A 121,896-nucleotide genomic window follows, 5' to 3' on the forward strand; every position below is an offset into this window, starting at 1 on the left:
GGGATTCGAACCCGAGACCTCCGGATTGCTAGCCCGGTGCTCTACCGACTGAGCTATAGAAAGCCCTAGTTCAGTGTATGTCCCATGCAGAAACCCTAAATTCTCAATGCCCGGATGGTCAGAAGCTATAGCAGTGTGTTTGTGTGTGACACACACGTACGCACTTGAACCTGGCATAAACCCGAAGGATAATTCAACTTGGGGATAAATGCGAGGGATCACCGAAGTGATGCAGCTTTTTAGAGAGCATGTATAGGCAGAATAGTGCCGGTGGACCCAACCATACAGTCCAATTTATCAGGGCTCCTTGACATACAACACCCTCGGCGTCAATCAGGCTATTACGATTTTATCCCTTTCACAGACTTCCTACTACCTCTATTTTTCTGAGGTTCTTTATTCAAATTTTGCTCGCTCTGACCGTCAGCATACGTAGTGTGATAAATCTAAACACCAACTAATCGCACAACCAAAGTACATAACTAAACGAGTTAATGAAAGATTAAAATGCCGCGCCAGGAAGTCGCCTGACCAGAGTCGACTATTATGGGGATGCGGAATAATTATTGTGAGGTAATAGCTCTCTTGACGTGACAACCATTCGATTGTTTGACGGTTGACAAAATGAGTGTATATCAAGATGGCCTATTAAATGTCAGTTGGCCGATCATAAAAAATTAACAAAGATGATGTGCGCTCTTTTATTTCATTCCATTTCATCTATTTGTTTCCATATCCAAATAACACAAAATGATTACAAAGTAGCACAATCGATTTGTACAAGAAGGTGAAATATCATGAAGCAAAATGCAAACGCAATCAATAGTATTACAAAAGTGTACGCAATGTACAGCTGCACATACAAACACATAGGTACACGTGATTTACATAGTTTGATCATCATGAATTCACTATGAGTTGAAATAGCCCCAGCTAGTAAGGAATATGGGGAATATATGGAGGGAACTTGCAAAAGCGCAGAGCTTGTGCAATTAGCAAGTTCCCTGAGTATATTAAAGGCTTGTGACAAAGACCAAGAAATAATAAATGAGTCAATATCACCTGTCTTGAGTGCCTTGCATTGGCTTCCTGTCAGACCGCGTATTGAACTTAAGATCTTATTGTTTGTTTATCAATGTTTCCACAAAAGAGCTCCTTGTAAAAATATGAGCCTTCGAGAGTTCTTATAGGTTGTCATGGGAGGATCTATTTGTGATACCCTCCATTTCAACAAACTACTGCGGTCGTCCGCATGCAGCCCAAGAACTATATGGAACAGCATCCCAATAATGACATAAAACATGCAAGTTCCGTCAATAAGTTCAAAACGTCCGACTTTAAAAACTTGTTTGTTCAAAAAGTAACATAGCGATTCTTAGATGATGATTGATGCAGCATTCCATTGTTTCTGTAATTATCTATTCCTGTTTATAATAATAATGGTAATAAATAACAATAATAATGATGATAAAAGGAAAAAAGTGAGTCTTTGCATACGTGCGTACATGAACGACTGGCCGTAACGATTCAGAAGGGATAAGAGGGGGAGGTACAAGTAAAGCAATGGGACAAAATGACACACACAAACACACACACGTTCAAAAAAAAAAATAAAACATTCGGTCACAGACCAAGAAAATACGTGCAAACTCCAGCAAATAAACACAGGACAAAGCCCAGGGTCATGAGACGAGGAAGTCCACGTACATTCAGTATGTCACAACAACTTGTTTAATAAAATATAAGATCCGCGTTAAGAAATGAAGACGTGCTGCACACTGGAAAAAACTACAAGTTGATGTAGGTGGGAGTGGGGGTGGAAAGAGAAGATGGAAACTTTAAAGCGGGGTTCCCACTATCACGATTGGCGCCACGATTGAAATCGTGGTCTTAATCGTGAAGGAATCGTGGTGATCTTATCAGATCTTGACGTCAGTCGTGGCAATCGCATTAATCGTAGAAAAATTTTGGACGGTTCAAAAATTTTCTACGATTAACACGATTAATTGTTGATCGTGATCATCGCATCAGGTTGTCTTGGATCGTATCAAAACGCAGCAAATCTCATCTAATCGTACTTCTTAATCGTGTTGATCGGGATCGACTTTTTCACTTCCCTCCTACTTATATACATATATTTATTCTTCTTTTTTTATATTTGCCCTTATTTTGCTCCAAGATCGTACATATTTTGTATTATATATTTTTATACATATCATTATTATCACTATACATTGTTTTACCATAACACAGACGCACAAAAACGGAGTTCCCCGTTATCAATTTGGGATAATTTTTTAACAAAAAAAAATAGCAAAACTAAAATGACTGTGGTATGTCTGCACGTATTGACTAAGGTCAGTATAAAAATGAGAATTATTTCCTGAATCGTGCATGAGTGAGCACACATCAAAGGCAAATTTGATTACTTTTTAGAACTATACTACAGTAATTGTTGTTGTTGGGTTGTTTGTTTGTTTGTTTGTTTTTGTTTTTGTTTTTGTTTTTGTTTTTTGTTTTTTTTTAGGGGGGTAAAGTATTGTTTCTTGTGTTATCAATCGCTTTTGTTGTTTCATCATCCATCATTTGACCCCTTCACATCTATTGTAACAATTTTCATGTTTTTTTGTTTTTTTGTTTGGTTTTTAGAGGAAAATAGCTGTATCTACTCTTATTAAACTGCAAAATCCATTTAGTTAAGGATTGTTGTCAGATGATGCAGCCAAGATCTAGCACCCCATGTCAAGTGAGCATAAGAAAGAGTAGTTGTGTCTTCATTGAGTAAGCATGTACACTTTAAAGATGGAGCAAAAACTGCAAAACTGTACTTTTGATATTGAATAGGGGAGGGCTGGCACAATGAATCCTAAAATAACACCATTGAAAGCAGAATGTTTCTCATACCCCACGAAAACTTTTGTGACTTTTGAAAAGTGACCATTGTCACTCATACATGACTATAAAGATCACTGTCATTTTTCACATAGAGGTTAGTTGATAAGACGTGTAACAATACCCCTGCGAAATAATTTTGCTTCAAACTTATTTTGTGTTAAAAAGTGACATTAGGGGAGTTACTTTTCTGTTGTGTGTATATCGGTTTTGTTAAACACTGTTGAAAAAAACTATTTATCAAGCTAAACCCACCAAACTTTCAATACCCCATGAGATAACGACATTTTGAAATAGAAAGGCATATATACGTACTATGCGAATATGAAATCAAACACATAAACAATACTAAGTTCGGTCAACTTTCTTACACTGAGCCTATAACACATAATAATGTCAGCATTCAAAAAGATCCAATCCTCTTTTTAAGCTTCCATTTCATCATATTTTCTTCATGTGTTTCAAAGGAAGGCAAAAACATTTGTCTTTATCTTTTTTTTGGGGGGGGGGGGAGGGGGCAATGATTTGATCTTGCGTATGCAGTTGTTTTGGGTTTTTTTAGGGGAGGGGGTGCTGAGGCCGAGCATGTCGATTCAATAATCTTTAGGTTGAATTAGAAAAGGGAATTTCTGACGTTGTGGCTGGCCTAGGCGCTGCTTTCTCTCTGATGATAACGTAATTGTCATTCGCAATATTGCAAAGGTCACGTTGTCGTCATCCTCAGTCAACCCTTGCCATCATCAATGGTTGTGAATAAATAGGCCTAATCACTCTTAAGAAGTTAGAGAAATAATGAAAGACATTGTCAGTCGGACTATAATATTCCCATTCGGGTCCAATCGCGCCTTAAATCGAGTCGCTTTTGATCCCGATCGTGAAAGATATCGTATCTTATCTCAACAGCCCGCATTGCTTCGCGGTATTCGTACTGGAACGTATCAGAACACAGCTGCACGCACCAGATCGGGGATCTCGATCGTAATGATCGTGTTAGATCGAAACCAATCGTAGACTCAATCGGGACAATCCTATCGGGTCATAGTTGAATCGGAGACCACATCGTGACAGATCGTATTGCTTGAAATAGACCAATCGTGACCATATCGCATCCCAGCGAACCAACACGTATTGACTCGCATAACCTCATATCCAAACGTGAAATTTCAGACGAGTTGAACAAATTTTCCACGATCAGTTACGAATGTCCAATCGTGGCGTTCGCAATGGATCGCACGATAGTGGGAACCCCGCTTAAACGACAAAGAAATACAAGACATCACATAAGTTGACTAGACAAAACTACTATCAGGCACTGTAGAACCAGTATCAACTATTATGAGTGTCAGATGAGATTTCGTAACTATACTACAAAAAAAATTAATTTCTTTAATTTCAGTTTGATGTTGGTGAAACTAGGTGCATTTTTTATGTTATCATTCAGTGAATTCAAGAATATTGGGCCGCCAGAGACAAAAACTTATTTTGTTTTGGTTCGTTTTGTTTTGTTTTCGTTTGCTTGGGGTATTTTTACCAAAAAAAAAGGGAAAGGCGTCCCAAAGTATGTGAATTCGTTCAATTGACATTTGGGTTTATATTTTGTTTTAACATTGTACAATCAAAAACCATGTGGTAAAACATAGTTGTTTAGTTTTTAAATAAAATATTCAGGGGCGGACCCAGGGAGGACCGCAACCGGCGCACGCCCCCCCCCCCTTTATTTTTTGTTGAAACAAAAGAAATAAAAAGAAAAAATGGGGGGGGGAGGGGTGCGTGCGCCCCCCTGCCTTTAATTTTGTAAACGCGCCCCCTCTTTACGAAATTCCTGGATCCGCCCCTGATATTGACACACATTCATCCTAAAGGAATGGTATAGTTCTTGTTAAAAATGGAATTCAGGATTTAGCTGGTGAGGAGATAATTAGAAACGACTTATGTGAAATATTAACGAAACCACAGTTCTTAGAGGAATTATTAAATAGCCTATCGATGAATATCGGTTTAGAAATGACTGAGATATCCAAAAACAAAGCGGCCCTAATAAAAGGTACATGGGACCCACCTTTTATTAGGACCGCTTTGTTTCTTTGTCTGTTTTTTATTTTCTGATATCTCAAAAAACAAAGTTCGGTTAGGATATATAATTATTCGAGAATCCTTGTAACGAACTGTGGATAATGGTACGTTCCCACTGCCGATCAGATCAACTCGATCAATCCCGATCAAGCTTTTTTAGCCTGGTCGGGCTGGCTCGGCATTGGTATTCGGGGTCGATCTACCTTGATCGGCATCGCTCCTGCTTCCTTCACGATAATTTTGGACATGTCCAAAATATTCGAGTAGGAAGCCCGAACACCAACAGCTCGGGTAGTGATCGAGAAGAGATCGTGCTGATCGGGAATCGGTCGTATAGAAATCTAGTGTGGTCGGGACGGATTTTTCCCCGAGCTCAGTTCCCGATCATCTCGAGTTATACTCGAATGCTACACGATTGATTTCAGATCATCTCGATCCAGGATTCATCAGTTTCATGAATAACTCGACCGCTACACGACCGATACAGGACTGCTATCGATTGATACTCGACTAAACTCGATCATGCTTCGACCGGCACTCGATCAAATACCGAGCACTTTTTGACAGTGGTTGCAGCAGGTGCAGACGTACTTTCTTAGCACTCATTTATTGTTCAGGTATTAAGAAAAAACATATGCAGTCCTTGGTCACGTTAAAAAGTTAGATGTCGTCAGTTTCTTCATCCACTCCTGGCCCACTGAAGAAAAGAAAGGGCCACGAAGAGAGGGAAAAGAGAACAAACCCTAAACAGCAGACATAACAGAATTAGACTCTCCAGACAAAAATACCAGAAGTAAGAAAAGAAACACAACTGAAACAGAGAAAAATCGGTATTCTGGTAATATGACTGTAACGTGAAAGGAAATTTTCTAGATTATATACTTTACTTATAAACTGAGAAATGTTTCTTGATTTCTTTTGCTAGCTTGTCTGCTTCAAAGTTGAAGTTGGTTACGTTGATATAAAATCTATTTCTTACGCTGACGTGTTAAAACAGTAGTTGTAACGTAGATTCATAAATGCTCAGTGACTTAATTTACTTTTATTTACGTAGATGTTACACTTTTGCTTCGCTTAATAAGGTTTTTTTTTTATTGAGAGTTGTATGTACATTGCTTGAAGTCCACCTCGATATCGATTGGCTGGGATGAGTTGACAAAAAAAATAAACAACCAAGATTTTCATCATTTTTTTGCTAGTGTAAAATGTTATATTATTTTATTTTCATGATAATGTACTCTGTTCCACATATCAGCACACTTCATGAATTTAGAAATTAATATGATACATGTATTTTCTTTTACACACTCTTGGGCCTATATAATTTATCAATGAATACATATATATTTTTCATTCACTTTTTCATTCTTTGATAATGAGAACAATAATGACAGAGATAACACGACTCATTTGGGGTGTAGAACAGTCAATTTTTTTTCCAACTCTATATAATGGTGCATTTATGGGCATATAGGCCTATGTTTCATTTTAGACCAAATTAATTTCAGCCCACCTATATGTCATGCACTTATACGAAGCGTGGCGGTGTGACATTTCTTTTTTTTTTAATGAGATATCAAACTTAGATTTGCTGTTCTTCACATCCAGTGAAAATATCGAATGCATATGAGCGAACCTATTATAGGTATTATACATGGTGTCCCGGCAGACAGAGTGCTACAAAATTGTCTCTTATTTAAAAAGATATGAGCGACTGAATGAAGTCGTTACATTATTCAATAGAAAGAACACCTAAAATTTTATTTGACACAATGATAATCAATCTTCGTGCAGGCGCTTTGATCTCCATGAAAATTTGTGATTTACAAAATCTGTAACTTTCCGCACTGATATCCTACTTGACTGAGCGATAGTGAAGCCGTAAAAACTGACAATGAATGCGTCAAAAATAGCTACTGAAAACGGATAAAATGAATGAATACAAATGAGTGCATTTTTGGTACCTTTTTGAGTGGCTCACAAACAGTAGTGATCAGTCTTTGTCATCGTTTTTTTTTTTCAGGAAATATGACTACAGAATCGAAACGCCTGCACGAGAATTGATGATTGCGCCTGGTTTCAAAATAGGAAGTGTTCTTCTATCAACTATAGGTTTTCCCGGCCAATTTCGCACTTTATCAATTTGTCAGTCCAATTCCTAATTGCTGCATTCAATTTAGCAAAATATACCAAAGATGACATGTTCGGTATAGTTTAATTTTATGATCTCTTCATTTAAATTCATATTGGAGCATTCAAATTACCTTTAGCCTCATTCTAAGTAACACTTTTTCTATTGAAATTCGTAACACAAGCACCATTTGGTTATTCGTTTAACACTTTTTCTATTGAAATTCGTAAAACAAGCACCATTTGGTTATTCGTTTAACACTTTTTCTATTGAAATTCGTAAAACAAGCACCATTTGGTTATTCGTTCATTCAGTTTAGAATGATAGTCACGTGATCACGGACATGCTGCTCTCGTTCATTCCAATTCATTTTTGGGCAATCAATTTAACATCTTTTGCAGTCAATTTAGCACGCATGTTTATGGTTTGCTTCTTTCTTTATTTTCTTAACATAGTTATTGTTTTCCAAGCGTCATTACATATCATATTTTCGTACTCATTTCAGAGATTTTGGCAACATTTTTTTTTCTTTAAGGTGCTTGGTGACTCTTCAATTCCGAAGATAGTGCAACATGTGCATGGCCACAACTTATCTCGCCGTTGTGCGCTTTATTCCTTGTGTCGGCCAGTTGTAGGAAGTCAAGGTTATGATCATCAAATATTCCTATAATTCGTTTTCTGTCCCCTTGAGAAATACGTCTGTATCTAACTTGTGCCGTCATGACTATAAGAAGATGAAGTTAAACTAGAGTATTGGTACATGTAGGCCTAAAATGTCATGTATGAAAGAAAAGGGGCGTTACAGACAAGCCCCTGACTTTTTGAGCAGGGGGGCATAGCACCCCTGTGAAAAATAAAAGTTGGGGGTGCTTCTGCACCCCCAACTTATATCTTTTTACGGGGAAATTTGCTTTTTTTTTTAATAGAAAATTGTCAAAATATCCCACCCAAAGTGTGCATCAGATTGCTGAATTTCACTTCTGAAAATGCGAAATCCCCATAGCGTGGGAGGGGTATCCCCCTCCCACGCAGAACAAGCTTAAAGTGCAAACAGCACTATTAAAGCATTTCCATTGTCCCTGGATATTTTGCTTTTCCTACTTTTCTATTGATTTTTTTTTAAATATGCTATACCTGAAGGGCTCACTAGATTGCTGAATTTCAAATCTAAAAATGCAGAAGTTCCCTCATTAGGTGGAGGGTACCCCCTTCAGGAGAGCATCGATGGAGGGGGCAGCATATCATGTTGACCCCCCCCCCCCCAGTAATTTCCAAGATGTGGATTTTTTTTTTATTCGACACTGTCCCAATCTTCATACAACGTGTGCACCTGGCAATTCTGAAATGCGAAATCTCCCTTCTATTGGAGGGAAATACCCCCTCTCACGATATTTTCCTTTCTATTCTAGAGTAATGCAAAAGCTCCCTCGTATGCAAGGGTGCGGGGTAGTTGCCATGATATTACCCCCCTCCAATAATGATTTTCGGGATGTCGGAGATTTTCTTGTTTTTTGTGATGGAAAACTGTCCAAATATTTTACCGAAACTGTGCACGGCATTGTTGCAGTTCAATTCTAAAAAATGGGTTTATACCCCTTCCACATCCTCCCCCTTTGGTCCTTTCCCATAAGATTGGCATATCTCCGAATGATTTCTTTCATCAAAAGATCTCTCATTTCTGTTCAAAAAATGCAAGATAAATTTTCTCGTGTGGGAATATAATATCCTCCTTTCATTTAGGCCCTAACCATTTCCCCGCTTAGTTCCCCTCCATACGTTCCATAGACGTAGTAGTAGTACACTTCTTGGATTGATTATTTCCCTACTTCCACCAAAAAAAAATGTGTTTGCGAGACAATGTCAATTGGATTCTAAAAATAACACAGTTTCCTCATACCAAATAGCATTAAACCTGGAATAAAAATATTGGGTGGGAGCTATGCAAAGCTTTGCCCCCACCCTCCCAATCCCCCCCCCCTCCCCCCCCCCCCAAAAAAAAATTCCCACGATGTGGAATTTTTATTTTTTTTTAAAAATAGAAACTGTCCAGATATTACACCAAAAGTGCACAAGATCGTCTAATTTCAATTCTGAAAATGGAAAATGACCCTGGGAGGGATACCCCCTCCCCCCCCCCCCTTATAGGCCAACTTCCATCCACTTAGTAGACTTTTGAGATCGACACTTTTTGAATATTTCATCAAAAAGTGCCCCCCAGATCTGTCACTTCAATTTAAACAAATCCAAAAGTTCCAAAATGTGGGAAGGGGATATTCTCTTTCAGTTTACCCTTATTCCCCTGCTACATTTAGTGGGCTTATGCTTCTTTGTTTGACAGTTTTTCAAATACTCCATCATAAATGACTGTTGTGTAGAGACAAAATATTTTCATTTCAATCCTTAAAATACAAAGGCTCTCTCGAATGGGAGGGGTTAGGGGATGGGGGACGACCCCTTCTAAGATCCTCCACCTTGCTGTATTAGCCTCCACCCCTTGCATTGATTATAGCTACATTACATTACATATTAAATCAAAAATATGCGCCAGAAATTCCACATCTTTGAATCACAGTCAAAAAGATGCAAAAGCTCTCTCTTGTAGGAAGGGGATACATCCTCCCACATCCTTCCCCCGCTTGGTCTCCCTCCATAGATGTCTTAATACACTTGTCTAATACAAACTCCAGGATATTCCACCAAGATTTTGCATCAGATCATTAAACATTGTACAATGTATATTCCAATTCTAAAAATGCAAAAGCTCCGTCGTTTGGGAGGGGGCTACCCCCTCCCAACCCCGCCTTCTCAACTTCCTTACATTTATCACACAGTGATGATGCATACCTAGAACAAGAGCTGATTATACCCCGATTTAATGGTCATTCACATTTCTGTGAATATTTATCTTTCATACTTTTTTTTTTAATTTCAAAAGTGTGCACCAAATCACTGAATTTCAGGTCTAAATATCCAAAATCTCCCTTGTGTGGGAGGGGGATACCCCCTCCCACACCCTCCCCCTTATGTCCCCTCCCATAGACTTATACAAAGCAAAGACCAACAAACGATTCTCTGATACATATATGGGAATAGTCCATACCATGATTGTGCATCATATCGTTGTAATTAAATTCTACAAATGCAAAAGCTCCGTCGCATGGTAGCCACCTCCCATCCCCGCCTCATCAACTTCCATACAGTTATTTCACAGTGATGACGCACACATGGAACAAGAGTTGATTGTAACCCAATTTATTGGTCATTCACATTTCTGTGAATATTTTATTTTCATACTTTTTAAAAATATTCACCAAAAGTGTGCGTCAGATCCCTGAATTTCAGATATGAAAATTCAGAATCTCTCCAGGGTGGGAGGGGATACCCCTCACAGTGATGACGCGCACACGGAACAAGAGTTGATTGTAACCCGATTTAATGGTCATTCACATTTCTGTGAATATTTTTTTTAATACTTTTTAAGAAATTTCACCAAAAGTGTGCACCAGATCGCTGAATTTCAGGAATGAAAATTCAAAATCTCTCCAGTGTGGGAGGGGGATACCCCCTCCCACACCCTCCCCCGTAGGTCCCCTTCCATGGACTTATACAAAGTGAAGACACACACAAGAATCAAGAGGTGGGGCGTTCAGCAATTCATCCATGAACATAGTCCACGAGTATTCACTTTTTTTTTCTTTGATTGAAGAATTTCAAAATTTACCACATAAAGTGTGTTCAATTTCAATAAGAGTGCAAAAGTTTCCTTGTGTGGTAGACACCTAGATGGCTTTCTCACCCTCGTTTCGATGTCCCCATCCCCTCCCTTCACCTCCCCTGCCCCCCCCCCCCCCAATATACTAAAACGCTGCTAATATGGTCCGGCAACCGGGGTGGGTCAGGGGTTCAGCACCCCTGTGGAAAAAGTTGCTCCCAGGGGCCTGGTTACAGAACAGCAAAGTTATATAATATGTTCAAAAATACGATACTTTTACTGCTTAACAGTGTGTGGATGAAACAATAAGTCACATAGAAATACGCTCTTAAATGTTATCACCTTTTCAAAAAAAAAAAAATGACATGACGTTAATTTCAATGAACATGTTAGGAATTTGACTGCCCATACGCGAAATTGAATGACTGAAATATCCCTTTCGCCAGTGCTGGCGAATTTGAATGACTGAAGAGCACGTGCCAATTTGAATGCCCGTTTTACGAATTCGAAAGGCACATGTGCAAATCTCATTGATCGGAATGCTAAATTGAACGAACAACTTGCAATTTTGAATGACCGAATGTGCAGTGATGAGGATTTTCGCTAAATTGAATGAACCTTTCATCAAATGGACTGACAAAAGGGCGAAATTGGCCGGTAAAACCTATACTAATCATTTCCGTCGTTCATTCATGCTTTTGCAATTAATAGTCAGTTTGTAGCACTCTTTTTGGCCACGCCGTATTCAAGCATAAATACTGAGTTGTCTCATATAACCAAACGAATACTGTAACCAAGTCTTCCTTCACCCGATCACTGTACAAACCTGCCGACCCGTTCGATGCAAGATCTTACACAGATCGAGTCATGTCGAGCTGGTCTAGGAAGTCTAGTAGAAATCGAGTATTGACCGTGTAGCGATCGTGTATGGATTGTGTGTATATCGGGATGTTCTAGTAGAGATCTGTGTGGCTGTCGAGGAGAGATTCTGGAGATGTCGAGAATGGTCGGATGCGGATCGTAAAAGATCGAATAGCGGTCGGGAAGGGATCGTGTTGAAGGACGATCGAGCATTTGGTCGGGATTGCTCTGGCAAAAATAGATGATCGGGATTGATCTCGCTTGATCGAGTTGATCTGATCGGCAGTGGGAACGGGGTATAAAGCTCTATCACAGAGCAGTGTGTAAGGACACACGCAGCCAAAAAGCTCGACTCGAGTCGACCGTTAAGCCCCCGTTCCACTATGCCGTTCTCGCTACGATTTGACAATTTTCTCAGGTCGGGAAGGATCGGGTAAAACCTGAGCCGATCTGGACACAGTATTAGATGTTAGAACGCTCTAAGTACGCTGCACTTACGACTACCAAGTGCTTGCTACGCTCTTACTACGATGATCGGGAATGAGACATTACGATCTCTGCCGCTGCCGGTACGCTTTAACGATGTAGCTACGCTGTCAGTGCGATGTTGCCGATGTTATCCGATCGATGCACGCTGTATCTACGCTCTGAACGATCTATACGATCTTATCACGCTGTTACCCCGTTCAGAGAGCTGAAAAGTGCCCGATGTGCCCCGATGTACCCCGATTCGACTGTCGGTCTGCAGTTAGTCAACTTATTAGCATGCAGAACCGAAGAAATATACTGTGGACCTCGAAGAGGCTCCTCAACTCACGGTTCTTTTGCAGCAATGCATTGTATAAACAAAGACGTGCTGATTTTCCAAGGCTTTTTCTTGATGTCCTTGCTTTTATAGTCCGTCTTCCTCCAGCTGTAGATGATTTCATATTCTTCAAAATTCTGCTATGTCCTCTTCCTCCTCTTTCAGCATCACGTGCAGTCTCTCTTTCTTCGCCTTCGCTGCTTTCTTCTCATCTTTTTCTTCATCTCTTCTTCTTCTTCGAAAATTACAGCTAAAATTACTTCCCGTTCTTGTGCCATGTTACTACGCTCAGAAAGACCTTGTTACGCTCATCCCGTTGCGTTTACGCCGTCACTACGCTCTCCCCGCTGCGTTTACGCTGTCACTACGCTCTCCCCGCTTGCCGTACGATTAAAAATATGTCAGTTTTGATCGGGGAGATCGGGAAGAAATTTTGAACCGGTTCAAAATTTCTTCCCGATCTGAAAAAATGCCCGCTCCAACCCCGACCTCCACACGCTGCTGCTACGATGCTTCCGATCCCCGTACGCTTTTGCCGCTCTCTCCCGATCTGCTAGATCGGGACAGATCGGGGTCCAAATCGTGATAGTGGAACGGGGGCTATGAGCGCATGCTTCGATGCACATAATTATTCCATCACACGTGGGTGACGGCGCTTTTCGTGTTTTCAAACGCAGGGCCTACCTCGATGGGGGCGAATTGAAGACCATTATTGATCAGACCATCCATGTTCTTCCACGCTATCCCGGGTCTTTAAGAATTTAATTTCTAGAAAATGATACATCGGTATTTGATCTAGAAGGAACACTACAGATGATAGTACGAAGCATTTTCGTTGAGGGTAAAATTCGATCTAGATACATGGAAAACGTGTTTGCCCATCACAAAAGTATTTCATAATTCAGACTGTAGGCCCTAATTTCAGTATAGTAAAGCATTATTGAATTATGCGCAGGGAAACAAAAAAATTTGCCAAGAAATAATACCTTTATTTGGGGAAAAAGAAAATCGATAGCAACTGAAATGTTGGAATAAGGCAGACACAGATCTTTCCTCGAAAAAGACTGACACTGTTTTATTTTCAAGAAAGACACCCTTTAATTCATGAATCCGTACAGAGATATTTCCTTCTTGAGTAAAGTTTTGCCAAAGTACACTACTTCCTTGTTTTGTAAAGCTATTTCATCCACTGTAAACTTGCTTGCCGCATGCATTGCAGACTTACTACCCCGTCTATTTCTTGTTACCGTGGAGTTTCGTCTCGTGGATCAAATTTCACCTGTGTAGATATTTACATCGTAAAAGCAAAGCCCCAACTAGAAAGGCAAAGACCACACGTTACTGTTCAGTGCTTTTTGACGCATGCGGTATACAGCACACACAATACACAAAGGCTTTCTGTTCTCTACATTCCTTTCCTTTCAGGAGGCGCCGTTTGTAAGGGAGCTGTGTGCGTGCTGGTTTACCAGTGTGTATACTGCGCAGGGTCGAAGGGCTTGGTAGATAAGCGCAGCCACACACCGAGTACTGATCGCTACATACAAAGTACGAAGTACGAAATACGATGGCGCAGCCGTTAGTCGTACGTAGAGCATTCTGACTTCCTTTTAAATTCCACAGACAACACATCGGTTGACGTATCACCGATCCAGAGGAAACAAGGGGTATGCATAACCTTTGAAAATGAAACCAAAACGTATCTATCGATAAGCTTCTGTCGTACTTTGTGTAATCTTGCGATTGGCGTGATAGATTATCTTAATAACATTTCAACTGCCAGCAGCACCAAAATGTGTACATATGCCTATGCCGTGTACTTTATATCCTGCAGTGTATACCTCCGCGCCATTTCGTATGATTATTATGTCTGGAAGAAATACTGAGTGTGCCTACGGTGTGGTATACGGTCAGCATGATGTGGATGACGACACTACTAGTATCTCATTTTGCTGCAAAACCTCAGCATATGTTTTCATGGTTTCTGTTTATTCATAGATGATTGTTGTGCCCATTTATGAATGCGCTTCTAGGAGCACATTTCTAATTCTCGCTGAAAAAGAAAGTAATAAAACATAACGCGCATTCGTATTAGACACACATACGCATGTCAGTCTACTATCTAGCTGTACGCATTATATAAAATGTTTATCTATATTTCTTTTTTCTCTCTCTCTCTCTCTTTGTTCGTAACATATTATGGAGATCGAGATAGAAAAACTTTTATTATATGTATATATAGTTATTATACACACATGTATGTTTACACTATGAATGATGTATGGATGTATTCATGCATTTAGCGTATGCCTATATGCCATAATAAATATTTATGTAATGGAGTCAAAAGGGGCCTGAACTTTCGATCCTAGCAGAATCTTCGTCAGGATTTAGCCTCTGACGAAGATTCTGCTGTGATCGAAAGCTCAGTCCTTTTTCAATTGCATTTTACTCCATTGGCTCGTCGCTATATACAATCCATGTACATGGATAAAGAGAGAGAGAGTGTGTGTGTGTGTGTGTGTGTATAAAGACGCATGAATATAGCTAATCTGAACGTAGCATTGATGTGCTTTTTATTGATCATTATTGTTTAATGTGTATGATATATATATATATATATATATATATTTATATACTTGTATATACATATTATATTATTTCATCAAAAAAATGTGGAAAATCAAATACGAAAAAACAAATGAAAGGCCTCAGACCCGTGGATTTCCACGGGTGCTGCTAGTATTTGTTTGTATATATATATATATATATATATATATATGTTTTTTTTTCTTTCTCCCACTTCTTTTTCTCTCTCATATTGTTCGTAGAGAGAGGGAGAGATAATCATGTATTTCATTGTTATGTATGGATGTATGTAAATATGATGTATTCATTCTTATGTTGTGTATAGATTATTTGTATGCCTATATATATATATACATGACTTATAAAGAAGGAACGGGTAGTTCTACCTAAGTCTTTTCCTGTCCATGCTAGATATGACTTCATAAATAATAATGTCGTTACGTACAAACATTTTGGCAGATCAGGCATGGCGAGTTTATCGTGCCCGACCGTAATCTTGGCCAAGATAGCCACGTGGGTTTTCGCCTCTCTTATGCTGCTTCAAGATGAGGTGTTCTGTCAGTCAACGACCCCGGAGATGATGCTCACAGTGGATTCAGGATCAGGAGCTCAAGTAACCAGTGAGTATAGTGAGGTGCCCGCACCTCGTCAGGGGCCCGAATACCGTCACCCCGCTTAAAATTGTTTTAAGCGCACTAAACAAAATTTATGCCCGGGACTGTGTTCAGTACGCTTGAAAATTGGCAGGGCTACCACATCCAAGCAAATTTTGGTGAAAACCGAACAGTTTTTCGCGAAAATCTGAAATTTTAATCGGAATAGGACCCTACGTGTTAAGTATCACTACTGTCCCCGCATGCATCTTTTACGTGTATGTGTATGGGAGCATCACGGTCACCCGCACACGTCTTTTACGTGCTTTGTCTATGGGAGCGCGGGTGACGAGTTGCGGGCCCCTTCCTAAGAGCGCAACTTTTTCCGCATCGTTCGCGTTTGACAACGATAGCTGCAAATTTTCGATATCGATCAGTGAGCTTGTGATTCCATTGGAATTTTCAGCATTTTTCCTGTATGTGAGTTGGATTTCAAAGAATTTCAGTGGCGAAATGTGATTCAAATATGCGCAAACATTAACTATGACGAGGTGCGGGTCACCCAAGTATATATAAGAGCATGCACAGTATTGCACATCCTCCCAGGCCAGGGCATTTTGCTTATAAATGTTGAGTCAAACCTAAGTCCAAAAACTATAGAGAGTTATCAGTCCCGAGAATTATGAGCTGATGTGATTTAGCGGCTGCTTTTAAACAGAACGTTTGGACACGTTTTATGGTAACTAGTTAGTATAAATACATGCATGTTAGAATGATGCTAGATTGGATTGCAAGCAGGGTTTCCAAATTGATGAAATCCAAATTCAGAGTTTCATTGCTCCAGTACCCTTGAGTGTTGTTCCAGCATGAATTAAGAAATAAAACAATTGAACTGACGAATATCTAATCAAACTTCACTTTCTGTTGTTGTATACACTTCTCTATACCGAAAGTGACTTTTTGTCTGTCATGAAACGAATTTGAAGTATAAGGCTCGTTAGTCCGACTCTCATTTTATTTTTCGGAAATAACGCCACTGATGTTCGGATCAACGAACCCTGTGTTTTTTATCGGATTAACAAATATCTAGGTATACGGACTTTGTGGGTTTCGAAATAATGAACATCACCCCCATTATGTCCTGACGACAGCCAGTGTGTCTTTTATCTACATTGTACACTGTAAAAACACCGGCGTTAGATTTACACCATGGGTGTTAAATTCAACACCGATCAAGTGTTAATAGAGGACCACACCCACAGGTGTAGAAAATGCACTGTGATGGTGTTGAAAAGTGTTCACCTGACACTTCGTGGTGTTAATTTGACACTATACCTGGTGATATTTTGACACTGTACTGGTGTTAATTCAAAAATGACACCACATGATGTTGATTTGATATTTGTTGGTGTTAATATAAATGGTTTAACACCCGTCCAGCTTCAATAAGAGACCACACCAGCTGGTGTTACTGTGGTGTAAATTTATTTTCACATTTTTTCAAAAATCTAGTATTTTAAAATTCTTGATCGTCTTGTTTAAATTAAAAATCAAAAAGAAGTGCAGTTACTAAGAAACTCTTCAAAAAACAGTTTTATATTTGGAAATGACACCCGGAGGTGTTAATTTAACACCATAAAATAATGAGCACCGAAAATTTAATACCAGCTCGGTGTTCACTATTTAACACCGGACTTTTTGCAGTGTAGGACAGTAATAAGGATGTCTGAGACACGCAGGAAAAGCTTACCGCAGACTGTGCATCTCATTCATTGCCAGCCTGTGATATTCACCTGCAAAATTAAAGTCCCTCAGTCAGCTTGGAATCAAATGGAATCATGCTCTTGTCCATTGCATGAAATCATCATTATCAAGCTGCCAACACAAGATTAGTCATGAATGTATACAAAAATGATTTTCACCATAATATGCTTGCCAGAGAAATGAAAAGTTACATCAACTGGAGCTGCAAGAAAAACCGATACTCAGGTAGCTCTTGAGATTGTCTTGTTTTTAATTGGTGCTATAGAAGCAGCAATTACTACAATAATTCAGTTGTTGTAAAAGAAATGGGCCCGAACTTTGATATTTATGTCATTCATACCGCCTCATGTAGGCTACACTTAACGCTGAATATTTCGGTTAAGATTCGTATCACGGTAAGGAAATATAATTTTTGTTGTGCAATGTGATCCTCGTTCTTTTATCAGCGTCATCATTGTTATGATATAGCTTAGACTTACAGCTATAGCTTGTTACTTGTACGTCGGGTTCACGGTGGTTTCTCTGATCTCCCGCAGGTGTTCGCTACCTGTCCCAGGACGAGCGCGCTGCGCTCTGGGCGTGCTTCTTGGGTGGTTTGATGGCAATCATCGGTTTCGGTTTTCTCTACTACGAGTACAAGCTGAAGAAGTACGACCAACCCTACCCTTATCCCAGAAAGAAGAAGAACAAGAAGCCACGGGAGGTTGAAGACGCGCCTCTCTGAATTGTACATTGTATTTGGACTCTATATCATTTATTTGTTTGTAGTTGTTTGTTCTTTAACATCATCATAACTAGACCGTCTATCTTTTACAGCAATTCTATGACCACATTACTACAGCGATGGTGGAAAACAGACAGGCCTACCACAGACCGATGTGACGGACAGAAAAGGAACACGAGTTGAGGTTGATATAGCGCAGATGATATCATGGCCGAAAAAAAACCCAAAAAACTAGAATGTAGAGAGAAGAGGGGAATTTAGACAAGACTATATTCGACCCCTGGAGGTTAAAGTAGAGCTTACATGTAGTTTGATTTTAGCTCATGCATTACGCACAAAATTTGTAAAGGCTGGATAAGGATGCGCTGAAAGTCATCACAAATTCACTTAACCGTTTTTGATCTTTCGCGATTGTTATGCATTACGTTCTATGTAGGATGGCGATTAGTGACTTACAGACGAGACTGATATTGTTTTGACAGTACTGTGGTCTTTAGTCAAAGCAAATTTTATTGTACTTTATACGAGATATACCAAAAACAAACAAACAAACAAACAAACAAACAAACTGCTATGCTATTTCATCAAAGGGATCTGACAAAAGTTCACTGTGCACATTATACGGTTACGTGTCCTTTACTTTACCAATGTATTCTAGAACTTACCTCTTATGTTGTGCTTTCATTCATTGTACTCAATCGTGTCTTTCAACACTTAAAGTATTCAGTATCCGGAATAAAACTTGCCACTCTCTTCTGTTGCTGATTTATTGGGCAAATCTATAGACGTACATTGTATTCAACAATTTGAAAAAAAAAATCATTATAAGTCCTCTTTAAATAGTCCAATTAATCTTAGCTTGTGTCCTAAAATGCTACACCATTGATACTTCCTGTCTCCTGACAAGTATTGTGTATTTGAGACAGAATTCACATCTTTTCACTCACTCTAATCGCACTCTGCAGCACAAGGGCCATACCCTATAAGTTTAAAATACATACAATGACAACTAGCTGTGAGATTTTGTAGTTATACAATCAACCTCATGTACATTGTATTACACTCTGTATTGTATAAGTTCAAGTTCACTAGCGATCCAAATGTGCTCATTGGTGCTGTTTTCAAGGATGTTAGAATTTTACACCATATTCAATACACCATATTACACCATATTCAATAATGATACGTTTTAATGTTAAGTGACAACGGAACGTGCCGGTTTTCATATCAAATTGCAGCAAATTGCAGCACGATATCATAGCACATATTGCTTGTTATTACAAAGTGCCGACAGTGTCTTAAGCTTTTGATTCATGTCTATTTTTTTTTCTGTTTGTTTATAGCAACAAACATACAAAGGTTGACATGTAATAATAATGTTAGCATCTCATTATACGCATAAAAGAGTGCCGGTTTTTCGCCTGTTTGCCCATCTGTGGGATTTACAGCACATTAATGTATATTATTGAAAGAAGATGTGAAATGTTGGAATCTTTTATTTTCATATTGATGATATCGTTTGTATGAAATAAATATTTAGAGCGGGATAAAACATTGCCGGTGTGTTTAAAAAATATTTCATCATTGTGCTGAAATTTTATGTTCGCCATGACACGAATACAAGGGATGTGGTCTCCCATCTCTCTACGTATATATTGATTGTGTATAATATGTGTGTGTTTGTGTGTCTGTGTGTGCGTGGAGTGTTTGTGTCGTGTGTGTGCGTGCGTATATATATATATATATATATATATATATATATATATATATATATATAGATATATATACGTGTATATATATATACGTAATCATATCATTCCATATAGAGAGGAACAGTGAAAGGGCCAGTGTACTACTAAGTATATGCAAGGAGTGTCTGATAACTCCTTGGCATATTCTATTCCTTCTCTGCTTTTGTAGTACATTTATTGTGTACCACGATAATTCTTCAATCTAGATGAACAAACTCTTCAATGGTGATGAGCTATCTGTAGTTGGCTAATAACAGATCTTTTAACAAAAATCCAAGTGATTATATGTCTTTCTAAAGAATTTACGATACTCTTGCCGCTATAAAGAGCACTTCAATGCACTTCAATGATTTGGCCAGACTATGTAACAAAGTAAGCCTGATGGATATAAATCAGTCATATAATTAGGTATGTACATGTAGTTCTTGTCAGTTCAAGTCGATATTAATTATCTCGGTGTGCTGAGATAATGGATATTGCCCATCCGCTTGAACACGCACAGTCATTTTTGACTGTCATTTTGGGAAATATCATCTTACCAGGGTGCATTGATGCTGCTTTGCAGTGGGCCATTTCAATAATTGAAATCAATTACTCAATGAACGTACGACATCAGCTGCAGCCACAAGCATACTACGAGAACACCAACGAGTTCACCAAGCCGTGAACAGACTGCCAACGGAATTTGATCATACATTCATCAATCTCATTCGGCTCAACGCAGTCTTCCAGGAAAATCACCCCCCCCCCCCCCTCCCTCGTTTGATATCAGGCCCTATTATGATTATTATCATGATATCACTAAGGTTAAAAAATAACGTCTCTTGACGAAGTGAAAACTTGCATATTACATGCATGCAAATGGAGGTTGTCATGATAAATTCGATTTTATGACGACGAAGATGTTCCTTTACTTTTTCTTTCTACTTGACCCCTCTCCCCATCAATAATATCATTTCTATCTATTTTTTCATCCGTTTCTTTCTGCCTGTACCTGCATTTCTCTAAATACTTGTATCTAATTTCTTGATTTCTTACTGTCTTTTTTACTTGTTTTGACTATCACCTCTTCCTGTTGGACATTTGATTATATATTAATACATCCAAGAAGGGACCGAAACGGTGTGCGTATATATATATGTATATATATATATATATATATATATATATATATATATATATATATATGGGTGTGTGTGTGTGTGTGTGTGTGTGTGTGTGTTCCTGTGTGAGAAAGAATCTGCACGTGTATAAGTGGCTGTGTGTGTTTGAAATATTGAGGAGCCAATAAAAGAAGCTTCGATGCTGCATCGAAAGCCTTATACCGACAAGACTGGGCAGCATTTTTTTTTTTCTAGTCTTTTATCGGTCCTCAAAAAAGTTAGCAACCGGTTTGCCGACTCGTCTCCAATCTTTTTACAACTGGTTCGCAGTGATTTTTGACCTTTTAGCATACTTGGCATGAAGATTTTTGATGGGCAACCAGCTGCAGACAAATTGAAGACCATGTGTGGCATTTTTGCTGACCAGATTATCCTAATCAGTACGATAAGAACCTGGTAAATTCTGTGTTTGATGCATTCCATATTCATTCATGCACCGTTTCCTTACCACACAAAGCGATCCCTCCAAACCTATGAGATAGCTATGCTTATTTTAAAGGGATTGCCAGCAAATGGTATGATCAAGGGTGAGGGACTGGGAAGATCACAGTCAATATAATGACTGCGACAGCAGTCTTATTCCAAGGAGCTTCAAACACTGTTTTTGAAGCTCGTTGGTAATATGAGGTTGAAGGAGAAAGGGCAATCTATAAATTATTGCCTATAGCGCGTAATGAACACCAGCTATCCAGTCGGCGACCGATTCCTAGTGGTCGACTAGTCGCCGACCAGTTGTTGACTATTGCAAACCTTGAGTGAGCACAAAGGTTTGTTTTTGTTGTTGTTGTTGTTGTTACAAATCCGTTCTAAAGGCGCTTGTCGACTGGTCGCCGGATGTTTCTTGAATAGGTCGGAAATCGGTCGACAAGTGGGCGATATAACCGGTCGGCAGTCAGTCTGCGATAGATGATCTGGGATTTGGTCGCGGATCTGTTGTCTATAGTCGTCAGTACTGTGTCATCGCTTGGAGTTGGCGACTAGTCTTTGCGTATGTATGGTCAGTGTTTTTTTTTTTCAGTTTAGTTTATTTTCACCAAGCACTAGAAATAGTCAGAACATAGGCCTACAATAAAACAAGAAGGTACTAGACGAAATACAAATACATCAGGTCATAAGCATAAAATATTTTGAAATAATGCGACGGTATGAACATAAGCAAAGACAATCCAGCTAGCGGGGAAACAGTATAAAGGAAAAAAGTCACTGAGTAGCTGACTTATTATATATATGCTGTAACTTGCATACCTTTAACAGAATATGAAATATCAGGGTATGAAAGATAGCAATATAGGAAAAAAGATATGTCTTGAATGAACTATTTCCCCTTCGTATGTATTAAAGTGTATCATTTTTATATGATTTGCTATATTACGTTTGGGGGAATGCACTCTATACAAGCACTGCTATTCAGCATTCCTCCCCCAATTCCCAGCATTTCCGTATATTTTATTTCGCATTGTGATGTAATCTCTGTATTCAATTTCTGTAAGATATCTACGTTTCTGTTGGAAATGAAAAAACAACAACAAATGAATGAATAATCTTCCAAAAGGAATTATTTATAATATTTCAGATTTAAAGTTAGTTATGGCTTTTAGCGCTTTAGTTTCTCTACCTTTGCTTTAAAAAAAATAAATGTGAGTAATCGCCTTGAAGAAAACTGTATATCATTATATTTACCATTCAAACCTGTCTATAGCGCCCGCCAAGGGAAACGAAAAAAGTGGCCCTTGTAAATAGAAAGGTTATTTAACATGCTTGTTCTCTCTGAGGGAATTGTTTTAAGTAGTCGTATACGGTAGGTGGCCGCCAAAGACGGGTAGTCACTATGAGAGGTTTATATGATACTGTACAATATCTTTACCCCAGGGATGCCAAGTTCAAACAAATTTTATGAGTGAGATTTTCATGACTCGGCATCTCGGCATGCAAATGTGCGCGCGAGCGAGGGTGTGGGAGGGGTTTTTCTCCCCTGTGACCTAACACGATAGGGAGCTTTTTCCATTTTTATCTCTTAATGGTGCGATCAGGTGCATACTTAAGTGACTATTTTTTACTTATTTTGAAAGACAAAAGGGAAATATACCTTCAATTGCAACTATCATTTTAATCTTTTGAGCTCTGCTCATTGTTATAGGCCCAAGTTGCAGACTTTGCCCGATGCGTGAGAAAAATTGGTGTCATGAGTGAGATCGTGAGATGGCCCCTAAATGCTTGAGTCTCACGCAGAATGCGTGAGACTTGGTAGCTCTGTTACCCTGAAGGACACCCAGAGATAGCCTAAAACCAGAGAGTTGTTTTTCAAACGATAATGGATCTATGTATATTCAAGATGCAACATACGCCGTGGTGTATAGTCAAAGCAGGTTCCATGACTCACACTTTCGACAATAAATTGCGCGCTAATGAAATGTCTGCACGCCTATAGCCAAGCATAAATTCTACGCACAAACATAACCCTTCCCCCCCCCCCCCTCGATCCTAATCCTCATATCAAACTAAACCATAAAACCCTATCATAACCCTAAACCTAAGTCCTTGGAGAAAATACGACCGGAGCAATTGTCAGAGGAGCAAATGTCATGTCACTCTCAAAGCATGGAGGTATCCGGTCCATGCTCAAAGCATGCCTGTTGTATAGACCCTGATTGTAAATAAAAAATTGAATACTAAGCGATTGGAACAAATTGCGTGATACATTGGTAATTATCTTTGGCTTTTTTACCTGTTATGAAAGATTGTGACCTTCATACACTTGCTGTCGAAGTTCTGCCTTCGCAGTCCCCGAAGCCCCCGGGGTTTAACATGACGCGGACTTCCAAGTCGTAATGTGTCGTTATTCTATGAAACCAAGCTATTCTGTATGGGATTAGCTCGTAAAATTTCTAATTTGTATTCTATCTCGTCTGACGTCAATGTATTATGTTTATCTTTGTTATGGGGTGAGTGTGTGTATATGTGCCTATATGTGTATACGAGAAAGTTTGTGTATTCATGTGATTTCTACAATTGTTCGTTTACATGTTTACTGTGCTCTTGTTTTCACTGACTTGGTAGCAACACTTGTGAACTTGCTTTCAATTATGTTCAACAACTCAATTCTTCCGCCTGTGATGTAGTCCTCCCTAGTCTTGAATGAATGTACTTGTATTATCATGTAATATGCTAATAGCATGAAATTGTTATTGAAAACATATTGGACATAGAGTCTATGAGATACCGAGCCAAATGCATCTTCACTTTCTCAGGCACATTTTTTTTTTTTTTTTTTTGGGGGGGGGGGCTTTCTTTGGCTTTGTTTTGTTTTATTACGATTTTGTATTACAACGACAGAGCGGAATGATATTTCACCAATCTGCCACACCTTACTTATTAATGACGATACGGCTTCACAACTGTATCACCCATCAGATGCCTGGGCACCACCGGTTATACATGACGTATAATAACATTCTGTGACAATCGCTAAGAGAAAAATATTTATTGTGTCGCAACGCAGACCTAGAATTAAGGAAGTACAGGTAAGAAACTTGCATCGTTTTATGTCAACAATTTTAGTTTATCTGTGACATTGTTCTTATCTGTGAGATTTCCTCTCTTTGGAACGCTGAATATACTAAAGTACTTTGTGTTTGCTAATAATAGGGTTATTGAATTTTGCGTTTGTGATTGAAGGAATAACCAAGGAGAGATATAAGTAGCAAAACAACTGGGGTGCATATTATGTGTTACAAATGCAAATTTTTATGTCACAGCTGTTTGTTGGAAAAAAAATAGACAGGTGCAGGGAAATTAATTTAGTTCTCAGAGTCTTAGGATGGTTATCATCACAGTTGTGTATTTGAAAAAATGCTGATTGGATTGCCTACTGATGGATTACATTCCTAACTCTACAACAATGATCCAATTGATTTTAATTGTACTGTGTTGATATGCGATTAGTAACCTTTTGCGAATTGCTTTTTACTAGTTACACTGGATTTATTTTCAACCATAGAAATGACAATACAAAATGAGGGCCAGGCATCAATGTCTTACAGACTTAAGTGAAGTCCCTCCATTTTTTTTTACACATTGCGTATTTTTAACTTCCTTTTGATCACCATTCACACACCACTTCTAAAAGGTTCCACTTTTATACTCTTCATTTCATGTTGTCAATTTTACTTTGAAGTTACCGCCGAACTAAAAACGACGCCCACGAAGAGATGCCGCTGCTTTCTCGAGTCCCCTCGCCGGTTTGGCGAATCGGATCTTTTGCAGACTAAAATGCGAATGTTGGACTTTGCCATTTTTTCGAGATTCGCATCTTTCGCAAATCGTTCGCGTGCTCCATTAAATCAGCCCTTTTCGAGTACTCCCTTAGAAATTATGAGCAATTTGAATATTCTGGAAATGAGAGATAAAATACCGTGTATTGTAAAGTAATGCAGCAGCTGTAGTGTAGATGTATCAACACAGTAGTTGAAAAGTACGACATCTCGCAATGAACTGTTAATGGTTGTGAAAACAGATCCTGCAACTACTTATTCCACGTGAAATAATCCCCTGTAAGGCCAGTGAATATCTTTTAGTCACATGATACAACTGTGTGTTGTCTTGAGTATAATTTAAGAACAGTTGGTATAGTGGCCTAGCTGCCCACATCTAAATCATAATCATTAGGGCAAGAAACAACAGAGAGAAAAAAAACAATCAAAATGTGTTTGACTGTTTTTAAGCTAGCTTGTTTCATTCAATGTGAAGCCGTTCCTCATTTTCGTATCAGCTATTTGATTTCCTCAATATGCTGTACAGTGAAAAGATGCATTTTGTACAGCTTTTATATGTGATGGCTGGCTTCATATACGTTTGTGCTTGTTTGTTTCTTTCTTTTTTGGCCAGAATTGTATACTTTCAAACTAAATAGAATATTTTTCAGGCAATGAAATGACAAAGTTAAGACATTTTTTATCGGAAAACACTTCTTTACCAGTCGTTATGAATATTGAAATCCAAATTCAAATTCAAATTGATGATGTCATGCTCTCACATTGATTATTGTTAATATAGGTTTTCCCGGGCAATTCATACTTTTGCCATTCCAATTTATGAATGTGCATTCAAATTTACATAGCACACGAGAAAATATCCGGGCATTCAAATTCAGAATCCGAGCGATCAATTTCATTTTATGGGAGCTCTATTTCGTTTTCGTCAAATTAAATTCACGTTTGGGCGTTCAATGTCCAAATGCCAACATTGCATTTCCTACTTGTGCATTCAAATTCACGCGATAGTCATCTGATAGTTCCAATGAGCTTGTTTGGAGCTTCAATTTCATTTTCAGGCCATCAAGTACCTACTTCGTGCTATCAATTTAACGGGGAAAATGGCATACACAACCAATGAAGGCTTGCATATAGTGTAATTATGATTGTTTAAGGTTCTACATTTTTCTGTGTTCATGTATTCTTTGTTTTTCATCTCAATAAATTTTAGTTGCAAGGTCCAATCAGGAGTTGGCCATGCATCCAAACAACACAACGACAATCTACTATATTCCTTGAAGATACTGCATTCTGACAACGCCCCAGCACTAACCACACAATGACAATGCATCAATTTAGAGACAAACTGTCACACAATGATCTCACATTGTCCCGCAAAAGTAAACGAATAAGATAGCAATAAACTACAAACAAGACGTATACAACGTTCATATCATCAGTTTCAATGTAGTCGATTTTCCCCCGAAGGTATCAATCAACCTTCCCTATTATGCTCGTCTGTAGGCCTATACAGTGCCTAATGTGCCTGTAGCCTATACAGTATCCCATTCCTTCTCGTGAAGCCCGAGTTCAAATTCTAGAATGAACAAGTGGACCTATCGACTGCAAAATAAATAATCTTCATCATAAATCCCAAATCCCAATATATTCAAAGCTAAAAATGCACATACACGCCCCAAACTAACTAAATTCAGGACTTCTTTTAAATTGAATGCAGTTATTTGGGACATAGTTGCCTATTCACGATTTTGAGTGACCGACGAGATTCCGTCGCCATCTTGAGATGAATTCGAATGCTCATTGCCGAAATGCGCGATAGTGAATTTGACAGCTTCGATAGTGAATTCGAATGACCAGATTTTTAATTTGATTGCTAATTCAGTGCTGTGACAGAGGCCTTTGAGGGATGCGTGAAATTGACTGCTCGGGATATGAACTTGAGTGACATTTGTAAGAATGGAATTGACCGAGAAAACTTATTATTTTCATATACACAAATCTCATACTTCAGCTGTATAAAGCTTGTCTTAAAACTAGTTTACCCAAAATAAAAAAGAACAAATGTTAACTCTGTTATAGTTTGGTGTGGGAATATGCTTTTACCAGTAATAGCTAAAACAAAACAAAAAATCTGAATTTCCTTTATGTATACATGAAAAATTGTACGGACGTGACATCATCAACTCATTCATTTGAATATTCATATGGACGGGTCAAGAAACGTTTTCCGAAGAAATTTGAAATTCCAAAATGTCATGTCTTCCTTATTTCTTATCCGGCTTTTGTCACTTTGGGGAAGCTTCTGAATGGATTTTTTCCCCTCTGTCTTTAGAGTTTATTTATTTTTTGGATGGATTTCCTGTTTAAGCCTTGCATGTGAAGTGCTTACTTTCTTGGACGCGATGTCTTACCATTAATTCAGGCTCAAAAAGCTTGCTTTAATGTAGGTCCCATCACATTTCTCTTTGTACAACCCCATTTCGATTTGACCAGTTATCATTATAATTACTGTGTTATTATCATGTATGCATATTCTTGTTTATATGTTCATTGTTGACAAGGTAAAAGAACTTGTGCTATTATTTCTATGTAATACCGATATACGAGAGATGTATGAAATAAATTGAAATTGGAATAAAGTGAAAATGTTAGCCTATGTATGAAAACGGTACGTGGCAATGCTGGGGAGGGAGGGGGGAGATAATAGCAGACCCTTTATGAAGGACGTCCAAGAGAGGTGCTAAAACTTAAGTTTTTACCTTGGGTAAGTTCCATATCATTGCTACTGTTATCAATATTGTTGTTGTTAGTATTAATCTATTGTTATCATTGTACCTTGTTTGTTTGGTTTTTTTTATACATGCTGCCATGTACATCTACGTGTTTATGTCTGTGAATATCACAAACTTGTTGCATCATCTTGTGCAAATGCAATGTGAAAATAAAGCTTGTAATAATACACTACGTATTTAGAAGCAGACGATGAAGCTTTCAGATTGTGAAATCACCAGACCTGTAATATTTCAAACACTTGTGTTGTCAAGGCAGTATTATTGGCAATGACTAGTTGCAGACGTTCAGTATGTCGTAGTGAATTTACGAATCCATCAAACTTTACATCGATGGATGTTTACCTCGTTTCACGATGCATTTGCCGTGGTCAATTGTGCGTAAACTCGGAATACAGTCGATTCATAACATATTCGTGCGATGATTATGATTTTTATCCCTTCTCATCCTCCCCCTCCCCCTCTCAGGGTCCCAGTGTCCTCCAAACCATGATGCAGGTGTTACAGCGGCTTCATATTGCTATGGTGATAACTATTCTTGCACTGCAGATAGGTATGCAGATGTAGAGATAGGTATAGTGAGATAGATAGATAGATAAGACTGTTATGCATTTGAATATGATTAATCGTGTAATGGAAACGAATGAATTGAATTTTTTTAATTTGTAAAGAGCATTAATAGATTATGCACGTTTGCTTGCTGAAATAGTAATGGTTTTCGTGAAACAACCCATAAATGGTTAAGCGCATAGAGAATATATTAGATTATCATGCGCTATTATAGATGCAGAACATTATCATCATTTTTGTTATTACGCATTATTATCATTAGTATAGTAGTAGTAGTAGTAGTAGTAGTATCACCATCATTATAAAAAAACGGCCTTCAGGTTACCTGGAAAATTGTGAGAACTGTAGTAAATTCAAACGCTCATTATCTGACAAGAAAAGAATTGCATGCGGGGTGCCTCAAGGCTCATAACTTGGCTCGCTTTTATTCATTTTACCACGATCACGACTTCGTCATGTTACCATGAGGCACCAGTCAATTATATATATAAATACATACTATATATATATATATATATATATATAGTATGCATTAAAGTGTATCATTTTTATATGATTTGCTATATTACGTTTGGGGGAATGCACTCTATACAAGCACTGCTATTCAGCATTCCTCCCCCAATTCCCAGCATTTCCGTATATTTTATTTCGCATTGTGATGTAATCTCTGTATTCAATTTCTGTAAGATATCTACGTTTCTGTTGGAAATGAAAAAACAGCAACAAATGAATGAATAATCTTCCAAAAGGAATTGTTTATAATATTTCAGATTTAAAGTTAGTTATGGCTTTTAGCGCTTTAGTTTCTCTACCTTTGCTTTAAAAAAAAATAAATGTGAGTAATCGCCTTGAAGAAAACTGTATATCATTATATTTACCATTCAAACCTGTCTATAGCGGCCGCCAAGGGAAACGAAAAAAGTGGCCCTTGTAAATAGAAAGGTTCTTTAACATGCTTTTTCTCTCTGAGGGAATTGTTTTTAGTAGTCGTATACGGCAGGTGGCCGCTAAAGACGGGTAGTCACTATGAGAGGTTTATATGATACTGTACAATATCTTTACCGGTAATACCCTGAAGGACACCCAGAGATAGCCTAAAACCAGAGAGTTGTTTTTCAAACGATAATGGATCTATGTATATTCAAGATGCAACATACGCCGTGGTGTATAGTCAAAGCAGGTTCCATGACTCACACTTTCGACAATAAATTGCGCGCTAATGAAATGTCTGCACGCCTAGCCAAACATGAATTCTACGCACAAACATAACCCTTCCCCCCCCCCCTCGATCCTAATCCTCATATCAAACTAAACCATAAAACCCTATCATAACCCTAAACCTAAGTCCTTGGAGAAAATACGACCGGAGCAACTGTCACAGGAGCAAATGTCATGTCACTCAAAGCATGGAGGTATCCGGTCCAGGCTCAAAGCATGCCTGTTGTATAGACCCTGATTGTAAATAAAAAATTGAATACTAAGCGATTGGAACAAATTGCGTGATACATTGGTAATCATCTTTGGTTTTTTTACCTGTTATGAAAGATTGTGACCTTCATACACTTGCTGTCGAAGTTCTGCCTTCGCAGTCCCCGAAGCCCCCGGGGTTTAACATGACGCGGACTTTCAAGTCGTAATGTGTTGTTAGTCTATGAAACCAAGCTATTCTGTATGGGATTAGCTCGTAAAATTTCTAATTTGTATTCTATCTCGTCTGACGTCTATGTATTATGTTTATCTTTGTTATGGGGTGAGTGTGTGTGTGTGCCTATATGTGTATACGAGAAAGTTTGTGTATTCAGGTGATTTCTACAATTGTTCGTTTACATGTTTACTGTGCTCTTGTTTTCACTGACTTGGTAGCAACACTTGTGAACTTGCTTTCAATTATGTTCAACAACTCAATTCTTCCGCCTGTGATGTAGTCCTCCCTAGTCTTGAATGAATGTACATGTATTATCATGTAATATGCTAATAGCATAAAATTGTTATTGAAAACATATTGGACATAGAGTCTATGAGATACCGAGCCAAATGCATCTTCACTTTCTCAGGCACATTTTTTTTTTTTTTTTTTGGGGGGGGGGGGGGGCTTTCTTTGGCTTTGTTTTGTTTTATTACGATTTTGTATTACAACGACAGAGCGGAATGATATTTCACCAATCTGCCACACCTTACTTATTAATGACGATACGGCTTCACAACTGTGTCACCCATCAGATGCCTGAGCACCACCGGTTATATATGACGTATAATAACATTCTGTGACAATCGCTAAGAGAAAAATATTTATTGTGTCGCAACGCAGACCTAGAATTAAGGAAGTACAGGTAAGAAACTTGCATCGTTTTATGTCAACAATTTTAGTTTATCTGTGACATTGTTCTTATCTGTGAGATTTCCTCTCTTTGGAACGCTGAATATACAAAAGTACTTTGTGTTTGCTAATAATAGGGTTATTGAATTTTGCGTTTGTGTTTGAAGGAATAACCGAGGAGAGATATAAGTAGCAAAACAACTGGGGTGCATATTATGTGTTACAAATGCAAATTTTTATGTCACAGCTGTTTGTTGGAAAAAAAATAGACAGGTGCAGGGAAATTAATTTAGTTCTCAGAGTCTTAGGATGGTTATCATCACAGTTGTGTATTTGAAAAAATGCTGATTGGATTGCCTACTGATGGATTACATTCCTAACTCTACAACAATGATCCAATTGATTTTAATTGTACTGTGTTGTTATGCGATTGTTAACCTTTTGCGAATTGCTTTTTACTAGTTACATTGGATTTATTTTCAACCATAGAAATGACAATACAAAATGAGGGCCAGGCATCAATGTCTTACAGACTTAAGTGAAGTCCCTCCATTTTTTTTTACACATTGCGTATTTTTAACTCCCTTTTGATCACCATTCACACACCACTTCTAAAAGGTTCCACTTTTATACTCTTCATTTCATGTTGTCAATTTTACTTTGAAGTTACCGCCGAACTAAAAACGACGCCCACGAAGAGATGCCGCTGCTTTCTCGAGTCCCCTCGCCGGTTTGGCGAATCGGATCTTTTGCAGACTAAAATGCGAATGTTGGACCCCAGTTTGCCATTTTTTCGAGATTCGCATCTTTCGCAAATCGTTCGCGTGCTCCATTAAATCAGCCCTTCTCAGTACTCCCTTAGAAATTATGGGCAATTTGAATATTCTGGAAATGAGAGATAAAATACCGTGTATTGTAAAGTAATGCAGCAGCTGTAGTGTAGATGTATCAACACAGTAGTTGAAAAGTACGACATCTCGCAATGAACTGTTAATGGTTGTGAAAACAGATCCTGCAACTACTTATTCCACGTGAAATAATCCCCTGTAAGGCCAGTGAATATCTTTTAGTCACATGATACTGTGTGTTGTCTTGAGTATAATTTAAGAACAGTTGTTATAGTGGCCTAGCTGCCCACATCTAAATCATAATCATTAGGGCAAGAAACAACAGAGAGAAAAAACAATCAAAATGTGTTTCACTGTTTTTAAGCTAGCTTGTTTCATTCAATGTGAAGCCGTTCCTCATTTTCGTATCAGCTATTTGATTTCCTCAATACACTGTACAGTGAAAAGATACATTTTGTACAGCTTTTATATGTGATGGCTGGCTTCATATACGTTTGTGCTTGTTTGTTTCTTTCTTTTTTGGCCAGAATTGTATACTTTCAAACTAAATAGAATATTTCTCATCAATGAAATGACAAAGTTAAGACATTTTTTTTTTATCTGAAAACACTTCTTTACCAGTCGTTATGAATATCGAAATCCAAATTCAAATTCAAATTGATGATGTCATGCTCTCACATTGATTATTGTTAATATAGGTTTTCCCGGGCAATTCATACTTTTGTCATTCCAATTTATGAATGTGCATTCAAATTTACATAGCACACGAGAAAATATCCGGGCACTCAAATTCAGAATCCGAGCGATCAATTTCATTTTATGGGAGCTCTATTTCGTTTTCGTCAAATTAAATTCATGCTTGGGCGTTCAATGTCCAAATGCCAACATTGCATTTCCTACTTGTGCATTCAAATTCACGCGATAGTCATCTGATAGTCCCAATGAGCTTGCTTGGAGCGTTCAATTTCATTTTCAGGCCATCAAGTACCTACTTCGTGCAATCAATTTAACGGGGAAAATGGCATACACAACCAATGAAGGCTTGCATGTAGTGTAATTATGATTGTTTAAGGTTCTACATTTTTCTGTGTTCATGTATTCTTTGTTTTTCATCTCAATAAATTTTAGTTGTAAGGTCCAATCAGGAGTTGGCCGTGCATCCAAACAACACAACGACAATCTAATATATTCCTTGAAGATACTGCATTCTGACAACGCCCCAGCACTAACCACACAATGACAATGCATCAATTTAAAGACAAACTGTCACACAATGATCTCACATTGTCCCGTTAAAATAACGAATAAGATAGCAATAAACAACAAACAAGACGTATACAACGTTCATATTATCAGTTTCAATGTAGTCGATCCCCCGAAGGTATCAATCAACCTTCCCTATTATGCTCGTCTGTAGGCCTATACAGTGCCTAATGTGCCTGTAGCCTATATCCCATTCCTTCTCGTGAAGCCCGAGTTCAAATTTTGGAATGAACAAGTGGACCTATCGACTGCAAAATAAATAATCTTCATCATAAATCCCAAATCCAAATATATTCAAAGCTAAAAATGCACATACACGGCCCCAAACTAACTAAATTCAGGACTTCTTTTAAATTGAATGCAGTTATTTGGGACATAGTTGCCTATTCACGATTTTGAGTGACCGACGAGATTCCGTCGCCATCTTGAGATGAATTCGAATGCTCATTGCCGAAATGCGCGATAGTGAATTTGACAGCTTCGATAGTGAATTCGAATGACCAGATTTTTAATTTGATTGCTAATTCAGTGCTGTGACAGAGGCCTTTGAGGGATGCGTGAAATTGACTGCTCGGGATATGAACTTGAGTGACATTTGTAAGAATGGAATTGACCGAGAAAACTTATTATTTTCATATACACAAATCTCATACTTCAGCTGTATAAAGCTTGTCTTAAAACTAGTTTACCCAAAATAAAAAAGAACAAATGTTAACTCTGTTATAGTTTGGTGTGGGAATATGCTTTTACCAGTAATAGCTAAAACAAAACAAAAAATCTGAATTTCCTTTATGTATACATGAAAAATTGTACGGACGTGACATCATCAACTCATTCATTTGAATATTCATATGGACGGGTCAAGAAACGTTTTCCGAAGAAATTTGAAATTCCAAAATGTCATGTCTTCCTTATTTCTTATCCGGCTTTTGTCACTTTGGGGAAGCTTCTGAATGGATTTTTTCCCCTCTGTCTTTAGAGTTTATTTATTTTTTGGATGGATTTCCTGTTTAAGCCTTGCATGTGAAGTGCTTACTTTCTTGGACGCGATGTCTTACCATTAATTCAGGCTCAAAAAGCTTGCTTTAATGTAGGTCCCATCACATTTCTCTTTGTACAACCCCATTTCGATTTGACCAGTTATCATTATAATTACTGTGTTATTATCATGTATGCATATTCTTGTTTATATGTTCATTGTTGACAAGGTAAAAGAACTTGTGCTATTATTTCTATGTAATACCGATATACGAGAGATGTATGAAATAAATTGAAATTGGAATAAAGTGAAAATGTTAGCCTATGTATGAAAACGGTACGTGGCAATGCTGGGGAGGGAGGGGGGAGATAATAGCAGACCCTTTATGAAGGACGTCCAAGAGAGGTGCTAAAACTTAAGTTTTTACCTTGGGTAAGTTCCATATCATTGCTACTGTTATCAATATTGTTGTTGTTAGTATTAATCTATTGTTATCATTGTACCTTGTTTGTTTGGTTTTTTTTATACATGCTGCCATGTACATCTACGTGTTTATGTCTGTGAATATCACAAACTTGTTGCATCATCTTGTGCAAATGCAATGTGAAAATAAAGCTTGTAATAATACACTACGTATTTAGAAGCAGACGATGAAGCTTTCAGATTGTGAAATCACCAGACCTGTAATATTTCAAACACTTGTGTTGTCAAGGCAGTATTATTGGCAATGACTAGTTGCAGACGTTCAGTATGTCGTAGTGAATTTACGAATCCATCAAACTTTACATCGATGGATGTTTACCTCGTTTCACGATGCATTTGCCGTGGTCAATTGTGCGTAAACTCGGAATACAGTCGATTCATAACATATTCGTGCGATGATTATGATTTTTATCCCTTCTCATCCTCCCCCTCCCCCTCTCAGGGTCCCAGTGTCCTCCAAACCATGATGCAGGTGTTACAGCGGCTTCATATTGCTATGGTGATAACTATTCTTGCACTGCAGATAGGTATGCAGATGTAGAGATAGGTATAGTGAGATAGATAGATAGATAAGACTGTTATGCATTTGAATATGATTAATCGTGTAATGGAAACGAATGAATTGAATTTTTTTAATTTGTAAAGAGCATTAATAGATTATGCACGTTTGCTTGCTGAAATAGTAATGGTTTTCGTGAAACAACCCATAAATGGTTAAGCGCATAGAGAATATATTAGATTATCATGCGCTATTATAGATGCAGAACATTATCATCATTTTTGTTATTACGCATTATTATCATTAGTATAGTAGTAGTAGTAGTAGTAGTAGTATCACCATCATTATAAAAAAACGGCCTTCAGGTTACCTGGAAAATTGTGAGAACTGTAGTAAATTCAAACGCTCATTATCTGACAAGAAAAGAATTGCATGCGGGGTGCCTCAAGGCTCATAACTTGGCTCGCTTTTATTCATTTTACCACGATCACGACTTCGTCATGTTACCATGAGGCACCAGTCAATTATATATATAAATACATACTATATATATATATATATATATATATATATATATATAGTATGTATTAAAGTGTATCATTTTTATATGATTTGCTATATTACGTTTGGGGGAATGCACTCTATACAAGCACTGCTATTCAGCATTCCTCCCCCAATTCCCAGCATTTCCGTATATTTTATTTCGCATTGTGATGTAATCTCTGTATTCAATTTCTGTAAGATATCTACGTTTCTGTTGGAAATGAAAAAACAGCAACAAATGAATGAATAATCTTCCAAAAGGAATTATTTATAATATTTCAGATTTAAAGTTAGTTATGGCTTTTAGCGCTTTAGTTTCTCTACCTTTGCTTTAAAAAAAAATAAATGTGAGTAATCGCCTTGAAGAAAACTGTATATCATTATATTTACCATTCAAACCTGTCTATAGCGGCCGCCAAGGGAAACGAAAAAAGTGGCCCTTGTAAATAGAAAGGTTCTTTAACATGCTTTTTCTCTCTGAGGGAATTGTTTTTAGTAGTCGTATACGGCAGGTGGCCGCTAAAGACGGGTAGTCACTATGAGAGGTTTATATGATACTGTACAATATCTTTACCGGTAATACCCTGAAGGACACCCAGAGATAGCCTAAAACCAGAGAGTTGTTTTTCAAACGATAATGGATCTATGTATATTCAAGATGCAACATACGCCGTGGTGTATAGTCAAAGCAGGTTCCATGACTCACACTTTCGACAATAAATTGCGCGCTAATGAAATGTCTGCACGCCTAGCCAAACATAAATTCTACGCACAAACATAACCCTTCCCCCCCCCCCCCCCCCCTCGATCCTAATCCTCATATCAAACTAAACCATAAAACCCTATCATAACCCTAAACCTAAGTCCTTGGAGAAAATACGACCGGAGCAACTGTCACAGGAGCAAATGTCATGTCACTCAAAGCATGGAGGTATCCGGTCCAGGCTCAAAGCATGCCTGTTGTATAGACCCTGATTGTAAATAAAAAATTGAATACTAAGCGATTGGAACAAATTGCGTGATACATTGGTAATCATCTTTGGTTTTTTTACCTGTTATGAAAGATTGTGACCTTCATACACTTGCTGTCGAAGTTCTGCCTTCGCAGTCCCCGAAGCCCCCGGGGTTTAACATGACGCGGACTTTCAAGTCGTAATGTGTTGTTAGTCTATGAAACCAAGCTATTCTGTATGGGATTAGCTCGTAAAATTTCTAATTTGTATTCTATCTCGTCTGACGTCTATGTATTATGTTTATCTTTGTTATGGGGTGAGTGTGTGTGTGTGCCTATATGTGTATACGAGAAAGTTTGTGTATTCAGGTGATTTCTACAATTGTTCGTTTACATGTTTACTGTGCTCTTGTTTTCACTGACTTGGTAGCAACACTTGTGAACTTGCTTTCAATTATGTTCAACAACTCAATTCTTCCGCCTGTGATGTAGTCCTCCCTAGTCTTGAATGAATGTACATGTATTATCATGTAATATGCTAATAGCATAAAATTGTTATTGAAAACATATTGGACATAGAGTCTATGAGATACCGAGCCAAATGCATCTTCACTTTCTCAGGCACATTTTTTTTTTTTTTTTTTGGGGGGGGGGGGGGCTTTCTTTGGCTTTGTTTTGTTTTATTACGATTTTGTATTACAACGACAGAGCGGAATGATATTTCACCAATCTGCCACACCTTACTTATTAATGACGATACGGCTTCACAACTGTGTCACCCATCAGATGCCTGAGCACCACCGGTTATATATGACGTATAATAACATTCTGTGACAATCGCTAAGAGAAAAATATTCATTGTGTCGCAACGCAGACCTAGAATTAAGGAAGTACAGGTAAGAAACTTGCATCGTTTTATGTCAACAATTTTAGTTTATCTGTGACATTGTTCTTATCTGTGAGATTTCCTCTCTTTGGAACGCTGAATATACAAAAGTACTTTGTGTTTGCTAATAATAGGGTTATTGAATTTTGCGTTTGTGTTTGAAGGAATAACCGAGGAGAGATATAAGTAGCAAAACAACTGGGGTGCATATTATGTGTTACAAATGCAAATTTTTATGTCACAGCTGTTTGTTGGAAAAAAAAATAGACAGGTGCAGGGAAATTACTTTAGTTCTCAGAGTCTTAGGATGGTTATCATCACAGTTGTGTATTTGAAAAAATGCTGATTGGATTGCCTACTGATGGATTACATTCCTAACTCTACAACAATGATCCAATTGATTTTAATTGTACTGTGTTGTTATGCGATTGTTAACCTTTTGCGAATTGCTTTTTACTAGTTACATTGGATTTATTTTCAACCATAGAAATGACAATACAAAATGAGGGCCAGGCATCAATGTCTTACAGACTTAAGTGAAGTCCCTCCATTTTTTTTTACACATTGCGTATTTTTAACTCCCTTTTGATCACCATTCACACACCACTTCTAAAAGGTTCCACTTTTATACTCTTCATTTCATGTTGTCAATTTTACTTTGAAGTTACCGCCGAACTAAAAACGACGCCCACGAAGAGATGCCGCTGCTTTCTCGAGTCCCCTCGCCGGTTTGGCGAATCGGATCTTTTGCAGACTAAAATGCGAATGTTGGACCCCAGTTTGCCATTTTTTCGAGATTCGCATCTTTCGCAAATCGTTCGCGTGCTCCATTAAATCAGCCCTTCTCAGTACTCCCTTAGAAATTATGGGCAATTTGAATATTCTGGAAATGAGAGATAAAATACCGTGTATTGTAAAGTAATGCAGCAGCTGTAGTGTAGATGTATCAACACAGTAGTTGAAAAGTACGACATCTCGCAATGAACTGTTAATGGTTGTGAAAACAGATCCTGCAACTACTTATTCCACGTGAAATAATCCCCTGTAAGGCCAGTGAATATCTTTTAGTCACATGATACTGTGTGTTGTCTTGAGTATAATTTAAGAACAGTTGTTATAGTGGCCTAGCTGCCCACATCTAAATCATAATCATTAGGGCAAGAAACAACAGAGAGAAAAAACAATCAAAATGTGTTTCACTGTTTTTAAGCTAGCTTGTTTCATTCAATGTGAAGCCGTTCCTCATTTTCGTATCAGCTATTTGATTTCCTCAATACACTGTACAGTGAAAAGATACATTTTGTACAGCTTTTATATGTGATGGCTGGCTTCATATACGTTTGTGCTTGTTTGTTTCTTTCTTTTTTGGCCAGAATTGTATACTTTCAAACTAAATAGAATATTTCTCATCAATGAAATGACAAAGTTAAGACATTTTTTTTTTATCTGAAAACACTTCTTTACCAGTCGTTATGAATATCGAAATCCAAATTCAAATTCAAATTGATGATGTCATGCTCTCACATTGATTATTGTTAATATAGGTTTTCCCGGGCAATTCATACTTTTGTCATTCCAATTTATGAATGTGCATTCAAATTTACATAGCACACGAGAAAATATCCGGGCATTCAAATTCAGAATCCGAGCGATCAATTTCATTTTATGGGAGCTCTATTTCGTTTTCGTCAAATTAAATTCATGCTTGGGCGTTCAATGTCCAAATGCCAACATTGCATTTCCTACTTGTGCATTCAAATTCACGCGATAGTCATCTGATAGTCCCAATGAGCTTGCTTGGAGCGTTCAATTTCATTTTCAGGCCATCAAGTACCTACTTCGTGCAATCAATTTAACGGGGAAAATGGCATACACAACCAATGAAGGCTTGCATGTAGTGTAATTATGATTGTTTAAGGTTCTACATTTTTCTGTGTTCATGTATTCTTTGTTTTTCATCTCAATAAATTTTAGTTGTAAGGTCCAATCAGGAGTTGGCCGTGCATCCAAACAACACAACGACAATCTAATATATTCCTTGAAGATACTGCATTCTGACAACGCCCCAGCACTAACCACACAATGACAATGCATCAATTTAAAGACAAACTGTCACACAATGATCTCACATTGTCCCGTTAAAATAACGAATAAGATAGCAATAAACAACAAACAAGACGTATACAACGTTCATATTATCAGTTTCAATGTAGTCGATCCCCCGAAGGTATCAATCAACCTTCCCTATTATGCTCGTCTGTAGGCCTATACAGTGCCTAATGTGCCTGTAGCCTATATCCCATTCCTTCTCGTGAAGCCCGAGTTCAAATTTTGGAATGAACAAGTGGACCTATCGACTGCAAAATAAATAATCTTCATCATAAATCCCAAATCCAAATATATTCAAAGCTAAAAATGCACATACACGGCCCCAAACTAACTAAATTCAGGACTTCTTTTAAATTGAATGCAGTTATTTGGGACATAGTTGCCTATTCACGATTTTGAGTGACCGACGAGATTCCGTCGCCATCTTGAGATGAATTCGAATGCTCATTGCCGAAATGCGCGATAGTGAATTTGACAGCTTCGATAGTGAATTCGAATGACCAGATTTTTAATTTGATTGCTAATTCAGTGCTGTGACAGAGGCCTTTGAGGGATGCGTGAAATTGACTGCTCGGGATATGAACTTGAGTGACATTTGTAAGAATGGAATTGACCGAGAAAACTTATTATTTTCATATACACAAATCTCATACTTCAGCTGTATAAAGCTTGTCTTAAAACTAGTTTACCCAAAATAAAAAAGAACAAATGTTAACTCTGTTATAGTTTGGTGTGGGAATATGCTTTTACCAGTAATAGCTAAAACAAAACAAAAAATCTGAATTTCCTTTATGTATACATGAAAAATTGTACGGACGTGACATCATCAACTCATTCATTTGAATATTCATATGGACGGGTCAAGAAACGTTTTCCGAAGAAATTTGAAATTCCAAAATGTCATGTCTTCCTTATTTCTTATCCGGCTTTTGTCACTTTGGGGAAGCTTCTGAATGGATTTTTTCCCCTCTGTCTTTAGAGTTTATTTATTTTTTGGATGGATTTCCTGTTTAAGCCTTGCATGTGAAGTGCTTACTTTCTTGGACGCGATGTCTTACCATTAATTCAGGCTCAAAAAGCTTGCTTTCATGTAGGTCCCATCACATTTCTCTTTGTACAACCCCATTTCGATTTGACCAGTTATCATTATAATTACTGTGTTATTATCATGTATGCATATTCTTGTTTATATGTTCATTGTTGACAAGGTAAAAGAACTTGTGCTATTATTTCTATGTAATACCGATATACGAGAGATGTATGAAATAAATTGAAATTGGAATAAAGTGAAAATGTTAGCCTATGTATGAAAACGGTACGTGGCAATGCTGGGGAGGGAGGGGGGAGATAATAGCAGACCCTTTATGAAGGACGTCCAAGAGAGGTGCTAAAACTTAAGTTTTTACCTTGGGTAAGTTCCATATCATTGCTACTGTTATCAATATTGTTGTTGTTAGTATTAATCTATTGTTATCATTGTACCTTGTTTGTTTGGTTTTTTTTATACATGCTGCCATGTACATCTACGTGTTTATGTCTGTGAATATCACAAACTTGTTGCATCATCTTGTGCAAATGCAATGTGAAAATAAAGCTTGTAATAATACACTACGTATTTAGAAGCAGACGATGAAGCTTTCAGATTGTGAAATCACCAGACCTGTAATATTTCAAACACTTGTGTTGTCAAGGCAGTATTATTGGCAATGACTAGTTGCAGACGTTCAGTATGTCGTAGTGAATTTACGAATCCATCAAACTTTACATCGATGGATGTTTACCTCGTTTCACGATGCATTTGCCGTGGTCAATTGTGCGTAAACTCGGAATACAGTCGATTCATAACATATTCGTGCGATGATTATGATTTTTATCCCTTCTCATCCTCCCCCTCCCCCTCTCAGGGTCCCAGTGTCCTCCAAACCATGATGCAGGTGTTACAGCGGCTTCATATTGCTATGGTGATAACTATTCTTGCACTGCAGATAGGTATGCAGATGTAGAGATAGGTATAGTGAGATAGATAGATAGATAAGACTGTTATGCATTTGAATATGATTAATCGTGTAATGGAAACGAATGAATTGAATTTTTTTAATTTGTAAAGAGCATTAATAGATTATGCACGTTTGCTTGCTGAAATAGTAATGGTTTTCGTGAAACAACCCATAAATGGTTAAGCGCATAGAGAATATATTAGATTATCATGCGCTATTATAGATGCAGAACATTATCATCATTTTTGTTATTACGCATTATTATCATTAGTATAGTAGTAGTAGTAGTAGTAGTAGTATCACCATCATTATAAAAAAACGGCCTTCAGGTTACCTGGAAAATTGTGAGAACTGTAGTAAATTCAAACGCTCATTATCTGACAAGAAAAGAATTGCATGCGGGGTGCCTCAAGGCTCATAACTTGGCTCGCTTTTATTCATTTTACCACGATCACGACTTCGTCATGTTACCATGAGGCACCAGTCAATTATATATATAAGTACATACTATATATATATATATATATATATATATATATATATGTGTGTGTGTGTGTGTGTGTGTGTGTGCGTGTGCGTGTGCTTGTGTATGTGTGCTTTGGAGTCTGTAATAATGGTTTTATCATTTTGGGTATAATTCTATTTGATTTTGAGTTGAATGAATTTGATTTGAATTAAGAAGACGGGAGTCTCTTCTTGCAGCTCAGCAACAATGTTATACAGATACAACTACACCATGATTATCATTATTACAATTTTTATGACGTGAATAGATCATCCTTCGAGCTCTCTTTTAGTTGTCCTCTATGTAGAGACAAATATGTTGGATAGAAATAAAGATACAAAGGTCTATGAATACCTTAAATAATGTGATTACTTCATAACATGTCACAAGTAATCACAATGTGATTCGCAAAGTCGCAATGTGATGCCAGAATGACACTCTGGTCTTTTTTTTCTCTCTCTTCTTTTCTTTTGTTTTCGATAAGTGTACGTGATGTGCGTTTTGCCTTTTTTTTTTCTCTCTCTCTCTTAAGGCTGTCGTATCTTCAAGCTATATGCTTATTTGACAACAGTCTTCTGCATTCACACTCCAAATACATGCGCCATAATTCAGTCTGATCATTGTTTCACCATATCCCGAGTAGTTCCCAATCGACGTGTTTTCTTATTCTCTTCTTCAACCTGTATACGTAAATTTCGATCATTCTCGGATGTACACATTGTGTGCTTTATTGCGTCAAAAAATGACTGTATATTTCATTTTTAAAACATATTCAATGCAGAAATTTCTAATAAATTCATTTGAATTCAAATAAGTGGGAAAGAGTTTGTATATACGTTTAAGGTTGTCTACAAATCTCAGACTAATGTTATCATGATAATGATAAAAGTATTAATGATGATGATGATAATAATGATAATAATGTAATAATATAGTAATGCGGTACTTCGGTAAGGAAACATATTGAATAATGAATTACCATTTACCAATATTGAACAAGAACATGATTTCTAGACTTGATTGCACAACATTTCTTGGTGTAATAGTATAGATGAACGACTATCTCGGAAACCTTATATTGATCATATTCAGAATAAAGTTCCTAAATGTATACTAGGTATTCTATTTCGACTTAGCCTCTTTTTTTTTTACCTTAACATGTACTCCGATTAATCGTATTGTACTCTGGTCTTACAATATTTCTCATATTGTCATATAATATGGGACAATACACACCTGCTAAGCCAACAGAAACTGTATGAACTGCACAAAAAAAAAAACTATAACCAGGATAGTATCTTGGGTCATTCTAGAAATCATAATGACCCAGGATAGTATCTTGGGTCATTATAGAAATCATAATGACCCAGGATAGTATCTTGGGTCATTATAGAAATCATAATGATGCGATATATATCATCAATATAAGTTAGTAAAGTTATCAGATATCATCGTGATCCAACAGTTTGTTCGCATGATTCAAGGCGTTAATGGAAATATGACCGTCATCACAGATTAAACATCTTTTCTTTTCTTACGTTTTCTTTTAAATCCTGGACATTCATAATTATGCACAATACATGTTCACATAATCTGTGGTATAATTCATCCGTAAGATATCTTTGTTTCTGCGAACCGTTCGGTATATCAACCTTAAACTGTGGGATAAATTGCTAAATAGCCATTAGAAATTTCCAAATTTTGAAGATATGCTATTGTCAAATATGAGTACTTTCAGGTCTGACGATGAAATAAAGACTTATATCCTGTTGAAATGTATATATCTATTCTTTCATGATGTAGTTTACTACGTGGAGACCGCCACCGTTGGAAGTGACACTTGTAATGTACCGAAGGACATGGAAAATCTCTGCCCCAATATCTTCTCCGAGAAGACAGGCAGTTATGTCCGGTCGACACCAAAATATGTCCCACGTGACCATCCCCAGTATGACGTCATGGTTCCGAAAGCAGCGCAAGGAAAGACTAATCTGTACTGTGCCCATCCTGGTAACTTTTCACTTTCCCCTTTCAACATGGATGTTGATTAGTGATTGCCACATAATAGTGTTAGTATACTTCTGGACACAGACGTACAAAGTGAATGATACCAACCTTTCGAGACTCGCTCAGTGTGGCAAGCAGAATGTCATGACGATACATTATTTGTTACCAACAGAGGTGGACAGATTGTTTTTGAAAAAAGTGAAGTGAAATTATTTGACTTAAAACTAATCCGCTTTCGAGGTATAGAGTTTATATAGAGTTAACCTCGCGTGAGTTCTAGTCCTCGGGATAGAAGCAAGCACTAAATAGTACCGTACTTTTCGACTTATGTGAACTTTAATTTTTGTCCATGTTCGCGCCGTTATTACATGTATACTATGTATAATGTGTGTGTGTGTTGGTGATAATTGTGTGTGTGTGTATTAACCCCTGTGGTAGGTTTACTGTTTGTTGTATGTTACAGTTCCTTTAACATGGATTTCTCCATTAATCAATTCTACACACTTCCCCTTTTTACTTTTAGTAATATGATATACTCAAGTAGCTAACACACTAATGAGGATATGGGCTGGCACTTCAAAATCTGCAAAACAAGAGCGTTTTTAGATTGTGGAGAATACGCGGCAATACCGACTTACGCGACTAAGTCAATCATCATGTATTTCAAGTTAAAGGGACTAGGAATTTTCCCTTTTCTGATCACCGATATTCGACTCTGCAACTTTGACCAAGCCGATTTATCATCTATTATGAAGGCATATATAGGGTAGAATCGGAATATTTTGGCCTCATTTAAGAAAATATTGGCTTTTGACCGACCTCACCATTCTAGAAAAAACATGAAATATGTTTTAAAAAATGAAAATTAAAGTGAAAGCAGACATTTTTTAATCCTTCAAAGAGATGTCAATTGTTCAGTGACCAGACTAACTCTATACATATAACCATACTTTTTCTGAAAGAAAGTAGATTAGAGTAACAAACTTCGAACAGAACAAAAAATTAAATTAGTAATGGCGATACCCGTCCGTACATAGATTAGTGAGAGAGAGAGAGAGAGAGAGAGAGAATGAATGAGTAAAAAATAATAATAAAATCAACATGAACTCCGAATATAGTCCTAATCGACGTCACAGTGTCCCGAATTAACGAAGGTGGTGCAATATTGTCCATGGGTTAAACCATGGAAAAGCTAAGTGTCGCACGGAATATATCGTTACGTATTTCGTCGACAAAATGACTGATTTCGTAACGAAATATTCCATGCGACACTTGGCGCTGCATGGTCTTTGTCCATGGTTTAATGGATTGTGCCATGCACCTTCGTGAATTCGGGTCATTCAGTTCATTTAATGTGTTACACAAACAGACTGTGTGCCCAATCCCTGTCTTAATGGTGGGACCTGCTCGGAAACTCTGGATAGCTTCACCTGCACGTGCCCGAGGTTATTTGTTGGATATCGATGTGAAAAGGAGGGTATGTATGTTTTACAGACACTATGCTTATTCATAACGTTATATCAATGTTAGACTTAAAAAGAACATAATGAAAAGTGATAAATAGACAAACACACGCACGCACACACACACACACACACACACACACTATATATATATATATATATATATATATATATAATACACACTATATATATATATGTATATATATATATATATACATATATACATATATATATATATATATATATATATATATATATATATCAGGGCACTGTATATTATGTATACGTAACTGACTTTAATATTCATAATGTATTTTGTTGTGTGTTTTTGTTACCTACACTGCAAAAAGTCCGGTGTTAAATAGTGAACACCGAGCTGGTGTTAGATTTTCGGTGCTCATTTATGGTGTTAAATCAACACCTCCTGGTGTCATTTCCAAATTTTAAACTGTTTTTTGAAGAGTTTCTTAGTAACTGCACTTCTTGTTGATTTTTAATTTAAACAAGACGATCAAGAATTTTACATTAAAATACTAGATTTTTGAAAAAATGTGAAAATATTTACACCAAAGTAACACCAGCTGGTGTGGTCTCTTATTGAAGCTGGACGGGTGTTAAACCATTGATATCAACACCAACAAATATCAAATCAACACCATGTGGTGTCATTTTTTAATTAACACCAGTACAGTGTCAAAATAACACCAGGTACAGTGTCAAATTAACACCACGAAGTGTCAGGTGAACACTTTTCAACACCATCACAGTGCATATTCAACACCTGTGGGTGTGGTCCTTTATTGAAGTTTGACCGGTGTTAGATTTAACACCCGTGGTGTTAAATCTAACACCGATGTTTTTACAGTGTACATGCAGTAGTACTTGTGTGTACATTATACTACTAGTATATATTCAACTGATAAAATCGATATAATGAAATATGATTTATATTTTCACTTGTACCTTGTGTCTCCAAGAACTTGTCTGTCCTGACCAGAGTTCGTCGTCTCCAGACTCCTGCTATGTCTATCGCAGCGAAATGGTAACTTGGGAGATGGCTAGGGATAGATGCGATGAACTAGGAGGATATCTGGTCGCCATAGAAACCCAAAGTGAACTTTCCACTATCCAAGAAGTAATTGTCTCCAGCAATCCTGGATCTTCTCACATCAAGGCTTGGACAGGGCTGAATGACCGGCTGTCCGAAGGGGTCTACACGTGGGATACAGTTGGGGGCACATTGCCAACCTCCAGCAGTTTTTGGTATAAAGGCGAGCCAAATCCACAAAATGCAGAGTCCCAAGACTGCACACAAGTGCATCGTAGTCCTTCCAAGGATATACCACATTTACATCATGTGGATTGCTCTGGGGATAGGGCATACATCTGCGAATTCCGGCCATAAACCTGATCATTTGGCAATGCCATAGATGCAGGCCCGTAGCCAGGATTTTTCAAGGGGGGGTGCGGTCACTAAAAAAACGGACCTTCGGTACCAATACCAATGATGACACACACACACACACACACACACACACACACACAATTATATATATATATATATATATATATATATATAATATATATATATATATTCTTTGGACGACCGAACTACAAAAGTTGTATAAGAATTTGCGCGCGAAGCGCGCCGCAAATTGTGAATTTTGACTGTTTTAATGACGTTTTAAAGTCTCGAGGAAATTTGTATTTTTGTCTGTTGCATGCAATCGCGTTACGGTATTTCATCTAGGAAATAGTAAAAACTCATTTTGCCAGGAAGTTGCAAAGTTTAATTGTGTTCGAGACTCTGCGCGCGTAGCGCGCCGCAAAATTGAGAATAGTGATTTTCCTGGTGTTGTTTTAACTTTTATTTGTTCTATTGTATACCCGCGTTAGCAGGCCTGAAGCCAGGATTTTTAAAGGAAGGGGGGATTGAGTTAATTAACAAAACGGTCCTTTGATACTGTCCCGGGAGGGGTAGCGACAATTAAAAGGTGGACACCATGCTCATACATGGACTTTCAAAATGGCCCCTAGACGAGTAATGATCATATGATTTTTTTCGCGCCTCAAAAACAAGTATTCCTTAAATGTTTCCTGCACCCTAAAGAAGTACTTCATCATGATTGAACAATATACCATTTTCCCAAATTTCGGCCTTTTTTGATACCCTATGATTATATACGCTCGTACATCACACTTTCCATCTAATCCGTGAGAAAAAACGACCCCTATTACGCGTTTTCTTTAGCGAGTATGGTCACGGTGTCCACCTTTCAGTTGGAGTTTTCCATCCCATTGGATGCTGTTGGGAAGATGAAACATTCACTTTACTATACAGTATATCAGCCGTTGGTATGCGAGTTTGTCAAAAACGAAAATAAATAAGAAAATTTTTAAAACAAAATGAATTGTAAATGTGAACCATTTATATTTTGCTTCCTTGTGGTAGGATATTTCCAGCATTTCCGAACTTTCAAATAATCATTTTAGAATTAATAATATTAAAGGTAGTAGATCCGATTCGCAAACATCTCCAATATCAGTCAAATGTCATATTAACCATCATGCTAAGAAGGTTTTCTTTGTGAAATTTGGAGGTCAGTGAAATTCAAAAATTAAACATCCGTTAGCCATTGGAAGATGTTGAGTGCAAATTCAGACCTCAGGCTTAGTGCTCAGATGTTTTCCTATTTGATTTGATCTGTCTTACTGTGCACACTAAGATACATACTGGAATGGTTATTTCTTATTTATTAAATTATAGTAGCATATTTGGTTACTACTGCTGTCTCTAGGCATTTTCGAATTTGGGCTGCAAAGAGATCCACTACCTTTAAGTTAGAAGAGAGATAAGTAAATAATGATAAAATAAACAAACACAAAAGAATGAGTTTCTTTTGTAATACTATCTGACAAACTTTTTACTTTACCATTTTACTTCATAGCTCAGCACTTTCCATTCTCTCTCATACCCTCTTACCCATTACATTTAAATGAAATACAGGTACAACTAAAATGAGTTTGCGTGCCTGCATAATACTCTTTGGAAATTATAAGTGAGAATGTTCTTAGGTTTTGGCTCACTTTAAAATGAGAACCAATAGAACTGTCACAACATGAGAAAATGTATAAGTAATAATCAACACTACATTTCCAAATTTGGCCTGCAAAGAAATCCGCTACCTGTAAGTTAGAAAAGAGATTAGTAAATAATGATAAAATAAACAACAAAAAAGAATGAGTTTCTACCGCCGTATCCAGAACAGAGCCTGAAACGGTGCAGGCTCAAGAAATCGTTTGTACTATAATACGTCTTGAAGTACTGTGTGATACTGTTGACTCAGACTTCTACAAAGCTGTAAGTGAGAATTGTAATCCAATCCGACTCATTACCTGAGATATTTATGAAAATATATCAATAAAGAATGTAAATTAAATAACGATGCGTCACAATGCAGTCTAACGCTCTCACAATGCTATCATACATCGGGTTTTTCACTGACTGTTTTTACTCCGGAGCTCTTGCAATATTCAGGCTTTTGTAATACTATCTGACAAACTTTTTACTTTACCATTTTACTTCATAGCTCAGCACTTTCCATTCTCTCTCATACCCTCTTACCCATTACATTTAAATGAAATACAGGTACAACTAAAATGAGTTTGCGTGCCTGCATAATACTCTTTGGAAATTATAAGTGAGAATGTTCTTAGGTTTTGGCTCACTTTAAAATGAGAACCAATAAAACTGTCACAACATGAGAAAATGTATAAGTAATAATCAACACTACATTTCCGAATTTGGCCTGCAAAGAAATCCGCTACCTGTAAGTTAGAAAAGAGATTAGTAAATAATGATAAAATAAACTAGAGAGGGGCCGTCAAAGGCGGCAGACCCACGCCTTGTACAAAGTCGGGGTAAACATACTGTGCATTCGGTCATCTACCAGAATTCGGTCACTTAATTGCCAGTGTCCTTTATCACCAGCCAGTGCGTTCCACCAAAGATCGTACACTGAAGTGTACGATCTTTGGTTCTACAGTCACATCACACGCAAATCACATCATTTCACATACGGTAACACTCATTCACCACAGGAAAGTCCTTTAGTCTCCTCCAAAAATCCATCGAAAATCCCAAATTCCACCGTCAAAAGTGCAGATTCGGAACTTTTCCAAGCGCGCGCGAATTAAGTCCAGTTTTAAGAGTATTGTCTACGCGACAGGTTGCCGAAAAAGCGCTAAAAATCGAGAAATACGCCGTTTTCTTGCGGGATATTTTGCTTATAGCAAGCCGAGAGTGTGTTGATATCAAAGGTCGTATGAGTGTACGATCTTTGATGGTATCCACAAAAGCGCAAAAGAAAAACAAAATTTACGTACCCCCTAGGCAATTACCCCTATGATTAGTGTCTACGGGAATATTATTCAATGCAAGGGTTAAATGCAAATGTCTACTGCACCAGTATTCGGTCACCAACGAGCGCCGCAACGTCCCCGATGCTATTTTGCACCAACAGGGTAGAGCGCGATGCATTTTCAGCGGCCTTGCACACGCATTGACATTGAGCGCGCATATCGTGCAGTGTGACTGCGACCGAGCAAATGCTCCTCCAACGAAAAAAAACAATCAATTTTAATTTGAAAAATCATCAAAATACGGGCCAGTTTGTGACGACGGAGAACGAACTTTCATAAATCCAGAAGGACATAGTCCTTCAAATAGGCCTAAACGTAAATTTCGGAATTCTTACGAACATTTGAGCAGCGAAGTCCGATCGTTTGGGAGTTTATGTTTTCGTATGGTAGCGGAAAATCGCAAAGTGAGAAACGGGAAATTTTCGGAGTGGTCACTATACCATGGGGTCAAAACTTAAAGGTCGCACAGAATTTGCAAGGGTCAACCGATTATCACCAAAATCTAATCGATTCTTTCCTGTCATTATCCAGACATCCCCTGAACATTTCGTGCAAATCCGTTTACCCGTTCTCTTGTTATCTTGTACACAAGCAAACAAACAAACAAACAAACAAACAAACAAACAAACAAACAACAAACAAACAAACAAACATACGGAACCCTTTACATAACCCCCTGCCGATTTTCATCGGCGTGGGTAACAACAAAAAAGAATGAGTTTCTACCGCCGTATCCAGAACAGAGCCTGAAACGGTGCAGGCTCAAGAAATCGTTTGTACTAATACGTCTTGAAGTACTGTGTGATACTGTTGACTCAGACTTCTACAAAGCTGTAAGTGAGAATTTTAACTCAATCCGGCTCATTACCTGTGTTTTTTATGAAAAATATGAATAAGTGTGTGTTTAAAAGCATTAGATTATGCACGGAGATCGTACAGTTACTTGATAGATGATCTTTTCTCGAATGTTGGTACATTGTACTAGCAAAAGGGCTAGAAAAAGCAGCTGTTATAATTCGTTAGGCATGCATAATGGGCCAATGAGTGTTACAAGAGAACTGGAGTAAGACAGGCCTTTCATTTTGTTTTGTCTCTCCTGATCGTTCGTAAGAAATGCTAATTCATGACCACCTTTTCATAATTTGATTGGAGCATGCATTCATAATGGAAAATAGTTGACATAATAATCTATCCCCAGGCATTATCAAGCCAACATGTACTTATATATACATGTACTATATCTTTGTGAGACGTAGATATAAAATGTCTCAGGTTTTCGATTATAGTAATTTCGAGGAAATTTCTTTAATTTTTATCATAGATGTAAACTTGAGGCTATTAGATTTTCATCCACTTACCTCTGTTCCTGTGAAAAAATGCAAGTGTCAACCTCAATGTCATCCACGAATCGCACGTACTCGGGCGGCCAGTGGAAAAAAAACACCGGTCACACGCGCCAAGAGCCATGGCATGCAGTGCCAATTTAATAATAGCTCGCACAAATTGATACATAACATTTGTGTTTGTGTGCATGGGGACGATCCGATGGTTCATACAACAAAAGGGTTTCGTACAATTATTTTTAACATTGTTAAACGTACTCTTCCACATTTACGTAGCATATAATGTGTCTTTATATTTATTTGGATTGTTATCTTGAGAATTGCTAAAAACCGTTATTATGAAAAAGTGGACCTTTCAGAATTTGGGGGGTGCGTACGCACCCGACGCACCCCCCCCTGGCTACGGGCCTGAGATGTCCATGATTTGGGTTTGAGTTTCCATTTCAGCTGTTTACAAATCGACTTACCTATATATATCAACTACTTCTTCTCTCACTCAGCTTGTCCCTCAATTTCTTTTGTATACTTCTTCATTTTCTGCATCCTTTGTCTTTTCTGTTCACACTTTAAAGAGCTCAATATTCGTTTTGCAAACACATGAAGCTGGTCTTGGGAAAGAGTGCCCTGCCCTTTTAGTGGTCTGTTGTATAGATGAAATGATTCTAACAGGGGGAAATGAGGGGATTAGAAAGGGTGCATAACTCATTATCAATCAACATCTCCAAGATGCGATTTTCTCCTATATGATTATTCACTTAGCTGATGAGCTAAAGCTATAACCTATATTAAATTTGGCTGGCAAATTTGTGGGTCTTGAAGGTCATAATGTCAAAAGAGTAAGTCCTATACCAGTAAATATTTCCCTTCAAACACGTAGAGGTTCGCAAAAAAGAAAAGAAATAAAGGACTACTGTTTTATCAATCACAAATGATATTTAGTTGTATTGCGATTGTTTTCTGACTCTATGCTGAAACAAAGACAGGCCCTCTGAAATGAAAAGGAAGCGTGTCCAGCTTCCACATGAGATATATTTTGCAGACGACCTCAATTTTCAGTTTATTTCATTCCAGCTTCACGCTGAGCCACCACAGCTACTTTGATTCATAATAAACTGGCATGTCCTACTTATAATGAATACACCCCCCCCCCCATTCATTAAGGTAGCTTTGTAATGGCAGCATAATGACGTCCTTTCACTGCTCCATTTTATGTCCCAGGTGTGAGGCGTAGATCTCGTCGGATCTATCGGATCGCAGTCTGATGAATTCGACTTGGTTGGTCCACCATCAGGAGAGTGTCAGACATGTCGCGCGTGATCCTCATCGGATGATCTTGCCTCATCGGATCACTGACCGAATTGTCTGACACTGACAGGGATTTATCTGACTGCAATCTGATACATTTCGGTAGGTGGCCGGAAGCGATAAACTTGGCTTCGGATGAGTGAAAATCTGTGTGGAGTGGGGGTATAATGTAGAGACTGCATTCTAGAAGGCGCTGTGGCTCTTAGTCCAGCTCACCAAGATTCTTGCCTATTAACACCGAGGTGACGAGTGCCATTAGTAGGGTTATGTCCCAATTCCACAGAAATTTCAGAAATGGTAATAAGCAAAGTTTGTTGCTTCCGGCCACCCATCGAAGTGTATCGGGTCGCAGTCTGATGAATACGATTGTTATGTGGACTATCGAGTCAGTCTCAGACCTGTCGTGCACGATCCTCACTGGACGATCTTGCCGGCTCATCGGATCACGCCCGGCGTGTCTGACATTGACCTGACGATCGACCATCACAAGTCGGATTCATCAGACTGCCATTCGACACACTTTGGTTGGTGGTCGGGAGCAACAAACTCTGCTTCCAACGAGTGACCGATGAGAAAAAAATGTCTGTGGAACGGGAGTAACTATCTATGTTTCTCTAGGTAATGACGTCTTTGTGAAATGGTGACATAATGACAATGATAATGTTAATGAATAACATTTATATAGCGCTTAGTACTGGTGTTTCTAAGCGCATCAATACGGAAAAAGGAGAATGACATTGAAATCAAATACAATGTACAGCATATGTACATGTAGGCTACATATTATAATATAACAACAACATAACAATAACAACATAAGACATATCTTTGACTTTTACCTTAAATATGAATATAATGAGACAAAATCTATTGGTCCATGGAGTCGTTCTAGAGAAAAGATTTACTGGCCTCCAGTTTATCTGCCAATAACTTTTTTGTTAAACATATCCGACTAATTTGCAAATGTACTACAGTATTACTATAGGAAATGAAAATCATAATACCCCGACATTTTGGTATAGCTGGAAACATTTGCCCTAGCGTATACACTTCTACTATTCTATTTCATTTTTATTAATTATTTGATTGTTGTTTGCTGTTTAAAATGTCTACAATGCCTGTTTCTTATCGTTTCTGACTAATCAGCAAATGTCCGTAGTTATAGAAATCATAATTACGATTAGATTTCCGTTTGGTGTGAATTGTATTGCTTAACTGAATCGTATTTACACTGTCTTTCAATATTGCCTGTTGTTTGCTGTTGAGAAGTAATAACACAAAAAATAAGCCTGTATTTACTATGTTAGACTTACTACGCATACTACAGTCCACTCCCGTTATTACGAACACGGTTATAGCGAAATTCCGGTTACAACGACGTAAAAATTCACTCCCCAACACTATCTTTTCTTTATATTTCATTTTTCATCTATTCGGCTACAACGAAACTTCGATATAACGAAAGACAATTGCTGGTCCCGAGGACTTCGTTGTATTGGAAGTCCACTGAACTACATCTAATTCGCTATAACGGTAGACGTTTGGATTAGCGTCTGTTGTATTATATGATTGACTTTATCTGCGTTTTATTGAACATTGTGCGTTGTCTACTGCTTAAGAAGAATGAAGCAAAATATGCCTAAATATACTGTAACCTTTCTACTTCTTTTAATGATTGGCAATATCTTATAGATCGTCCTATACTATATACAAGAATTAAATTCTAGGGTTAGTGTTCTATTTTTGAAGAAATTGTATTTTATTGAATGTTGTGAAATTTTCTGCTGTTGGGAATTAGTTTGTACTTCGCTACGACATCGAGGTATACAATTACGGGCACGCCTCATGAGCTCGACACCCACGGGTCATTCAGCTTACTAGTGGCCATGACCCACGAAGAGCTATGCGGTTCACGAGCTAGACACTAGGCATATAGGGAACACAAGCTAACACTGGGCAACAAATGTCCACGAGCTCGGCCGCACATTACGGAGCTTTATATACGTACTGTCGAGCTCGAGCTCGTAACTATTTTACCTATTTTTTTCCTTACAGTACCTGTCGCGCTCGTGGGTGTGCTTTACATGGTAGACCTATCTAGCGCGACTAGCGCAGGGTGTTAAGCTACTTGACCCATGGCCTGTATTGACTAATGGGTGTGTGACTCATGACCGTATTTACAATTTGTAGTTCTTGGGCCGTATGATTCGTGTGTGTGTGTGTGTGTGTGTGTGTAGCTCTTTGGATGATCCCATAGTTACGAGGGTGCAGAAAGTAAAGCAAATTTGGAGATTGAGGACGTAACTTAGGCTAAAGAATCATGATGGTAAATTACACAGTGTGCAAAAATGTGACCTTGACGAAGTACAGTGAAACCTGTCTATAGCAGTCCCTCAAGGGAGATGAAAAGAGTGTCCGTTATAGACGGGTCATCCGACGTTTTGTGTGCATTGCCTACGTGTACATAGTTGGATGCGTCTTTAAGTATTTGCATGTAATCTATATGCGCATGTATATTGATGAATGCCTGTATTGATAGTTGTTGTAAAGTAGATTTAGTACAGCAAGCATATTCTTTTTTTAAACTGAAAATGGCAGAATAGCATGCTGCATTATTGACTCGGCTGCTATAGACAGGTTAAATTCTTCAAAGGGAGACAAAATTGGCGGACACTATATTATACAGTCTTCAACATAGTTTTTCGGGGGCGGTGTCAATGGCCACATACGGTACGTGGCCGCTATAGACAGGTTTGACGGTATGTTTATTGGGTATTGTGTGTTTTGTCCTGTAATTAAAAGTAATGATTGCAAAATATGCGTATAGATGTTTATCATAACTTATCATTATATGACTAACTGGCACATAATGTTGTATACATATTAATATTATGCATATACTACTATAAGTACAATTGCTATAGCAGTAGACATGTGGTTTGGCGTGAATTATTACCATTAGACGTGATTTACAATGAATGATTAAATGTTGTGTAATTTTCTGCTGTTTAAAAAAAATAGTTGCAAAATATGCGCAATTACACCGCATATGATCACCAGTAATCTGCAAATATCATACATTATGAATTCTATATTGCATTATGCTACTTAACATAGTGGTAGATCTTTGGTGTAAACTGCATTATTTGACGTGAGTTGCATATTGAATATTGTGTAAATTGTTTGCTGTGGAACATTAGCTTTTCATTCGTTGAATCATACAAGGTATAGTTACAAGTGTTCAGAAAACAAAGTGAATTTGAAGATTAAAAGACGTATAACTTTAATATCTATCATGGTTAATTAAGCAGTAAGCCAGAGTGTTACTTTAATAGTATTCCTGAAACAAACAAATAAAAATAAATGAATAAATAACGTTGTCTCATCTCACAATATCATCCTCATGGGTGTGTTTGCTCCTCTGTGGATTTTTTTCCAAGCCAGTTGATTCTCTTTCTAGTTTTGTTTAGTTTGTTTGTCCTTTGCCGAGTGTAAGTGTATGCCTGTGTGTATGTGTGTGTGTGTTGATGTGTGTGTGTGTGTGTGTGTGTGTTGCTTGTAGGTGAGTGTGCGAGTGTGCATGGTTTCGAGTGTGTTTAAGTTTGTCTGTCGTATTGTCTACAGATAATAAATTCAAAAGTGTTTTTCCAAGACAATAGCAACTAAAATAATATCGCAATATTATGTTGTTCACAATATTGATGTAAAAATAGCTCGTTCAACCATTTACCCTAAATGACAACTTCATGAAACGACATAAAGCAAACAGTTTATGGGGGGGGGGGAATAACTCGGATAATTATTGGACATGCACACCATGTGGTAGATAACAAATGGTGATGAATATATAGATGCCTATCTACTCTTTATCTATCAAATCTAAGTATATTATAATACATTGATTGGGTGGGGGAGGGAGGGAGTTGATGAGGTTCTAAACGTTCGAGCTGGGTCTGGTTAAGGATGGTGTGGGAGGGGTTGGAGTATATTTCCCATGCCAAAATATTATGATTGTTGCAAAACAATTGCGTCAATTTGGGCACTTTTTTTACTTCATAATAGGTATTACATCACTTTCTATACCTGGGGCCCGTTTCATAAAACTTGTCATCAATGGCAACTGCCACATTTCTATGACAAAATTTGTTCTCAGCCAATCAGATGCAAGGATTTCAGTAGCTTGTCACATCTATGACTTGTCACTGATGACAAGTTTAATGAAACGGGGCCCAGATTACCTATGCGAATTTGCTATTCAGAATAATTGTTATTTGGATAAATGATAGGAATTTATCTGGCCTTATATGAAATTATCTCAAGCGAACTGTAGCATACTCCAGTATTGAATGGTTGTACCTATTCTCAAACTTCGCTGCCCACTTTTATAGCTGAATTATGAATTATTCAATTTACAATGATGAAAATAGAGAGAGAAAATATGCTACACAAGGAAAACACATTGGATAGAAAATTCAAAACATCATTAACATGCACAGAATGTGATACATGTAAATCTGATTAGATAGGGATAGCTGGATCGAATGACACAGACACAGACACAAACACACACGACACAGACGCATGCGCGCGCACGCGCGCACACACACACACACACATATGGGTAATTCCATTAAAAAGGGTCATATTGTCATTGCTTAAAGATTACATACCCTAAGTCAATTTTACTTCTGAATACTCTTATTCAGGTAGGTATCTTCCTTTTCAAAGTAAAATATAGACATTGCTTCTTCAAAGTTCCACATGAATTTTGACAAAAAGTGCAAAATCACAACGTTTTGGGGCAAAATTGTGTGACATTTTACTGTAACACCAGTTAGACAGATTTACAGCTTGTTTGTGGATTAAACTCTATTTTAAGGGGTCAAAAATGATAAAAGACGAGCAAATTTTGAACACTATAAATATAATTAATGTATCAATTGATACACATTTGCGCACGTAAATCCCAAGAAAGACGTTTCACGTGTAAGTTTTGGTGTCCCCATAATTGCTTACACGAGAAACCTTATGAGTGTGGAATCCATATTAAGGACCAGTGTTGAACTGTTTGTTGTTATTTTGGTAGCAATCACATAGTTTAAAAGATTTCAAGAGAAAATTGGGGTAAAACAAATAAATTTGAAAAAAAAAAGAGACCAAATTATAATTTTCACACACGTGGCTTTGGTGTCCCCCTATATTACGTCAGGGCACAGTGACAGCTAATTTTTTGTGTCTTATCAGAACAATAATTGCTCCTCATTGGCATATTTTACAATGTAGCTGTGGTTTCTTTGTAACAGGTATCAAAAATTGACCACTTAATTGATTTGAAAAAAAAAAATGCAAAAATAATATTTGGTGTCCCCCTTACACGAGAAACACTGAAGAATCTTTTCCCTGGCCAAAAATAGGGGTTATGCCATTTTTTCAATAGTATAGTTAATTTATTACTTCAAAATAATCACTTCTATTGAAACAAACATATAGAACTAGTTTGAAATATGTGGTAAGATGCCAAAATGAATGGTTCACCGTGTAAGGGGGACATCAATGGTGTCCCCTTTACATGGTGAACTAGTTTTTCCCCATACACTGCAATTTGGTATGCTGACTTCCTTCAGTTTCAGTTTAGAATGTTAATTTTCAGTCAGTTTTCGAGGGACTTACTCAATAGGAATGTCTTTTAAAGTTATGTTGAACACAAATCTGATTTTCTGATTTTATTGGCAAAATAGGCATGTCACAAAGTGGGTCCCTATTTTATGGAATTACCCATATGTAGAATGTATATAAAACCTGGTTTTATACCTAAGAAACTCCACTCGACTTAACGATACAGAACGGTTAAAAAAGGAAAAAGAAATTGAAAGATAGATCAAAGTGAGAAAGGTGGAGAGGGACAGTAAGAGGGGTTGAGAGAGAGAAAGGGTGGAAAGAACTGAGAGAGGAGGAGAAGAAACATTAGGAAGGAAAGCTGGAGAAAAGATGGGAGGCAGGAGAGCAGTAGAAATGAAAACGCAAAAAAAAAGACGAAGAAGAAGAGAGAAAATGAAAGAGAAGAGGAAAAAGATTAAAAAAAAACCGAGTACAATGCGTTACTGGACTAATGAATAATATTTGATATCTTGACACATTAATGACATTAATCACATCAGAATGTGCGACAAACTTCAATGAAACAAATTTTGCGATGAATGATCTGGGAGATGCATGCTAAGAACACTAGAGGGCTCTCTCTCTCATATTGCTCTGCAGAGATGAATGAGCCTCGCGCCATAGCGATATTTTTTTTCCCAGTATGGGGAAAGGCATTTATTTGTCTTGGTGACTTGGATAGAGAATAACTATCAAGTCTTTGACTTTATTACTCTTTCTAGCCTTAAGCCTGACGGAATAAACCGCTACAAACTTAATATACTTTAGAAATTAAGAACAGTGAACGCGCGAGTCGATCGGGTGTGCACACCACGAAATGCTACTTACTCCGTATCTATACTAGGCATAAATCTATACAATGTAATAGGATAGAACGGCATCCTTTCAAAATGATCAGCGATTCCAAGTTATCTCTCCATTTTTTATTTTATCATGACAACATGCGTTGTAGTATGTAAGGGAATATGGAAAGCTGATACTGCAATATGGAGAATTAGGGATGCCAAAGATTACAAGAGCTTATTTACAAATGTGATAAAGCAGACAACGCTGAATCAATTTCTTTATTATTTGTTAGAATTAGACAATGAAAAATGGTGACAGTGTGTAAAATGAATCCCAGCCCTTCTGACCACGCGACTTTTTTTTTTTTTTTTTGGGGGGGGGGGGGGGGGACTAGGTTGCTGAAAGTGTAAAAACATAAAAACAAAAATCTTTCTTTGCTTCAACAACTTCCTTGCCCTGTAAGAGTCACCATACTACCTTACAAAAATACAATAGGAAACATGTCATAATTCAACTTTCATATCTTGCCTATTGTATTACATATCAAAATTTAAATTCGCTGAAACAGAGTTCGATGGAAGTTAAACACTGCTTAAATTCATCCGACAAAGAATGCCTACACTCTGCAGGCTTAAGAGGAATTACTATCTCGTAAATCATCATGATCGATTCGCCATCTCATGTAGCTATTTTTTACTTTAAAAAGGCCATTTCCATGATCGTGAAATTATTCAGCATTTTCTATCATATTCTACCATTCAATTTGTTTTTAACTTTAAGTGAGCTCCCCAATACTATCTGCGGACTTCCCCCTTTTCTTTCTTCTTCGTTTGCTTGTTTGGTTTTTGTTTCTGTTGTTGTTGTTATTTGCGTGTACACCAAGCACGAACCCTTCTTTTAACCCTTTCTGTGCCATACGGGACTTTGGACAATGTGTATACAACGTTATGTGGTTTCCTGTGCAAATCGGCACCAAAAACACACAAAGGGTTAATTGATTCCGTTACCCATTCATAGGACCTTCGACGTCGTCACAAGCCAGAAGCTGAGAAATGCCGCGTATCCGAGCAGCACGATCATAAACATCGCTCGACTAATGATTCTTGAAATGACAGACATCTCAGTTTCGCCCTACAGGATAATGACAGCAAAAATGAAAATGAATATACACATGTACATGTACAGAGCCGCAAGGTACCGACTGTTACACATTCACAGGAAACAAGACATTCATTGATTAGTGCAAAAGTTCTTTTTTTTTTCAAATCAATTTTCCAATAATTAACGACATAACCATAAATAGATAAATCAATACATGACCAATGACAGAAGAAAACTACAGACGTGTAAAAGAGGAAAGAGAAGAGACCCACACTACATGCAGGAACATGGAAGACTCTCCGAAATTTGCATCTAAGGTAAAAGGCATACTAAGATAGGCCTATCATATACTTTAAAGGTGTATATAGTTACGTTATCAGAATAAAAGTAATACCATTGCTATATGAATCAAAATATATTCGGCATGCAGTATTGCAAAGCGTATCAGGGCAATTACTCCCGAGGACAATTATCCCCCGGCTAAATACTGGTTAGTGATAAGGTTAGAGTAAAGATTAGGGTTAGGGTTAGGTTTAAATTTAGGGTCTAGAGTTTGGGTTAGGGTTAGGATTAAGGCTAGCGTCAGGGGAAGAGTCTGGGGTAATTGCCCAGGAGGTAATTGCCCTATACACCCATTGCAAACATTTAGTTGCAGCTTGCTAGTCTGTGATGGAGAAAAGAAATAAAGTAAAAGACCAATTGTCGGCAGCTTTCACAAAACCTAATTGGAAATGAAATATCACTTGTGTTGGTACAGGGAGGTGTGAGAGATCTTACCCTTATTGCTTCATCTTACTTACCTTCGTTGGGATTACTGGTTCTTCATCAGCAGACGAAAAAATTGTGTTCATCTCGACATTGTTTGTCTGGTTCCCACCTTCACCTCGTTCTGACGTTACTGCGCAGCTTGGGACAGTTTGATCGATGACATACCTGTAAGATTTCGTCGGTCCGCCGCCAGGAAAGTGCCCTTGATTCATACCCATGAATGGGGGCTCCTTCGCTGTATTATAATTCAGTGAAATGTTATGCGAAACGAAGGCAATACGCGCCATACAACGAAACCAAAACTGTCGCCAGTGGCGGCCGCAGATTTCGCGCGCGCTCTTGTAGATATTCAGGGTGACGACAGCTTCGATGACACTTCCGCAGGACACGACAAAAGTGACGAAGACGTACCTGCCCAGCAGCGACAAGCCATCATTGCTGGTGGGGACCAGGTCGATCACGATGATTTGGAACACGACCACGCCCAGTAGGAGAGACACTGCAGTTGATAATTTCTCTCCGCTCTCAGCCGGAACGAAAAACACGACCAGCGACATCGCGTTTAGTAGGAACAGTGGTAGCACCAGGTTTAAGATGAAGTATTTGGGCCGTCGATTCAGCATGATTTCGAAATTCACATTAAGGTTCTCGAGTTCTTTTTGAATAGTCTGCTTGTCTGCACCATAGTGAGATGCGAGGTAAATTCTGCCTACATTTACCTCCCACTGGTTGTTCCTTCTGTGACTCACGTGACTCAGTGATAAGTTCCTCGGTTTGAATGAACCTTTGGGCAAGGTGGGTGAGCTGATTGTTACGAAACAAGTGTGTTTGAAACAAGTGTGTTTGTCGAAGGGAAAGTTCTCAACGTGGGCGAGACAGTAAGTGACGAAACGGAAAATGAAAGTGATGATCACTCGACCGTCGGATGATATGAGAACTTTTCTGTTGCTATCGAAAGGATTATCAGAAGACATCATGGCCCTGGATAAGTAAAGACATCAAGGTACATACAAAGTGTACAAAAGTATTCTGTAATCATGCCTTAACTTGGTGATATACTGTATATGCAATTATACATTGAAGCAAAATAGTATGCTTATAACATGGATTGTATAAGTTAGAGCGCCACTTGGATAAAACGGGTGCTTAGCAACCTACATTATCCGTTTCATTAATCTTATTCTAACTCTCTCTCTCTCTCTCTCTCTCTCTCTCTTTATATATATATATATATATATATATATATATATATTATCATCTAATATCTCGTTTCTGCCTGTTTCTTCTCTCCCTCCTCTCACTTTCATATTATATACTTCATCCATTTATGCATTTATTTCATTTCAAATCGTTGTAATTTCTAATCAGTATACTATTTCATACACGAGTGGCGCGAAAGCAGTGGACCGATGGAAACCAGTGATGACGTCACTCACGAGTTCGTTACGATAACCTCCGGCGTCCAGACAGCGTCGGAGCCAATGTTGAAGTAAGCCAAACCGCCATAGTTCGTCTCGTTCCACGACAGTCGGTAGTCGTTCCATGCCTAGATAACACAGACAGACAGACAGACAGACAGCCAGACAGACACGCACATACACATAAATATCTAAAGATAACATTAAACAGCAAACAGATGCGTGCACAAACGAGGGGAATCTGATATTGATCATTAATGAGGGGTATACCTGGTTTTATTTCTGTAAGCCGTGTTTTGATTTTGATATTTATATCAGAAATTTATTGAGATATTTTAGAATTCAATGGGTGCCGGTCATCTGCATTATCCAATACCAACTACACTTTATTTACAAATATGGGGTAAAAAAAATCAACGATAGTTATACGATCCAAGAAACCATTTGAGCTGTACTTGTCTAATAGGCCTACTTGGGATCACTTAATTCGAACTTCTACCACGTGATATCTGTCCGATGATAGCATAGTTATATCTTGGTAGTATAGATGATAGCAAGCCTTTAAATGACATTATAGATGATAGTATCATCACAAATTTTTAATTTGTTGATCTATCTTTATTTAAACCTTTGAGTTCATTATTGTTTGTTTCTTTGCCTGTTTGTTTATCATTTTGTTTTATATTTCCATCCGAGAAGATGGCTGGATAATCCATATTCAGCTGCACTGTATATTATGGCTGGTCTTCCATGGGGTCCAGTTGGAAGTGAGGCAAAACCACTTCACCGCCTGCACCCTGGATGCTCAGACCGACCGAGCCAAATCACCAAACATTGTTATGTTATTGTTGAAAGATTGTTGCAATTTCCCGGCATTCTTTCATCAAGTTAGTATAAAGTAGCGGCCCAGCTGAAGTGATTTTCTCATGAAGTTAGTTGCCCCGTTGATCAATAACATATACAGATAAGACAGGTAAGATGGATCTACCCATGTGTTGTGTCAGGACGTTTGAAAATTCATGAAGTTCAGTTTGTTGAATGTCAGTCGTCTATTTTGTGAAATCTGATGGAGAAGGGACATTTGAGTCATGAGCGACATGCCAGTTTCATCCATGCTGCTCCACTGATCACTTGTTGACGAACGTCCTGTGGATGTATGATGTTGATACAGATTAGCAATCATTGTTATCATGATCATGCCGGACATGTTAGTCATGATCAATCTCGGTCTATGCTCACGAGCGAATGCTGGTTTGAATCCCATTCCAGGAGATGTACTAAGTAGAGTTTTTCGGCATACGAACTGTAGCAAGTATCAACAAGTCAGAAATTTTTGTTTGGGATGTGCTCGAAATGTTACAAATCTGATACTTTCAAATAATTGGAACGAGCCCTGATTTCAAGAGAGATTCAAGAGATTCAAATTCATTTTCACTTCCATCAAATAAAGAAATTATCTACAATGTATATGCACAGGTTATTTGTAATAATTGCAGAATGTGATTTACTTCCTTGAAATGCAATCTAGAGATATAAACATCCGTATGGGTATATTCGTGCAAATGTGCGTGAGTGTGTGTTTGTGTGTGTATACGAAAACATGAACCTCGATAATGAAATATTTTTTTTCTTTTTTTATTAATTATGGTATTTTCACAACAGAAGATTTCTAGTTTTTCCATAGCAACTGATTAGGCATTCTACGCATTTAACAACATTCCTGTACTTTGCATTTAGAATACGCATCAGTTAAAGAGTTAGCAACGTTATGTGTAAAGCTCATTTTACTCTTTCTTATCAAATACGACTTACAAGATCAAAGAGTTTGAACAAGACGAACTGTATGTCGATGTCTATGGAGTCGTTCGCAGCTCTGGCGGGTCTGACGCGGGGGTCGTAACCCAAGTCCAAGAGGTCTCGGACTAGCTGTTCGTCAACAGATACGGCACCATGCGACCCTGTGATGACATGGTTTTGGAAACGCTTACTAATAAGAATCAGTGATTGATGTTGCTTATCTTACAAAACACACACACACACACACACAAATATATATATATATATATATATATATATAATTCTATAACATTTTGATAGCATTCAAAGATCTTTTTTTTTAGTAAATCGCTTACGAATAATCAAATTTGATGCATTTGGAAGACAAAGGAAGACTTGTATCATCATTCCTTTCATCTGAAATAAAAAGAAGAGATTGTAATGCATTATCAGCGTCCAACAGCTTTCAATCGTTTCACCAAATTTCCATTGTGTCTTCTTCAGGCTGTCTGAAACCCTGAAGAAGACGAGTGGCGCGTTGAAAATTTGGTGCAACGATTGAAATTTGTTGGATAATAATGCATTACAATCTATTCTGTTCCTTTTTTTTTTTTTACTGAAAAAACAAAAAACAAAACAAAAACACGTGCATGGACTTCAATAGTGAATATGTGATTGTGAACGATATTACTCTGTAAGCATGCTAAACTCTAACTTCCAAAACTCACCCACTTGATTTCTGTCCAAGTTTCTTGATGTTTTGATCACACACAATTCGATCAAGGAGTGGATTTTCGCTTTAATTACTCCAATGTCCCTTTAAAAATTGTAATCATGATATGGCAGTTGCTTGACTGGTAATACCATTATGAGTGACGAAAAAAAGCAGAAGGTGCAATGAAGACGAGAAAGGGATCATGGTTCTGAATACCTTGCACAGCAGTCAGTACGCCAAGTAGTACGACAAACACAGGGCAGAATCCATACAAAGGTGATTCTCCAGACTTCTTTGAAATCATATTGTTCGTCCCTGATGTAATAGATAAAAATACAATTTTTGATGTCGTTTTTAATGTATGTTAAAAGTATTCACATTTCGCGCTTTCACATAAGCTTACGACGTTAAATTTGATTTTTACAAATAAAGCTTATATACTCTATCCTATATAACATTCCTTTCACACCCCATTTCACTCAGTACTGGTATTTACTCTGACAATATTATGTGGTACCCTCAGTGTATGTAGTAGACGAAGTTTGTTTGTTGTTTGTTTGTTTGTTTGTTTATTTGTTTTATTTAATCACGGGGCTAAAGGGACTCAATCAGCCAAGAGGCTGTTTTTCAGAGAGGCCGTGAACAAAGTATTTGACAAACAGAACAAATCAAAGATATAGAACGAAACAAAATCAATGCATACATAGAGGTGATACAAATATAAAAAAGAACAAAAGGCAACAAAACAAAGACTAAACGTACTCTAAAATCAATATAAATGCAACAAGATAACAACAATCATCTGAGGTGTTTATCTTCATTTAGGTTAAACAAACTCTTCAATGTGAACTCTGAGTACGCGTATGAAAATTTACGACTGAATCAAGAGCATTTCTAAAGGAATTCAGACTGTCTAATATTGTAATATTTTCGGGGAGATCATTGAAAATCCTTATGCCAGTATACCACTATGCATATGTTGTAAGTATACATGTATATGTTAGACATAAAGAGTTACCTTGTATAGAATTGCGATCATTTAACGCTTGCGTTTATTTCGGACAGAATTGTGAAACATATATAGGCCTACCTTGTACATTATTTTCATTAACTTAGAACTTATCAGTAAGTCTCAATTCGTATGTCGTCATGCCTTTATGACTTCCCGATCATTTTTTTAAAATTATTTCGAACTGATAAATTTCCTTTACTTATTCATTTATTCATTTATTTATCTATTCATTTATTTTATTTCATTTTATTTTTATTAATTAATTAATTAATCAATTAATTAATTCTTTTTTTTTTGGGGGGGGCACCGAAATTTCAAATTAACGATTTCAGCAGCCCGAACTGGCCACCAGAGAAAGAACAGTTAGCGCCGAGCCCTGTATAGACCCTGAAAGATGTATATTTAGTTTTCATACATTATCGTGCATTTTTAGTAGTTTCCACTACGCAATGTCATGATACAACATTCATATTGAGAATGGAAACTCACCTGTTTAAAGCCCACATGCAGTCACATCTCTCTTCTCTGTTCTCTGTTTAAGCCAGAATAAGTCAAGCAAGTAGTTTGTAGTCGTTGTCGCTAACTCTACATGCAAGATAGACTGAAGGTGTCGGTCTGTATCAGTTCGACGATGCTGAGCTCTTCCCTTTCTTTTCTTTTCGAGGATTCCAGATTATTTTCAACATTTAGAGTGGCAACATGATATCGGGTCTCCATCCTAACCTCTCAATGTCTGTCTGCTACTGCCCCGCCCATCCAAGTCATCTGCCTCCACCAATCAAATTCGCTCACGTCTCTCCTGCTCTACCCCCCTTCCTCCCTCCCTATCTTACCTCTTTCCTTTCATTACGATTCACTCTCATTCTGCAATACTGGGTACTAGTACATTATCAATGTTTCTGGAGCACGCGTCCCCCGTCCATGGTATGTGCAAAGTGCACTTGCTATTTTGACAATGCCGTGGGCGGATTAAAGTTAATGGCGCAGGGTTTTAAGTTTAATCAGGTTATAACTAGCTTTAATCATACTTTCATTCACAGCGTAATCTCCGGCTTATAAAGCTTCCTAGCGTTGTCACATTGTACGAAGTTATCATTAGCTGTTCATGAGCACGAGAAAGGCGGAAAAAGGATTCATACCTTGCCAAAAACGGAGTTTTGCTGTACCCAACCTCGTGAGAACGAGATTCCTCGTACGTGATACAAAAGACCCTCTATGGTTTTTGTTTTCTTTTGTTTTCTTTTTTTTAACACAGAAACACTGTCTTTGTGTAATAAAGTCATCATCATATCCCTTTAAAATGATTCTTTGTAATCATTGTTCAATATAAATGAACTTAATCTGCTTACGAGTCTGGTTATGCATTCATTACTGCTTGCCAATGGTAATTTGTTAATGGGAATGTCAAGGAAGTGCCCAAAGAATAGAAGGGGAATATGAAAAACTGTCACTCGTTCTTTGCACGTTCGAGGTGGTACTCAACTTCCGGAACAAGCCAATTCAAAGTTGTCTCTCCCTCCCTCTCTCTCTCTCTCTCTCTCTCTCTCTGTTTGTTCAAAAGTAGATATGGAAAAACGGTGGCAATTTGTGATATAATGACTCATATCACTCCCGACAATTGACCCTTGTTTGTCTTTTTTTCCGGGGGGGGGGGGGGGGGGGCTGACGTGGAAGGATGATTTTTTTTTTCGCTTGCTCTTTCTTTTTTTCTTTTTTTTACTTCTCATCTTTGCTTCATCCACCTCGTCACCTCAGGAGTCACCATCATCAAATTGTTACCATAACAGCAGTGAAAGTATCAAATCTATACGTCCCATGTACGTACTTGAGTGTGTTCAGAAGAGGTTTGGTAGATTATTGTTTCGTGACTGGGAAACAGGTTATGATACGTTGTTGCAAAAGATACGTTTCTCGAAATTAATTACAAGACGTAAGTATTTCAGACTTATAATGTTTTACAAAATGATAAATGATATAGTGAACACTGGACAACAAAGAATTACACGAGAGAAAAGATTTGGTAGAAATGATCATAATCAGAAAGTATATATCCCGTTTGCAAGAACTGATTATTTCAAATGTTCTTTTTATCTCAAGACTTCACAAGAATGGAATTCATTGCCAAGTAACATTGTAGCCAGTACATCTCTTTCTCGCTTTAAATATTTATTAAGACAGTTTTTATGTATGTGAATTCATTTTACAATGTATCATGTATAACATATAAGTCTCATTTGATGAATTTTAACCCTACTCTGTCTGGTGCAATATTAATGTGCATATACTATGATATAGACTTTTTTTTAAATGTATTCGTCCATGTTTTAATATTCCGCTAGTATACCCTGCAATATGGTTTGTTGTCTTAGATGATTATTCCTCTCTTGCAATATCACTTATTTACATTTTATATTGGTTACCCATTTTTTGTGCAATATATTGCTGTTCCGAAGGCCAGAGTTTGATTTCATTGTCATTTTACAATAACTGTATTATTATCTATACCTATATGTATTTAGATTGTTGTATTTCAATGTACCGATCATAATTTTTAATTTGTTTTATTTGGTGATGATGTACTCCAGGGGTGCAGACATGCATGGGTACTCGTACCTTTTTTTTTTGCACCCCTAGACATGTTGTTTTTGATTTGTCTGAATAAATACAATACAATACAATGGTTTTTGTACATTAGCAATGGATAAAGATCCGGTTTGAATGGTATATAGAGTTTGATAACAGTTTATGTTCAACACGGCTGAAATTCATTAAATAGAGAATGCCTACTGTCATTTTTAAAAAGAATGACTTTCTCGTATTCAACAATACCATCACCTCTTTTAATTAGCTACCACAAAAATATCGTTTACATATATAATAACATCGTGAAAATATGGAATATCTTTTCCACTTTATACTGTACTCATTTCGTTTCCGTAGCTCGTATCAACTCCTGAAATACTATCTGCCGATTTTTATCCTTTTTGCCTTCTCCTTTGTTTCTTTTTTTCCAGCACACAAACCATTAACAGTCCATTTAACCATTTCTGTGCCAGGGACTTTGAACAATGTTTATAACGCTATAGGGTTTTCTATACCAATCGGCACCAAAAACACACAAAGGGTTACTGCAATCCACTCATTAGGACTTTCGACGTTATCACAAACCAAAAGCTGAGAAATACCAAGTACAGTGTGTATCCGAACAGCACGATCACAAACATTATTCGACTTATGAATTCGGCAACGACGGGCATCTCGGTTTCACCCTCAGGAATACGAACGGCCACTGAAAATTGATGACGGTACACCACACTTCCCAAAACGATATATTTTGGTGGCCCGGCCGATCGCGAAGATGAAATTTAAAAAAAAAAGAATTTTTATACTTTATTCAATTTGGCGCCACTACATTTTTTGTCGGGCCACCAAGAGTTCATATTCAAAGATTTGTCCCAAATGGGCCACCAGAGAAATGAGAACAAAGGTAGAAATGAAGTATAGACAACCGAGAGGCTCTGATGGTCACACTTTCACAGGAAACAAGATATTCATAAATCATTGCAAAGATATTTGGTGCTATCCATTAATTGTTTCAATGATTAGAGTGTAAGTTAATTCAGGAGAAATATCACTCCATCTTACATCACGCAACAACTGGGAAAGGTTCATTACCGCGCACTTGATGTTATGCCCCGGATCAACCTGAATGCATTGCACTTAGGGTTATAAGGCTTAGGGATTGCACTTCGTCAAACAGGCAAGAAACATCTGAGGCATTAGGGTAATATTCATCTGGAGTGTTGAAGTCAGAATCCTTGTGAATTGTGTGTCCGTTTCGTTTGGGAGTAGTGATTATGCTTTCGTTTAATACAGTAATGTATTTACTGATGGCAATCTGCTAATGGCTATCAATCTCACAATCCATTAGGCTTAGTGTCGTTAAAATTTAGTTCTGTATACTTCCCATGAGCCTCAGAGCGGAACCACACTTACAGGTAACATTTAATAAGAAAAAAAAGGGGGATGAAATAACACGAAAACCCGTGACTTTCGATGGTCCCCCTCCCAGTTTTTCCCCGTCGAGGGGCTTGACCCAATCAACCACAACCACTATACCCCCTCCCCGTTCTCACGTAGAATGTATTGCCACTGATGGCAATTGCTGATGTGCCTTCCTCTTATCTCGGGGTACTTATGATAAAGCAGGATAAAACAATTAGTACCTTGTATAAACTGGATTGAGAGAGACGGTTGATGTTACATGTATATGAGTGATGAAGCTGCTCTGAACTGACTATCACTTAAATTCATCCCCATATTCAGCGAATAAGTACATCATGCACAACTTTAAAAACGTATTCAACGCTCAGACATCATACAATGTATAACTCTTCCATCCAAAACAGTCTACATCTGCTTCACAAAAAGGAGTTTCACTGTTCCTACAACACGTCCAATAGAAACTTCGGTTCACTTCAGTGCTTGTGCCAAAATGTCAAAGAATAATTATTCTGATATTTGGTCCTTTCAGCCTAGTCGAGGAGCTTGTTTCTTCATAACTTTCACAATGTGGCAAAACTGAAGAACCTTTTTTTTTTCTTTTTTCTTTTTTTTTTAATGTGCTGGTTTAGACTGGATAGAGAAAAGCAAGGCAGACTTAGGGAGAAGTGGCCCTAGGAACACGACTTGTTGGAAAGTTCATGGAAACATTTGGTGAGATTGTCCAGCATGAAACAGGATAATCTGTCAGCTGACTTGCTGCTTTTTGTATTTCAGGATGATCTGCCAGCCTCCCTAGCACCATGACTCACATGATAAGTTATCCTGGCAGATCATTCGGCTGCACAAAATTAGAATCCCTTTACCACAGAATGATAATCTAGCCCCTAACAGCCAGATACAGGAGTCAAGGTTGAAGTTCAGATATGTTTCATCAATATCAATTTTTATCAATATACATACAGTATAAACTTTTCTTTCATATGCTCATCCTCGAGTTGTCTCATCTCAATAAAAGTTTGATGAAAATTGGACAATCCGTTCAAATATTATGAATTTTCAAGTTTCAGTGCAGCCATCGCCGGGTGAGATGACTACTACAGCTTGTGATGTCATGTGCGTAGAACGATATAAGTACAGTTGTACATACAAAAAAAAAAATCAATGTATTCTCACTTTTCTCACAATAGCACTTGACCTGCCTCTTTCAGAAGGTAGGGAGAATAATATCAAATTGTACCCTTAATTATGTCAGACGCAAGCTGAGAGAATGTGTTCTTTTTTCAGAAAAAAAAAAAATGTGGAATTCTGTTTATATTTTCCTTATAATTATTGCTCTCCGCTTGTGACATTACACACTGTAGAAGACTTCTCATCCAGCAGTGACTGTGCAGAAACTTTAAAAATTCATTACTTTTGAACGGATTGTCCAATTTTCCTCAAACTTTCCATGATGTGCTCTACTAATACATTGTATTGGTGCATTCACTCAATCCTTATGTATATGAAGGTGGACTTGTCCTTTAAATATGATGCATTGTGCCAATCGCCATCCACAAGCTCTATTACATGGCCTTTACAGACATTTTCTTTCCTTTTTCTGTGAATTTATTTCAACCTTCCAAACTGTGTGCAGTGCCAAATGTATTTCCTGTCATGAGTAAAATTTGTAAGATTTTTGTAAGATTTTATTGACTCTATCGACCCCCTCTCGGGGTACAGTATGAGAGTACAAACATATATACAATATATGAATACAAAAATATGTGATAATGTACATGTTCATGTAAAAATAACAGATATAATTATAAATAAACATGTTTACAACACAAGGCGTAAAGGACGTTTAACTACTCTACCACTACGTTTACACACATTCACATCTACTTTACATTCGACAAAACTACTGTCTTTCTCCTTTGGTTTTGAAGAAAACTGAAACAAAATTATTCTGACATGAGTTTCCCCTGACATGAATAATGCAGACATTTAAATCACACTGAAATACACAGACAGAAGAAGCATTGCTTTCACACATAGACTGTAAACCATGCTGTACTTTAATGACCTGGACATTGCCGATTACAAAGTAATATCAAGTACATTCCATCAACAATTCATAGATCATACTAGTTCTGTAATCTGATTGATTCTTATAATCGCTCTACCATCACTTTGTGAATTCGGCTTAGCCGGTACACTGTACAAAGTGTATTCACCACACATAACTTTTCTCATTTGGTGTGTTTTTTTGTTGTTGGACATATTGCTTCATAAGCAGCAACCCATCACCATGACATGCCACATTTAGTGGACAATTATTGGGAGTTTGACATGTAAACGATCAGAATTACATAGCAGTCACATACAGAATTTCAGGCGAAAATAAAAATCTTTATTTACATTGAAAACAGCTTGTTCAGTACTGATTCATGACAACCTTTACGGGGACAAAAAAAAAAAGAAGAAGAAAGAAATGAGATGACAAAAGCGTAATAATTCTAGATATGGCACACTTCAACTCTTTAACTGCCTCCTGTAGTAACACTTCGTTGCTTTCATGGTTGCCACATTTTCCTGCTCTATATTTCTCAGGATGTTCAAACCCAAACAAAACAAACAATCAGAAATACAGTAAGCTGTGAGATAAATATAAAACAAACTTTTTTTTTTCTTTAAATTCATCACAATTGCTACACTCTGGAATTATAATTATTGTATATGCACAGTGTCAGTACTTCTTGTACACCAACATAATGTGTCTAATCCACAATGAAATTATCTGGAAACTTTCCTTTTGACATGATCTGAACGCTCTACAGTTCACACCTGATACAAGTTTTGTTTTGTTTTATTTTTCATGATCTGGCAGAAATAGAGGAATACACAACAAAGAGGGAATCCTAAGAATCCTTTTTTTTTGTGGGGGGGGGGGGGCATAATTTGGCTACATGAACTACACGTAATACACTTGTACAGCTAAAAACCATCGGAGCAATGTCTGCAAATTACTGCAGCTACTCTGCTGCCTCACCATTTCTTGCAGTCACGAGTGACACTTGTATGGTACTTCTTGTGGTTTTGTGCCATTAACAGAGCAGACAGTTTGTACATGTACACATACGTTGCACATTTATTATGTAATACAGTGCACTCTTGTCATAACGAACACGGTTAAAACAAAATTCTGGTTGTAATGAGGTAAAAACTCAGGCTGCAACAGTATCCGCTCTATGTTGTGTTTTTTTTCCTTTTATAATGAAATTTCAATATAACAAAAGAAAACTGCCAGTTCCAAGGATTTTGTTACAAGAGTCCACTGTAGTCCCACAAATTCATACTTGGATTTGATTGATTTGATACTGGTGTCATAGTTGGGTTAAAGTTTGGCCCTCACACAATATATACCCCCTCGTTTTCATACATGTCTATCACTGTGTTATAAAGAGACAGGATCTTGGTCATCATACTTTCCATTTCTGACAGTTTCTCAAACTCTAACCACAATGAAAAAAAAAAAAATGACGACATTTGCAGCATGGAATATGTTGATCTGATAAGTAAAGAGTCCAATCATCAGCTATTCTCTACAAGTACAGTATAGTGTCTCACAAGGCTTCAGGAGAACCCCACCATTCTATTCGAATTCATAAAATTCTCCTGTCGAGGTGTTTTCATTGCAATTGATTGACAAATTGCCCTACATCCATGTAAATAAGCACTGAATTGATCAGTGTTCTAGTAGTAGCCATGATATTGTTTGTGCCTGTTAAAGACAGGGTAGTAAAACATAACATCCTGGGTACATATAATCTGAAGACACTCAAGATTACATAAAGTTACCCAATTTTACACTCTGGAAGAAACATGCAGACTGAAGTAAGAAAATGAATGATAGAACTTGGAACTGTAAATGTAATACAAAAAGAATATGATATTTTGTGACTTTAAATACCAAGAATATTAACTAGAATATTCTAAAATCCTCATCAATTCAGTGCTATCTGACCAGACTGAACACATAATACTATATTTACATGTAATGGCTTCAAGGTATCAAATTAAATATTACTTGGTAACATGCAGTACGTTTGTTCCTAGCCTAAGACTTGTTCTTCATTTGTAAACATATTTGTGACAAATCAAGTTAATAAATACAGTTTTTACTCCAAGCATATTTCAGCACCAGGTTATAATCAGGAATTTAACAAGGTATGGACCTGTAATCAGCTCATGAAATATGCCACAACACCAAATTTCATCATAATTGTCAAATGAGAACTAAAAAAAAATTCCTACACCTAGAATTACCTATGCCTATGATTATCTTAAAATTGATAAGAAACATAATAACACTTCTAGTGTACTTATAATGACTATTAAATTATTATTTCTTAACAGAACCACAATCATATTAAGCTTGTATAGTTCATTTTTCATCCTTCTTTAACCTGTCAATTGTCTTTAAAATGGTACATTCATGGGCATGTAGTGAGCTTGTACAAAACAAGTAACTAATTGCAGACCTCAGATCACTGGCCACAAATGGCTTACACAAGTCTACATTACCTTGTGTACTAGAAAACAATGTAAACTGAGTATCTTTCACAAAGTAAGTGTTGTCCCATTGAGGTCATTGAGCAATTTTCAAATGACAAGCGAACAAAATGAGTGTAGTTCAACAACTTTTTCAAGTGCGTGGTATGTCATAGTCACATTTCAAATTGCACATGGGCACACACAATCTCCCGTATTATCCCCTAGAAAGCAATCGAGCACTGCATTTCACTTGTCAGCAAAAACAAAGAGGCGTCACATGGAATATTGAGCATTACAGATTTCCTCATTCAAATTTTGGGCAAATACGTTACCATGTTAGCATTATCCGCACGCACCACACAAACCTGACGGCACTCCCCATTTGTTTACTCCCCGTTAAATCTTGCCCAATCACAGAGATCTGACTTATTCTTCCCCAGATACAGATTGAGAGATAAAGTCTCTAATAATGATAATAATTAATAGGGTCTTATTTACCCAGGGTAGCCTCTTCAGTGTTGCCACTGCTCTACCAGAGGGCTCTGCCATTATTATTACTCTGGCAGGTAGTACCCATTTATACACCTAGGTCGAGAGGGACATGGTGGGTAAAATATCTTGTCCAAGGACGTAAGCTCTGGGTGGGACTCGAACTCGGGTCCTCCAATCGGGAGTCTGGAGTCTTATCCACTATGCCACAGCGCCCCCCTTAAATATATGAATGCAAAGAGGAAAGAAAAATTCTCCTATCTGACCCTCACCAACACACCCAATCAGAATTACTGAACAGACCATCACGTGATCCGAATAACATGAAAAAAGGCAAGGCATTGCAATGCGTATTTGTGTGGTTTGCAAACAGAAGGTGCGTCATGAAAGAGCTTCAGTCATGTAGCTCACACTATGGACGGCAATAGTCCACTGCAGACACTCATTTGTGCCATACAGAATGCCTTATGCACGTCATTTCTCCATATCATGTCACCTGGGCCGTTTCACAAAGCTGTTCGTAAAAGTTACGCACGACTTTACGAACAACTTTAATATGGCAAGCAAATAGGTTATACCTATAAATCATTGTTAATTTTGATAGCAAAACTTGAAATTTGTAGATGATGTTTATTCTTACATGTTAACACTTGTTTAAGTTGAACATGTATTTTTGACCTAATGTAGATGAAATACTGACACACAACAATAATTTGTTAAAATGCAAGGGGGAAAAAAAATGGGTGCACATTACTGGCACTTCTTATTCCAGTCGTTCGTGAAGTCATGCATAATTTTAAGAACAACTTTATGAAACAGGGCCCTGATGAACCTCAATCAAGAAATCACAATTCATTGTTACAACAATTTGTCTGCATATTTTGTCATACCCACATAGAATATAATGTACATATCTTTCCAATTGTTGACCTTTACATCAGAAAATACCTGTAACACTACTCGATCTGTTGGAGCACGATAAGGTAAATAAAGGAAAAACACAACTGACAAAGTCCTAATGCCTTCCCACTCATTTGAGAATTGTTCGAATAAATTGATAAATCAACACAAAACTTGCTTGGATTGAAACTTTCATTCCTGTTATAAAATGATGACATACTATCCATCCTAATAAAGAAATGATCAGACTGTGAAACATTTAGCACACATTCATGGGTGCACCAACAAGTTGTCGGCCTTACACTGGTTTTCAACAATTAATCAGATAAATCAAATAAATCAGAACAGATTTTTGTGAGCTTTAACACTGTGGTTAGTTGTCTATCTGTCATCCTCTGTGAGGATATACACTTCTTGTAATAAGATAATTTTGAGCGAATAGTTTTTCGTTCATGCATTCCTGTGACACTGAATATGTTGGCTGTAACAGCAATACAACAGAAAAGCTGTCATACAAAACATTTTTACGCTCTTGATGTAAAACTATCATTGCACTTGTTTAAATAAAAAAAAAAAAAACTCATCAAGGAACACAGGAAAAAGCTGCTGCTTGCTAAACCAATTACACATTGATCATCTGAACACTTTATATTTTCAAATACAGAATTGTCAATACTTTATTTGCCATTTCTCTCATTTTACAAAATGGGCTCAATTGATTCTATTTGTATTTGTAGCTATCAATGAAGGTCACTTGTTAGAATAAAATAAATACTGTTAGATAAAAAACAAACAAACATGATTTGATAATGCATGTATGTATGGTAAAGCACATACAATGTAATGATGCATCCTTTTATCACGACTGTTGTATAACTCATACAATGAATGATTGATTACAACACTAGAAAATATCAGATCTCTCATGTACAAAGATTGACAAGGAACACAAATGCAAAAAAAAAAAGGAGCAAAACACAATATTTCAACAGCATGCATTAGTATGCAGCGATTAGCATCTAGAACACACACAAACAAAAACAGACACTTGTTTTCTTGTACATGGAAAGCCCATATCACTGAATAGTAAAAACTCCAAACTCTACAAAATGGCATATATTGACACAGTCTCATTATATGTGAAACTCGTTCACTTTTTCCCCCCACGAGTGACTGTAATAAACCTCAGCTCATGGCATACAGGAAATACTGTCAATTTGGAAAAGTTCTTATCTATAAATGTGTATGCCAACTTCATGCAAGCACTGCACAAACATCTGACATGTGCTTTACAACTACAAAGAGTAACAGTGTCAAGACAGGAGGAATGGCCGCTGTGACAGAGGCACCAAAAGACGGCCGTACCCCTGAAGCAGTCACCCAGATCAGAGCACACTGCATGGGGGGAGGAATGTACACCCCTCGCATGAAGACTTCTTGAAACTCTGGATCACTGCACCGGCGGCGAGATGGCATCTCCACCTTTGCTCACTCCTTGTGGTTCTTTGGCTTGAGCTTGTGTGGTATCAGAGTGCTGCCCATCTGTTTACTGGGCTTCCCGTTGATGCCGTTGATGGACATGTCTTCCATCGGTATCGCCGTCTTGATGTCATGGTAGATCTTGACGGCGTGGTTCTCCCTGGCGGGGACAGACTCCTTCTCCTGACCCGTGTCCGCTGCAAGGTGGATCACATAAACAAAGATTGCTGCACAGAGGAGAGTGATGGCGAGCATGATGTACATGAGTGACATGTAGCCTTTGTCTGATATCCATGTGAACAATGAACTGATCAAGAGGGGTACCGCCATCTCGCCCAGTGCGCTGCCAACGACCAGGAAGGATGCCGCATTTCCCGTCACCCGAGTGTACGTCTGCAGCCAGGCGATGCCACTCGGGAAAAGCGATGCCATGGAGAGACCCAACAGGCTGGTTCCTGCCCAGAGGACCGTTTCGTTGCTGTCCCCTGCAAGTGACAGTGCCACGCAGGCCGCCACAGCTCCTACCAGATCAAAGATGATCATCCGTAGTGGCGAGACGACACTGGCAAGGCAGATGGCTAGTCCACGCCCTAGAGTGAATGTCCCCCAGAACACTGACACCACAAGGGCGGCACGGTCTTGGCTGAACTCAAGGCTGCTCTGGACAGCAAAGGTTGCCACAAAGCCACCATAGCTGACCTCGGCACCAACGTACAGGAAGTAAAACAGAAACAGGAGGGACATTACACGGAGGTGAAAGGTGCACTTTTTGGTGTCATCTTCATCCTCCAAGTGGTCAGTCCCACTGTGGCGGGGCTCACCCTTGGGTGTGGTGCAGAGAAAGTAGAAAAACAGTATTGAGGTGAGGAGGACAAACACTCCTATGATAAGGTAAGGCATCATGAAACGCTCTACTTGTGTTTGAAATCCTTCACTCATCATCAGTGTCACACCCGATGTTGTTCTTGATGTGGACTTTGTGGATGGGGACTTCGTCATTGTGGATGGGGACTTCGGCGTTGTGGATGGGGATTTTGTTGTTTTGGATGAGGATTTCATCGCTGTGGATGGTGATTTTGTTGATGTGGATGGCGATATCTTCACCATGGGTGGCAATTTCTGCGCCGTGGATGGTGATTTCGTTGTTGGAGGAGAGACTTTAGTATCTGCCTTTTGGTTTTCTTTGTCCACCTCGTCTGCAGTAGTTTTACTTTTTGGGGTAGTTGTAGCTAGACTTTTTGATTGGCTAGTTGGAGGGTGTTCAGTTGGGGACTTTGTAGGCGAAGACACTTTACTTTTGTCTGCACTGCGGTGGGTAGTCAGGGGGACTGTGGTTGTGATAGTTGTACTCTTGCTGTTTTTGGCAGGCTTAGTGGTAAGAGGCTTCTCTTTATCTTTGTTTGGCTGGTCTTCCCTACGTACACGAGATTGTCTGGGCTCTGACAGTCTCACAGCTGTGTCCTCTTCCCCGTGAAAAGGACTCTCCTGGTGGAAATCTCTAACGCCCATCAATAGCACCTGGGGGTCTACCTGTAGCAGCCTGCGGCTTCCAAGGTTAGATGGAGCCACAGTGACCACGGTGGAATTGGAAGAGACATCAGCCAGGAAAGGGGCAGTCAAGAGAGGGGCCAAGAAGGCGCCAAAGGCGAAACTGAAGTGCAGTGCTTGAAGCATTGGCGCAGATCCCTTCTTCCCCCACATCCGAAGACAGAGCAAGTTAGCACCTGAGCATTACAAAGACAGACAGAGAAAGAGAGAATAAAAAAAAACAACAACAACAAAACAAAACAAATGAAAATGTCATTGGCTTGAAAATGATAGGATTTGAGTTCAGGCCACATATTTTGACAAATATATAACAATGAGGGCTAAATTCCACCCTGAAATAAAAACAAACAAACAAACAAACAGACATTAGCTTTAACACTCATTCTACATTTAGATTTGCCAGACTCCTGACATAGCACCAGAAATATGGTAAATGTACAGTTGCAAACTCAAATGCTTGCAAACTCGAATGCTTGCGTTAACCAGCAAAATAAACTTAGTCCAGACGTACATCGACTACATTATGGTAAATGCACAACTCAAAATTGTAAAGATAAAATATGTCTCAGAGTAAGCAGTTCATACATGAACAAAGTTGCTTTTTGAACTTGGTAAAGACAAGAACACAAATGTCTCTTTCTTTGTAGGCAAACATGTCTACTCTACTATATAACTTATTTTCCCATTATGCCAGGACAGTGTGTTCATGTCCTAAACTGATGAACTGACATCATCTCAGTAACAATTTAATCATAGGGGTGGTGGCAAATACTGAAAAAGTGGGAATTTTCGCGGTGTTGACATTTTTCGCGCATTTTGCGCAACTAGAAGCAAGCACGAAAATAAAAGCAGGCGAATATGTTTGCGTGCCATATGTTCCAGTACTTGATGTCTTGATACCGCGGAAATAAAAACATGCGAAAGTCTTCTTACATGGTAAATTGCGAAAAATTAGTTGCATGAAAATATCAATGTTTACAGCAGGCACTATTATGCAACACCTGAAAAAAAAAAAATCTAGCAATCCAGATTCATTGACTGCTCATCAAATGAAATGCAGTTAAAAGTACAATTGCATGTTGTTGCTGTTGTGCCGTGAAATTTTGTTCGAGCAAAAACGGACAGTGCACAAACTCACAATCAACTCAGAGCTTGTACAGCATTGCATGTCTCTGGTGTCACAACGAAAACATACTTCTGCTGTATGCACATAATCAGTTACAAGGGCATATTTAATCACTCACTTTACTGTGTCGCATATGACTGACCACTGTGCCAGCTACTCGCCTTTCACAGAATTATGGTTGCCATTTCTTTACTAAATTCAAGAATTGGTGTGGATCACAACATGTGAAATCCAAGGTGTTGCATAAAACAAAGAGTGTATGGTCTTTATTCGTGCAATGGAACAAGATTTTGCACTCTGTGAAAAATGACGTGCACTATTCACCTTTTTGACTAGAGTGCCTCCATCTTTAACCTCAGGCGAAATCTTGTATCATCACACTCAAAGACATTCACTATTTATGTAGTGTACGACAAAAGTTATTGGATGAGAATAGAAGAATAGTTAAAACATTAATGCACATTTGGGTCAATCCACGTCAAATCAACCAATGCTGTTAACCCGGCCCCCTTTGATTTTCTTTAAACTCGCACCAAATGTTCCCCTAAGTGTCTGACAGACGATTCTGAAATATTTTGCCTCAAGGTCAAATGGTTGCTAAGATACAGTCTCCCTTAGCAACCAACGCGTGGTCAAACAATCGAATTTAAATAAAATTTGCTATTTTTGATTGTCAAGGTCAAAAGATGTAGAGATGACTTGAAATATTATTTGTAGCTTAAAACAGAATACAAATAGAACATGATTTGCAGTTTTCAGCTTAAAGTCATCATTAATATAGAAAGGGTACACAACTAAAAATCAATGTATATACACTTTAACACCATTATGGTTACGGAAAATTGACAGATTTATTGTTTTTTGTGATTTTCAGTTGCATTTTCAAGGTTATTGCCAATAACACTAAATGATTTGTGATGTATACCCTTTTGGTACTAATGACAGACTATCATCCCAGAAGATACCATCGTGTCTTGGCACTTCATCTCTGATATATCACTGTTTGAAATGTGCTTAAAATCTCACATGTCATTTTACGTGAATTTTTGGATGTTTATGACCATTTTCAAATGCATAAACGAGCTATTTAACATTTTGGTAACAATATCTTTTTGTAACCCAAGAAAATATAGGTAAATGTCTATCAATACACAAAAATTGGTGTCGCTCCTTGATGGAACTAGTGTTGATTTGTGACCTTGAATTTGGCAACTTTTTGAAAAAATCCAACTGGGAGGGCGCCCTACGAGAAATCGAAGCATACTTTTTGGCCAATTTCTGGTAGGTCTGTAGAGCAAGTGAGAGTCTTTAAATATGCATAATATTGGGTTCTAAGCTAATTGAATTTTGAAGTTATCAGCTTCCAAACATGCACCCAAAAACATTAGCTTTGACGCTTAACACCATTTTCGGTGACCTCGTGCGCAATAACGGATAGTCATATCCGCGCCATAATATTATGTGCATGTTAGGGTCATAAAGTTCTTCCAGTTTACAGAAAATGAGCAATGTAACTCATCTAACTTGGCTGCAGCAGTCAATCAAAAATAGCAAATTTTATTTAAACTCGATTGTTTGACCACGCGTTGGTTGCTAAGGGAGGCTGTATCTTAGCAACCGTTTGACCTTGGGGCAAAATATTTTAGAATCTTCTGTCAGACACTTGGGGGAACATTTGGTGTGAGTTTAAAGAAAATCGAAGGGGGTCGGGTTACAAATTGTCTGAAAATTGGTTGATTTGACGTGGATTGACCCATTTGTAAATAATAGATAACTACATCTGCTTGAACAACCCATAAGAATTTTCAGTGTGCTACAATCATCTTGAATTATCGGATAAAAAGACTGTGCTGTGACTTCAGCAGAACATTTTTTGTTTTGTTTTGTTTTGTTTACCTGTGTCTAAGACCCCCATGCTAACACCTGCGGTGCTCATAAAAATCGCGAAGAACAGGAGAGAGTTCACAAAAGGCGTGAGGAAGAATCCGCCGCCGCACAGGAAGAGCGTAATGCCGATGAGGAAGAGGGGATTGAAGCGGTCATAGAACATTCCGCCCAGCACTGCCCCGCACAGGTAGCCAAAGCTTCTGCCTGTGAATACCAGCGACGCCTTTGGGAGGATAGTTTTGAAGTGTTCCTTCAAGCTGAGCAGGGTTGGCCCGAGCACTGCAACGCACAGACCCTGTTTGTGGCCAATGGCACAAAAGAGAAACACACCTTGTAAATTTTATGCATAAAATGCCAGCTATATTGTGTTCTTACTCCCTGTATAGATCATCAAGAGAGGTACCAACCCTAGTTATACTGGAGGATTATCTGACTCTTGAATGGTGTGACTTCCACTGATATGAAGAACCTTCATTTGCAGAGTTTGATTGTAAAACAGGGTAAGAGCCATCTTTAAACTATCCAACAGTAAAGTTAGTTCATTAAGCAAATAATCAATGTCGGTGAAGGTGATGGGACAAACTATCACTTCCGAGGCAATCTCGATGTAGCTATCTTTCCGAAACGCAGGTGAGGAAAGATAGCGTACACATTCAGATCGCCGAGGAAGTGATTGTTTGTCTCATTGCCTGAAACTAAAAGTTGATTATTTGCTTTATATTCCACATCTAGGGTCCTAGATACTCCCATTTTATTCCACATCTGAAACCGTTTTAGCTGTCTAGGGTATCCTCAGGGCTTAGGCTACTTTAATAGTTTAATTTAGACGTATTCGTGTATAATAAGTGACAAAACAACGAATTTGCTCTGTGCCCCGCGTATACGTGGCACCGAAATAAAAGAGCGTTGCACTGTGGTCTATCATTTGACCTGGGTCAAATGATAGACCACAGTGCAACGCACTTTTATTTCGCGCGTACTCAAAATTGTAAGTTTTACCATGCGTTAGGACTGTGTGGACTCAGACATCAGCGAAACAAAATGACTATCTTCATAGAGTGTAACGAACTTTTCTTCTCAGGTGATGCGATGGGCAAAACTACGCTTTATCACTTGATCAGCTCTTGACCAATCCTAGAGCAAGATTCTTAGTATGTGGAATATAATATCAGATAGACGCAAATCAACTTTTCCAGAGGTGTATAAGAAGGAAAATTCTTGAAGTTAAGCTTACAATATCCCATATTTTCCTATCATTTTCTAGGGTTTTTTAGCAACTTTGATCGCAAATACGTCAAATGAACAAGAACGGAGCTAACTCGTTTTGTGATGAAAATCTTTATTTGTACACAACAAGTGAATACCTGAGACACTGTGGAGTACTACCAACATCCTGATGAATCCCCCTTTCTAGTTTGTGTGTCTCCTGTTTGGTAAACCTACATGTACAACTGTACATGAGACTTGCAGATAAATCTGCAAAGTTGGAAGGGGGTGGGGTGGGGGGGGGGGGGGTGAAGGGGGAGGGAAGGATTGGTTTGGAGGAAATAAGTGGAGGTAAATGGAGCTTACCAGGCCCACAAAGGCCAAGCAGAGTGCCAGGGTCTTCCTCAGCTTCCTCTTATCCGTTTTTCCATTCAGCACGTCATTGACGTTCTTCACCTGCCTGCCACCGATCAGCGTCCTGCCTATGTGGTTGTCGTACAGCACATCCTCGTCGTCAGAGTCAGCCATGGTGCTGGGTGGATGGAAGACAGAAGAAATAAAGAATGAAGACATCAGATGAGTTTGTGGAATCTATCTTAGGGCCTTTTTACACACATACTGAGTTTGCTTCATTTAATTTGAAACATGATTACAAACACGATTGCAAGTACGATTCAAATCATCATTCATGCACACCGCAAGAATAATCACTTCGCGGATTTTGTTATTTTGAATTTCAGAGCAAAGAGGGGAGGTTTGGCTTCTTGCCAAGTTGCTGTCAATCAATCCTGACCCTTCTTTCTGTAGGAATGATTGGAAGATCACCATAATCTCTGCCCAAAAAACATGATTGTACATGTAGTTATGTTCACACACTAGTTTTGTTGCTAAATTCTGGCGAAACATGAATTAAAAACACCTCCGGACCATCATTTGAAATACAGTTGTAATTAAGGTTCAAATCACTTTCCGTACTTCCAGTTTGCAATCACACCGCAGGTTTGCTTGATTTGAAAGATGATCGTAGTTTGCCTTAATGATTACAATCAAATTAAGCAAACTCGGTATATGTGAATGCCTGGAGTAGAAACAAAAGTTACGTTCAGACGACAAACCTCAACCTTGAGATTAGGAAACCTCGAGGTTAGAGCATGTAGTTAGGGACCGTGAAGACGCACTCGTAGTTAGTTAACTTCGAGGTTAGCTCGATGTTAAGAACCACGAGAAATCTTATGGTTAGCGCTCTAACCACGAGCCGCAGGGGGTCCCCACTTGTAGTTCAGCACCGTGTGGACACAAAAATCAATGCACTCAAAGGGGTAGGAATTTGACCTCGAGGTTTCGTAACCTCGAGGTTAAGATTCGTCGTGTGGACACACGTCGTAGTTAGGGGGCAAGAGCTTAACCTCGAGGTTAGGGCTTGTCGTCTGAACATAACTAAAATCCTTTATTGACTCTAGGTGCTCAACCACAAAATTGTTTGCATCCTAGACAACCTCCCTGTAACCAATCAGCATTATGTGACCCATCACTGCGTAACCCTGAAAGTTACCAAAACTTTTAGCAGATATTACAGTTCTTTGCCTATTAAATTGGTCTTCATTCGCTGCTCATGGTAAATTCGAAAACCACTATTAGTACAGGCCTGCTATCGAAAATATGCTCGTCAGCGAATATGTGCACTGAAGCATATGTGGGCTCATTGGTAACAGCAGTAACACAGGATCAATTAGCAACCCCCTACCCACTTTCCTTGCTTTTCACAGTTTGTTGATTCCATGTTCCCTAGTCTGGGTCCTCCATGGCTTATTGGCTTTGTTTTCTCTCATTTTCTTTTGTGATACATCCTTAAGAATCTACATCTTCATCACTCCTCCCTCTTATCTCTGTGATTTTCCACAACCTTCTCATTCCCCCTCTCCTTTATACCTTACTTTGATATTGCACATAATAATAAAACAAAACATAAGATTGTCCCAAAATATGACTCTTTTGATGGTTTCAAATTCATGGTTTGCTTTGGTTCGTTTTAATTGTGTGTTTTGATTGTTTGTTTGGTTTGATTGTTTGTTTGGTTTGGTTGTTGTTTTCTTTCTTTTATTTTTTTTATTTTTTATTTATTTATTTTTTTTTTTGGGGGGGGGTTGTAAGGCATGAGAACAAGAGACCCAGAAGTCTCGCTCTCACCTGAGTATCGCAAGTTCACCTTCCACGCATTCTTACAATCTATATCTGAAAACATCACAAACTTGGGGGTGGGGGTAGCTTTTAGGGCTTCTATGGTGCCCATATGCATATTCCATCACACTGGCAAAATGACCTGTCAAGTACACTGTATTTAGAAAATCTAACTATGCAGTTTAAAAAGAACAACAAATAATAAATGTAAAAATTACCCCCCCCCCATTCGATCCCCACCCAACCCCTTGATTTAAACTTGAAAGTGCATTCACACTAATGTATGTTTACTCACGGTATTTCCAGTTTTAAATAGCATTTTCCTTCTCTTTTTTTTTCCTTGTTTGAAAAAGGGGGTTCTGTGCTCCTTGTATTTTTAGTACATATATTATCACCCTTGTGATAACACACTAGGTTGGTGACAAATTTGACCATTTTTAGGTCACCTGAACCTTGCTAAAAAGCTTGTCGGGGTATGTGATCATGGGTGGGAGAAAGGCCGAGGAGTGAATCTCACCCCTAATGCGTGAGACTAGGTGTGTCTGACAAAGCTCTGAGTGGCAAGTTTGCACATTTTCAAAGGTGTCTGAGCTGACGGCAGGACCCATGAGAGATATGAACCAATTGACAAACTTTTATCAACATTATAATAATTGCTATGACATCGCACAATCATCAAAAGCACATATCTAATCACAGAAGCAAGAGAAATCATTCATCTTTTATACATACCAATATCAAATGTTCCTTGAGGGCATTACATGTGTACATGTAATTCACATTGCAGACTGAGGGTACTTGTAACTACAGTGTGCAGTGTGTGTACTGTAGGTAAAGAGTTGCAGAGGTGTGGCACCCATATAATGGATTCATTAATTCTTCTTTTTTTTTTGTGAGAGTCCAAAGTCCACTGTTTATAGCCAAGAACACGTACATGTAATTACTTACAACGTACTTACACGTTTCAGTCCTATGAACGGTATTTCATCATTGATAAAATAAGAAACAGTGACCTACTGACACAGCATAACACCCAACAGCAACCACCTCCCATCCCCCCCCCCCAAAAAAAAACCAAGATCACAGACTGTTTCGATCAAAACACATTTAATGGTTCTACTTTTAATGATGTTCATTTTGTTTCTGACTCATGATAGATTTTGTTGATTTTTTGTTCTTGATTGGTTGAAACCAGGGGGGTAAATTCAACTACCGGTAATGTCTGCAGCCTTAATACACTGTACCGAAACTGCTCTATAGTGCAAAACTACCTCTAGAGTGCTAAACTGTCCTCTTTTGGTAAGTGCACAGTGTGTACAAGCATGAACTGTTAACACTTTCAAGAGGCAACCAATGCGATCATAATGCAAACATCTATGGCAGCACCTAATGCAACACTGCACACTGGCATTGGTTCGACGGTCTAGGACGAGTAAAAAATGGAAAAACTGGGTACAGTGGTACCTATTGGTTCGATTGACAGGTTGGTCCAGTAGAAAAAATGGCTTAGTGTCCAGCCCTGCCTTATGTGTGAAGTGGCTAGCACGATCACGACCAACGGATTAAAATTTGTGACCCGCTGTAACAAAAGGATCCAAAAGTCGGGGGAAAACAATTTTCTGAAAATGACGTAACATTATTCCCTTACTCTTCCACTTTAATGTCATATATAACATGAATCATAAAAGTACTCGGTTGCGGAGATATCTATGATTTTATTAGCGCATGTTGAGTGGTTTAAGAAACCAGCGTTTCGAGAAAACCGCCTCCACAAAGTTTTCCTTCAGACGCTATCATGATCAAGGGGGAGCAAGACAGTTTTCACCAATTGACAATAGAAGGTACGCTCCTTGCAACCTCCGCGATGTTTATTCAAGCTGTATAGCGCTGGCGGTCTACGCACGACCAATCAGTAATCAGGATGCTGTGCAATGACCAATGAGATCACTCCCTTGTTGCTAAGGGGAGGAGTCTAGCTGTGGCGCTAAATCCAAATCCTCGGACACGTTTCTGTTACGTGGAAAGTCAGAAAATCATGGCCCAGGAAAACGCTAATTTCTTGCCTTTCCTTTGATCATTTAGCTTCGAAATTTCGGCAGATGATAGATGATACATTAGACTACAACTGAACGCATTTTGATGATCTGACTTCAAACTCGATTTTCTCAGCTCACCTGTCAGCAACTTTAGGATCCTTTTGTTGTAGCGGGTCACATTTTATTTTGTATTAATCCAGTCAGCATATGAAATATATATCTGACTGCTTTCATTAGGGCCATTGTTGATACAGTTGTCCTATTATTGGCCCTCAGGATCACAACGCCAAGCCAAGAACCTAAATAATGCCCTGAAAAGCAGTCCAAATTTGCACAATATGGAGCACTTGCACAACACTGTTCTTCCCTGGGTCGAACATTCATGGGAATGTTTTGCCCACAAGACATTTTCATGTACCAGTAATCAAACAGCAAATCATGAGGGAAGCAGGGCAAGACAGAATTAGGGCAATATGGCAAAATTTAGACATTGAATGGAAAAGCAGAAAGTATAGAGAGTTTAATTGGTAGCTGTATAGGGTTGGCACTTGTGAGAGAATGGTCACCATGGAATATTGATATTCAAGTCAAATGACAGCATTCCCAACGACACACATCATTTCAAAACCCAAACAGCAGATGATAACTATTATAAAATGGGCTTTAGAATCTCTGCAATGTGATTGGTCAATTGTCATGCATTGATTTTTACTGATCCACACTGAGCCATGCATTCGGTAAAATCCGAACACATGGCTCAAGCCTTGGACAGTGTTGTAGGTGTACCGGACGCATGATGGGAAAAATGGTTGTATTTCGTGAATTTACAGGCCTATTTTAAAACAGAAATGATGCACAGGCCTATTTCGTGGATGAATGAGAATTGGATGTTCTTATTTTAATTTGGAACAATAAAAAAAAACCACTCGCTGCGCTCTTGGGTTTAAAGAGTTCCAAAGTTAAACTCGTGCATCCAATTCTCATCGATCCACTCTGTCCTGTGCATCATTTGTATACTGATAACCGCTGTCTGGAATCAATACCAAATGTTCTGAACCTCGACGATTGAAATGATAAATTTGAGAGGGCAATACTGTATCTAGTCAAGCTCATATCAATTTTGTCATAGGAATTACAACCTCCCTTTACCACATTTCCAAGCCTTTACATATACACGTAGATGGATCATACTGTACATTCAACTAGCCTCCAATACCAGCTATCAGAATAATGCTTGTAGCTGATGCATTATACACGTACACACGCACAGAGTGCAGGATGCATGGAATCTTGAACCTGTAGTCCAGATTGGGTTCTCTTCAATGATTGGTATGTCAATAAGCATTGTAACAAATCATAAAACAGTGACACATAGTGGGATCAATGCCAACATCTGACTGGCTGACTTCACTACAAAAGTCCATAAAAGTCTATAGAGTTAACACCAATTCACATCTATTTATAAAGCCCAGTGCATGAATAAACTCTCCGGCATACAATGTACAAGTACCGGTGGGTTCAATGTAGGCTACACGTGTGCATGCACAGACTTTGTGGACATGTACACTTGTATCGGTACTTCCAAATTATTTCAATCTTGTAAGTATACAAAGGAAAAGACAGAACAAATGGTTTTCACTTGAGCAAAGTACAAAGCAGGTCAAAAGATGATGATGGAAAATCCATGATTGAATATCACTTCAAAGCACGTGGCAGAAAACTCAACAGGATATACCCACCTCTATCACAATGAATCATGTGATCATGTGGGTTGTTTTAACTGGCCAAGAGCACGACATGGCTAATACAATGTTGTGCATTTTGAAGATTCCTACAATCTCATTTAAAGTATCACATCATAAGATCCATTTCTGAATACGTCGAATATTTCACGAGGTTTTTATTTTCACAAATTTCGCCAGTCAGGTGCTATTTGCGAAATTAACGACACGCGAAAATTAATGACTGTGATCCTGATATGAATGTGACGCACATATACATTTCTCTGTTCAGTACAGTACTCCGTGATCGCAAATTTAACCACTCGCGAAATTGTCGGGAACTCCCGTTTCTCGAAAAATTAGACTCGCTAACATGGCGTATACATTACTGGTATACGGTTGTACTCTGATCTCATTCACATTTGGCTAATTCTCTTTGCCTGTGGGGGGGGGGGGGGGGGAGAAGGATTCTCTTTTAATAGTGATATTCCTTTTCATTAAATTCTTATTTTCCTGTGTGTTTTTCACTTCCTGCACCACACTCACAAACTTAAAAAAAGAAATGTAAAACCACATATGGAACAATCTATGAAATGCGGTATTTTAAACAGGAAGCAACATTTCAAAATTAGTGTGGCATGGCGGAGGTCTGAAAAAGAGGAATTTCATGCCCCGTCAAATTCACTTCCCCTACGACTCATTGATTTCGGTAGGCCCTGGGGTTTCCTAGCACTAGGCAACATTTTAACAGCAGTCAGTGATACAGACAAGCAATAGCCAGCCATGATAGGCAATGAGCGACTAGGAGCTGTATGATCAAGCATGGCAGAACTCATGTCTGTCACATGTTAACATAACACATACATGTATGTACACATATAATACATTGTACATGTACAAGGGGAGAAGTAGTAAGTCTAATTGCCACATTGGGTACAGTACATCGTATGTAATTTGCGGCATATGAACTTGCGAGAGTTTGCCAAGATCAGACCAGGGAGGTGGGAAGACAAAGAAGCCTCAGGTCAAGGCATGAATGTGTCATTTCTTATTTTAAAAATATGTCTCTTTTTTGGCAGCTGTACAGATGCATGTAAAAGGTACCTTTATGACGATTTGTGCATACTATATATCTTATCAACATGTGCTTCTGGTTCCAGAGTGATACAAAGTAGCCAAATTATGTGGTTTAATACCAGTGCACAGAAAATGAGGGTACAACATGAGGTTTTCTTCTTCAGATATTCGCATGCTTGAAGTACATGTAGGCCTACCGGATACCGGAAATAATTTAGTTCTCTGTACAATCATTCAGTTTTCACAAACAATGCTATCCTATTTCAAAGCTGAAGTTTAAACTGAACATTTTATAGTAAAATTAAATACATGTATACACAGAAGCAGATGGCAGAAGTTTTATCAAAATCACACACATGAAAAGAAAGTTTTAAAGTGTCATGTGTTGTCTTGACTGAGCAGCAATAGATGAACTTAACATGCAACTGAGATAAAGTGATGACATCATCACACAATAGCAACAACAACAATTTAATAATAATAATAATAATAATAATAATAATAATAATAATAATAATAATAATAATAACAATAATAATAATGATCATAATAATAATAATAACTAAAAGAAATAATAATAATAACAAATAATGAACTTTTTTTTCTTTACCGCAAATTGCAAAAGCATCTAGTGGCACAACTCTCCCTTTGGTTTGATTGCCACTTCAACCCCTTTCCACCTGCTGGATGTCGCAAATGCTGTCATTTTGAAAACAATGATTTGACATGATGTACACAGCTTTTTACCTTAGCGACTGAATTTCTGAATTTCTTTTTCTTTTTTTGTGTGCAAGTAATGCAAGCACACAAACAGAAACAGATGCCGCTTTCTCGTCCACAGTTTTACAGACAAGGTGGCCCACGCATACATATTGTATCTGTGTTTATAAGACACCATCGTCATCATGGGACCAAGCTCATTTACGACAGAAGAGTGCCCATTTTATGACCACACTGCTTACATGTACATGCTATCATGCACGGTCCGCTACACATTTGTCTGTACTGACATGTACTTTGTATACCAAGAGCATGCTGAGACCCATACATCATGTACATACTGCAGAATTCTCACACTGTTCACATTACACTGTATGCGTAGCTCCCGGTTTGAGGATGCTATGCTAGGATATAAATGTTTGAAAGCCCCTGCAACTGAATTTACATTGTAACAATAATAAAAGTATTAAAATGACTTACAGTGTATATTGCGCAAATCCACTCTGCAGAGTGCTAAAGGCGCATTAACTCCAGTCACTGGTTACATGTAGGCCTACAGACAATGCCTACAGAGAAATCAGTGGATAAACATACCGTATTGCATTCATCATATGGGCAATTCCACGGTATGTAGGACACAGATGCCGAAAATTCAAAATGATATTTGTTTCAAACACCATACATTTTCAGACAATACTTGAGTTGAAGTTTTAAGAATCATTATGTTTTTCAATAAAAGCAGCCATTTTGATTTTCAAAATGGCTGCCAAAATATGCCTATAACTCAATGTGAGAAAGAGTGTATTGTCACATAATTTACCCTCTGTATATCCACTTTACTAGTACTCTAAACAACAATCTTTTATATGTATGCAGTTACCAGACATGTCTTTTACCACATGATAGAAAGAAAAAGCTGGTTGCTTTAAAGAATTTTATAAAAACTTTTAATTAGTTTGACAATGATGGATGTAACATCAGTTACCAAAAACAAGGAATTTTTAACTGTATTCATCAAAGAAAGTGAGCTGTATGATGTAACTTAGGATTTCTAATGTATGCCCATATGCCTTCCTTTCAATACCAAAAAATAAGGATACTTGGCATACTGGAAAGTCAAATGAACACATCAAAATGTGTAACGTCAGTTACCGAAACGTCATATACCAGTATGTAACGTCAGTTCTCATGACAGTAATCATAACTTAGGCAAATTTTTTAGACTTTAGGCCATTCAATACACCTGGGAAGTCAAAGCTTATCAACAAAGAGCAGCAATCCCTTTGATAGGGAATGATGTCATCACCATGGTACACTGTATGTCCATGGATACATTTTTTGTGGTTGATTTTATCTTATTTATTTATTTATATTTTTCTTTTTTTTGGTGGAGGGGGCTTGAGCTTTTGATTTTCAGTTCAGCACAAGTTTAAGGCTAAATCATCTGGAAGTTTAGGTTTACCACATGCAATATATAATGCACTCAAATTACTATACAGTACATTCACAGTCCTACGGGATGATAAAGCTACCAAATTTGTAGGCCTAATCAATGATGTGGTTGCATGGTAACCACCTTTTTCTATTAAAAAGCTTGTGTACAGCTGTATACCAACAGTTTCATAATCTTTACTAATGACTACTTTTGCTAGCATTTTTCTTTTTTCTGGAAGCTTAGTGAAGTTTCTACAATTTTGTACCTCAAGGCAAATGCAGGAAGAGATATATTTCTTCGCTTGCACTTAAATATTTGGTTTAGTTCATATGGCACTTCTTGAAATGGTACATAAGCAGGCCTGACATAAGGCATGTACTGTCATTACTGTTTGAAACTAACACTGATGTTGCTCAATGTTTAACAATAATGTTGCTCAAAGTGAGAGGTGATTCTAGGGTAAAATAAAAAACTGTTCATATTTGTTGATTACTTTATTTCATTCATGCAGGGACATTTTTGCAATACATGATAATTATAGACAGGAAGATTCGTTTATATTGATCTTAGAATTCTTTCATTGCAAAGTCCTTTTTCTTGGTATCTAGGATGTATTTGCAAGCCTTGATATACCAGTGAAAAGGAAAAGAAAAACAATTACATTCCTTCAAGCAAGGAATAAACAAATGCCCCTTTGACCAAAAAAGCATGCTTCTTCTTCACAGAAAAAAAATATTAAAAGTGTAACACTATTCATTTAAATCATTATTGATAATGGAGATCATTTTGTTATTTGTGGCCCTAACAATGCCTTGAGGGAGAAGGAGTAAAATAAAGAAAAGAAGAAAGAATATATCACAGTGGATTTCACATGAATATTTTTATTTGTATGTGTTTTTTTCCCATGACCTGAAAGATATGTGGGGTTTTTTTCACACACAAAAATATCTGTGTTTTGTGTAGTACTGCAGGGCATTATGGGTGGGGTACTTTCCTGTTCATTAAAAAAAAAAAAAAACCCTTAGTTATGTCAATATTAATACTTGGAACTGCTGAATCTAAATGGCTCTGTGTAATCATAACTGTTGAATAAGCATTCAATCTTGAGACAAATGTCAAAAAATATCCTCTGGTGCATTTACATGATTTTTCCTCAACTGTGCTATGGCGGGGGGGGGGGGGGGGGGGGGAGCTTCCCCCTAAAGGGCCCCACCCCATTTGTGTCTTTAGATTTTGTTTTAATTTGTTGCTAAGTAAATGCCTGGGATTGTTACTGGTATACTGCAGCAGTATAATAACCTGTTAAATAAGTTAGTTCTTTGTAAACCCCATAGCAAAAGTATGTGTAACGTCAATTACGTAACGTCAGTTTAACTGACATGTTTCCCTTTAAGTTTTCATTAAACACAAAGAAAATGGACTAATGTTTCATTTCATTTGGGTATTTGTAATTGATGAACCAACGTATGATTCCATATCAAACAAGTCACTCTGAAAGGTCAGAATTATAAAATATCACAAAACTATTCCTAATCATGATTTTCCATGTGTAAACCCTATGGCAAATGTAAGCGTAACGTCAGTTACCGTCATGCCTTCACTGAAATTGGCATGGTGCTAAAAGGAAATATCTAAAGTGCACATTATTTTGCACACCTGTTCCCAAGAACCTAGGTATATTGCCATATAAAGTACATAAAGTTTAGAAATCAGGGACATGAGATATTTCCATTTAAATCTACACCATAATTTCCCATGTCCTTTTTCCGTAACGTCAGTTACCGACACATTTTCACTTGCTATGTGATAAGAAATGCAGTTTGAGAGAAAAACTTTCCACCCATTTCTTCATTCTCATGAACTCATTCATCAATGCTAATTACAAGCCCCAGGTGCTTTCATTCACAAAACTACAACATAAACAATTTCATGAAAATCCTTACGCGTAACGTCAGTTACCGTGGAATTGCCCATCAGAGTTTAAAACGTCCACCCTCTGCAAACTGATGCATTTTGACAGGCAAGAACATGCAGCCTTCTTGCTGTAAATAAGGAGGAATTCATCCAGCCAAATGTTACCCTCCAAAACCTTTGACTTAAGCAATGGAACAATTAAGGCAATAGAGCCTTCTAGACACACTTTGGAATATATTCTTTCATCAGAGCATCAATATTAAACTAGAAAAGCACTCTGAGAGCGCAAACCTCCGCCAAGCAGCTACTTTCCACCAATGATCTTACTCTTCCTTAGAAATCCGTGATTTCCACCCATACGTAGGCATGCTGAAAAATCGTCTGATTTTCCAATATGGAAGCCTTTGTTACGTCATAAAGCCTCAGCTGCGCGGCACGCCTTGCCCTAACAGAAGCTAAAGCACGCACTTTAGTGCGCATATGAAAACTTCAAAAATGCGCAGCTTGAACTCCCAAGTTCATTGTCCCTACCTGCCAAAATATTGAATATCCTTCATTAAATCCATAAAAATTTCGAGATCACTACCAAAACTTAATAATTTGTGTCATTCTCAACCTTCCCTACAAGTTTCATCCAAATCTGTGCACAACTTTTCAAGTTATTAAACAAACAAACAAACAAAGAAACCAACAATGAAAACATAACCTCCTCCCTTGGTAGAGGTAATGATGTAGTTTTACCAATAAGGAAACAAGTGAGTAGGGGCCACAAAGAACAGCACTTCCTACAACTGTATCTATTTTCTATTGCAATCCAAACTATGTCACATGTGGAAAAAAAAGAAGAAGAAACTAATATAAATGAAAGTGAAAGTGCTTTTTTTGGTTGGTGGCTGGAAATTTAAGGCTGACTCAGAGCACATGACAAAGCGGAACTGAATATCAGAGAGGGTCTATCTTTCCATGTTTTTATATCGTTGAAGGTAAAATTCTGTTAACACACATAGAAATGCATAACATAATGTATACAATAGGGAAGAGAGGGGAAAAGGAGAGAAAGAGAGCAGATGTCTAACCAACTGCAGAGACTCCAACCCCAAGCACCTTATGATCTGGAGATTCTACCGCCCGATACCCCTAGCAAACGGGAGACTCCAAGTTGATGTGTGCGAAGCGCGAAGTTCCTAGGGTTCTAGATGTTCTCTGGTGCTGTCTAAGGCTTATTTTTTCAACATACGATAGAAATAGGTAAGAAATCCTTTCCACCGGGAGACACAGAGCCAGGGCGGGAGAAATAAAATCTCAAACGGGAGAACGGGAGATTGTGCAAAAATGGACTTTCGGCGGGAGATCTCCCGTCGAAAACGGGAGAGTTGGAGTCTCTGCAACTGCAACCACTAAGTTTGACATTCATAACTCATTACATCCAAAATGGAATTGAATCTGCGCACTACACTGTGCATGCTGTATAACATCGTCTGCAGATCTATAAATGCTACAAAATGGACACTAGAGTAGCTTTGCTACTTACTTTCCTCAGCATTTAATACACAGGCACACCCTCTTGTAAAGCCCTATTCTCACCATACAATGTAGCAGTGCCATCATCAATCAAAACATACTGCAACATACGATGCATAAATTTATTAAAGCCCGAGCACACTATGGCAACTTCTTTTCTCTATGCAAAACAAAATAACCCCATGTACAGTGGTATAAGAACACTCAGTATCACTTTTTGTTTTAGTTCTTTTTTTTAATTTGCAAAAACAATCAGCCTTTGACATTACTTGTACTTATTGCACCAGGCTCTTCTCAGGCTGATGCAAGTGGAAAACGGGGCATTTGTTGAGATTAATTCAGCTGATCAATGGAAACTGGGGAATTACATTGCATGTATTATGCCAATTTAGAAAGTGTTCTTTTCTTTGACCCCTCAATGTGAGGTATCAGGACAGAGTACTTTGTCATTTTCTGCAGCTCATGAATATGGTTCCTTTTAAAAGTGCACTTGGGCAGAGGTGGAAAAAAATGTCTTTGAATTTTAGATGCAGTAAAACTCCATGTGACATTGTATGTGTACATATGATATGACCAATTATCAGTAGATTCATCAGGTTATGAACTGCTCATCTAATCTTTTTTTTAGCACTAGAATATTTCATTGAATGATAACAAGCTAATAATGACAGACTGCCAAACAGTAAAAAATATTAAAAATATTTTGTACCTGCCTGAATTGGAAGGGGCCAGACTTGACTTGCATTTAATTATTTCTGTTTACTTTCTGGTTGCTATTGATTCACTTTTTTTTTTCCTCCATGTGACTGCATGTTCATAAACATGTACATTGATTATTGCCTCATGTATTCATTCATTAATTTACATGTGTAGAACTGAAATGCAGGTGTAGTCAGATTCGAAGCACTTTGTCTTTTGACAATCCCATAGAAACACAATGAATGACGCTTCACAAAAAAACAGAAGAGATTGGATTTTCAAAATTAAATCGATTTGAATATTTGGTCAAAACCCACAATGAACAAAGCTCAATCTTTACATTTTCTACCTACATTTTGTAGACCACCCAATTCTGCAATTTCAAGCTTTAAGATTTGCAACTTTATGAGGATAATCACGGTAAATTGGTCACATCTCACACAATGTGCATGTTTATCGTATTCATACCATCAGAAATTGAAGCATTTACTATAGGCATATGCTATCTACTCTTAACATACATTTGTAGCACTGGATTTGTGATTCAGGATCAAAGTCTATGTCCCCTTGTATCGTTGACCAAGAACCAGAAGGGCATTAAATATTGTAATTTGGCGGGGGGAGGTATTGAGCTGACTGGTATCATATCATAGAGCTCGATCTCCTCTACACTATGGTGTCAATTTTAAATTACTTTTATTTCTAATAAAATTTCAAAAATAAAAACCACAAGGGTGCTATTTCATTCAATACTTGGAACATACTTATAAATCTACCCATTTTCATTAGGCCTACTGTACAAGTACATTGTACATACACTTTTTATTTCATGAAAATTGATTGCTTCATTTTTATCTAGGTACACACGTAGAAGGCAATAGCGTCCTTCTAGCTCCCAGCTAACAGAAATTGTACACACTCAGCCGAGACAACTCAAATTTTGAGTGCCATTATAGGGTGGCAGGGTAAAGTCCTTGTACAAAGTGAAGGCAGCTGTGCATCAGTTCATGCCTCTTTGTACTGGTACAAAGTATGTACACGTAGTCACTGTGCTACGTCATGTACAGTGTATGTCAAGAATGAAATACAGCTTGAAGTAAAATGAACCTTCAAGTTTATTTCAGATGACTGCAGTTCAAAGCCAAGTCATTTTCTCAGCATAAAGCATAATACAGGGGTGTAATCATGAGTTTATAATACCACTAGAAAAAAAAAAATAGTCAAATAGTGTAAAAGCTGACATAGTGTTGTATTTCTGTGCAGATGTAGAAAACACTGAAAATAAGCTGAAAACCACAAACAACAACAACAACAAAAAACTGAATTCTCACATCCCTGATAGTTTCATGAACTCTCAACATTATTATCCATTATAATAAGCTTTCATGACCGCAAACACAACAATTAGGCAGAAAATATCAGACATGTACAGGACTATGTAGGCCTACAAGTACAAGTGCACATCAACAATGCAAGACACAAGGTGATTATCACACTTCATACAGGGGAAACAGCCCAACAGTTTGAAAGACTACCGGTATCCTTAAATATTTACGGACAGAAAATGCCTGCTGTTTAAACACACACATTTAGACAAACAAACCACTATTGAACTCTCATGATCAGGAATATTTACAGGGCTCGATAACAGCAGTAAATCAATAAGGTCATGTGCGTGATATTTTAAGACACTTCAATGCTGCAGATGCAATACACACGTAAGTGATAACAGTGTATGCAATCAATATACAACATATCACAGAGTGTGACAAAACGGCACAAGCTCGTACTACACGTATCAAGGAGGTACACACTGTACTAGGCGAGTACCTCCTTGGTACTATCAGCTTCTTTGAGAAGATATTATGATTATTTTAAGGGCTATTGAAGAGAAACAACAGAAAAACATGGCACATGTACAGTGTATCAATTACCAAGTTTTGTCTAGTTCTCTCTGTTAGGCAAACATGTTCACCATGAATGTAATAGATGAGAACAAAATTAAATTAACAGGGTGGCAGAGCTGAAATCGGCGTTAAAACTTTTGATCTCAATACACACTACAATGTATTTACCTCCAGAATTTTCAGCCGCCAATGTTACAGCCTTCAACAGCAGCCTGGCCCATCTTCACTGTAATCATGTAATGGTCCGTAAGCAGGTCACAGCAACAAGAGGTCCATTTTTATTGCGCAATGAATTATGATATTGATGCTATGTAAGCCTATCTTGACCTTTCAATCATACCCCGGGGTATCACCTCCCCCCCCCCCCCCCCCTCCTCCTGCACACATTAGAATTAAGGTCTTATTCATCCAGGGTAGACTTTTCAGTGTTGAGCCTGATCTACCAGAGGGCCCTGCCATTATCATTACCCTAGCCAGGTATCCATTTATACGCCTGGGTCAAGAGGAACATTGTGGGTAAAAAATGTCAGTTAAAACATCTTGTTCAAGGAGGTAAGCACTGAGTGGGAATTGAACTTGGGTCCTCCCGCTGGGAGTAGGAGTCATATATATCCACTATGCTACAGCGCCCCCACAATTGAAAATTCAATTTTAAACCTGGTGGACACCTTGGCTTTGTTGAAATATTTGGGAAATTGTACATCAAAGACATAACAATAAATGGGTACATTCAAGGAAATTTTGAACAGCTCTACATTGTGGTATCTGTCACTTTTGCTATTGTGCAACTTCACTGTGAAGAAAGTCTTTGAAGATGAATGGAGCTAGGGATGGGATGGGGGGGGGGGAGAAGTTTTAGTTTAATGATAAAATCGAAATTAAATGATTTGGTGCACTTTTTTTTTTATATCTGGCAAATTGTAACTGTAACATGCCATCTTCAACCCTTGTACATATGCAGCCTCCCGCCACAACCATTAGGGCCTATACATACATTGTACAATTAGTCTACATTATATTCTGTACGCAAACACTGTCACAGTGGTGAGCAGGGTACAATGTAAAATTTATAACAATAACTTACAATGTGTAGCTCCCTAACATGTACAACAAGACCTTGCACTATATGGTGTAATATTTTGAAAGTACCGGTACTGTATGTGTGTCCTCTACAGAGTTGGAGGAACAGAATCTCCAGATGTGTCATGTATTTCCTGTGTTGTAATTCTGCAGGAAATACAATTTGTAGGCCAGATACTGTATAATCTTTGAAAGTGTTTCCTTTTTGCAAAATTTCTGGCAACATTGAACCTTTGACAAATAGCAGCTTTGCAGCACATGCACCACAACAGTTTGATTTTTGCCTATTTCTGTTCATCACAATACAAAATAGACGAACAGTCTATGTGATTTCAAGAGAGAGAGGGAGAGAGAGAGAGAGAGAGAAAGGATTGTCTGTATGGTAGGTGTACCACATTCTGCATACTAGACTCTCATGCAGCTGGCACAATAAATCCCTTAAAGGGGGTGGCTAGTAACTGATCAGTGGGAATCAGTGGGAATGCTGAGGGATGATTGTTCCAATCCTCGTGGGATTCATTTAAGAATACATTATATATCTATTGTTGTGTGAAAATTATTTGTTTCAGAATGGTCTCATATTCAAGTAACGTGCAGTTTAATATTTGCAGGTTAGCATGCCTGTACAGTGACGGGGCGATCGTTAACATTAAACAGCACATTACTTGAATATGAGACCATTCTGAAGCAAATAATTTTCACATAACAACAGATATGTACTCTTAAATGAACCCCACAAGGATTGGAACAATCATCCCCCAGCATTCCCACTGATTCCCACTGATCAGTTACTAGCCATTTTGTTTTTTTGCAAGGATAGTTTTAAGTGAATTAATTCTTTGTACATACAATGTGTACAAAATGTACAAGGTACAAGTGTATTTGTATTTCTACAACACTGGACAGAATTTTTTGTAGAGCACATGTAATTAATGTGTGTTATACTCATGGGAGACTGGCTAAATATGTGTTTTGCTCACTCTTTTAACATTTTCAGTAGAATTTTTTGAATGAAAAATCTGAAAATGATTTGTATTCAGTGCACAAACTGGCCTCTTCTTGTGTGCTGTAAGTTCATGCCATACTTTTGATGTCTAAAGATACTTTCAATTCCGCGCCGTCCGCTAATTTTTGTCAGTTTTGGCGCTTTCCTGGAATCATCCTGCGGTGCGACGTCACATCACATCGAGCATCCAGCACATCCAGACAGCGCGCAAGCTGAGAGATTTTCAGAGCGAACTTGCGTGCTGTCTGTATGTGCTAATGGGGATGCGTGATGTGATGTGACGTCTCGTCGCGGGATTCCAGAAAAAGCGCCCAAAGTTTAGCGGACGGCGGAATTGACGAAGAAAGCGAACCCATCATACCTACAAAGTGATTAGTTTGCTAATAAACTGGAGTACTCACCTACCTTATCAGTGTGGAATAGTAATTTGGAATATATGCACAAGATCAGGTTACTACTGATCTCATTTTTCTCGTTACGAATTTGAGTAAAAAGTTGTCAGACTTCAGCTCCACGAGGCTGATTCGCGCGCGGAGATGTGCGAGCCGCAGAAAAAAGCAACGAAAATATTTAGACGGATCAGGCCGCTAGGTGCGGCAGTCTGGCATTGTATGAACACGTCGGCGCCCGTGTTTTGATGGGCGCTCTGCATCGGTTGATTAAAACTCGATTTTTGAAGAAAAAAACTGACAGGATTTTTTCTTCTTTTCATCAATTGACATCATGGATAGCGGACATGTGTGTGTAACAAAAAATCACCGTGCAAAGTTGCGACAATTTATACGTCAGATGTGAGATGAAAAAGAAGTGAATAGGGGTCCTCGTGAGGACTTCCCCCCGGGGTCAGTATGAGGAACCCCGGGGTCCTCATGAGGCGGGGGCAGTCCTGATACGCGGGAGCGGTCCTCATGAGCGGGTTTCCCGGACTGAGCTTGCACCAGTGCAGAGTAAAAAAATGTCACTTACGTTTGCCGCCGAGAATTCTGCACATAAACTATGAACAGGTATGAGTCAACAATCTGAGCCTGGGATATGAATAAAATGTGTGTGGTATTTTCTGCCATTTAACTTTAAGGTAAATTAAACTAAAACTGATGAATAAAAGTCATACCATGGACATGGTACCTCGTACTTCCTTGAAATGACTACCTTTAATATACCAACAAGCACAACTGACATACCCGGTACATCAGCTAATAGTAGTCTAGAGCTCTAGCGTTAGTACTAGCAAGTTCTAAAAGTAGGGGCCTACATCGGCATCTATGCTAATGAAAATTTGGACTTCAGACGCATGGAACAGAATACACGTCACACCACTATCACTCAGTATTGCGGCATCAACCACGCGCTGTCGCCCAGCCCGCCCCCTGGCCGGATGATGGCGCATGTGCATGTCCGCGTGTAATTCAGTCAGTGTTCTAGGCCTATAATTCTTGCACATGCTCGACTTAAGTTAAAAAGAAAGAAAGCAAGTTTTTACAAAATAAATTCACCTTCTTTTTAAGCTGATAGAGTGGAGGCAACGGAGATAAAAGTTTCTCAATGAAGCAGCCCAGCTGTTCGAGATCAGTCATCAGCGGAGACTTGAGTACATGGAGCGCACGGCACGTACTGTACACGTTTACGCTCTTTGCTGTGTAATCAGTGTATGCATATACAACCTACTGGCGACCACTGATCTCATATGCTGCCCTCAACGTTTGAAGTGCTTGCGCGAAATGTGCAGAGGGGAATTACCCCGGAATCGTATGGGAGGTAACGTCAACGACAGCGTGATTTGTGAGGAGGATACTAGTACGATAGGCCTAAAAATTCTACTTCATATCATTATTTATTATATTTTGGATCAAAAATTTGTCTTCCATTGATTGGTTAAAAGAGCCCCACGTGATTATAGGTATTTTGAACTATTTTAGAATGTTGGTGTGTTTGACACTCCATGAACATGAAGTACTATTTACAAAATGACGTCACTTTTATGACGACATTTTGCAAATAGTATACTACACTTCTGTATTTGGAAAATGATGTCACAATTACCCTTCTTTACAATCAAGTGTACCCGTCCGGTCCCGAATTATAGTGTTCAGGCTTGCAGTGGCCATACGATCGCTTGGACATGCGACGGCCAACTCTAAAGGTGTCACGGCTACTACGTTTTTCAATTTCCGATCTCTCGCACTGTTGCGTATTGAAGGCAGTGCGGATAAACCTATATAATAATTTTCACTTTTTATTCAAATTTTTGATCCAAAATATAAAACAAATATACTTTGCCTAGTTTCGAGTTTCTTGTTAAAACTATGGCCTCGGTGACTCCAAAATAGTACTATTCACTTCGGGGCTGCGCCCCTCAGTGAAGCCCCTCAGTGGTATAGTACTACCAAGGAGGTACTAGGCAAGCTTGCCTAGTACCTCCTTGGTACTACTAGTATTTTGGAGTCACTCTGCCAATAGTTTTAACAAGAAACTCTCAAGGCCAAGTATATTTGTAAAATAATGTCTCAGTGAATTACATGCCACAATATATTTCTACTTTGCATGCCTACCGAGTCTGTCAAATTAGCCATGATGTTGTTGTTGTTGTTTTGGTTTTACTGGCGTGTATCACTCAAGATTGAGTTTCACACTTCAGTGGTCTTTCCAAACACGCTCTTACTGTCAAGATATAACTCACACTTCGCAAAATAAAACAAAACACATGAGAGATCTGACCCTAAAAGGTCACATTTTGGGACATTATTTTTATTTGTTTGTTTGTTTCTTAATCAAAATACCGATCTAGCACGATTTACAAAGCTCCTTACATCTCGTATAGAAGGGGGACACTCGAGAAATATATACGCGGAGGCTGTGACTGAAATCTCGTCTTTATCTTTACCTCCAGGCGGTTATTCAGTCCGAAAAGGCGAGCTCGAGGTATGGACTATGATGCTTTTGTAAGTCCATTCGTGAGATATTGTCTTCTCCACATTTCGGGTCCAAGAACTCTCTAAAATAAATCGAGAGAAAATATTCAAGCAAAGGGGATGGCTAGTATCTGATCAGTGGGAATCAGTGGGAATGCTGGAGGATGATTGTTCCAATCCTTGTGGGATTCATTTAAGAGTACATTATATATCTATTGTTGTGTGAAAATTATTTGCTTCAGAATGGTCTCATATTCAAGTAATGTGCAGTTTAATGTTTCCAGGTTAGCGTGCCTGGTCAGTGACAGGGCATTAATCTGCACATTACTTGAATATGAGACCGTTCTGAAGCAAATAATTTTCACACAACAGTAGATATAATGTACTCTTCAATGAATCCCACAAGGATTGGAACAATCATCCCTCAGCATTCCCCCTGATTCCCACTGATCGGTTACTAGCCATCCCCTTTAAAGGAGTGAATACAAAAAAGAGTGAATTTTGAGTGAAAATGTTCATTTTCACTCATTTTGGAGTGACCTCAGGGATCACTCGAAGATTTTGGAGTGATCCCTGAGGCCACTCTAAAACGAGTGAAAATGAACATTTTCACTCAAAATTCACTCGAAATTCACTCGAAATTCACTCTTTTTTTTGTATTCACTCCTTTAAGAGTGAATATTTTCACTCGATGTTTTTTAGAGAGAAAGTGAGAAAACGAGTTGCGAGATTTCGTCTTATCGACTTCTCGGGTTAGAGATTAGAAGCAGTGGCGTATCTGGGGGGGGGGGGGGCAAGGGGGGCACGTGCCCCGGGCCCCACTCCTTGGGGGCGCAAAAAAAAAAAACGAAGAAGAAGAAAAAAAAAACGAAGAAGAAGAAAAAAAAACGAAGAAAAAAAGAAAAAAAAAGAAAAAAGAAAAGAAGAAGAAGAAGAAACTCACCGGAAGAAGGGGGGGGGGCAGAAAACCAAATCAAAAAAAGATAAAAACAAAACATAACGATGACTCGGACAAAATGACAATGTTTATTGTGTTCACACAAGAATTCCATGTTATGTAAGCTGAAATACAATTTTCGGCTCGCTCGCTGCGCTCGCTCTCTAAATTTTATATAGAAGAAGAAGGTAAGAACAAAATGTGATGATGAAGCGGACAAAATGACAATTTCTATTGTGTTCACACATGTCATTTTATATTTAGCAGGCAAAATGTTTCACTGAGCAGCGGCTGCAATTTCTTTCATTCTGAAGCAATCGCCAATTGGATCAAAAGAAGGCGCCAACGGTTTCGAACATACGGGGGGGGGGGGCGCCAAAAAAATCAAACAAGATAAGAACAAAACGTAATGATGACGTGGAAATATACAAATTTCGGCTCACTCGCTCGTACTAATTTAGAGTATTTCTTCAAGCCCTCAGTTTGTTGGTAAAAATCGTTATCTATAAGGCCGTCACTATATCTTGATTAGAATTGTAAGATTTGATAAGCAAAAAATGATAAGAGTTCCATGTTTTGTAAGCTGAAATACAAAAATTTTCGGCTCGCTCGCTGCGCTCGCTCGCCAAAATTTATCAAAATTCATTACATTTAAATCACCCTCAAAAGACCCCTTTTAAGGGCTTGAAAAGCATATCATGTGGACTTTGCTTAAAGTCCCTACCGGGATGGGGTTGGGGTTGAACAATAGTCTTTCAGAAATTAGGGGCGCAATTTTCGCGCTTGCCCCGGGCGCCGTTTTCCCTAGATACGCCACTGATTAGAAGGCAATGAAAAGGACACAATTTCATGGTCATTATCATCTCGACTGGCTTTCTAAGGACCCGAAAAGGCAACAAAAAAGATCTTGCCTTTTTGTTTTTCGGATTGTAGGAAGTTCGAGGCAAGACGGGAGGGGGGATAATGATGATGATGATGATTATGGTGATGATGATGATGATGATGATGGTGATGATGGTGTTGATGATGATGATAATGATGATGATAATGATTATAATGATAATAATAATGATAATAGTAATAATAACAATAATGATGATAATAATAACAATAATAATGATAATAAAAATAATAATAATACATGGTAATATTATGCGCCAATTTCACATGATTAATGTGTCCAAGCGCTAGGAATTCTATAAAGGGTGGGGGGGGGGGGAGGGGCTTTGCAAAATCAAGTAGGACGCACGCACCCCCTCCTTTTTTTCTTTTTATTTCTTTTATTTTAACAAAAAAATAAGGGGGCGCCCGGTGTGCCCGCCTCTGGATCTAAGGGGGGGGGGGGGGCAACTAGTATTTCCGCTGCCACTTCCGGGTTTCATTCCATTTTTTTCTTTTTATTTCTTTAACGGAAAATCCAAGGGGGGTGTGCACCGATTGCGCCCCCTCTGGATCCGCCACTGCTCTTGTTGTTGGTCTCACTGCGTGCGCTGCTGTACTCTTAAGTTGGTTTGTCTGATTGTTTTTCATAATTACGGTGTATGCTCTATAGGATATGGATGGAAGTAGGCCTATGCCTGTAACCTATATACAATAACAAACTTCATCGTATCAATCCAAATCGAATATGAAATATCCGGAGAAGTTTCTTGCACACACACACACACACACACACACACTCACCTACACACACACGCACACACAAACACAAATTAAATTGTATAAGGGGGTTCAGCTTTTCATAATAAAGTGGGGGCTTTTCATAACAGGGGTTTTTGCTGCATACATGCAAGGTGTTGATGTTTTTGCCTCACCTCATAACCATGTCATCTATTTCGGTTATTATTATGTTTTTCTATATAAGGCCTACACAAATTACAATATTCGCTTATTTACTGCCCCGCTTCTATTTAGACCTAGATACTACTGCAATATGACGGACCCTCACTGATTCATTGTGCACAATAATAAAATGTAATGGGGGTCGTATTATTTCAGCTGATGATAGGACGGCTGCTTGTAAACACTTCTTCTTCTTCCTCTGATTTAGTCTGCCTCCTTCAATAGGCTGAAGATTCTTGCAGACTGTACTATTTACATTACAATACAGTTTATTTACAGATATTTACAAGCACACAGAAAATTTGAAAAAAATAACTAGCCACTGTGATCAACCTTTGGTCGGTTTCGGAATGATCCCACAGATGGCGCTGAAACAATTTCTGACCACAGGGAATTCAAATTCCTTACAGTTCTTGGAATGAACGAATGGCGACAACATCGACAACCCCCAAATTTTGTGTTTTATCACTTCAATCTTTTACAACCATTATCATTTCATTTCTATTCATCTACTCTCTAAAAAAAATCGAGTGAATAAAAAAAAGTGAATTTAGAGTGAAATTGGAGTGAATTTTGAGTGAAAATGTTCATTTTCACTAATTTTGGAGTGACCTCAAGGATCACTCGAAGATTTTGAAGTGATCCCTGAGGTCACTCTAAAACGAGTGAAAATGAACATTTTCACTCAAAATTCACTCCAATTTCACTCTAAATTCACTCTTTTTTGTATTCACTCCTTTAATAGTGAATATTTTCACTCGATTTTTCTTTTTAGAGAGTATATTCCGGAAAAAAAAATCGTTGAAATAGGAGGTCTTTAATGATTTTCCCGTAATATCTTTAATTAGGGGTGACTTTCAAATCTTTCCCAAACAACCCTGCATGCAATGAGTCCTGAACAGGGTTAGCAATCCCCCGGAAAAAAAAAATATAGGGGTATTCAGTGGCGGATCCAGAGGGGGGCGCAACCGGCGCACGCCCCCCCCTTTAATTTTCGTAAAAAACAAAAGAAATAATAAGAAAAACAATGAAATGAAACCCGGAAGTGGCACTAGGAATATCAGTCACGCCCCCCCCCCCCCCCCCCCCCCCCCCTTTACAGAATTCCTGGATCCGCCCCTGGTATTATAGGCCCTAATGTATGAACGTACAGCTTCTAGGTGTTTGCCCCCTTTCCCCACACAGAATGTGCTTATAATGGACCCTAATTCTGGAATTCTTTAGATTCAAGCACGCGCGCGCGCACACACACACACACACACACATACATACTCTCCCCCTCTCTCTCTCTCTCTCTCTCTCTCTCTCAAAAGAAAAATAAAGGGATTTTCTCTTTCTTATGTTTAATTATTTTAAGGTTGATTTAGTATTCATCGTACGACTTCTGTTCACGTTAAAAGACAAATATAACTTTATATTTTTACAGCTAAAATATTCGATATTTGTCATTTCTGTATATGAATATTGAATGAGAAATTTTTAGACCATGACAACTTGCTGATTTGAATATTATTCATAACGACTGGTGAAGAATTTTTTCCCCCCGAAAAATGTTGAAATTTCAGAATGTGATAACTTTCTTATATCTTATCCGATTTTCATCATCTTTGCACTGTTCTGCATGGATTTTTCCTCTTTCTTATGGTATTGATAAAATTCACTCCCGCCATCTTGAAACCAGAAAGGGAAGGGAGAATATTGGATTTCTTAAAATAATTATACTTGGTTGACTCTTTAACTGCGCTCTAAAATGCTGTGTTGCCATTATTGATTAGGATAAAAAATATTGCGGACTTTCTTTTGTCTCCCCCTTATTGTTGTCTCGCGAATGATACATGTACATCGCGTCATTATTTTACTTGCTTTTGTTCCTTCTTTCTTTTTTCTTTTCTTTCTCGTATTTGTGATTGCTTTTTGTTTGATGTCGCTTTGTAAATACATGTATTTCCTTTTTTATCCATACCACTTGATTGCTGTTGTTAGATATGTTTTTTTTTTTTTCATAGTTTGTTTTGGAAGATAGTATTTAATCAGCTAGGTATAGTGATTATGAGGACTCTAGTCTTCATTTTACGCGTCACTCTTCTTTCTTTTCTTTTTTTTCCTGGTTAAACTTAAGTTTATGTGCCTTTTAATCTGAATGTATTATGTTGTACAGAAGGAAGAAAGATGAATCAACTTAAACATGAATTTGAACATGCTTGCACAGGGTACTAAGAGCTGCGATGCCTAGACGCTGCTCTGAGAACAACCCATCTCATCATGAGCTCCTTTTGGCGAATATTATGTGGAAAAAGAAATTCCGGCGTACCGGCATTTAGTCGGCCATCTTTAGCGTACGGTGGTCCGTCATAGAACTCTGCACACACTGCATGCATGCGTACGTGCCACACACACACATACGTACGGGAGATTCCTGCGTGTGGCCTGTGCCGGGTTACCCGAGTGGAGCTTGAAAGGGTGTCGAAAATGTTATCCCGGCTGGTATTTAGAAATGGTAAATATGATTCATGTGAACATATTTTGTTGTTTGAATTTTATGCGTGAAAATAATTTGTTTTGTACTCAAAGCGAGTGAAAACAAGACTGATGGCGCGACGTTAAGATTACTGTCTGTCAGTGTCGACTGGCGATTTGTATGCGGTGCTGTCTCTGTGTCCTATGGCCATGGGTAAACTACACCACCGGCACTGCACCGCTATCATGCTATCGCTATGTTCATTCACGCACACGGCGCGGTCATGCTGAGCAGAAACTTCGTTTCACAAGGCACTCTCCCCTGGCCCTGGCCCCTCTGGCTGGAAGACTGGGGTACAATGAAGAGGTTCCCTCTAACAACGTTACGCAGCGCTCATGATGAGAAGAAGAAAAAGTTACATCTAGCAGCTACTTGTACACCTACAACAAGTTCTAGTCGTCTAGCTAGGCCCTAAATAAGATCTAGAGTAGGCCTAGATCTAGAGTAAAAGCCCCAATTTTCGGACACTTAAGCTTTTTTGCAATATTTATTCAACTCAAATAATTTTCCACAAAACGAAATCTATAATAATGTTTGTTACATAGAGTAAAATATCCCGTTTGCGGCAGTTTAAGCATTGTTAAGGGTTTTTCCAACTTGTAAACAAATCAGGCAAATTATTTTCAACCATTTCATATATCATACTTTCATAGACAAGATTATTCATTAACGCAATTGTTTTCGTAAAAGAAATTAACCACTGACCAACGCAGTTTTCATGATTTACCAGGGCAAAACCCGGCACAATTTTCGCCGATAAGGGCGATATGCGACGTAGTATTTCTGCTTGCGGCACGATGTACAATCCCTATGCAATACGCGCGTGCTCCGCGATCTTTAGCTGAAACGCCTTCACATGTCTCGCGAACATTGCGTAAGCGCCAATTCCTGTTGCGAAAGCACGTGAAAATAGCGTGCGCACATGGATTGGCCGCAAACAAGATCGCAATTCTGGCGGTGTTGTTAATGTCTTTCTCGTGTTTTTCCCATTTTTTTTCGATGGTAACATCCACTTTCCGAAAAAATGGCGGCCCACATCGGCTCGCGAAAGTTCTATTTTACGTGAGGATGTGTTTTCAAAATCCATGAACATCGAGAAAACGACAAAAAATCCAGTTTCTTGGACCATTGTTTCTTAACTGTTATGTTAAGAAGTACCGAAAATTTCATTTTGGATGCGATATGTTGTCATTTCGGTGAGAAAATTTCACTTTCGTCAGAGATTGTGCCCATTTTATCGGTTGGTTTTTGTTGATTGCTAGTGTGTTAGTATATGTGTAGTGTGCATGTAACAGTGCAGTGCTGTGTTTAGCGGTATATTACCGTGTATGTTGTACCTGCCGCGAACGGCTGCACGGCCGCTTACTGACGCAGTTACTCTATATCAAACTAATTTTTCTTAATATTGATTTTCTCAAACCGATCACAAAATTTCACAAAATCCCCAAATATTATCACCTGGTCAATTCCCCAAAATTCGGACAGCGTCTCCAAAATCTGGACACGCGTGCAATGTCAGTACGCATACAAGGCCGCTGAAAATCCGCGCGCGTCATACCTTCTTGACGCAAGGTTGCATTGGGGATGTTGCGGCGCCCGTTCGTGTCCGAATTTTGGGGACTCTGCACTTGCATTCAGCCCCTGTACATTTATTCACTGCATCGGCACTTACGGAGATTTTGTTTTTCTTTTGTGTTTTTGAGGATACCATCACACTCTGAGCTTGCGATAAGCGAAAAATCTCGCAAGAGAACGGCGTAATTTTTCAATTTTTAGCGCTTTTTCGGCGATCCTGATTCTTTACACGGGCCCTAATTTGCGCGCGCTTTGGAAAAGTCGCGGTGATTCCGCGATTTTGACGGCAAAATTTGGGATTTTGGATGGATTTTTGGAGGTGACTCGGGCATTTTCGCGTGGTGAACGAGTGTGCTAGTGTGTGAAACGATGTGATATGCTTGTGCTGTGACAGTCGACTTTGCTGCCTTGTGATGACTGATAAGTGTCCGGATATTGGAGGCCGGCCGAAAATTGGGGTTCTTACTCTAGTAATTTTAGAGTAAAAATACCCCGTTTGCGGCAGTTTAACAACCAGGGTTTTTCCACACTCACACTGTAAACAAATCAGGCAAATTATTTTCAACCATTTCATATATCATAGACAAGATTATTCATTAACGCTATTGTTTTCATTAAAAAATTGACCAATGATAAAAGCAATTTTCACGATTTACCAGGGCAAAACCCGGCACAATTTTTGCCGATATGCACCGTAGTAGCTCTGCTTGCGGCACGATGTACAATCCCTATGCAATACACGCGTGCTCCGCGTTCTTCAGCTGAACGCCTTCACATGTCTCGCGAACATTGCGTAAGCGCCAATTCCCATTGCAAAAGCATGTGAAAATAGCGGGCGTACATGAACTGGCTGCAAACAGGATCGCAATTTTGGCGGTGTTGTTGATGTCTTTCTCGTCTCTTTCTCATTTTTCTTTTTTAATGGTAACATCCACTTTCATAAAAAAATTGGCGGCCCACATCGGCTTGCGAAAATTCTATTTTACATGAGGATATGTTTTCAAAATCCATGAACATCGGGAAAACGACAAAAAATCCAGTTTCTTGGACCATTGTTTCTTAACTGTTATAGTGTTATGTTAAGAAATGCCAAAAATAAAATTTTGGATGCGATATGTTGTCATTTAGGTGAGAAAATATCACTTTTGCCAGTGATTGTGCCCATTTTATCGGTTGGTTTTTGTTGATTGGTAGTGTGTTAGTATAGCTACATGTATATGTGACCCTGCACCACAAAACAAAAAGTTGCCAGACAAGAATTTCTAGTTAAGGCCATACTCTGAAAGAGCAGACTTTAAGCTTTAAAATGATGTATAACTCAAATCAAATGGACTCTCCTAACCTATCTAAATATTGGAAAGAAAGCACAAACTCAGGAAAAGTGTGAACTGTGAAAAGAGGCTCTGAAGTACAGTGTACAGTGTCTATTCAAGCATTAATCTTTACCAAACTCTGCTGGCTGTGCTGTGAATGGGACAAAAAACAGGAAGTAAACCACAGGAGTAACAACAATGAAGGGATTATCAGATTAAACTAAAATTCAGCATGCTTCATTAACACATTCTGTCCATAATTAATGCCAACTTTCAAAGCGGCAGCACTATCCTTTCAAAAGTTATTAGAGTCGAAAGTGAAGAGTTTGTACCAGGTTTTTCAGAAATGAAAAAGGGACTCTAAAGACACACCTAATAACACTATTCTACCCAAAATGTTCGAGATAAACTGCTGAAAAACACACTTTCCCGCCCGTTTTATGATCCCAAATTTTAGCACAATGTACAAGAAGACTTGCTCTTTCAGAAAATATGAAAAAATCAAGATCGGCTAGGTTGACCCATTTCACTTATTTTCAGTCCTCACACAAAATGAGTGTGTGCGACTTTTTGTTCGTTTTGTGATGCACGGTCACATACATGTATGTAATGTAGTGTGCTTGTAACAGTGCAATTCTGTGTTTAGCGGTATATTATGTAACAGACTGCCTGGGCAAGACAGAGAAAATGTCATTCTTTAACAAATTTGAAGTTGTGAAGATATCAAAATTAAGTTAGCATGCAACATGTTGTGCACAATGGATCAATAATGTGATTGTTCATAGTGAATACCAAAAGATTTAGTTGTATAGATCAGTGATAGGCCTACATGAGCAGGCAATTACAGGCAGGCTAGCGAGTATGATACATGTAAATGAAAGCAATGATCGTCCATACCAGGAAACCTTGCTTTAGTTAGTAGATTATATCAAAGTGACTGATAAAAATCATGATAGAAGATTTCTAATGTTTGCTATGATTAGGAATACATTGTAACTTTACAGTTCTTTTTTTATAGGAATAAACTACTGTAAAAGTGGAAATTTTCGCGCAACCAGACACTAGCGCGAAAATAAAAGCACGTGAATGTTTTTGCTTGCCATATGTACATTGTACCTGTACTTGGTGTCTTGATTCCGCGGAAATAAAAACACGCGAAACTCCTCTTACCTGGCCAAGCGCGAAAAATTAGTCGCGCGAAAATAAACACTTTTACAGTACAATACTACAGTGTAGTCAGGAATTTGATGATGCAAAAGGGGTATACCATTGACCAAAATTTTGCTTCTTTACAAACATGTACCAACAGTAGCAGAACAGTATTCAGAATGACAATACATGAACAGTACCAGTAGATTATTCTAAGATTTTTATCTGATTTCTTGACAGGCTCCGCCATTGCTGCGGCAGCAGTCAGAGCATCAGCACCATGGTAAGTGCAAATGTTGTGAATCCAAGCTAGATATATTGACCTTACATCTTCACACCGATAGGAAAAAAATTTAGAGGCCATTGATAAGTTTCATCTCTAAAATAGAAAAGAGAGCAGACATGGTTTTCTGTACAAGATGTTATAAATTCTTGCCATGTGACGTATGAAGTTCAGGCAGTTCTTGAACTATTGAATCATCGACACCAAAATGTAGAGATTAAAAGCTTTATTTTATTGCAGGTGTTAACTAGAGAATGTTCTCCTATCTATAATTTTGTAGTGCTGTGAAGTGATTTTAAACGGATTCCTTAAGTTCTTGAGCATGCGATGTTCATGTTAAAAAAAACCCTCTTTTTATTTCAACTTTAAAGAAATCAGGAATACAGCTGACAGTAGCCACTACTCTACTGTCATTATGAGCAGCTTTGCTACTGTACCTGCAACTCGTAATTTGAGAAATGAAAAACACAATTCTGTATTTGTGCTGTAATTTGTATGTGTACATGACTGTTCAGGTGTTGTTATTTGCAGTAAATGCTATGCAGTAAAAAGTTTCCTTCATATTGAAACTATTCATCCCCCCAAAAGGGATCTTTTGAAAGTGCTTGGAGTACGTATATGTCTGTAAAAAGGGAGGTCTGCTTACTTAAAAGAGATCTACCACACTTGCACATTGTCCAGTAATCTGTGCCAAATTTACAGCATTGTATAATGAATATTTTGTTCATCTGAAGTGTTCTTCTTTTTCATCAAAGCTTGTGTGTGTGATTTTCAACCAATACTACATATTAGTCGAATCGAGCTTGAAATGCAGATGACATGCAAGTGATATTATGCAAGGTCTATCTTTTCTGTTCTCATCCGTTGGTAACTTGTAGTGTAACAGTAGCACCTCAGAAGATGTTGATCTCGACATCATCATCCCAGCTGATGCCCACCAAAATGCCAGAGGAAGGAGGCAAGGTGCGGTTCGGTTTCGTCCCAGAGGAGTGGATGCAGTTCTTCCACAAGAAGACAGGAGTCACAGGTAAGAGAAACACGCTGGTGACTGCACAGTTTAGTGGTACAGTAGTGAGCAAATTAATGTACATCAAACTAAGCTGTTATGCCCATATCTGCAATAGTAGATATTTTAAGCTAGCAGCATTGCAAGCATGAAAGAGCCCTTGCCCCTTCAAATATTTTTTGGAACAGTTGCAAGTGACATAGCAGTTTCCGTCTCTCCCAGCCATCAGTTAAGAAAACAAAACAAACATAGTAGAGAGACTGTATCATTCTTGACGTCATAATAGATGTAGAGCTGCTTCATTCTTCAAAGATAAATTATTTCAATTTATTTTGTCAGTTTTCTTGTGCCAGTTTTAACAAATAATGAATGTGTATTTGTCAAATAAGCAAGTTCATTGGATATAAAAAAATCCATATACAAGCAGGGAAAGAGTATGACTTCAATTGCTTTGGGAGATTCTGCATCTTGCTTGACAGTTCTATAGTTGTGATTGATGCAGAATCAGTACCATTTACTTTGTTGACCCGATGCTGGGGCTGTTTCTGATCATCTTCCCAGGACCATACGTGTTCGGCACTGGTCTCATCCTGTTCCTGATCAACAAGGAGATCTATGTGTTTGGCCCGGAAACCATCCATGCAGCCGTGGCGCTGTCTCTGTTCATTTATGGCATCAAGAGATTTGGCCCGGGCATCGCACAGTGGGCAGACAAGAAGAGGGCAGTAAGTGGACACACCAACATTTTGAAAGTATCTTTATCCCATACACAGTGATATTTTGATATTGGACAGTGATCTGTACTTGGTTTGAATTTGGTGGATTTGTGGGAATGATGCTTCTATGACATCTTTTAGCATGGACGCTTTCATAGATACTTGACAGAAATTATAAAAATTCTGCATACTGTAGAAACTGTTATTTTTTGCGTACGGATATTTTTCACGAATGAGGATGTTGTGAACATTTTTGTGAGATGTTGTTTTCGCAAATTGACATTAAGCTGTCATAGATGCACTCCTACACCAGTGCATGGGTGACATTGTAGTGTGTTTAATTTGAAGTCCAACAGTGATTCGTGAAGTTTCGTGAAAATTGAACCCATGCAAAAATAACAGTGTATATAGTATTCCTTTACACTGTATTGTATCTCTGTCAAAGTTCAAAACACCTGTTGGGGATGGTAGAGAAAACTGAATTTATCTTTTGCCTTTAGCAGATATAGGTACTGGTTGCAGCATGCAGATGCAGCATGTTGCTCCTAAAGAGCTGAAAAGGGTGCAGCAGTTTTACAATTATGGAGAGATGATTGTTATTTCCAGCTTTCTGTATCATGTTTGTCTTTCGACAGGAAAGATTGGAACAAGCCTATGTTGGCCGCAATGAGAGCATAGCCATGTACAATGACGCCATTGAGCATGAGAAGACGGAGCAGTGGAGACTTGATGGACGCAAGCAGCTCTTTGACGCAAGAAGGGTCAGTCAATGTCTCTTACTTTGTCATAAAATTTGCCATGTTTGCGAGTTTGAAAAATCAAAGTAATTTGTACTGTTATACATCTTTGTGAACAGATGTAAATTTATATATGTGAATGCATGGATTTAATGACTATATCAGCCATTTGGTAATTGTATTTTGTAAGTTTGACAGAGACAAAGAGGAGAAATCATTTTTGGTTCAGTGGATCCGAGCACACACTCTCAATACAGTGCACTCCCGTTATAACGAACGCGGTTATAACAAAATTTTGTTATAACGAAGTAAAACTTCTGGTCCCAAAATTATCGCCAATGACGTCTGTGGTACAAAATTCGCTTATAACGAACACGGTTATAACAAAATTTCCGTTATAACGAAATCTTTTCTGAGCACCACTGACAAAGAAAAACAAAAGAAATGTGCTCCGTTATAACGAAATGCAAATCGCTTCCGAAAATACGTAGCGGAATAAGCATTTATAGCGTCTCTGCATGGGGCGAATGCTTCACATCACTGTATACGTGTTCGCTCTTTGTGTCCTGCACAGTTTCCGAGGGGGACTTGCATTATTGTAATACAACAATCTGAAATTAAACAAGGTTCATTTTATTGTTCTGAAGGTACTTTATTACAAAACACACAGATTCTAATACACCTAAATGTCCGTTGGTTCGGAAATGAAATAGGGTTTGTTATTACGAACATTTTGGCGTTATTCAAACAGTTCGTTATTACTAAAGTTCGTTAAACCGACAATGAGATATGGTTCTTATTGCGACGGTTCGTTAGTCAGGAAATTATAGGAATTCTAAACTTTCGTTAATCGGAACATTAAAAAAAGTTTCGTTAATCCAAAGGTGAAAAAAGGTGTGTCCACTAACAAAACTTGGGAATCGCAAACTTCATAATCGTCTTAAGATAACCGAACCTACGAAATATCTAACCTTTCGCATTTTTTTTTTCTTGATTTACAAACCTTCTTGGGAATAACAAACCTTATTTCATTGTCAGATTAAAAAACCTTCGGAACTGTGAACCATTCTCATTTTTTCATTTACAAACCTTCGGAATGACGAAACTCATTTCATTTTCCGATCAACGAGCCTTCGGAAAACGAACAATAAAATATTTATATCTAAATTATTAACTTTCGGAATAACGAATCGTTGGAAGAGCGAAGCTTCAGAATAATGAACAAACCTTTGGATTCCCGGGAATGGCAAAACTTCAGAACAAAGAGTCTTTCGGAGTAACGAACTGTAGTAAGAAACGAATCTTTGGAATAGCGAACTGTAACGGAATCCTAAACTATCATTTTCTACACGACTTATTGTGTGACAAAAACAACTTTATGCTCTCTTTTAAATGTAATATCCAAACGAAATTAAAAAGGTACCATCCCATTTCACATAGCTTTCCAGTGTATGATGAGTATTCAACAAACATAATATGATATATGCGTGATTACCTTGTTTTTGTTATATATTGTATTTGTTCGGTTATAACGAAATTTCGTTACAACGAAAGAAAACGGCCGGTCCCGAGCATTTCGTTATAACGGGAGTGCACTGTAGTAAGGTCCCTGGTTCAAGTCTGCTACCAGCAGCAGTTGTGCCCGTAGGCGAGGCTGTCTATCCTAATTACCTACACCAGTAGTCATTCGGAGGGGTATCAAGCAGTCAATTTTGGGTTAGCTTACAGGGAAGTATTGAAAGTGTTTCTGTAGTGGCCACATGGAATACCAGAAACGAAAGAATAAGTGCCACATGAGAAGGAATAGAACTGCATCATTGATGTTGAGGGTATGTGGTTAGGTTAAAGACAGTGCCGATAATAGGATTGCTGTACATACAAAGATAGACTGACCGGTACATACAGGTAACCTAAGGTTAAGCTTCTTCTTTGTCTGTATATGCATCATTATGTGCCCTCAGTAAGCACATGTGAACCTTTGTGATCAAATCTTTGCTGCCAAAAATCCCCCCAACTTTGGAGTGGAGGGGGGGGGGGGGGTACTTGAATATTAACAGCTATGTTATTGATACACTGCTCTCTATCTCAGCTTACTGCATCAGATTATATTCCATGGTTTTTTGATGATCTGTTCTGTATCTTGCAGGAGAATGTGGCGATGCGCCTCGAGATTGAATACAGGGAGCGTCTCCAGCAGGTTGCTACAGAGGTCAAGAAGAAGCTGGTGAGTGAAACCAAGATTGAGTGTCACTAATATTTATCTGTGTTCTAGGCAGTGAAACTAAAGACAAAAATAGTTCAATATTTGGTAGATATTGCTAAGAATTCTCCCTTCCACTATTTAAGATTTATAGCCCGCACTTTCAAAGTAAGTCACAGGTTTGCATTGCTGACAGAAGATGGACTTTTGACTTACCAGTCGTGTTGGCAATCTAAAACTTTTGGGACAACCATGTTGTCATATTGTGCATAACAGAACTCTGAAGGAAAATATTCATATCTGGAGCAGTGGGTAAAATAGCCAACAAATCAACAAGTCATTGAGATGGTGTAGCTTGAAGTCCTTTATGATTTTTTACAAGTCATGTTTGTTTCTTTTGGACTACCCTTTCGAGATATGACCATCCTCTTTCATACTCGGTGTAATATGTAGACTTTGTGAAGAGAGGGTCCTGCTTGTTAAACCTGATTGATATTTCATCTTCTTCTCATCAATGCAATATCTTGTGTAGTCTTGAAATTGGCAAAGTCAACCAAGTGAACTCATGGTTTATGGGTGTGTTATGTTTCCAGGACTACCACGTGGAGCTAGAGAATGCCAAGAGGCGAATGGAGCAGCAACACATGGTCAGATGGATCGAGGACAATGTAGTGAAGAGCATTACCCCTCAGCAGGTAGGGATATCATGCTCACATAATTATACAGTGGACTCCCATTATAACAATGTGCTAAGGACCAGCAGTTTTCTTTCATTATATGGAAATTTTGCTATAACCGAACAAATAATAATGATAAAAAAACAGAGAGCTGATAATGTTTGAGCCTACATTTTTACTTTGGTGTAACCGGAATTTTGTTATAACCCTCTTCATTATAACGGGAGTACACTGTGCACAGTTTTGAAGAATGGCAGAGTGCCATGTTGTTTCCGTATTCTCTGATTAGTAGTGTATATGCTATGTATTCAGCAACCTGCCTAATTTTTCGCTTAATGGGACGTCCCGCCAACTTAGAAAGTGGTTAAATTCATGATCAGGGAGTACAAATAAACGGAGAAATGTATGCGTGCGCATCGCATTCATGTCGGGATTGGAGTTAATTTTGTGTGTGTGTTGTTAGATGTGCAAATAGCATTTGACACAGAATTTCGCAAAAATAAAAAACATGCAAAATATGTGGCATATACAGTAGTTTTTGTTTTCATTTGTTTTTTGTTTTTCTTTTGTTTTCTGTACATTTGCATCTAGTACAACACTGTATTAAACTCAGTATTAATCAGATTGCGAATGAGATCAAACAGCCCCTACTAGCCTGAGAGATTCCAAATGTTGCAATAATGTTCTTGTCTTTTGGCACATGCAACATCATTGAGCCCTGAGAGGGTAAGACTGCTAGGAATTCTGGTATGAATACGACATAAGGTTCATGTGAGACCTGCAAATCTGTAAAGAAACCATGAGGTAATCACAAGCACTAATATTGAAGGCTACACAAGTATGTAGAGAAAGGCATGTAGTAAATAGTACTGTATGTTGTAGATTTGTGCTTTATCTGAACATTTCTGATAGTGTTATCTTTGAAATGTGACTATGTCAGAATTACAGAGTGTGTGCTTTTATGAATGTGAGGCATGATGCTTCTTGAGAAATAGAGAAGTTGAGTCTTGAACCAAGACTTCTTATACAAGGATGAGAGAATTATGACTTTGTCTTTCTATTTCTCCCCTGTTGTTGTGCACATCCTTTCTCTTTTCCACAGGAAAAGGAGATCCTGAACACATGCATCACGAACCTCAAGTCCCTGTCTGCGACAGCGTGAGAATTCCTAGTGGCCATGTAAATGGCTGTCCTATACATAGACATATTTGGAGCAGAGTATATGAAATCACAATGTGTACCTACATCTAATTTTTGAGTGACTGGTAATGTCCTACATTTAACTACCCCAAATTTTTTTGCTGTGAACATGTTGCACACCTAGTGGCATTTCCATGTGGGACCACAACCTTGTACTACCCAAGCATCTTCAGTTTTGGCTCACCTCGGGGGTCGGGCAGTTTTTGATATCACCATCAATCCTTGAAGTAATGTACAGCAACGATTATATACGGCTCTGTGAAGCTCAAGATTAAGTGAGATTCAGTCAGAAGTTAACTTCTGTGACTAGTTTTAACAGTAAAAGTGTTTTGGAGGGCTTTTGTGCAGTCATACACATCTCACATGGTGTGGTATGACATTGTACCTCTGAATTTCTTGCGCATCGATTTGTTGAGTCATTGCTGAAACCCTGATGTATGATGTGAGGGAGAGATTATTCTCATGCATTACCAATCGCTTTCAGTTCAGAGCGGTGATTCTCGAGTGAAACCAAATGTTTTGAATGTGACCAGTGTTAAACACATCTTGCAACTTGAGAGATATGTGTTCACATTGAAACTATTCAAATAAATTGCATAGTGCAAGTGTAGTGGGATGAATAGTTGTCTGTGTCGTCATATTGAATGCATGTAGCCATCCGTAAAGAAATGTGTAGCATATCTAATTGGCTGGTGATGTGTCATTTTTTTGAAGAATTTGGAGTGCTAGATGTTGTGGATAAGTCATGACAAGAGTGGGCATTTGTTTTTGTGAATGGGAGAGTGTTGGGATATGTATGATGTGTATGGCTTTAATATGGCAAAAGGGTGTATTTTATGAGGTTTTTATTTTTGCAAATTTTGCGAGTCAGGTGCTATTCGCGAATCTAATACGGTAGCAGGTGAAAATATTAAGCGGAGTACCCGATTAACCGGAGAGCAAGTTAATTCATTCACTACACAGGTACACTGTACCACATACTATAATCGCACACCTCTCTGCATCAGACACACAGCACAGATACAGTTACAGCCACAGCTCACTGAAGTCACACAACAGCCTTAGTTCAAGTGTCTGCAGTGTAATTTTGCAAACAATTTGCGTGCAGCCCCAAGTCTTGTCAAGCCACATGAACGTTTCGAAACGTGATTTTGAAATTAGATTCCTATACATCTGTGATACACTGTATATGCATTGTATGCATAACAGCCAAATGCTGCAATGAATTCTGCTGTGTTCTGCACATGTGTAGTGATTAGCGTGTGAACTGTGTGTGTGTGTGTGTAGTGCTAGTGCAAGGGTATGCACATGTACATGACATGCAAAAATGTGTCTACTTGTACCAGTCAATGGTGAATCGGTGGTACATACACTGCACATTTCAACCTAACTAAAGCTTTCTACTGACTTTCAGCACCTCAGTTTCTTCGTAATTCACATTTACACAAATGTTAAGAAAAGGCTTTCTGCAAAAAAACTATGGAAATAGATCAGGTTAATCTGGAAAATTCCTACTGGTTTGTCCAGAGTAACTACCCGATTATCCGGTAAATACATGTGTAACAAGGGGCATATGGAACTGTTTTTCACTTAAGCACAGTACCTGATAAAGTGGAGAGTACCGGTACTCTACCAGCTTTTACAATAGATAAAGATTAAAGGTCAAAAGTAAAGTTGTAATTCATTCAAAAACTTTTTTTTTTTTTTTTTGATACGCGCACTCTTGTCCCATCCCCCCCCCCCCCAAAAAAAAAAATAAAATAAAATAAAATAAATTAGCATTACGTGTGTACCACAGGGAACCTTCAGAAACCATCGACATCACAATAGGAAAAGCCTCTGACATCTCGGGTCTGCTTTATATAAAAATGTTTTAATAATATTTTTTCTTCAAATGTTTTGAATTCCAACTTGCTCATGTACAAACAACAAACACCATCACACAAAAGCCACAATTCCTCTTGCGCAGCACAAGTCTATATAATAATAATAATCTCATCTGGTCTTGTAGAACACACATCACAGTTTGGTGGAGTAGAGACATCGCATTACATACTTACAAGTTTTGAAGAAAAAAGAATGAGAAGAGAAGCGCCAAATGTCATAAACACACAGATTAAGTGCATGGTATCAGAGCCTTCTGATGCCTAAAAAGGTATCCGTACATGTAGTTGCCTTTGAACAGTTTCTGAGAAAGAGCCAGCGCTGATAAAGCCAAAATATATTGTTTCCAACATGTCAGAATAATGCAGTAGCAGGTGAGAAGTCTGACCAAGTCTACAGTGATTTCATTATTGAACAATAGTAGAACATATGCATCTACATAATCTTAATTTGTAACCAAGAGAGCGTAATTAGCAATAACAATTTTTCATGAATCCCTTGTAGTCGGACTACTTGCAACGGGTGGAAGTACATGTAGTCATGGTGGAGATTTATTCATCTGACTTCGAGTTCTGAAGTTCTTCTCATCACCTATAAGTATATTAAACAAAAAAGTAAGCCTGCTCATCTGTTTAAAGAG

At 38.1% G+C, this 121,896-nt stretch overlaps 4 protein-coding genes across 4 annotated transcripts; 2 read left to right on the plus strand and 2 right to left on the minus strand.

The window, feature by feature from the left end:
• Nucleotides 1–15,524: 15,524 nt before the first annotated feature.
• On the plus strand, nt 15,525–19,695 carry LOC139740258 (uncharacterized). Its single transcript, XM_071650839.1, has 2 exons — nt 15,525–15,680; nt 17,954–19,695. The coding sequence occupies exons 1-2, from the start codon at nt 15,527–15,529 to the stop codon at nt 18,139–18,141; spliced, it is 342 nt and encodes a 113-aa protein (XP_071506940.1). The 5' UTR covers nt 15,525–15,526; the 3' UTR covers nt 18,142–19,695.
• A 40,366-nt stretch (nt 19,696–60,061) lies between these two features.
• Nucleotides 60,062–65,132, minus strand: LOC139740246 (acetylcholine receptor subunit beta-like). Its single transcript, XM_071650827.1, has 5 exons — nt 65,045–65,132; nt 64,150–64,295; nt 62,356–62,465; nt 60,952–61,723; nt 60,062–60,181 (listed from the first exon to the last, which is right to left on the minus strand). Exons 1-5 carry the CDS (start codon nt 65,130–65,132, stop codon nt 60,062–60,064), a joined length of 1,236 nt encoding a protein of 411 aa, XP_071506928.1.
• Nucleotides 65,133–75,101: 9,969 nt separating this feature from the next.
• On the minus strand, nt 75,102–83,544 carry LOC139740234 (sodium-dependent glucose transporter 1A-like). The gene is made up of 3 exons (XM_071650817.1): nt 83,383–83,544; nt 81,820–82,105; nt 75,102–78,973 (listed from the first exon to the last, which is right to left on the minus strand). Exons 1-3 carry the CDS (start codon nt 83,542–83,544, stop codon nt 77,259–77,261), a joined length of 2,163 nt encoding a protein of 720 aa, XP_071506918.1. The 3' UTR covers nt 75,102–77,258.
• Nucleotides 83,545–108,404: 24,860 nt separating this feature from the next.
• LOC139740259 (ATP synthase F(0) complex subunit B1, mitochondrial-like) lies at nt 108,405–119,982 on the plus strand. Its single transcript, XM_071650841.1, has 8 exons — nt 108,405–108,495; nt 112,794–112,836; nt 113,715–113,863; nt 114,404–114,567; nt 115,194–115,319; nt 117,442–117,519; nt 118,089–118,190; nt 119,275–119,982. The coding sequence occupies exons 1-8, from the start codon at nt 108,468–108,470 to the stop codon at nt 119,332–119,334; spliced, it is 750 nt and encodes a 249-aa protein (XP_071506942.1). The 5' UTR covers nt 108,405–108,467; the 3' UTR covers nt 119,335–119,982.
• The last annotated feature ends 1,914 nt before the right edge of the window (nt 119,983–121,896 follow it).

The sequence above is a fragment of the Diadema antillarum genome, unplaced genomic scaffold, assembly GCF_040938485.1.
Source record: "Diadema antillarum isolate AM-2024a unplaced genomic scaffold, OU_Dant_1.0 seq00000845_RagTag, whole genome shotgun sequence".
Classification (NCBI taxonomy): Eukaryota; Metazoa; Echinodermata; class Echinoidea; order Diadematoida; family Diadematidae; genus Diadema; species Diadema antillarum.

Excerpts from the sequence above, each read along its gene's own strand:
- LOC139740258 (XM_071650839.1), top strand. The coding sequence starts at position 15,527 with ATGGCGAGTTTATCGTGCCCGACCGTAATCTTGGCCAAGATAGCCACG. Across the intron at positions 15,681-17,953 it reads ATCAGGAGCTCAAGTAACCA|GTGTTCGCTACCTGTCCCAG; the intron begins GTGAGTATAGTG and ends GATCTCCCGCAG.
- LOC139740259 (XM_071650841.1), top strand. The coding sequence starts at position 108,468 with ATGTTATCCCGGCTGGTATTTAGAAATG. Across the intron at positions 112,837-113,714 it reads GTCAGAGCATCAGCACCATG|TGTAACAGTAGCACCTCAGA; the intron begins GTAAGTGCAAAT and ends GGTAACTTGTAG. Across the intron at positions 117,520-118,088 it reads CAGAGGTCAAGAAGAAGCTG|GACTACCACGTGGAGCTAGA; the intron begins GTGAGTGAAACC and ends TTATGTTTCCAG.
- LOC139740234 (XM_071650817.1), bottom strand. The coding sequence starts at position 83,544 with ATGGCTGACTCTGACGACGAGGATGTGCTGTACGACAACCACATAGGC. Across the intron at positions 82,106-83,382 it reads GCTTGGCCTTTGTGGGCCTG|GGTCTGTGCGTTGCAGTGCT; the intron begins GTAAGCTCCATT and ends GGCCACAAACAG. Across the intron at positions 78,974-81,819 it reads CATGGGGGTCTTAGACACAG|GTGCTAACTTGCTCTGTCTT; the intron begins GTAAACAAAACA and ends TGTAATGCTCAG.
- LOC139740246 (XM_071650827.1), bottom strand. The coding sequence starts at position 65,132 with ATGATTTCAAAGAAGTCTGGAGAATCACCTTTGTATGGATTCTGCCCT. Across the intron at positions 61,724-62,355 it reads GAGGTTATCGTAACGAACTC|CTCACCCACCTTGCCCAAAG; the intron begins GTGAGTGACGTC and ends CGTAACAATCAG. Across the intron at positions 60,182-60,951 it reads AACCAGTAATCCCAACGAAG|GGCGAAACTGAGATGTCTGT; the intron begins GTAAGTAAGATG and ends ATTATCCTGTAG.